Below are 144179 nucleotides of genomic sequence, written 5' to 3' on the forward strand. Positions count from 1 at the left end.
TGGCACAAAGAGGTTTCATTTTATTTGTTCGTTCATTCATTTGCTCATTTATCAAGTTTTGTTTTGAGTGCCTACCAGGGGCCACAAAGCAAAGTAAGTGCCTTAAGATATTGACGTTGGACTGAGTGAAACATTCACACAGCAACTAGTTATATAGTAGATAACAAGGATTATAATAAGATATGTACACTGTGTCCAAAGGGACGAAAGATCATTTCTACCAAGGGAGGGAGGTGTGTGTCATGAAAGGCTTCAGAGGAGGTGCTCATCTATCTTGAAGACTGAGTAGCCGGGGAAGTTAAGTGGGGCAATCAATACAGGTGAAAGGAATAGCTTGAGCAAAACAAAAGCACCCTGGGAACCACAGGCAGCTGGGTCAGAGATTTCACTCATCTGTTGCCAAGGATTGAGTACCTAATGTGTGCCAGACCCTTATGCTTAGTGGATGGGGTTATAGGGGTCAGTGTAGGGGTGGGATGGTGAGGTAACAAATGAAAGCTAGCCAGATTGTGAACAACCTTTAACAACCCTTTTACTCCATACTAGTATATATGGGAAAGGGTTAAAAGGATCTGTGAACCTACTACTACCTTGATATTCACTGGAACCCTTTTACCCCAGGAAGGTAGATACAATAATGGGCTTTACCGCAGACTGGGCAGCTCTGTCCTAAAGGACAGGTTAACATATACCAGAGTGACAGGAACATTCGCACTCGAGGAGATTCAAGTAGTGAATAAACATGTAGAGAATGTGTCATCTCATCAGTAATTAAAGAAACACATTCAAACAAGGCGGGACCTAGTAAGCAAGAAGACAAAGTGAAACGACCTCTAAGGCTGTTAGGGTGATGGGGAAGCAGGCACCTTAGAGAATCAGAAAGGCAAATACAAAAACCTCCAAGGTGGGTTCGTTGGGGAAAGTGAGGGATTCTATGTGCTGCAGCTGAGAACTGGGATTTAGGAGTGGAGAGCGCAGGGGGCACGAGTCACTGCACTAGGTGGTGAGGGGGAGGGGCAAGGAGGTCGGGCAAAACCGGTTCATCCTAGGAAAGGGCAGTAGGCCAGGTGCTTGGGCGTCTCTATGCAACCGATAGGCCCGCCCCCTCTAGAGTCAACCCTTCCGTAATTGGCTCAAGGATCCACCAATGGGCACACAGGAGGAACTTCCCGCCACCTCTGGCGCCCGCTTTTAAACAGCCGTACAGTATTGCAACTGCAGGTGGACTTCTCAACCTAGCTTGAGAAAGGCGGAGACTTCCGCCTCTACGCCCTGCCCCAAGCCGGCATGGCCCCGCCCACCAGGTCCGCTTCTAACCAGCGATTGAAGGAGACGGCTGCTCTTCAATGGCCTCGGGGCTCCGTGGGTTCAGTTGTGACTAGGAAGGAGCTAGCGGGTTAGAGCCCGGGTGAGGGGTTTGCTAGAAGTTGGCTTTCGGCGGGAGCTAGGGTGTCTCCGCGGTGACAGCATCCGTGGCCTCCGGTGAGTTTCGCTTCTTGGCTGGGCTTGTGGCTGGGATAAGAGGAGGTGCGGGGTCCTTGGGATTCTGGCTTAGGCTTCCCGGAGGACTGACCCGTCCCCTCCCCAAATCCCGCGGTGGTGGACTGCTTGCAGGTGGCGGGGCTCCGCCTTTGACTTTGAAGTCTCATCCAGACCCCAAGATCCTACTTAGAAGTGACGTCTGGGAAGCCCTCCTCGCCTCCTCCAGGCTGCTAGGGTAGCGCTGAGACCTGACCCTGGGGACCCCCCGCCGTGGTCACCCTGGCGCCGTGCCAGGCTAACAGTGGGTGCTCTGTACACGTGTGTTGACCGAGTGCATGTGACGCTGGCAGCCCAGGCTAGCAGCCCCAGGCCTCCTGGGCTCCGTGCAGCTTGGGTCTCGCAGTACCTGTTTGCTGTGCCATAGTTGACTCCAAACGGAGTTCCTTGGTAAGGACTTGGGTTTATCTTCATTCAACCTGTGGTTGCCTACTTGCTGCATCCTCTGGGCACCCTGAATGTATTTGTCCAAGCTACTGTCACTAGCACTGATCACAGATTATTGTCATCCTTTGTTCTTATGTGTGTTTCTTTCCCTTCACCAAATCCTGATGAACTTTGTAATCTTGAACAGTGCTTGGCAAGTAATTGTTGAATGAATAAATAGGCTTCCTAAGCCTGGTATTGCAAGTCTGAAACAGGCTAGTGTGCTCTGGCTATTTCCATTCTAGAAAGGAAGCTAACATGTAAGCAAGTAAGTAGAATTTCCTAACTCTCAGGGCACTTAAAGACCCTTTTGTGGCACTTAACCTTTTCTATCTTACAGTCATGAACTTGAGTGTGATTTAAGCTGAATTTCGCCATATCCTTCACAATGCATGACAATTTATATGCACCTCCTAGATGTGAATGCACTCAACTAAATGAGAGGCTGAAATTGAAGCTATAAGAAAAGTATAAGAAATATAGCCTGAGAGTGCCAAAGAATGACTAATTTCATGGGGGGAGGGCATCTTGAAGAAAGTGGCATTTTCATCATCCCAGTAATGATTGTAGTATTTGAAGGAAAGTTTCCCACACACTGCATATTCACTTTTTCTCAGATATACTGAATGCTGTTTATTCCTTTAACCTCTTTTGTAGCTGGCAGACTTCTATTCATGAGTAACATGTCATGATAAAAACAAAACTAAGATGTATTGATTGGTGCACAGTGCTAAGCGCTTCATGTACATTAATCTTGTGAATCCTCGTAACCAATCTTTGACGTAGGTACTGTTTTTTACCCCCATTTTATTAATGAGTAAATGGAAACAGTTGTGCAAGTTTGCACAGCTGTTAAGCAGGAGAGCCAGAACTGAGCCCAGGTTGTCTGAATGAGTGCCCTCATTCTTAACCACTTAACAGCCATATTGTGTCCTTTAAGATCTATTTCTAAAGTCTTTTCTGTGAAACTTCTTTCAGCCTTCTTTTCTTCTTAGCATAATTAATTTGTACTTTGTACTTTCCTCTATTACAGAATGTATTACAAGGTATCATTTAACTATTAATTCATATCATTGTTTCCCTAAGGGACTGTAAGCTTCCCATGGCTGGTAGCATGTCTTAGATACATCTAGGCTATAACCTGGCCCACAGTAGGTGCTCAGTAAAATCTTTATTGAAATAATGAATCTGTATAGAGCAACATGAATGTATTATATTCATTCAACAAATATTGGTTGTGTGCAAAGGGTGGGGGAGATACATTTTAATTCTGCCCCCAGAGTGCTTATAGGCTATTAGATGAGGCAAAAACAATGCTACTTTTGCTTTCTAATGTTTTGTCCAATTAAACACACATTGGTCTTTCTCATTGCAAGGAGGGTAAAGAAAACATAACCAGCGACAACAAAATGAGTAATGAGTGGGACATATGACAGAACATAGCCTTGTAAATAGGTTCAGAAAAAGTTATCTATCTAGGAAGAAAGTATTAACCATCTTGCTATTAAAAAAAAAAAGCATACTGTACACTTATTCTGCATCTTGATTTTTTAAATAGTCAATATATAGAGAGATATTTCATTATTTTTATTAGTGACACAGTATTGCCAAATTTATTCAAAAGTACTTTTACTAGGGCAAATGTTCTTTTTCAATATATTAATATTGATAGTTCTCAAGATGGTTTTCCCAATTCATACTTTCATCAGCAATTCATGAGGATGCCTGTTTCCTATAAAATAGCCACCACTAGGGCTTCCCTGGTGGCCAAGTGGTTAAGAATCTGGCTGCCAATGCAGGAGACACGGGGTCGAGCCCTGGTCCGGGAAGATCCCACATGCCGCGGAGCAACTAAGCCCCTGTGCCACAACTACTGAGCCTGCGCTCTAGAGCCCACGAGCCACAACTACTGAGCCTGTGTGCCACAACTACTGAAGCCCATGTGCCTAGAGCCCGTGCTCCGCAACAAAAGAAGCCACAGCAATAAGCCCGCGCACCATAACAAAGAGTAGCCCCTGCTCGCTGCAACTAGAGAAAAGCCCACGTGCAGCAACAAAGACCCAATGCAGCCAAAAATAAATAAAATAAATTAATTTAAAAAAATAGCCACCACTAGCTGTTATCATGTTTTTTTTTTAATTTAGTGGTTGAAAATCATATTTCATTGTTTAAATGGCACTTTGAATTCTTTGTGAGGTTAAGCATGTTTTCAAGTTCGTTGAGCATTTGCATTTCTTTTTTTTTTAATGAAATGTATCAGTTGCCCATTTTAAATTAAGTTGTCTTTTTCTCATTTCTTTGTGAGAATTGTATATTGGGACTTTCTCTTGTGTTTTGCAAGTCTCTTTCTCATTATTATTTTACCCTTTGATGATATTTTCTTATTATACATAATATTTGACTTGCTAATGATGGTTTTTGCCATATACAGTTTCTTTTTGTACGTGTGTATGTTTAAGTTTCCGTCAAGTTTTTCCTTTATGGCTTCTGGGTTTATTATCTTGCTAGTTTTTTTTTTTAAATTTAAGCAGCCTCTTTTATTGTTCTGAATATTATAGTACAGTCTCTGATAGCAGTAATCAGTAGTGATTAATAAGCAGAAGAAAAGCATTAGCTTTTATTTTAAATTTTAGTTAAATACTAATTACCTTTTTAGTCTCTTTGTTTTTTAAGCCACAGTAAGTTTATCAAATTTCCCTTAATGCCTAAAATAATTTCCTATGGTCTCTGGTAGTTTGCACTTTTCAGAAGGAAAGCTAATTTGTACCTTTTCCTCCCAGTGGAGAGAGAGTTTGTTCTTTCAGATATTTTCAGATTTCTTCTTTAATGACACGGTTTGGATTTGAAATGCCATTCAAAACAAAGATATAGTTTTGTCTTTTACATTTTCTTCACTTAAAAATGAAAATAGGGAATTCCCTGGCGGTCCAGTGGTTAAGACTCTGCACTTTCACCGCTAAGGGCCTGGCTTCAATCCCTGGTCTGGGAACTAAGATCCTGCATGCTGTGCAGCCAAAAAAAGAAAAAAAGAGAAAACTAGACTTTATTAAAAAAAGTGAAAATACCTTGTAGAATTCATTATTCTCTATCTGAGAAAAAGTAGTTCTTTATTTAAAATAAGTATTTAACAATAAGCTCTTGTAAATCTTAATGTTCTTTTTCAGTATTCAACAGGAATTGATGGCAGATTGGTGAAGTGTTGGAAAAAAAAAAAAAACCCTCCCTCCTTTTACTTAATAAAAGGGAAATTAACCCAAATTCCCTATTCTGGCTTTAACTATAAAATTCAGGGAAAGGTGGAAAATACCATAAGAATTAGAAGCAGGAAAGATTATTTCTGCCTGGAGAATTCAGGGATGTCTTTAAGGTCCAGCTTAATTGCATTTCTTTTAAGGAGCCAGCATTTACATGGGCTTGTATTTTCATAATCTATAGATTCTATAGACTTGATGTTCACTTGAAGTAGTGAAAAAACCCTAGAGACATGAGCTTGTGTTACTGTTTTTCCCTCACCATTTCAGCTACATTGTAGGCTCTTTACCATATTCAGGTATCCATCTTATGCTGGTATACAAGAGGTTGCTTGTAGCTGCTGGGTGGAGACAAGGTTTAGAGTCCCCAAGCCTCTCTCTTTTACCTCTCAGTGAAGGAGTGCGTGTGTCCCTCCCTCCATGTAGCCCTGGCACAAGAACAGAAAGGAGGAGGTCTGGTCTAAGAAGCAGAGGCTGGAAGGGTTTAGTTGATGTGAGGAGTCTGAATTCATAGAATTGAAAGAGATGGGTTGGGTGTAGGGACCAGAGAGGGGAGGGATAAAGAAGTTGGACTGCAAATTAGAGTTTGGCCGAGAAACAGTCCTTGTAAAACAAACTAAAACTTACGGGGATTTTCAGCATCGAAATTCATATTTGTGTTAATCTGTAATACCATATTTCATCTATTATAATGTGCACATTTTCTTTTCACTTTTTTTTTGTTTTTTTTTTGCCGCTCCGTGTGGCTTGCAGGATCTTAATTCCCTGACCAGGGATTGAACCCAGGTCACGGCAGTGAAAGCGCCAAGTTCTAACCACTGGACCGCACAGGAGCTCCCTTCTTTTCACATTTTAACATCTACAAAGAGGCTGCATTTTAAAGTTAATGATGTGTCATGATTTAATTGGCCACATCTTTTTCTTAGTGGTACAGATGGAACTGTGTCATACCATCAAGGGCACCTTAGAGCTGATGAAGTGGAATATCTTTTGCTATAGAGCTATTGGCTTACATAAAAGTTTGTGATCTTAGTCCTCTACTGTCAACACGAGGGAGCTAAGTTCTTTATGGTAAAATATGTTTGGATTGCCAGGTCTATGCTTCTCATTTCACTTCCAGTTTAATGACATTTTAGAGCCTGAAAAGTGAGTGTATGATCTGTGGCCCAGCCTCACATCAAAGTGCATTTCATTGGCATGCACAAGAGTGGACTGAATAGAGGACAGTATTAGGCCGTGTAATTGATGATGCTTGCCTACTTTTTTGTCAGGATTGTTCAGAGTTTTGAAATTCTGGGTAGTTTCTGTGTAGTGTCAGGATCCCTAAGTATAATTCAAATCAGCAGTCTTTTGACCGTAAGTACTTGAAAACCCATTTCCTGCTGCTGCTTCTGCCACAGCAGTGACCATTCTCCAGGGAAGTCTTGCTGCTGCTTTGGGACAGTGTCATAGCTTCACATCCTTCACTTCTGTTTTTCCTGAGTATTTTTTGCTAGAACTTGATTTTATCAAGCTTAAGAGCAGGACATTTAACACATATACATATATATATATTTTTTAATTTATTTTTGGCTGCATTGGGTCTTCGTTACTGTGTGCAGGCTTTCTCTAGTTGCAGCGAGCGGGAGCTACTCTTCGTTGTGGTGCGCGGGCTTCTCATTGTGATGGCTTCTCTTGTTGCGGAGCACGGGCTCTAGGCTCACAGGCTTCAGTAGTTGTGGCACGCAGGCTCAGTAGTTGTGGCTTGTGGGCTCTAGAGCACAGGCTCAGTAGTTGTGGCGCATGGGCTTAGTTGTTTAGCAGCATGTGGGCTCTTCCTGGACCAGGGCTTGAACTTGTGTCCCCTGCACTGGCAGGCGGATTCTTAACCACTGCTCCACCAGGAACGTCCTAACACATATTTTTGTTGTGTGCTCTGTGGAGTTTACTGGATTGTAAATGTTTTTTGGGGAGCAATCATTAACTCAGGATTTAGTGGCTCTCTTTCTGAAAAACATGACATTTGGATTTGTGATATTCAGAAGATGAAGCAAGTTGTGGAGGATGCTACCTGTGCATCAAATTAGAAACTTTGAGCGTATTCTTAAAATTTGTATGTTTTGGCATATTTCTGGTTCGTTATTATTATCTTATTTTTGTGTGTGGACAAAAATCTTACTGTTTGAGTTATTCTTTCCAGACCACTAGAAAGGTCTAGTTGTAGGTTTATTAGCTTTGGGCATTTTTTCATTTTCATGAATTTCTGTCATAACAGCTATTTTCTGTGAATCATGATTAATTTGTAAGAACTCTCTTTATAGTTGGAATACTAACCATTTGTCATACATGAGTTACATATATCTTCTCCCCAGCTGCTCCTGTCTTTTTGTGTATGGCATCTCTTATGTAGTTTGGTCTGGGGAGATTTTCTGGGCTGTTTAGAAACCAAACATCTTTCTGTTCCCGCAGGAGGACCATGTCACTAGACTTCGGCAGTGTGGCACTGCAGACACAAAATGAAGACGAAGAATATGACAAAGAAGACTATGAAAGGGAGAAAGAGGTAAGTTATTCAGAAAAAGAATGCTAAACTCAATCTTAAACAATTTTATATCCTGACCAAAATTACATCATTTTGTGTCATTTTGAAGGATTTATGGTTCTTTTTTTTTTTCCGAAAGTCCCAAAACTTGATCAGCATTTGGACTTTTGAAAGGTAGATGAGTGGAATGCTTCCTTCTTTTGGACAAGAATAAAACAACTGTGTACGATGCCCTAGATTGATGGTTAGATTGCTGAAGCGCTTTTCATTTAGGAGGTAGCGGTTGGTCTTGGGGCAGAGGCCTACTTGCGTGGGCGAGTGCAGCAGGTTCCCTTGCTTGGGTAGCCTGCGTCCGCGTGGGGGCCGCCAGTGAACAAGCACACAGGCGAGTAAAGCAATCTGTGTGAGGGCTGATTTAGCACTGACAAATAACAGGGAGACAGGGTAGGGTGATATTAAGGCAACCAGCCAGGAACTGGTGAGGGAAGGCCTCTCGGAGGAGGAAATGTTTGAGCTGAGCCCTGACTCAAGAGAAAGGAGCAGCCGCACAGAAGCCTGGGAAGGATGCCCTAAGCTCGGACACAACCAGTGTAAAGCCTGGAAGTAGGCAGCAGACCCTGCATATCTGTGAAACAGCCAGAAGGCTGTGGTATTGGGACTGTGTGAGCAAGGGGTGAGTGGTGGAGGCCGGGAAGAGGTGGTCTGGGCCCGGTCACGGCCTGTCAAGGGAGGGCGTTTGTATTTTATCCTAGGGGCAGTGGGAAGCCAGTGGAGGATTTTAAGCAGGGAAGTGATATCTGACCGTATATTTATTTGAAAGATCTTCCTGAATGCTGTGTTGTGCGACGAGATTACAGGAGAAAAGGAGTAAGAGGAGGAGATCATATTATTTGTGCGTGTGTGTGTGTGTGTGTGTGTGTAACGAAATCCTTGGCCCAGTAGTAATAGTAGCAGCTGGTGGGAATCAACTTGCTTGTTATGATTGGTTTTAGTTTGAGTCAGATTTCTTGAGTGACTGCGATAACAGGCTTCTTTTGTACTGAATGTTGCTATGACCCATTTTTTTTTCAGGTGTTTTTAAAATTTTTTATTGAAATATAGTTGACTTACAATGTTGTGTTCATTTCAGTTGTACAGCAAAGTGATTCAGTTTTATATATATATATATATATATATATATATATATATATATATATATATATATATATATTCTTTTTTAGATTCTTTTCCATTATACGTTATAACAAGATATTGAGTATAGTTCCATGTGTTATACAGTAGGTCCTTGTTGTTTATCGATTTTATATAGTAGTGTATATGTGTTAATCCCAAACTCCTAATTTATCCCTCCCCCCTTTCCCCTTTGGTAACCATAAGTTTGTTTTCTTTCTTTCTTTCTTTCTTTCTTTTCTATTTTTAGGCCAATTCTGGGTGACTTCTTTTTTTTTTTTTTTTCCGCACACACACACACACACACACACACACACTGTATTTTACTTTTACAAAAGATAAATAGACTGACAACAAGCATTGTAAATGGATGACCACAACAAAAGCAACAATGATTGCAATTACAAAACACAAAACACACTCATACTATGTCATAATATTGACATTCAGTCCAGTAATCCTCCACTGTAACAGCTCCTTTACTTTGCAGTGAAAATTGATTTGTATATTTTTTGCCTCTGAGTCCTTGTGGAATTTTGTTTTTTTTATTCAAACAGGAAGTCACAAAAATTATAATCATCCTCATCAGTTCACTCAGTCCCATGTAATTAATTTTTTTTTTCATCTTGATCTTTTGTTAGCACTTTTATGAGTTCATCAGTTTTCCATTAGAGTTCTGAAAATGCTTATTCATTCAGTTCAGCAGTATAGTCAGTTACCAGAAACCTGTACTTGTCAGAGTCTTTTCCATGAATTCCTTGAAGATGAAACCCTTTTATAGGAACATTTTTGCAAAAGCATCAGAGTACACCCAGAACTGTCTGTAAATGACAAAAGACTTAAAAATGACGATGGTTAAAGATTTGATGAAAGTTCATAATAATGCAATTGACAAAGAAATAGTTATTTCTGAGATATACATTTTAAAGTAATAACTAGAATTATGACTTATAACATTATACCAGAACATATAAGATTTTTAGGAGTTTCATGTAATGTCTGAAACATTTATATTAACATATTTCCATACAAATAACCCAAAGAAAGTTTAGTATTAGTTGTTTTTCTTGTTTGTTTGTTTTTTTATACTGCAGGTTCTTATTAGTCATCAATTTTATACACATCAGTGTATACATGTCAATCCCAATCGCCCAATTCAGCACACCACCATCCCCAGCCCACTGCGGTTTTCCTCCCTTGGTGTCCATATGTTTGTTCTCTACATCTGTGTCTCAACTTCTGCCCTGCAAACCGGTTCATCTGTACCATTATTCTAGGTTCCACATACATGCGTTAATATACGATATTTGTTTTCCTCTTTCTGACTTACTTCACTCTGTATGACAGTCTCTAGATCCCTGCACGTCTCAACAAATGACTCAGTTTCATTCCTTTTTAGGGCTGAGTAATATTCAGCCCTAATATACATATATTGTATATATGTACCACAACTTCTTTATCCATTCGTCTGTCGATGGGCATTTAGGTTGCTTCCATGACCTGGCTATTGTAAATAGTGCTGCAATGAACATTGGGGTGCCTGTGTCTTTTTGAATTATGGTTTTCTCTGGGTATATGCCCAGTAGTGGGATTGCTGGAGCATATGGTAATTCTATTTTTAGTTTTTTAAGGAACCTCCATACTGTTCTCCATAGTGGCTGTATCAATTAACATTCCCACCAACAGTGCAAGAGGGTTCCCTTTTCTCCACACCCTCTCTAGCATTTGTTGTTTGTACATTTTCTGATCATGCCCATTCTAACTGGTGTGAGGTGATACCTCATTGTAGTTTTGATTTGCATTTCTCTAATAATTAGTGATGTTGAGCAGCTTTTCATGTGCTTCTTGGCCATCTGTATGTCTTCTTTGGAGAAATGTCTATTTAGGTCTTCTACCCATTTTTGGATTGGGTTGTTTGTTTCTTCAATATTGAGCTGCATGAGCTGTTTATATATTTTGGAGATTAATCCTTTGTCCGTTGATTCGTTTGCAAATATTTTCTCCCATTCTGAGGGTTGTCTTTTCGTCTTGTTTATGGCTTCCTTTGCTGTGCAAAAGCTTTGAGGTTTCATTAGGTCCCATTTGTTTATTTTTGTTTTTATTTTCATTACTTTAGGAGGTGGATCAAAAAAGATCTTGCTGTGATTTATGTCAAAGAGTGTTCTTCCTATGTTTTCCTCTAAGAGTTTTATAGTGTCTGGTCTCACATTTAGGTCTCCAATCCATTTTGAGTTTATTTTTGTGTATGGTGTTAGGGAGTGTTCTATTTTCATTCTTTTCCATGTAGCTGTCCAGTTTTCCCAGCACCACTTATTGAAGAGACTGTCTTTTCTCCATTGTATATCTTTGCCTCCTTTGTCATAGATTAGTTGACCATAGGTGCGTGGGTTTATCTCTGGGCTTTCTATCTTGTTCCATTGATCTATGTTTCTGTTTTTGTGCCAGTACCATATTATCTTGATTACTGTAGCTTTGTAGTATAGTCTGAAGACAGGGAGTCTGATTCCTCCAGCTCCGTTTTTTTCCCTCAAGACTGCTTTTGCTATTCGGGATCTTTGTGTCTCCATACAAATTTTAAGATGATTTGTTCTACTTCCGTAAAAAATGCCATTGGTAATTTGATAGTGATTGCATTGAATCTGTAGATTGCTTTGGGTAGTATAGTCATTTTTACAATATTGATTCTTTCAATCCAAGAACATGGTATATCTCTCCATCTGTTGGTATCATCTTTAATTTCTTTCATCAGTGTCTTATAGTTTTCTGCATACAGGTCTTTTGTCTCTCTAGGTAGGTTTATTCCTAGGTATTTTATTCTTTTTGTTACAATGGTAAATGGAAGTGTTTCCATAATTTCTCTTTCAGATTTTTCATCATTACTGTATAGGAATACAAGAGATTTCTGTGCATTAATTTTGTATCCTGTAACTTTACCAAATTCATTGATTAGCTCTAGTAGTTTTCTGGTGGCATCTTTAGGATTCTCTATGTATAGTATCATGTCATCTGCAAACAGTGACAATTTTACTTCTTCTTTTCCAATTTGTATTCCTTTTATTTCTTTTTCTTCTCTGATTGCCGTGGCTAGGACTTCCAAAACTATGTTAAATAATAGTGGTGAGAGCGGACATCCTTGTCTCGTTCCTGATCTTAGAGGAAATGCTTTCAGTTTTTCACCATTGAGAATGATGTTTGTTGTGGGTTTGTCCTATATGGCCTTTATTATGTTGAGGTAGGTTCCCTCTATGCCCACTTTCTGGAGAGTTTTTATCATAAATGGGTGTTGAATTTTCTCAAAGCTTTCTCTGCATCTATTGAGATAATCATATGGTTTTTATTCTTCAATTTGTTAATATGGTTTATCACATTGATTGATTTCCGTATATTGAAGAATCCTTGCATCCCTGGGATAAATCCCACTTGATCATGGTGTATGATCCTTTTAATGTGTTGTTGGATTCTGTTTGCTAGTATTTTGTTGAGGATTTTTGCATCTATATTCATCAGTGATATTGGTCTGTAATTTTCTTTTTTTGAAGTATCTTTGTCTGGTTTTGGTATCAGGGTGATGGTGGCCTCGTAGAATGAGTTTGGGAGTGTTCCTTCCTCTGCAATTATTTGGAAGAGTTTGAGAAGGATGGGTGTTAGCTCTTCTCTAAATGTTTGGTAGAATTCGCCTGTGAAGCCATCTGGTCCTGGACTTTTGTTTGTTGGAATATTTTTAATCACAGTTTCAATTTCATTACTTGTGATTGGTCTGTTCATAATTTCTGTTTCTTCCTGATTCAGTCTTGGAAGGTTATACCTTTCTAAGAATTTGTCCATTTCTTCCAGGTTGTCCATTTTATTGGCATAGAGTTGCTTGTAGTAGTCTCTTAGGATGCTTTGTATTTCTGCAGTGTCTGTTGTAATTTCTCCTCTTTCATTTCTAATTTTATTGATTTGAGTCCTCTTTTTCTTGATGAGTCTGGCTAATGGTTTATCAATTTTGTTTATCTTCTCAAAGACCCAGCTTTTAGTTTTATTGATCTTTGCTATTGTTTTCTTTGTTTCTATTTCATTTATTTCTTCTCTGATCTTTATGATTTCTTTCTTTCTGCTAACTTTGGGTTTTGTTTGTTCTCCTTTCTCTAGTTCCTTTAGGTGTAAGGTTAGATTGTTTACTTGAGATGTTTCTTGTTTCTTGAGGTAGGCTTCTATAGCTATAAACTTCCCTCTTAGAACTGCTTTTGCTGCATCCCATAGGTTTTGGGTCGTCGTGTTTTCATTGTCATTTGTCTCTAGGTATTTTTTGATTTCCTCTTTGATATCTTCAGTGATCTCTTGGTTATTTAGTAACGTATTGTTTAGCCTGCATGTGTTTGTGTTTTTTACGTGTTTTTCCCTGTAATTGATTTCTAATCTCATAGCGTTGTGGTCAGAAAAGATGCTTGATATGATTTCAATTTTCTTAAATTTACTGAGGCTTGATTTGTGACCCAAGATGTGATCTATCCTGGAGAATGTTCCATGCGCACTTGAGAAGAACGTGTAATCTGCTGTTTTTGGATGGAATGTCCTATAAATATCAATTAAATCTATCTGGTCTATTGTGTCATTTAAAGCTTCTGTTTCCTTATGTATTTTCACTTTGGTTGGTCTGTCCATTGCTGTAAGTGAGGTGTTAAAGTCCCCCACTATTATTGTGTTACTGCCGATTTCCTCTTTTATAGCTGTTAGCAGTTGCCTTATGTATTGAGGTGCTCCTATGTTGGGTGCATATATATTTATAATTGTTATATCTTCTTCTTGGATTGATCCCTTGATCATTATGTAGTGTTCTTCCTTGTCTCTTGTAATATTCTTTGTTTTAAAGTCTATTTTATCTGATATGAGTATAGCTACTCCAGCTTTCTTTTCATTTCCATTTGCATGGAATATCTTTTTGCATCCCGTCACTTTCAGTCTGTATGTGTCCCTAGGTCTGAAGTGGGTCTCTTGTAGACAGCATATGTATGGGTCTTGTTTTTGTATCCATTCAGCAAGCCTGTGTCTTTTGGTTGGAGCATTTAATCCATTCACCTTTAAGGTAATTATTGATATGTATGTTCCTGTGACCATTTTCTTAATTGTTTTGGGTTTGTTTTTGCAGGTCCTTTTTTTCTCTTGTGTTTCCCACTTAGTGAAGTTCCTTTAGCATTTGTTGTAGAGCTGATTTGGTGGTGCTGAATTCTCTTAGCTTTTGCTTGTCTGTAAAGCTTTTGATTTCTCCATTGAATCTGAATGAGATCCTTGCCGGGTAGAGTAATCTTGTTTGTAGTTTCTTCCCTTTCATCACTTTAAGTATATCGTGCCACTCCCTTCTGGTTTGTAGAGTTTCTGCTGAGAGATCAGCTGTTAACCTTATGGGAGTTCCCTTGTATGTTATTTGTTGTTTTTCCCTTGCTGCTTTCAATAATTTTTGCCAATTTATTTACTGTGTGTCTCGGCATGTTTCTCCTTGGTTTTATCCTGTATGGGACTCTCTGCGCTTCCTGGACTTGGGTGGCTATTGCCTTTCCCATGTTAGGGAAGTTTTCGACTATAATCTCTTCAAATATTTTCTTGGGTCCTTTCTCTCTCTCTTCTCCTTCTGGGACCCCTATAATGCGAATGTTGTTGTGTTTAATGTTGTCCCAGAGGTCTCTTAAGCCGTCTTCATTTCTTTTCATTCTTTTTTCTTTAGTCTGTTCCACAGCAGTGAATTCCACCATTCTGTCTTCCAGGTCACTTATCCATTCTTCTGCCTCAGTTATTCTGCTCTTGATTCCTTCTAGTGTAGTTTTCATTTCAGTTATTGTATTGTTCATTTCTGCTTGTTTGTTCTTTAATTCTTCTAGGTCTTTGTTAAACATTTCTTGCATCTTCTCGATCTTTGCCTCCTTTCTTTTTCTGAGGTCCTGGATCATCTTCACTATCATTATTCTGAATTCTTTTTCTGGAAGGTTGCCTATCTCCACTTCATTTAGTTGTTTTTCTGGGGTTTTATCTTGTTCCTTCATCTGGTACATAGCCCTCTGCCTTTTCATCTTGTCTATCTTTCTGTGAATGTGGTTTTTGTTCCACAGGCTACAGGATTGTAGTTCTTGCTTCTAGTGTCTGCCCTCTGGTGGATGAGGCTATCTAAGAGGCTTGATGGGAGGGACTGGTGGTGGGTAGAGCTGACTATTGCTCTGGTGGGCAGAGCTCAGTAAGACATTAATCCACTTGACTGTTGATGGGTGGGGCTGGATTCCCTCCTTGTTGGTTGTTTGGCCTGAGGCAACCCAACACTGGAGCCTACCTGGGCTCTTTGGTGGGGCTAATAACAGACTCTGGGAGGACTCACGCCAAGGAGTACTTCCCAGAACTTGTGCTGCCAGTGTCCTTGTCCCCATGGTGAAACAGAGCCACCCCCTGCCTCTGCAGGAGAGCCTCCAACACTAGCAGGTAGGTCTGGTTCAGTCTCCCCCGGGGTCACTGCTCCTTCCCCTAGGTCCCGATGCACACACTACTTTGTGTGTGCCCTCCAAGAGTAGAGTCTGTTTCCCCCAGTCCTGTCAAAGTCCGGCAATCAATTCCCACTAGGCTTCAAAGTCTGATTCTCTAGGAATTCCTCCTCCCGTTGCTGGACCCCCAGGTTGGGAAGCCTGACGTGGGGCTCAGAACCTTCACTCCAGTGGGTGGACTTCTGTGGTATAAGTGTTCTCCAGTCTGTGAGTCACCCACCCAGCAGTTATGGGATTTGATTTTACTCTGATTGCACCCCTCCTACCGTCTCATTGTGGCTTCTCCTTTGTCTGTGGATGTGGGATATCTTTTTTTGGTGAGTTTCAGTGTCTTCCTGTTGATGATTGTCCAGCAGCTAGTTGTGGTTCTGGTGTTCTCGCAAGAGGGAGTGAGAGCACATCCTTCTACTCTGCCATCTTGGTTCCTCCTCACATAAGTTTGCTTTCTATGTCCATGAGTCTATTTGTGTTTTGTAAATAAATTCCTTTGTATCATTTTTCTAGATTCCACATATAAGTGATGTTATATGATATTTGTCTTTCTCTGTCTGACTTACTTCACTTAGTATGATAATCTCTATGTCCATCCATGTTGTCGCAAATGGCATTATTTCATTCTTTTTTATGGCTGAGGAATATTCCATTGTGTACATACATCACATCTTTATCCATTCATCTGTCAATGCACACTTAGTTTGCTTCCATCGTATGACCCATTTTCTAATATGTAAAGTAATTCTTTTTAAGAGTCACCAGGGACCATTTGTTTTAATAGGAAGCAAAGAATAGGGTCAGTTGCCCACGTGGCTGGCAGTAGAGTTATGGTAGAGGCAGAAAACTGGCATCTGAGCGGATTTTGTCCATAGACATGTATTGTTTGGTTGCACAGTGTTTTTAAAAATTGAGTCTATATTTAAAGATTAGAAAATATCATGTAGTAATCCAGAGTTTCTGACCTGTCTTGAAACATCCTAAGCCTGGGGCACACGTGGTGTGTGTTTGCACACGGCAGCAAGTGGGCTGGAGCTGTGCGATGGCTCTCCCGTCCCAGCTGTCCACAGTCCCTCCCCCCACCCCCCAGGCCCCCCTGACATGGGCTTGTGCACTTGGACCTTCCAGCTTCACTCTTGTAAATTCTCTGCCAAGTCACTGAGGGCACTGGAGTTTGTGACCCTTTCCAGGGTTTCTGGATTTTGACAGGGGCCTTCACCAACAATTGTTGGTCGCAAGGGTGGGGGGGCGGGTAAGGATTTTCTGTTACTTTGTGAACTCACAGCATGAGGTTTTCACGACCTTGATGGCTTTTGGGTAGTTCTCTGGAATTTAGCTACTGGGATTTTTGAGAGGATCAGTTTAAGTAGTTACTATAGTAGATTTTAAAGAAGGAGAAAAAATAATCTGACAGGTGATTTTTTTCATTGGAAAAGATGGGTAGGGTATTAGAGAGAACGTACTGCCAGGTGTGTTGTGTGGTGAAAGTTTTAAAGGGGGTATTAGTTAAGGAGGCAGTAAATTCTAGATAATATAGAACAGGAGTCCCCAATCCCCAGGCTGCAGAGCGGTACTGGTCCACGGCCTGTTAGGAACCGGGCCGCACAGCAGGAGGTGAGCAGCGGGCCAGCAGGTGAAGCTTCATTTGCCGCTCCCCATCACCCACATTACCGCCTGAACCACTCCCCTCCACCACCCGCTCCATGGAAAAATTGTCTTCCACAAAACCGGTCCCTGGTGCCAATGCGGGCTGGGGCCCGCTGCTATGGAAAATAGCCAGTGGGATCACTTCTTGGTAGATTATGTGCTGGGGTAGGTTAGGGAGTTTCCAGAGTAAAAGGTGCTCTTAAGAGGTGAAGTATCTAAGAATGAGTGTTTCTAGCAGAGTGGAAGAAAAGACTATTTAGCTAACTTGACTCTAATGTGATGATTATGGGTCATATTAATAAAAATTGTTTTATGTTAGTAAAAAGTATTTTTACCTTTTTTAAAAAAATTGCTACAAGGGAAGAAGTGAGGTCAGATGTTAGAGAGTTTCAGCAATAAAATTCAGAACTATTCATGAAAATTCAGCTGTATGTATATTTTGTCAATGCAAGTTAAAATAATAAATTGGCTGATCACACCTAAGTTCGTTTTCATATCCAGAAGCTTTTTCCACTTCCTCAATCTCCCTGACCCTACGATAACAGAATAGTTTACAGCCTTAAGTGGTTAAAGAAAAGAATGGTCTTTTCATGCCTGCCTGGTTGGTAGCTTTGGGATTGCCAGGTGGATTAGAGTGTTAGTAGTAGGCTAATACACACTGCTTTCTCTACTTAATGAATCGCTTTGTATTTAATTCATTTATGTAGGTGGAATGCTTGCATCACAAGGATGTGCTGTAGAGCTGGCCAAGCAGGCCGTATCTGACTCATAGGCTACCCTGCTAAGGATTTGTGAGATCCCCTCTCTGTAAATGGCAGAATAATCCTGATTTTGACCGTCTAGTGTGAATGGCCAGTTGCTAATACAATATGCTTTACCAAACTGTTCGATTTGGATGCTTTGGGATCAGCTGGGGTGTTGTCCACACTTGCCCATAAGTCAGTGAATAAGCCATAGTCAAATTCCAACCTCCATGCCATCCTAATTAGCAGCTCTGCAGTGATGATCTGGACTTTTCCATTTCTATTCCCTCCATTGTTTGCACTGAAGAGTAAATGGAGAATGCATTTAATCTTCGGAAAGGGAAAGGATTTAGTAAAGTGATTCAATATTCAGAGGACATTTAGACCAGTGGAATCTCAAGCCACAGACCACTACAGATAGACCCATATTTTGAAAAAACCTCCAAGAATTTTGCAGAAAAGTAAGGCACTATAATCATTTCTAAATCGCTACAGTTCTAAATGGTCTATTGGTAAAAATTTGACCACTGTGTTCCAAGGCATAGCAAAGAAATGCATAACCCACAGCCTCACCCAGTGTTTCACTGGAAACTCCATCTCCTCCACAGTAAACAGAACAGATTAGGGTGCAGGTGAGGAAGGGTGAGAATACCATGGAGATATAGTATCATAGTAATTAATATTCATATCACTCATTTTCCTCACAACTTCTTGGAGCACGTTACTTTGAGAACTGCTGATGTAGCAAGAAGGACAACTACTAAGTAGACCTCATCCAAAGTACTCTAGGCAAACTTTTACTTGTAAAGCTGGCCCAGAGAAGAGGACTTGAAAAGTTTTTTCATTAACTCATTCATAATGTAACAATATGATTTTGCAAAATATTTTTCACCTAAAGTTACTATACTTTGCAATTTCATCATTGAATATTACAGACATATAGTTGTTGTTGTCATTGCAGTTGCTGTAAGCTTCAAAGTTACTGGTAAAGCCACAGTTTAAGGTTGAGTATCACTTGGGATCTCATAGTTTGCTGGCGCGTAACTGTACTTTCTGCAGTGTCACCAGAAGTAGCTCTGGGGTTATTGCTTGGCTCTAGATAGTAAAATTATGTATGTAAGTATGTATTTTGGAGCTGGTGGTTTGCGGCAGAAGTACTTAGTAATCTGTGCTTATCAAGATAATACTTGCTGATGATCCTCCATTGAGTGACGATATTATTTGAAGCCTGGAAAATGATCTTGAGTAGAAAGGTAAGCGGTTTGAGTAGCAGATGGCAGACAGACACTTGCACCTGGGAATACTGATTTGAGTCCCTCTTAGTTTTTATATCAGTACTTCTCTAGTAGAATAATAAGCTCAATTGAGCTTGGAATCGTGTATTTTAGAGGTTAGGCTTTCCATTGCATAGCCTTTCTTCCACTTTTAACTGCCTTGTTTGATGTTACTTCTGGAAACATTTTTGATATTTTGTCCCCACTAGGGGGAGTTGTAAGGCTAGCATTTGTTTACATTTTGTACAATATTATTTGACTTATTTAGTGGAATTTTCTCGCCGTCACCTAAGAAAAGCAAAGAAACAAATGGTTGAGTGTTCATATTGTATTTTTTTGTTCCTATCGTATTCTGTTTTCTTTTAGCAATTTCTTATACTTTATGTAGATTGTGCCTTTGAACTGTTTCCCATAATATATAGGTATTTTAAAGGGGCTGTCACAGTGGGGACAAAAACACTGAACTCTCTCCGGCAGACTGACGCTTGCTCGTATACAGACAGGTAGAAACATGTCTTCCAGTGAGTGACTGAATGTCATGTGGAAGAAGGTAGGAGTGGGAATGGAGAGATTCAGGTTCCGGTGCTGGCCGTGGGACTGTCAGTCTCACTTTCATGGGCATGCCCCTGACCTTCTCTGGGCCTTGGTGTGCTCACATTTACAAGGAGAGGTTTGGCTCGGAGGAGCTCCAGTGTTCATTCCAGGCCTAAAGTTCTATTATGTGTCACCTGCAGTGTAGCCGGTATTTGTCTAGTAAATGTTGCCATGTTTCTTTTTCAGATGTGTGGCAATCTAGGCAAAGTCTTCCCCACTAACGCTGTAAAATTTGTTTTAACTAATGGAATGGGTTAAAAAAAATTCTGTGCATAGTATAATTCATAGACTAAAGCTCTAGCTACCAAGTTTTTTGGCCCTTTGTCAGTCCCATGTTGGGCCTTTTCAAGGATGTTTTTAACTTGGCTGTGAGGCTAAAATGAAGATTCTACTTGGTGTGTATCCATGAAAGCATTATTTAATAATTCATATTTTAAAATATCAGGATCTTTTCATCAGTGTACTTGTTGGGTAACCTGTTCAAAACGCAGATGAATGTTGGCCACTCCATTTGCTGCTCTTCTCTGGGGAGAAGATGTATTGAATGGTTTGTAATCTGAGAACTCTTGCTTTCATGAATATCAAGGATTATAGCCTCTGAAGACAGTCTGTTTAGTTAATTAAAGCCGAAAAATCCCAACAAAAGGTTTACATGTTCTCCGTTTTACATTCCCCTTAAACTAGGCTTTTTGGATGTTCTATGTGGATTACTGTAAAGTGTTTTGTTGCTGAAGTTCTTTGAGTAAAATGCCCTCATTTTTTTCATTATTTTTCAGGAACAAACACATGAAGTAGTAAAGGGAGAGGAGTTTGTAGAATAGTTTAGAATGCATTTCAGTAGGTGCCTTAGCAATGGCAAATTATCTTTTTTCTAGAGAAGGTATCTCTTTAATTATTAAGCTCAGCTGATATTCAATAATATCCCACCAAGAAGATTGCATTTGCAACCAAAAAGCAGTATTTCTTCCAAATGTGATGAGTGGAATTAAATCTTGCCATTTATAAGGATTGTTATCTTTGTCTTTGAATCCGTATTTGGTAGTCTGGTGGATCTTTAATGAGGAAAATTTGGTTTCTAAAATTCTCTATTTTGTAACATGTATAAGTTGATATTGTAATTTTGTGTTTCATGGCACAAGGTTCAATGACCCAAAGAAAAATCTATTTGACAGTGTATATGAGGAGGGTACACTTTGATTCCAGGAATGGAAGCCTGGGGGGGGCTGGGATTTTGTTCCTGAATGGCCTCTCTCTGCCCTCAAAGTTATGGAAACCAAGGAATATGGCCCAGCTATGCCAAAGAACTTGATGGAGAAATTTTTTGAAGGTGAATGAAATGATTTAAAAATGTTACTACAGGTGTAAAATATTCTATAAAACACTAAATACAGTAGGGATTATTTTGCTAGTTGATAAGTTTACCTGTGGATCCAGAAGCATTTTGATGAACTCATTGCTTATGCTCAAATTAACCTTCCTCCATTGATGCCAGTTTGATTAATTTTGTGGTGTCACAAAGAAAGCTACAAGAACTGCTTAATTATTGTGTACCTTTTTCTGTCTCTGTGAGGGGGGAAAAATGTACTGTTTAGATGTGCCTGTCAAGGTTCCTCTAAATTATAAGTCTATGTACTTAAACCTCACTGAAGGTTTAGAAGAAAATATTCTTTATGTACAGGAGTCCTTACTTGATGTAAGTACAAAACATTTATTTTGGTTTTTTCCCCTGTGTTATATGTGGGTATACTCTTTTTTTTCCGTAAAGATCTCATAGATTTTTTTTTTCTTAGTGAATTTTGTGTCTTTGTGAAATCATTTTGTTACCTTTCTCTTTAGCCACATGTGGTATACTGATATGTTGCCGTGTTCTGTTTTGTTTTTAGTGCTTCTTATCCTTTATATCTTTGGGTCAACTCTAATGCAGCTAATTCTCAAAATGATTTTTCAATTACCTTTGTGAGCAGGTGATCAATAAGTCAAGGTCTTGGTTGTTAATATCAGTATCACAATAACTTTTCATTGGGCTAGAGTATTTTCCTCTTGTCTCATCTTTAAAGAACCAAATGGACTGAGAATACCTGTAAACAAACAATCCAGTGAATGTTAGAAATATGTTATGTGGGTGAGGAAGCATCCCCCTTCCCCACCTCACAGACCCCACTTCCATTCCCAAATTTGACTTCACCAAAACTCAGTTAACAGTTGGGGCATTCCTTTCAGACCTTTCTTAGAATATTTTTATTTAACTTTCACCATATGCATTTTGTTTAAGAACATTTTTTGATTATAAATGTAATACCCAGATATGTTTTATAGCTACATTTCATTTCTTTTATTCTAATGGCAGAGAAATTGGGGAGGGGACCTTCCATTGACTAAGAAGCATCTCATTTTTTTTTTTCCTCCAGGGCTTTATAGAGTATTTAATATCTTTAGACTCACTCATTGCATAATTTTACGGGATTGATTTACACACTGTGGAGGGACTCGATCAGCTTACTAATCTAACTGGTGCTTAACTTTTAAAGAGAAGTCATTATAAGTAGTCTGTTGACTCTTTAGTAACACAATATTTGAATCTTATTATTACAAATTTTAAGTCATTATATGGGGATTTGAAGAAAGACATTTATAGATATTGAAGTTCAACAAATTAGACAATTCATTTGTCTCTTTATCACAGTTTATCTTGAAATTTGAGTGAATTTATTTAGTTGTTATAAGACAGAATGCTAGAGATGTAATTTTTCTAGGAAAATGGAGAGCAGAGTCATGTGCTTTTACGTCAGTTTTAGAGTTATGCTTTTGACAGTGCTTTATCTGTAAAACCCTGAATCTTACAGCCTTCTTTTTACTCAACTGTTTATAAGAGCCAACCATTGTATATCTTTTCATCATTGGAACTGGACGGCTGTCTACTAATTAGTCACTCCCCAAGAGGTTTCTATCACATTATTGGAGCTTTTAAGGGCTTCCAGGCCACCTGCTGCTGCTGCTACTCTTATCACCTGGGCAAAGCGCATCTGGCTACTCAGATCCCCTCGGGGGGTGTCTGATTGTCAAGTTCTCCAGGTCTGATTACTGGTAGAATCCATAACATGATACAGTGGTCGTACCATTATTATGACTTGCTGTGTTTGCCTAAAGAATTTTAAAGTCCTGTTGTACGTGTACTTGAATCTAAGACCTTTGTAGAAGAAGGTAAAGCCTTCTAATATAAATCCTGATGTTTATGTGTTTCCCTTTCCCCAAGTGAAATGATGAACGTAATTCCTGTGGAATTTAAGACATTGATTACATAGAGAAATTAGGAACTTCTTTGACTTCTACAGTCAAAATCACTCGTTCCAAGGCAGCTTTGGTTTGGCATCTTGTGTTTAAGCCAATGTGATATCGACGCTGACCTTCCTGTCTCAGTTGCAGCAGTTACTCACAGACCTTCCTCACGATATGCTGGATGATGACCTGTCCTCCCCCGAACTCCACTATTCGGACTGCAGTGAGGATGGCAGAGAGGAAGGGTAAGGACCCAAAATCCCTTTCGCTTGTATATCACAATTCTATGTCTTTTTCTTTAGATTCTCTTGCAGGCAATAATAATGGATATGATTGTAAGATTGTAGACTAATTCTTAAACTTTTAGATGAAGTTTGGAGGGAAAACACGTTAAAATCTTGGGGTTCTTTGTGATGTCTCTGTCCAAATAAATGATAGGCTCTCATCTAAAGTACTGATTTTTCTCAAGACCACATCATTCTGAGCAATTGGTGATGAACTGGAATGAGCGTCAAGTGCTGCCTGAATCTCCAAGTGTAAATGTAAGTATCTGGTGTGATAATGACTTGGATGAGGGTGGGAACAGATCTTAGTGCTTTTCTTTCACTCTTGTTATCTAATAGGACTATAATGAGATTCGGGATGTGTATATTGGAGAGAAGAGCGGCAATGGCTGGGAAGAGGATCAAAGTAGAACTGAAGACCAGCATCCTGGGTATCATCCTGAAGGAGGTGGAGATGAAGGCGGTAGTGGTTATAGCCCTCCGAGTAAATATGAACAGACCGATTTATATCACCTTCCTGAAAACTTTCGGCCATATACCAGCGGTCAGAAGCAGGAATTTAACAGCCAGCCAACCAATGTAATCACATTTTCTGATCCTCAAAGGAATCATTTTCAGGTATTGTAAGAACCTGACTTTCAAGAATTTGTGTATGTGTGTACACGCATTTGCTGAGTGTGTGTGATTAAGAAATATTCGTAAGTGCAACAGTAAGATTTAAGTACAAATATTGCTGAGAGTGCATTTATTCAGGCTCATGCTGAATTAGTCATGCTGTTTTCTGTTTACAGTCTAATTAAATCATCTTAAATGAGAATTTTAAAATAGAGACTTTGTGGAAACAATTAAACGTTAAAAGTTAAGTCTGTCAAAGAATAGCCATCTCCATTTATTGCCGCTTCTGGCTTCTGCCATTTACTATGCTCCAGTGAGAAGCTACGTTCAGGTATCCTGATATAGTTTGAAAGCGGTTAATCACCTAGATGACACCAGTCAGTTACCTTGATTGTCTAGCTCATCCCCCTTATCACAGATTTTGGGGCAAATACTTCAAAGCTGATATCTGTTTTGTGATGATATAGCAGTAGACAGGATGAATGTTGAGGAAAGAAACACTTTTTTTTCCTCCCTGGGAGAGTTTGATGAAGCAAGGCCTTAGGATACAGTTAGCTGCTTCTTAGACTTTCTCAATGACAGTGAATGCCTCATTTTGCCAATAGATATTCTGTGTCACCTGATGACAGGATAATTTTTTCGTCCTTTTAAGGTGGTCATTTTCTCTTACTTCCATCTCTATAAAATGTTATTCATTCCACAAAAGTTATTGAGTATTTATTACATACGAAGCATTGTATCAAGTTCTTGTTATTGCATATGTGCATTTCCACGACGTTGGCATCATCTAAATCATTCTTAAATATTTATATACAATCTTACTGGAATTCTTGAGTGTTATTTATGGAATTGGCCCCATTATATGCTCAAAAGTACAATTGCAGGCTTTCAACGAACAGTGTTAAATAACAATAAGTGCTATTTTTAAGCAAAGATGTATGTATAAAATTTGTAATTGTACCACAGTTAAGTTCTATAGCAAAACTAACTTGTCTAATTCAGATAATTTTTGAAGCAAAGACCAAATCCTAATTGTCAGTTTCGTTTATCATCTTGCAATAGCAATTTGGTATGTCACAAGGTCCCAGTTGTCAAGCTTTGGAATCATATAAAGTGACGTATAAACCTTATCAGTCTTCCGCCCAGAATAATGGCTCACCAGCCCAGGACATTACAGGAAGTGACACATTTGAAGGCCTGCAACAGCAATTTTTAGGAGCTAATGAAAGTAGGTATCAAGTTTATATTTATTTCTTAATCACACAATTGGAGAACTTTGAGCACTTTGAGCATGTTCAAGAATTGTTATTTTTTTTAAGTATGATAATGGAATTTTTTTAAAGAGTCCTATTTTAAGAGATATATTCTGAAGTATTTATGAATAAACTGATAATGAAGTCTAGAACTGACTTCAAATATCATGTTGTTGGGGGTAAGTTTGGGTGGGGATATAGATAAAGCAAGACTAGCCATGAATTCACAATCGTTGAATCTAGGAGACAGGTTCATGGGATTCATTGTATTCTTCTCTCTACCCTCTTAGATATTTGAAATTTTCCTTAATGAAAAATTAAAATAAATTTTCTCAGCTGTATATTTTAGTCATTCTAGTTGGTTAAGACTTCATTAACTTCATATATTTTTTTAACTGAAATCTAATTTGGAAAGCGAAACGTAGTTTTCCTTTCAATCTTAGATTTTTCGTTATATAGAAATGTAATTTAGTAAGTCAACCACTATCTTAATTTTTTCTTTTGGTTTTTCGAGTTTTACTGTAATAGGCAACTCTGGTATAAATTACTTTATACTCAAAATTAAAACTAGACTTACATCTCAGGTTTAGTCATGTGACACTTGCCAAAATAATTTCTTTCACATAGTGTATGTATCACTATGAATGAGAAAAGTGCTACTAGAGAATTTTGAGGCGATCTAAACATTCAAAACCAAACTTGTACCTGACTAACCTGAATCAGTGTTTTCATATGTCCAACTTTTGTTATCATACTCTCTGGCATGTGAAATGACTTCCAGTTATTGTACATGTTGAAGAGCCACTGTGATTCTAGAGTATGACAGCAAGTTTTTTCTTTGTTTGTTTTACATTTAAGAAGCCGGGGGAAAGTCATATTGGATATTCTGGGTTTCTGGCACTGTGCCAACGAGAAAACTGGACTTAGTGGCCCTAACTTCACGGTGCTGCTTCCATCTCATGCTCAGGCTACAGGAAAGTTACCAGAGAGGTGGCCAGAATGCCCTTTCCCCCAGGGAGTCATCAGCAAATGTTGAGGGGTAGCCTCTTTTTTTTCTGAATTTTTGTGGAAGTGGATAGTGTGTATGGCATAACTGTTTTGGGGTTGAGTAAGTAAGTATCCCAACAGTGGCCTGACATCTTGGCGTTACTCTTTCAGTTCTGCAGTGTTCAGTTACATTTATAGCTCTTGGTTGTTTTGCATATATAACCTTTCATCACTTCCTTAACAGTCTGCATTTTATCACGCTGATTTATTTTTTGTTTAAGTCAGTTACACATTTGCCTAAATTTGACATTTGGAAATTAATTAAATAACTTAATGGTAGTGCCTAATTTAGTGATTATAGCTTCTTAGTAACAGTAGTTTAAAAAAATGAGTTTGAAGAGAGGAGTGGCTTGTAGACTGTGTTTATTCCTGGGCTAGCCCTGTTCTAAGGCCCAAGAGGAGTTTGACTTGTAATAGAGTTTTCAGTCTTCAGTTTTCGGGGGTTTGACCATGGCTTTTTTTAAACAGAAGACTGTTTTATTTGTTAGCATGTAGAAGCATTGTTCTTGTAGGAAATGAAAAATATTTGTCATTGTGTAGTTGAAGGATTATCCTTCTCCTATGAATCACGCTTTTCTTTTTTTCCCCCAATGATTTTTAAGTGGTCCTTAAAATGACTTTGCTTCTGAAAGAAGACCTCAAAATTCTTTATTAATCTATTCTTTAATTTATTAATTTAGCAGTTCTGTGCCAGTATAAATATGCGTTCATTCCTGCTTAAAATAAAATAGTTTAAGAAGGATGTCTAGAAATTTTCTTTGAAAATGGTTTTATAGAAGTTGATGTACTTTTATTTTTTCAATTTTATGAGAGCATGGAACTCTATTCCTTTACAATTGATAGATACTTCCTTTTCTTTTTTTTTTTTTTTTTTTTTTTTTCTGGCCATGCTGCGCAGCTTGCGGGATCTTAGTTCCCCAACCAGGGATTGAACCCACGCCCTCGGAGATGAAGGCGCGGGGTCATAACCACTGGACCACCAGAGAATTCCCTATACTTATTTTTCATTAGCCAAAATGGTAGCGATTCAGAGTTATACACCAAACTAGTGACTTTTCAAACTTTTCTGGAAGTGACCATAGTAAGAAGTACAATTTTTACATTGTGATGTGGTCTATAATATTTATCTATATAAATATTATGTAAATGAAACAGAAGTTTCACATAATAATACTTATTTCTACTACATGATACACTCTGATATATTCTGTATAATCTTGTTACCAAACCAAAACTTGGGTCTGCTCGCCCAAGTGTAGTAAAGCCAATCTACTGACACCGGGTTGTGGTGAGGGAAAGTGCAGCATTATTGTAAGGTGCCATACAAGGAGTTTGGGCTTTCTGAGCATCAGCTGTCCCGGACTTCTTGTACGGCACCTTACAATAAACGCTTCACTTTCCTTCACCAGAACCTGGTGTCAGTAGATTGGCTTTACTGTGTGTGGGTGAGCAGACCCAAGTTTTGGTTTGGTAACATTTTTTATTAAAAATGCTAGTCACAATCTGCTGAATTGATTTCATGATACTCTGATGAGTTGTATTTGCAGTTTGAAAAACATTGTCCTAAACGTTGTCCTAAATGACCACAAATTTATATTTTGATATGCTTTTATCTAATAAATTGTCTTTAATTCCAAAGCAGACTCTGTAGAAAATATGCAGATTATTCAGCTACAGGTTCTTAACAAAGCAAAGGAGAGACAACTAGACAATTTAGTTGAAAAGTTAAATGAAAGCGAACGTCAAATTAGATATCTGAATCACCAGCTTCTGATAATCAAAGGTAAGATAACTGCTGTTGGGTGCTGTCATGTATGAGGTCAGTTGAGCTAGATAGCTTGTTTCCAATAACCTCATTTTAAATAAGAAGCTTAGAGAGGTTGACATACTTGGTCAGGGGCTCAGAGTGAATTAGTCAGCACGAAACAAAAATCCAGGGCTTTTGACCCATTGCCTTGGATTTCTCTCCAAAACGTACATTTTGAGGTCCTCATTATTTCCCTTCTTTCTATTCTGTTAGGATCAGTGAACATTATTTAAATATGCTGATAGCATTCCATCCTAAAAAGTTGTTGTATCCTTATATGGTTTACCTCCAATTCCCAAAGAGACTTGTGTTTAGTTTGCAGTACATTTTCTGAGCCTACAAATTAGCATAATGTTTTAATCCAAGTAAGAGTTTGTGATCCTGAACTGCTTTGGGAGTGCCAAGGAAAAAATGCAGTCATCTCGGGGAGAAGCACATAGTGTAAACACAGATTTCAAATTATAATTGCTTATTCTTCGTGCTTTCTGTAGTTTTGGTCAGTGTTGAACTTTCCTTTGTAGAATAATTTTGTGACTGAACTCCAGACTCCAGCTCATTTCAGACTTGATAGTGAAAAGATCTCTTTCTGTAATGCTCATGAAATTTATTTTGTGAGAACTTGTGAACTGTTACAATAAAGTATGTGGTAAGAATATTAGATTAGGTGAATTTAAGCGTTCATTGCAAGTATGTATAGAAAGTAATTTGTCCTCAGATTCCTTCTTTGATTAGCAGGGGTTTGTCATATCTATGTAGCTTCTCAAGTAACAAATGCTGAAATGATTGTTAGGGGACCTTTTGGTCCTCAAAGGGATACATTAAGACTTTTGAAGAGAGTGGTTCCTGTTCTGTAAAATTAAAAAAAAAAAAAAAATTTTTTTTGGTGTCATTCCCATTCGTTTTTGAAACCTTTCTAGTTTTCTCGAAATCAAGTGAAGTTCATTATATGAATTGAATTAAATACTACAACATTTATGTGATATAGATCTGATATTTGATAGAGATTGTGACAATTAGGGTCCCTCTATGGTAACATTATTTATATAAAATTTTTAAATACTCTAGATGAAAAGGATGGTTTGGCCCTCAGCCTTCGAGAATCACAGAAACTCTTTCAGAATGGAAAAGAAAGAGAAATTCAGCTTGAAGCACAAATAAAAGCACTGGAGACCCAAATACAAGCATTAAAAGTCAATGAAGAACAGGTAAATATTTGATCTTCATTACTTATGGTAAACAGTTGTTTCTTTTTTTTTTTTTTTAATAAATTTATTTATTTATTTTTGGCTGTGTTGGGTCTTCGTTTCTGTGCGAGGGCTTTCTCTAGTTGCGGCGAGCGGGGGCCACTCTTCATCGCGGTGCGCGGGCCTCTCACTATCGCGGCTTCTCTTGTTGCGGAGTACAGGCTCCAGACGCGCAGGCTCAGTAGTTGTGGAGCATGGGCCTAGTTGCTCCGCGGCATGTGGGATCTTCCCAGACCAGGGCTCGACCCCGTGTCCCCTGCATTGGCAGGCAGATTCTCAACCACTGTGCCACCAGGGAAGCCCCAACAGTTGTTTCTTACAATGAAATGTTAGTTACTTAACGTTTGGTATTGTGGGACTGAATTTAGAACTTTGAAGTTTACACCTTCTTCTATCATGAGCCTACATTCCTTTCCCTTTCCTTGGAAGAATGGGTCTCCCATCCACCTAGTCATCTATACACCAGAAATCGGGGGGCGGGGAGACCTCAGCTCCTCTGCTCCCCTTCGTCCAGTCAGCCACTATGTTCTATTGGGTCTCCTCATTTCTGTCTACATGTCCCTAATTCAGGATTTTACCATTTTTGCAAAAGTCTCTTAACTAGTCTGTAATGTTTTACCCCTTCTCCTAACTCTTTCATCTGGCCATCTGAGTAATCTTTCTAAAGTACAGTTGTAGTTATGTCTTTCCCTTGCTTAAAGCCTTTCAATGACCCTGCTTTACTTGTGGGGTGAAGTATGGTGTCGAGATGACTGTCTGATCCTTCCCTTTCTCTTCTCTTACTCTTCTCAAACTCTCCTCAAACTCAGCAGTCTGTCTGTTGTTTTTATGTACTCGTATGTGCTGTCTCCTGTCTCTGGAATGCCCTTTCCTCAACGCACTGCTATTTCATTAACAAGCCCATGCTCAAGGGTTTTCTTTTCCTAAGTCTTTCCTGTTTTCTTCCCCAAGCCACATGATCACATGTGTTATAACAGACCTAGAACATCTTGAAGGCAAGAATGGGTGGCCCTCATCTTAGTAGCCCCACCATAAGCCCACTGCCTGGCACATAATAGGTGGTCAGTACAGTGTTCGAAACTGACCTAACCTGTGTATTTTTTTTCCTTGTTTCTCTGTTCTTGCTCTGATACTATCATGAGTATAGCTTTATGTTGTGTTTTGGAATTTGGTAAACAAGGGCTACCCTTACTATTCTTAAAATATTTAGTAGCTCTTTTTCACATTTTCTCGTCTAGATCTTGCAAATCAACTTCTCATGCTTTATAAAAATTCTTGTTGGGATTTTGATTAGTGAGGCATTGTATTTACCATTTTATGGATGGTTAACCAAGTCTTGGAGAGGTCAAATTACTTTTCCAGGACTACAAAGCCAGTTACTGACAAAGCATCAGAACCTAAATTTTCTGACCCCAACAGACTTGCCTTTAAAGGGGTGGCACATTCTTTGATTAATGAGATGGGTGGCCATTTGACTGTGGGAAATAGTCACAAGTCATTAGTAACCAAGCCTGGTGGTGGGTGATTCATGAGAGTAATACCATTTTGGTGGTTAAAAATGAAAGTGACTTGGTTTTAGATGAGATCTGTGGCTAGTTCTGAGGATGGTTAAATGGAAAAGGTTAAAGAATGTTGTCTCATGTCTGGTTTCTTCTCGTCCTTAAGCTCTCAGCTAAAAACAGAGAGGACTTCCCATCCACCTTACATCTAAAGTAGCCTATCGCTTCACATTCTCACTCCCCTTCATTGTGTCGTATTTTATTACTCTATTTTAAAAATATCTGAAATTATCTCTTTTGTTTACTTGTTATTGTCTGTCTTTTCTCACCAGAAAGTAGTAGGACTTTAGACCTTGGCTGTCTTGTCGTCATGTCCTTAAGTGCTTGGAACCCTGCCTGGCACAAAGTGTCCACATTATTTACTGAACAAATGAATGAATGTCTTAAGCAGTTAAAGTGGTATTTGGATAAATAGGCAATCTCTGGAACAGAATGAAGAAGAGGCCTCATTTGAAATTTTAATTTTTGTGTGTAATATAGATTATCATCATTTTAAACTTTTTGAAAAACGGTAGTTATTAAAGGGTTGAATTGCTTTTATGTCATAACCTACATAATCTTTTGATAATCTTTTTTAAGTTAGAAATTGCATTTATAAAAAATAAAGTAGCATAAATTAAAAAAGCAACAGAATCACCAAGTATATTAGTTTTCTATTGCTGCTGTAACAGATCACCAAAAACTCAGTGACTTAAAACAGCACAAATTTATTACCTTACAGGCAGAAGGTCAGAAGTCGGACGTGGATCTCATTGGGCTAAAATCAAGGTGTCAGTAGCGCTGTGTTGCTATCTGGAGGCTCTAGGGGAGAATATTTTTTTTTTTTTTTTTTTTTGCCTTTTCCAGCTTCTAGAGGCCACCTGCATTCCTTGGTGTATGACCCATTTCCATCTCCAGAGCCAGAAGTTACTGGTTCTGACTTTTCTGCCTCGGTTTTCCTCATTTAAGGACCCTTCTGTGTATGTTGGGTCCACCCTAGTAATCCAGGACAATCTCCTTATTTTAGGGTCATCTGATTAGCAACTTTAATTCAGTCACAACCTTAATTTCCCCTTGCCATGTAACATAACATATTCACAGGTTTCAGGGGTTAGGACATGGGCATCTTTTGGGAGCCATTATTTAACCTTCTATACAATTATTTCATAACAACTCTACAGTTACAGTTTTCAAAACTTTCTTATTAGTAAGTGACCATTGACAGGTTTCATCAGTCTCTCAAGAAACAGCTGTCATTTTTCTATGACCTAACAATTGGATTTCCCCCTACACTTGGAGCAAAGAGGGATGCAGACAGCACTGGGACAAGTATAGAAGCAGCAGATTCCTTGCCTGGTACCTATGTTGCCATCATGTTGCGCAAAATCCTCTTTCACTCTCCTCGAACAACTACAGATTTTTTTTTTCTCCGTGAATAATGTTTCCAGCAACCATGGGCCTGGTGGGTCCCAGCTAGGGAAGTCTTAAGGAACTAGAGTCACCACGGGGAGACCCTTTCTTCTCTACTTTCATTTAATTAAGCGTGGTTGATTTTTAGAGTTAAAATTCATAAAGAGAGCACAGAGTCAAAATACCGTAAACATAGGTGTCCTGTGTGTATTTACTAGATGATTAAGAAGTCCAGAACAACTGAAATGGCTCTGGACAGCCTGAAGCAGCAGCTGCTGGACCTGCGTCATTCGGAATCACTTCAGCGTGCAAGGGAGCAGCACGAGAGCATTGTTATGGGCCTCACAAAGAAGTATGAAGAGCAAGTGCTGTCCTTGCAAAGGAAATTGGATGCTACAGTTGCTGCACTTAAAGAACAGGTTGGGATGATTTCAAATGAGCAACTGTTATAAACAAGTAAAGCTGGTTATTTTTTATAACTGACATTCTGCAATTCATCATATAGAAATGCTGGATGTTTGCAGTAGGTGTATGAGTATAATTTAAAAGCCCAAAGAGTTTTTATCTATGAATATGCCTTCAAGACATACTATTGGAAATCCTTCCTCTTACAGGATTGGTTAGTACTTTCTCAGTTCTCACATTGCTAGATCTTCATTTGTCGAGTATTTGTGCGTATTGTTCATATGACCTAGAAAAATCCCGACTGAAAGGAAGGAGTGTCTGGGAGCTGGCCTGGACTTGAGAGGTTGTCCTGGGAGCTAACCAGGAGGAGAAGGCTTTTCTTGGGTCTCCCAGTGTTTTCGTTATTAACCTGTCAATAAAGATTGTCTAGATCTTGGGAGAAGAGTTAATTTGGAGAATAGTGTAATCAATAGGGAAGAGATTCTGATCTAAAATCATTTAGATATGAAACTCGAGCGTATTTCACAGTTTTTATTTTATCTTTGCCCCAAAGAGAATAAAATGTTGTAAGCTGAGGGTGAGTCAGATAGTGGGTTTGCTTGTGCTCCAAAACCCCAGGGAATCAGTTGAATGAATAACATTTCAGAGATCATTTTTCTCAATGTAATTTCAGAATTAATTTAACCCAAGGAAAGAAGAGAAGAATAATAAGATGTGAGGGTCTGGAAAATCCCACCACACTTAAAATTCACACTGATTTGGGTTGTTCTTTCTTATTTATACAGCTGACTCTAAATTTTTCCATGATTTAGGCAGAGCTATATAAGATTGTGTTATTGGCGATAATAATTGTATACCATTTCATTTTATTTTACTTTCATATGTGTTTATGTTTTTATTAGACTTATTTCCCTACGTGAGGTTTTTTATTCTTTTTATATAGAAAAATATTGTGAATTTGATCAGTGTGAAGGATATATACGGGTGGGGAAAGACAAAGCCTGTGACAAATTATTAAGTCTACTTTGTGTAATATTTTAAACAAACGGAATTTGAGATGTGGTTTTACTAAGCTTGTCTGTGTTTGGGTAGCAGCGTGAAGGTTGGACGGGGAGAGTGGTGCCTCCTTGCATGACGAGAGGAGTGGCGACTGGTGGCTTTTCCATGCTGGGTTGAGGATCTCTCCATTCTCTGCTGACGTGGGCACAATCACACAGGGACAGGCTGGGAGCAATTCCTAGTGTGTTCAACCCCTGTGCCCTGCTCCATTCTCTTTTCTCACCTCCCCCAACCCCTCAGTAGAAGAACCCTAGACTAGACCCCTAGACAGAACAAAGTTTTAATTCTGTGCTGACTGGGCTTCAGACCCCTGAACCATATACGTTGAAGTTATTGATTAAGGTCTTTTCCACTGTTGCATTCTGTGAGTGATTTTTCTTTTTTCTTTTCTTTTTTCTTTTTTAAATGGAGCAGAGCATAGCACTGATGTTAGCTTCTGCATATAGTTGTATAAGTGCTTTGCAAAGTGGTGATTCCAAAGTGCCTAGGGTTTTTCCTTTCTGGGAATGTTTCTTCTGGTATCCCTTTTGTGCTGTCAATTTGCTACCAGTTGGCTCAGCAGTATTTTTTTTTTTTTTTTAACATCTTTATTGGAGTATAATTGCTTTACAGTGGTGTGTTAGTTTCTGCTTTATAACAAAGTGAATCAGCTATACATATACATATATTCCCATATTTCCTCCCTCTTGCGTCTCCCTCCCACCCTCCCTACCCCACCCATCTAGGTGGTCACAAAGCACCGAGCTGATCTCCCTGTGCTATGCGGCTGCTTCCCACTAGCTATCTACTTTACATTTGGTAGTGTATATATGTCCATGCCACTCTCTCACTTCGTCCCAGCTTACCCTTCCCCATCCCTGTGTCCTCAAGTCCATTCTCTACATCTTCAGCAGTATTTTTAATGAAAGGTCAATTCATATTATCTCTGAATCCAAACTGAGATTCCTGACTGGAGAGGTGCTGTAAAGATCAACCGAGAGCTCGGGAGATGGCTGCCTGTAATCAGAAAGATGCACGAGAGACGGTTGATTTAGATTTTCTTACAATAACTGGTAACTATACATACATAGTGCCCCTTGCCCTCTTTTTCTTTATCAAAGTTATTGAAGAGGAGCAAAATATTTCCCTTGTAGATAAGCCTTTTCCTGCTCTACTCCACTCAGCAGGCTACAAAGGAGAATAAAACAACTCTTGAAAAAGAGTAGAGAGGAAATAACTGGGAGATTTAGCAGATGAACTTGAATAAGTTTGCTAATGTCTGGGTTCTGAGTGGCTCTCATGTAGTCACACACAAGTGTGTACCTATGTGTATGACAGTGTAGCAGAGTAGGTGTTCACACACTGTTAAGTTTTGCTAGTGACAAGAGAGCCTTAACCTGGCATCTCCTAAGGCAGTCCATGACTAGGCCCCAGGGAGCTGATGAATCCTCTGAAATTGTGGGTATGATTTTTCTCTTGGGTGTCAGTATATGCAGTTTTTTTGAGAAGACCCATGAGCTCATTCAGATTTTCCAAGAAGTTCATATGTCCCCTTGCAAGAAGTTGAAAATCACTGCTTTGGGAAAAACTTGTTCTTGGAGGGAAAGGACAATAACTGTAAACTAGTCATATTATTTCATTTGTTCAGTAAACTTTTACTGAAAACAGCTAAACATCAGGATGTAAACAACTTCTATGTAGATTTAATTATATTTTGAAAGACAGAACTCAACACAGGGACTACCTTATTCCATGTAATGGGAGAAGTAGCAATCCATCGTATAATTGTGTTTTTTTGAATTTCTGTGTAACTAGTATATTTTGAGAAAAACATGGTTTGTAAAATTATATTATTAATTTAATGTTTTCCTTAAGTCATCAGCTTTTCTGGTAGAAAGGATTGTACACACCCTCAACATATAGCAGTTCTTTTTATTTTGGCTGAGTTCCTCTTGGGTTTTTTAGTGTGACAGAGAAGATGAGAAGAAATGAGCTTCTCGCAGCTCGTAGTGTTTCTTCACTGACAGAACTCTAATAGCAAACTCTAATAGCAAACTATCTCATAGGCTCTCTCCTCCAAACTGTCTCTCCCATTCATAGAAGTGTCATATTCTAAGATCTCTGGTCATCTGTCCAAACTGTCTTCTGTAGTACTTCCTCCTGATACAGGTTAAGATCTCTGATTATCTCCTCGATGGTATAAAACCTTTATTCATTCTGGTCTTCTTGAAATCTTCAGCTTTTGGTGAAGTCATGGACTTTGGTTTCTATGTTATGACCTTCTCCTGATCTATTTTCTAACCTTTTTAAAAATGTTATATGTACTTAAACACTTCCTATTGGCTAAGAGACTCCCACAGACCTCTGTGAGTCTAGCCTAATCCTCTTTTTTTTTTTTTTTTTGTGCACTGCATATCTGTTCAATTCTATTTGCTCTAGTGGATTCAGCTATTATCTCTTTATCACTACAATTGTCTCATTCAGTCTCAGAAGACGTCTGCCTCTCTATCAGTCTTGAACTGAGTGTTCTCACTCAGGCTAATCATGGAAAAGATGGAACCATTTGTTTTGTTTTGTTTCTTAGTATTTAAATTGCATAGTTTCATGAGTATAATCTGTTTCCCTGAACTTGTCAACAGGAAACAGAGTGGCTTAATTGATTGTTGCCTAAGACACTTTCTTTCCCCGTCCCTGGCCATGTAGCTTGTGGGGATCTTAATTTCTTGACCAGGGATTGAACCCGGGCCGTGGCAGTGAAAACCCAGAATCCTAACCCACTAGGCCACCAGGGAACTCTTAATTGATTGTTGCGTATAGTCAAATTATTGCAATGGTCTGCCTCTTCTTTGTAATGGTTTTCATAACTACCTTTTCTTGAACTTTTTTTGGCCAGTTCTCAGTCTCTTGTAAAAGCTATTGTGGCCTCCCTGGCACATAAATGTTAGTTGTCCCCCACCTCTTGCACACACATTCACACTGTGATGAATATTAGCTCATTCGTTGTGTTTGTCGTGTTACTTTGGTGCTTTAGAACCAAGCTTTTCAAGCTGGCCTGGGAGTCAGCAGCAGTGTGCCAAGAGGTTTGCACGGTTGAATAAACATGGACCAGTTTCCAGAAGCTTCATTTTGCTCAAAAATTTGGTAGAAAAACTTTAAAGCAAACATGACTACATTATGAAATAGAATACAAAATTCACATGAATTTTTAAGCTAAAAGAGGAGACTTCAGAGTCCCTTTCCTCTGCTTAAGGAGACTGTTAGTAGTATCCTTATGAGGTGTATTTTCTCTTTGTATCCTTAAGGCATTACTGGGCTTTAGATTATGCTATAAATCAGGCCCCAAATGCCTTCTCTCTGCTTCAAAGTCCTTTCTTGATGTTCCTCTTACTACTTATTTTCCTCAGGCTTTTTCAGGTAACGTCAGCCAATTACCTTAATTTACTTCTCTGCCTCTCACATGCTCTGCTATTTGCTTGGAAGTCAGCCTGTGTGGCCCTTTTTGAATGAGGGGTGATGATTTCTTCTACCTGGGAATGGTATTCCCATGGCTCATTACTTTCAAACACATTTTCTTTTTGTAGACATTTGAATATATTATATACATGCTCTAGATTTTCTATATATTTCCATGTATTTCCGTACACTCACACATTTATCCTGTCTGTTTTTCTTTGACATTTTTCAAGTGTTTTTTTGTAGCACTCCCTATGTATAAGGCACTGCACAGACACCTTCAAAGAGACTATTAAGAGAAATAAGACATGTAAAAGGTAGAAAGAAAAACATGAGAGAAACAGATCAAGTTTAAAAGAAGTTCAGAAGAGGGAGAGATAATTTTTGGCTGTTCAGAATAGAATGAGCTTTCGGCTGTTCAGAATAGAGTGAGTTTCCATGTGTTTGTCTGTATCCTTGCTGACTTGGGATACAAATTCCATGGTTCAAAGTGGTCTGCCTAAATATGTATACATACACTTATACTGAGACTGTAAAATGCAAATAGGGATGTAATACATTTCCTTTGGCTTGAATAAAATCTAGTTTTAGAACAACAGTGCCTTGTGAATATAGAGCAGAGAGAGACTTTAGAAGCCATCAAATTCGAATTCAACCTTTATTAGCATAACTACAGAAGAAAAAACAGACTGAGAAGTTGATGACTTGATCGTATAAGTGTGTTCTTCTGACTCCCAGTCCTGTGCACTTGACCTTGTAAAAGAGGTGATCCTGCCAGGTGATGATTTTATATTTGACTTAAAATCCAAGTATGTAAGATCATAACTGTTAGTGTTTAATATTTAATAACTAACTGATCATGAAAATGACTTCTTGGACACCTTTTCTATTTAGGAAGATATTTGCTGTCATTTGAAAGATCAGGTTAAACAACTGGAAAGGAATCAAGAAGCAACCAAATTAGAAAAGACCGAGATCATTAACAGATTGACGAGAAGCCTGGAGGAGAGCCAGAAGCAGTGCGCCAACTTGTTGCACTCAGGTCGGTGTCTGCGTGGGCGGTGGCCCCCCAGAAGCCTAGTAGAAATACGTGGAGAGAACACAGTAGGATCCGTGAGCTACTCTAACAATCCAGAAAAGACAGAAAAGATCATCGGTGACAAAATTTTTTTTTAACATTGTTAGATTGGTATATACGTATGGAGGTGTGGTGTATTTTCATTAGATACTTTGGAAAACCCAGACACGTATAAGGTAGAAAATAAAAATAGCCAGTGATCCTACTACCCAGAGATAACTGTTGTTAACGTTTAAATGTCTTTCCTTCGAGTGAAATGAACACACACATATAGACAGTTCCCTGCTTCTGTACACAGTACATTTTAAAATAAATCAAAGCTGAATGTGCAAAAATTGAACAATAAAATATATGTTATAAGATAGGTTCTATACCTGAAAGCTAAAAATGGTTATGAAATCCCACTATATTTTGCTTTTAAACTCGATCGTTGATCATATAGTTCTATCCTTTTATATAACTTCTTTAATTTTTCTTTTCTTCTAAGTGGAGTAGCCGCTTACCTGGTCAGTTGAAGCCCATAAGTTACGTTTTTGTCACGCTTAAGATTTCTAGTATGGTCTTCATGGTATTAAGTTTGAGACGTATGCTTCCTATCACTTTCAGTAGTACTTTTATTTCTTATTTAATAAAATAATATGAGAGTAAAATGCAATAAAATGATCAAATGTTTATGCAAACACTACTGTACAGACAAAACCGCCTGGTTTGCTGGTGAATAGCTCACACTGAAAATAGCTCAATGATTATTTGTCAACTGATATATGAAAGTCAGACCTTGGCATATGATGTCAATCAGACTATTGATACAATGTATGTAAGAGTGGGTTATTCAAAAGTTGAAAAGACTGTCAAAATGTGTGTGTGTGTGTGTGTGTGTGTGTGTGTGTGTATTTTGGTGGAGGCAAAATTTTCATCATACTCCATTTAGGTCCCACCTCTGTGTTCAGTTTTGTATCCTTTTGTTTCACATGGCATTACTTACTGAGCCTTTTCCCTTGCCATTAAAGACTTTGAAAATATGATTTTCTTTTGTTGCATTATATGCCATCATTACTTTGCTTAACCATTTTCCAGATGCTCATTTTCTTTTGAGGAAATCCAATAAAGTCCTTTTTAAATGGGAACCTTTTAACCATTTGGAATATTAGGTTACTAGAGCTTCAAAAGTACAATACCAATATGCTTCTTGTACATGTGGAGGTGGGGTGGTGGAAATAAAAGAACTCAGAGAGAAGCGAAAGGCAGCAAGATGTAGTCTTCTTATTAGACGGTAGAAATGGATTCCAAAGAAGTTTTGCTCTGGCTTTCTGTGAGCTGGAATGTTCTGCTCCTATTAAAGGACTTGTGGAGTGTTAAGGTCTGTAGACGTGGCTGATTTGATTCATGGCAAGGTCACAGTAGCCTGTGTCTTCAACTTCCCAAGGACCTATGGGGAGCCATACTAAATCTTGGAAATGTCTGCACCAGACCTATGCCTTCTGGGTCCTACTAGCTATACCTTTGTGCTCCTAAAAAGGTAGTTAAAAGGTAATAAAGCAGAGCTCCACCTTCTGTAGCCTCAGTGGATTCAAGTTCTTCTGTACGTCACAGGCACTTTGTCCCTTTACATCTGGTGTGTTCTATGATTCTTTCTCCCACAGGCTCAGTACAGGAGGTGGCTCAGCTCCAGCTCCAGATGCAGCAAGCACAAAAGGCACATGCTATGAGTGAAAACATGAACAAGGCTTTGCAAGTGAGTGTTGCCACTTGAAAGAGACTCCATGGGTAACTGAATTAGGCATTGGTTACATCACCTTTCTGAGCCTTGGCTTTCTCTATATAAAAGAGGTGGCTGGACCGTCTCCAGTCCAGCCCATGGGAGTTGTTGACAACCTCACCCACACATCTAGGTAGTCAGGCCCAGGTCTGTCCAACTGCAGAGCCAGGGCCCAGCCCCTTCCTTCACATGGCCTATCCTTTCATCTCTGGAGGTGTCCCAGAGATAAGTTTATCTACAGGTGTGGGAAACCTACAAGTTACCTGCCATTCTCTCACATCCTCCTCCAGCACCCACTTAACGTTTTCCACTGGAGGAAGAGTTCCAGTATTGCCTCCACTGGAAAGAGGCATTTTTTGCCTTTTCACCACTGGCAGACTAAAGTGCAACACTTTCTTGGCAAACCGGTCCCCTCTGTCCTCTACTCTAGTAAGCCAATGTGTGCTGCCACCAGCTTCTCGGCTCAAGGGAGGCTTTTTTGTAGAGGACAAAAATGTAAGTGAGGGAGGAGTGAGAGAAGCTGTTTACATCTGTTTTCTCATTCACTTATTCATTTGTTCATTTGACTTACTTGAAACCCTGACATGTGCTACCTTTATATTTTTAATGTATGCCAAAAATGCATTTGAAGAAGCGTTTCTGCCTTCTATTGATGATGAAGATGAATTTTGAAGAATAAAATGACTGATTCCTTCTTATAAAAAATAATGAATATAACTTGCAGTACTTTTGTGTTTTAGGAGGAAATAAAAGAACTAAAAGATGAAATTTCTCTCTATGAATCTGCTGCAAAACTAGGAATATTTCCAAGTGACTCAGAAGGAGAATTAAATATAGAACTCACTGAATCGTATGTGGATTTGGGTATTAAGAAAGTCAACCGGAAAAAATCCAAAGTTAAGAGGTATCTAGAAAATACTTTACTATAGAAGAATTCACATTAATAATATTGATGGTGCATAATAAAAGGGGTTCTTGAGTGCAGAACAGTATATTTTAGTAATTTCTAATGAAGTTGCAATGTCTGAAATCAAAATTAACAAAAACCTCAAGTATTAATATTGTACTGTCCCAATAGCAGTAGGGCACCTCAGTTTCAATAAGGTAAAAATGATTTAGTTAAAATATGTAAGTTAAATTCTATGACTTAAATTATGTATGTTTTATTATTAAGGTTGGGGCGTATTATTTTTATGATGTTAACACTGTGTGTTGGAAGTAGGCATTTATCAATGGTATATGAGAAACCGAGCATTAATTTTCCCTAGGAACCTTACTGTGACCTTAGTTTTAAAATACGGACTCTGTCTTTTACACTTAATGCAGATATCTTAACACTGCTTAACACAGATATTTTTAGCAATCTCATGGAAGGGAGTGCTTCATCGTCCCTTCTAGGGACCAGCGTGGGGTGGGGGGGAGTGGTCGTGGTAGAAGAGGGAGCACATTTAGATACCATTAAACACTTAAAAGATGAACGAAGGAAAGGATGTATATTTTGAAGCACTTGCTATTTGTAAGGGGCTATGCAAGGCTCTGGGAGTAGAGTACAAAAGATGAGATAGACCTTCTCCCTTCCCACAGGGAGTTTATATTTTGTCTGATGGGGAAAAGGAGACACAGTTGTAAGCAACTAAGTATTGTGTGCTAAATGTAATGCTTGATGTACAAAGGGGCATTTATCCATTTGTTCTAGTGGCCTGCGATAAAGATGAAAGATGAAAGAGATTGTATTCAGGCTAAGGAAAGCCTTTCTTGAATGCATTCTTTTTTTTTTTTTTAATTTTTTTTTTTTATCTTTTGGCCACACTGCGTGGCATGTGGGATCTTAGTTCCCTGACCAGGCATCGAACCCGTGCCCCCTGCAGTGGAAGTGCGGGGTCCCAACCACTGGACCACCAGGGAAGTCCCCCTTGAATGTATTCTTTTTTTTTTATAAATTTATTTATTTATTTTTAGCGTGTTGGGTCTTTGTTTCTGTGCGAGGGCTTTCTCTAGTTGCGGCAAGTGGGGGCCACTCTTCATTGCTGTGTGCGGGCCTCTCACTATCGCGGCCTCTCTTGTTGCGGAGCACAGGCTCCAGACACGCAGGCTCAGTAGTTGTGGCTCACGGGCCCAGTTGCTCCGCGGCATGTGGGATCTTCCCAGACCAGGGCTCGAACCCGTGTCCCCTGCATTGGTAGGCAGATTCTCAACCACTGCGCCACCGGGGAAGCCCTTGAATGCATTCTTGAATGAAACCACCACCATCTTGTTTATAGATTAAGACTGAGTTTGCCATCGTTAGTGTTTCTTGAAAGTATTTACTACCTGTTATGTTTCAGGTATCATGCAACTAAATACAAATTTATAAATCTCCTGAAAGGTTTGTTCCACAATAAGTTTTAGAACTTATGCTGTGATTCCATTTTCAAAACAGTAAAATGAGATTCAGTAAATTAAAATCTCAGTCAGGTGATGCTGTGTTCCATCATGTGGAACATGATGTTACATTAGTTGAGTAAGTTTCCATTTATCTGGCGGTCGGTCTTTAGGGACTCTCATCTCAACAGATCCCAGCGACAATCTAGAAAGAAGCCAAGATGCAAACAGCAGACCAAGATTATGTGATGTATTTATTAGGAGCCACCTTGGGACTCTTATCCCAGGGCCATATTGACTTAGATTTGTTGGTACCCCATGAATTACCTGATTTCCTAACTGACCACAGAGTAACTGGGTCAGGGAGTTGGGAGAGGTGCTGCCAGGGCTTCAGCCAGACAGCTATGCCTCAGCAAGGAGAGAACTACAGGAGCCCACAGTGCCGGAGCTGCCGAGCACCGGGGTAAGCAGCTTTATACATCTAGGCCTGTTCTGATCCACATCAGAATGTCCACAGTCATGGTCCTGAGTTGTCGAAGAAAGCCTTCAGCTTTGATTAGTTAATTAAAGCAAAAAGAGGACGAATGTGCTTTAAACAGATTTACATAAAAATTTAAAGTTAAAATGTAGTCATCTGGAAAATTTACTGCTGTGAATGCCTCATTTCCTGTTAATGCCAGATTAATTCTAAGGGGCTAGTGGAAAGAGCACGGTCTTTAGATCCAGATTTGTTTTGAATCATAGTTTTGCCATTTATTACTAACTTTATGACCTTGAACACGTTTCTTGACTTTTCTGAGCCTTTCTTATCAGGCTTTTTCTATCAGGTAGATTATAGCATAGCCCTTGGGGGATAAAACAAGGATTAAAATAGATAATGAATATAAAGGGCCTCATGCAATAAGTTCTGGCACATATTAGGCACTTAATCAGTGGTAGCTGTTACTATTTTAGTTAAGAGATGCTTGGTTAAAATATACCATTGATCAGATTTTGTATTAATCAACTTTTGATTGGACACATATTTTATAAAAAGTCCTTGATCCTCATTTAAATCTTGGGGAAAACGTGGGATCCACGTTGTCATTTTAGAGTTGGGAAAACTGGAGCTCAAAGAGCTGAACTCCTTAGCCCAAGAAGACAGACCCTTAGCAGCAGAACCAGTACTTAAACCCAAAACTTGACTGTCATGTAAATCTGTTGGTTCTTATTTGCATGAGAGTCAACCTTTTTGCCTTAAACTTCATTCTTCTATATATATATATATATATATTTTTAGAGGATTAACGATTTAGTTCCTGCCAAAAAAGATTTCTCTCCAACTTATTACTTTAATTTGTGCCATAATTAGCCTGGGAATTGGGTAAATAATACATGTATATGTGTATAGGTTTGTCTTTCCAAGTAGACTTACTCCATCATGATGTTTACTAAAATGTATTTACTTCTTTGCCCTTTCTATTTAATTAGTACTTATAACCCAAATCCTACAGTAATTTAAAGCACATTCCTATAGATAATAAACTTGAGATATCACATTGCTATCGTACCAAAAGGAATGCCAGCTGCATTCAACCAAGAAAGTGGGGAATAACTAAAGCAGGTGGGTAGTCACTGAGGCTCAGTAAGGAGATGTTCAATGAAGTACAGGATAAGTGAGAAAGATTAGCTTATAGTCTTCCCTCCCACCAGCACTTTAATGGATAAGAACTCAGCTTTGAGGAAAAAGTAAAAATATTTATTCTTAGTTCAAAGCGAGAGGAGATATAGGAGAGATTAGATTTGTACCTTTCCTCTGCTGGATTGTGGTTCTTAGAACAAAAGGAAGCAGCACTTTCCCAGTGTTGAGAATTTTAGTTCTTTGTTGACTTGAGCTGCTTTCAAATCACTGACCCAAATATTAGCGGCTCCAAGCTTTCACTCCCGACTACCACCTCCCTCAAGCTACTGCCTAGTAAACTTTAAGGGTTTAGCCTCAGTGTTCTATTTCACGTTCATGGAATTTGAGTAGCTAAATCTTCATGCAGCCTGCAGACAGCTTCCCCTCTCCCTTATTGTAGTTGGCTGCGAAGCTCAACTAATAAACATTTAACAAGTGGAATGCCTTTTCCCTAGGTCTTCTCAGCAGGCTTCATAAGGGACTACAGTTTATTTGGATTGAGGGGAACCAACCTTCACAGGGCTCACTAGTGAGCCTAATATAGGGCTGGTCACCACTGCTGACTTTTCCCTTTTGGGAAAGAAGAGAAAATTATTTTAGCAAGCACTCTCCCTGCTCTGACTTGGCTCCTTCTAGGAGTACATGATGTGCTATTTCAGTGGTCAACGTTCAGTAAGAAAAGAAGTTAGGGATGCATAATTTGTTAAGTGCTGAAAGTTAGTTCATGTCTTACAGCACAGGAAGATGCATTGCAATATGTTTTATAGTTCTTATATAATTATATTTATGTCTTACATTTCTATATAAGTAGAAGTGGTTTAAGTTGGCGATCTACACATACAGAAGTGTATACTTCTGTATATAGTGTAAATACATATATTTACACTATATATATTACACATATAGAAGTTGTGTATATTGATAAATATGTAGTATATCGCCAGGATCTCTTTTTGTAATATTAAAAAAAGCCTAATATTTTGTTCATCCTCTCTCTCTCTCTCTGTATACATGTGTGTATAATACACACAATATACATGTATATGTATGTGTGTGTGTGTATATATATATATTTTTAACATTTCATTGGAAATCATCTGAAATTGAAAAACAGGAAAAAATATGTTAATTCAGGTACTATTCTTTCTTATTTTTAGAAGGACTTTAGTTTTTTCTTTCTTTCTTTATTTAGCAAACTGACTTTATTTAATAATGTGCCAGAAGTGTTAAAAATATATATATAAAGCACTTTAGGTCTGTGGTTTCTAGTTCAGATTTTTTTTTTTTAAACATCTTTACTGGAGTATAGTTGCTTCACAGTGGTGTGCTAGTTTCTGCTCTATAACAAGGTGAATCAGCTATACATACACATATATCCCCATATCTCCTCCCTCTTGCATCTCCCTCCCACCCTCCTTATCCCACCCCTCTAGGTGGTCACAAAGCACTGAGCTGATCTCCCTGTGCTATGCAGCTGCTTCCCACTAGCTGTTTTACATTTGGTAGTGTATATATGTCCATGCCACTCTCTCACTTCGTCCCAGCTTACCCTTCCCACTCCCCCTGTCCTCAAGTCCATTCTCTACGTCTGTGTCTTTATTCCTGTCCTGCCCCTAGGTTCTTCAGAACCACTTTTTTTTCTTTTCTTTTTTTTTTTAGATTCCCTATATATGTGTTAGCATATGGTATTTGTTTTTCTCTTTCTGACTTACTTCACTCTTTATGACAGACTCTAGGTCCATCCACCTCACTACAAGTAACTCAATTTCATAGAAAGACTTTAGTTTTTTAGAACATTTTTAGATTTACAGAAAAATTAATATAGTACAAAGAATTCCCCTATACTGTGCACCCATTTTTCCCTGTAAACATCTTACGACAACATGGTATCTTTGCTACAACTAATGAACTAATATTGATGGATTATTATTAACTAACGTCCATAGTTTATTTAGACATCCTTAGTTTTTACCTCATGTCCTTTTTCTGTTCTGGGATTGCACCAGAATACCTCCTTACATTTTGGAGTCATTTTTCCTTAGGTTCCTCCTGACTTTCCTTGTTTTTGATGACCTTGACAGTTTGAGAAATACTGGTCAAGCATTTTGTAGGAGGGAAGAGCCTCTTGGAATTGACGTTTTTCTCATGGGTGGAACCAGATGAGGTTCCATTTTCATCACATCACTTTAAGGGTACATACTATCAGCTGTTTATTTCTTTTCAAAAGTAACTTTCTCCTTTATTATGGAAAAATTAGGAAATATGGATTAAAAGCACCCATAATCTTACTTCACCCCCCATGAAGAAAACCACTATTAGCATTTTGGTATTAACTTCCACATTATCTGTTTTGTAGGTTTCTAAAGGATAAAATATTATTGAATATACTACTTTATAATGTATCTTTTAACTTAGGACGTTCTGAAATCTTTAGATGTCAGTAAATGTTGTAAATACTTACTAGTGGATATGTGGATGAATGAACTATATTTTAGTTAGTAATACACTATTTAAAATTTTTTTAAACTGTAAGTAATGCAGTATTATAAGCATACTTGTTGTTGAGTCTTTATTCTTGTCTTTGGTTATTTCCTTAAGATGTGGGTGAATATTCTTGTTAAAGAGTATGCGTGTTTGAGGCTTTTGATACAAGTGTTGTCAAGCAACCCTGTAGTTTGCATTATTACCCACATCGTCTGAGGGTACCTATTTCTCTGTACCCTATCCATTGCTGAGGGTTATCACTTTTCCTGTTTAAAAATTTTATAAAGTTGGATCCATCACTTTTTTCCCTTATGATTTCTTGATGGTATTTCTCTAGTACTTTTTATAGTTTTATTTTACCTTTTAAAACTTTTAAAATTGTGAAATATAACACATAAAGAAGAGTGTATGAAACATGAGTATATAGCTTAATGCATGATTTTAAAGTGAATTCCCATGGAACTACCACCGAGGCCAAGAAATAAACATTGTCAGCAGCTGCCTATATTCCTCTTTCCAGTCATAACCTTGAGGTTACTACTATCTTAACTGTTACGGTAATTATTTTCTGGCTTTTTGTTCTTTTAAGACCTAATTATCCATGCCTAAACACTATAGATTAGGTTTGCCTTTATTTAGAGGGAACTCATACATTAGGTGGTTTTTCTTTTTCCTTTTCTTCTACAGCTTTATTGAGATATACAGTTGACCCTTGAGCAACATGGGTTTGAACTGCAGGGGTCCACTTATACGTGGATTTTTTTCAATAAATATGATACGTGTATTTTTATTTTACAGGTGGTGGGGGGGATCGGTGCCCCCAACCCTCCACATTGTTCAAGGGTTAGCTATATTTCAGATACCATAAAATTCACCCATTTGAAGTGTACACAGTTCAATGTGTTTAGTACACCCAGAGTTGTCCATCTATCAGTACAACCTAATTTTAAAACATTTCAATATCCCTCACAAGAAACCCAATACTTTTTACCAGTCATTCCCCATTATCCTGTCCTCACAGCTCAGGCAAACACTAATCTACTTTCTACCTCTATGGATTTGCCTGTTCTGTACATTTCACTTAAATGGATTCATATAATATGTGGTCTTTTGTGATTGGCTTCTTTCACTTAGCTCATAATGCTTTCAAGGTTCATCCATGTTGTAGCATGTATCAGTACTTTAACCCATTTTATAGCCAAATAATACTCCATTGTATGAATTTACCACATTTTGCTTATTTATTCATCAGCTGATGGACATTTATTTGGATTGTTTCAATGTTTCTACTTTTTGGCTATTATGAATAATGCTGCAAATTTTTGAGTGGAGATATGTTTTCAAACTCTATGTTTAGCATTTTGAAAAATGGTCACACAGTTCAAAGTGGCTGCACCATTTTACATTGTCACTGGCAATGAATGAAGGTTTCAATTTTTTCATATCCTCATCAGCACTTGGTATTTTCCATTTAAAAAATTATAGTTTCTTCGTGGGTATGGAATGGTTTCTCATCATGGTGATTTGCTAATGATGTGGTTTTTACTTAATGGCTAATTATGTTGAACATCTTATCATGTGTTTATTGGCCATTGTATATTTATTTTCTTTGGGGAAATGTCTATTCACATCTTTTGCCCATTTTAAAATTGGGTTGTCTTTTTATTGTTTAGTTTTAAGAGCTCTTTATATATTCCAAGTTTAAGTTCCTTGTCAGATATATGGTTTGGATATATTTTCTCCTGTTCAGTGGGTTGTCTTTTCACTTTCTTGATAGCATCCTTTGAAGGACAAAAGTCTTTAACTTTATAAAGTCCAACTTATGTATTTTTTCTTTGGTTGCTTGTGCTTTTGGTATCTAAGAAACCATTTTCTGATCCAGGGCTCTGAAGATTTATACCTATGTTATCTTATAAGAGTTTTATCTCTTACATTAAGTCTTGAGATCCATTTTGAATTAATTTTTGCATATAATATGAGATAGGGTTCTAACTTCATTCTTTTGTATGTGGATAGCCAGTTGTTTCATACCATTTGTTGAAAAGACTATTCTCCATTAAATTGTTTTGGCACCCTTGTTGAAAATCTATTGACTGTGAATGTGAGGGTTTATTTCTGGGCTCTCAGTTTTATTCCAGTGATCTATATGTCCTTAGGCTAGTACCACACTGCCTATAGATTGCTATATCTTTGTAGTAACTTTTGAAATTGGAAAGTGTGGGTCTTCCAACTTTGTTTTTCTTTTTCAAAATTTCTTTGGCTAATCTGGGTCTCTTGCCTTTCCCTATGAATTTTAGTATCAATTTGTCAATTTCTGCAAAGAAATCAGCTGAGCTTTTGATAGGGGTTGCAGGGAATCTGTAGAACAATATTGTGTTCTGATCCCTGAACATGGGATGTTTTTCCATTTATTTAGGTCTTCTTTTATTTCTTTCAGTGTACCAGTCATCTACTTTTATAATTTTGTGCTTTTCAGTGTACTAGTCCTATGTCTTTGTTAAATTTACTCCAGAGTATTTTATTCTCTTGCCTATTCTTTTTGCTGGATTGTTTTCTTAATTTTATTTTCAGGAGGTTCACTACTAGTGTGTAGAAATACAATTGATTTTGTATATTGATCTTGTATCCTGCCACATTGCTGAACTTGTTAATTAGTTCAAATAGTTTTTTAGTGGATTCCTTAGGATCTTTTATATTCAAGATCATGTCATCTGAAAATAGAGATAGTTTTACTTCTTTCTTTCCAATCTGATGCCTTTCACTTCTTTTTCTTGACTAATTGCTCTAGCTAGAATCTCTAGTACAATGTTGAATAGAAGTGGCAAGAGCAGACATCCTTGTCTTGCTCCTGATTTTACAAGGAAGTATTCAGTCATTCTCCATTAAGCATGAATTCTGGCTGTTAGTTTTTCATAGATATAGGTTCTTTAGATTTTTTTTCACCAAAATTTTGTTTGTGGAACTTATGTTGTAGCTTGTAGCTGTAGCTCATTCATTTATATATGTAAATATATGTGTGTGTGTGTAACTTTATTTGTATGAATATTCCACAGTTTATTTTCCATCCTACTGTCCATAGAGTCTTAATGTTATTTCCTGGTACAATGTGCATACATTTCTGTTGGGTATATAATATGAAGTGAAATTGCTTGTAGTACTTGTGTTTCAACTTTAATAGGTAATGCCAAACTGTTTTCTAAAGTAGTTGTGCCAGTTTACATCCCCACCAGAAGTGTATGAAAGTTTTAATTGCTCTGTCTTCTTGCTATTACTTGTTATTGTCAGTCTTTTAGTTTTAGCCACTTAATGTGTAGTGATATTTTATTGTGGTCTTTATTTGCATTCTCCCAGATTATTAATGAGATTGCACTCCATTAAAAAAATATGCCTATTGTGTTTATTGGTGGCTTGTGTGTGGTGTGTGTGTGTGAAGAAGGACTTGTTCATGTTCCTTCTCAGTTTTTACATGATTTTGTGTGTGTGCATGTGTTCTGTTGATTTATAGGCATTTTTGTTGAAAACTGTTCTAGATAAGAGCTCTTTGATGTTATGTGTGTTGCAAATATCTCCTCTCACTCACTCCTTCTCTGTCTCCCCTCTGGCTTGCCTTTTTAACCTTTTAATGTATCTCTTGATGAATGGAAGTTTTTAAACTTCAGTCAAATTTATCCATCATCATGGTTAGTGCTTTTATAGTCCCTTTAAGAAACCTTTCCTTACTTCAGGATCATGAAGCTATTCTCTTATGCTGCCTTCTAAAAGCTTTATTGCTTTGCCTTATACTTTAGTTTTACCATCTATCTGGAATTGCTGTTCTTATTAGGGTTTTTCTGATTATTCTTGCTCGTTTACACTTCCAAATGAACTTTATATTTAACTTGTTCTGTTCCAGGAAAAAAGTCCTGATAATATTTTTATTAGGATCATCTTAAGTATATAAACCCAGGGAGAATTGATATCTTTATGATGTTGAATTTACTTAAGAATATAACATGTCTTTTCATTTGCTTAAATCTATTTTTGTCTTTCAAGTGTGTTTCGAAGTTTTTCACATTTAGGTTTTGCACAATTCGTGTTAAATTGATGCCTAGGTATTTTATTTTGCAATAGTGAATGGCATGTTCTTTTCCATTATTTCTTCTGAGTATTGTTTGTATATATTATTTCTATATTGTGTGTTATAACCTGTTGCCTTCTAATTCTCTTATTGTTTGTAATAGTTTTTCCATTAGATTTGAAGTTTTTTAGATATAATTATATCATCTGCTAATGGAGATAATTTTACCTCTTCCTTTCCACTTATGCTCCAAATTGCTTTCTTTTTAAGGTTACATTAGAGTTCCTCTAATTTATTTTATTTAAATAGCAATAGTATAAATGTTCTTTTCCAAAGTGGTCATACTATTTTGCATTCCCAGAAGCAGAGTCTGAGAGTTTCAGTTGTTCTGTGCCATTGTTAAATCTTGATAGCCAATCTTTTAAAATTTGAGCACTTCTAGTTTGTGTGTAGTGATATCTCATTGTGGTTTTAACTTGTATTTCCCTAATGACTAATAAAGTTAAACATCTTTTGATATGCTTCACTTTCCTTTTTTCTTGTTGTGCTTAATTATCATTTGTATATGTTGTTTGGTCTTCATATATTTCAGGATACAAGCCCTTTGTCTGATATGTGTTGTGAATATTTTCCTCCACTCTCTGGTTTATCTTATCATTTTCTTAACGGTATCTTTTGAGGAGCAAAAATTTAAGTTTTTATGAATTCAGATTTATCAATTGTCTCATTTATAGTTCATGGTTTTTGTGTATTATTTTAACTCAATGTTACAAAAATTTTCTGTTATGATTTTAGAAATTCGATAGTTTTAGCTCTTATAGTTACATTTATGATCCATTATGAGTTAATTTTTTAGTATGGTGTGAGGGAAAGATTGATGTTTATTTTTTTCATTCCAGTATCCAATTGATCTAATCCCATTTGTCAGAAAAGCTTTTCTTTCCCAATTGAATTGCCTTGGTATCTTTGTTGATGATCAGTTGACCATATGTTTGTGGGTCTATTTCTGTATTCTCCATTCTGTTCCAGTGATCTTTTCGGTGATGACAGTCTTGATACTGTAGCTTTATAGTTTTGAAGCGGGTTGGACACATCCTTCAACTTTGTTGTTTTCAAAATTGTTTTGGCTATTCTAAGTTCTTTGCATTTCAAAATAAATTTTATGATTAGCTTGTCAACTTCTACAAAAAATGTCCTCTGGAATTTTAATTTGAAATGTGTTGAATCTATAGATCAATTTTGGGAGAATTGACATCTTAAGATATTGCTATTTGTCAATTATACCTCGATAAAGCTGGGGGAATTAAAGAAATTGAGTTTTCCAATTTCTGAACTTGCATGCTATACTTCTCTATTTAGGCCTTCTTCAGTTTCTCTCAGTAATGTTTAGTAGTTTTCAGTGTAGAGATCCCTTCGGTAGATACCATTTCCCTTTAGCTGAAGAATCTCCTCTGGCATTTCTTCCAGAGGATGTCTGTTGGCAACAAATTCTTAGTTTCCTTATATGAAAATGCCCTTATATTTGCTGATTATAGAATTCCGGGTCAACTGTTCTTTTATTTCAGTGCTTTAAAGATATGCTCTTCCACTGTCTCTGGCCTCATTGGTTTCTGAAGAGAAATCTATTGTTATTTGAGTCATTGTTTCTGTATGTAACATGTAGTTTTTCTTCTGGTGTTTTCAAAAAAGATTTTTTTTCTTTTTTTTTGTTTTTTTTTTCAGTTTTCAGCACTTTGATTACAATGTGTCTAAGTGTATTTTTCTTTTAGTTTATTTCATTTGGGGTTCACTGAGCTTCTTGAAAATGTAAATTTATTATGTCTTTTACCAAATTTGAGAAAATGTTGAATATTTTCTTTGAATATTTCTTCAAATATTTTTTCTGCCCCATCTCTTTCTCCTCTCCTTCTGGTTCTCCAATTATACATAATGTTAAATCTTTTTATATTGTCCCACAGTTCCCTGAGACACTTCACTTTTTTTTTTCTGTTTTCATGTTAGATCACTGCTATTGAACTATTTTCAAGTCCACTCATTCTTTCCCCTGTCATTTCTATTCTATTGAGCCTGTCCAGTGAGGTGTTTTTTTGTTTTTTTTTTTTAACTTTTAGATATTGTATTTTTGAATGATAAAATTTCCATTTGGTTCTTCTAAAGTTTTTATTTCTCTGTTGAGAATTCCTATCTTCATTCATTTCAAATATGTTTCCTTTACTCATAAAGCATAGCTATTAACTGCTTTAAATTTTTAAAACTCTTTGTGGTAGTTCCAGCATTTGGGCTTTCCTTGTTAGTTTTATGTTGAGTAATTTTAGATTGTATAGTAGACATTGTGATTTTTATGTTGTATAGAGACTTGTATGGGTGTTTCAAATCTTAGTTCATTTTTCCAAGCCTTTGCCACATTGGTTTGAATCTGTTCTGTGTATGCACCTCTCAAGGGTTAGTCAGTGTGAGACTTGTGTGTGTGGTTCAAGTTTCAGTTAAATTCTCCAAATCTTTGCTGGTTTGAGAGTCTGTTCTATGCATGCATAGTTCAGGGCTTACACTGAGGCTTGTTTATACACAGAATCCAGAATTCCTTTCTCTGGTCCTCTCCTCCCTAGGAATCTTCCTGCACTCTCTCTTTATCATTGGTTTTAGCAATTTGATGTTGATGTAGCTTATTGTGGTTTTCTTCATGTTTTTTGTGCTTGAGATTTATTGAGCTTCTAGGCTTTATGGGGTTTTAATTTTCAGGTAATAGAAAAATTTTAGTTATTATTTTTTCAAATATTTTTTCTGTCCCCTCCCCACTCTTCTTCTGGGACTTAACTATAGTTAGGTTAGAAAACTTAATATATGCTCTATGTACTTCTTGTCTTCTTCCTCTGTGTGTTTAAATTTGCTGTGTCTTTATGTCTGTGGATCTTTACTTCTGCCATATTAAATATGCTGTTAATCTCATTCAGTATGTATATTTTTTCAGATGTTTTAATTTTTTGTCTCTAAGTCCAATCTGGGGCATAAAGTCTACTATTTCTCTGCTCATTGTTTTCATGTTTTTTTCTCTACCTTCTTGAACATATGGAATATACTTAATTGTACTACCTGTGTCATTCGGGTCAGTTTCTCCTGGTTATGGTTTGTATTTTCTTTCCTGCTTTATTTGCATGCTTGGTAAATTTTGATTGGATGCTGGACATTTTGAATTTTATGCTTTAGATTTTGGACTTTATTGTATTTTAAAAAATATTGTTATCCTTTTTCTGTGACACACTTAAGTTACCTGGAATTCATTTGATCCTTTCAAGACTTCTTTGTAGGCTTTGTTAGATCAGATTTAGAGCAGCCTTTAATCTGGGGCTAATTTGCCCTTATTACTAAGGCACTATTTGATGCTCTGTGAATTAGGAAGTCTTTCCACTATGGTTCATTTTCCTGTGGATTTTTTCCCTGGCCTTGAGGTAATTTTCTCACATGCATCCACAGATCTCCAGAGCTCTCTTTCTGCGTAGCTACCTCTCCCACAGTATTTCTCTCCTCAGATTCTAGCAATTTTGATTTCCCCATACTGAATTCTGCAACTCGGCGAGATTGCTGGACTCTGGGTTTCTTCTTTCTGTGCTACAGGCTGGAAATTCTCCAGGCAGAAAGCTGTAGCAATTATAGGGCTTACCTTGTTTGTTTTCCTTTTTTCAGGGATCACTCTGCTGTGCTGCATGTTGTCTAATGATTGAACACCACCATTTCATATATTTTATTTGGTTTTCTAGTTTTTTTAAGACAGGAAGATAAATCTGTTCACTCATTCCAATTTTTGAATGTATTGACAAACTAAAGTGGGGATTAAATTAGCATGGCATTTATTTTTGTTATTTTTTCTTTTCAGTTGATCAGGTATCCACCTAGACTTGTGTTTTAGTAGAAGAGATACAGGAATTGTTGGTTAGGATGACTAGTGTTTTACTCTTCTTTTCGTCCTTTATTTTCACTTTGTTTCTCTTGGAGTGATGAAGGACATGTATATATAGCATGCAATTTACCAAAAGTAAAAATGCATGCCATACTGAAGTTCGTATGGTTGAACTTTCAGTGAGGCAGCAGGACTAAGCTGAAGAAGGGTCTTCCTGTGAATGAACTTATTTCTGTATATGGGGCTGTGTCAAAGGCAATATCCTGTGTATGACAAAACTTAAAATTGTTTTTGATGTACCAGTATATAGTTGTATGGGTTACAAAACATGGTTACCACTGCAGCTAGTTGCTTTTAAGGAATAGCCGTGCTTGATTTGTTACTTGATTTCACATTAAATATGATAATTTTTCCGTTAGCATTGTACAGCAGGAAGACCCAGCTGAAGAGCTTTCCAAAGATGAGGTCATTCTGAAACTGAAAGCAGAGGTGCAGCGTTTGCTGGGTAGCAACTCCGTGAAGCGTCATCTGGTGTCTCAGTTACAAAACGATCTCAAAGACTGTCATAAGAAAATCGAAGATCTCCAAGTGGAGAAGGATGAAAAAAGCATCAAGGTAGAGTTTATAAAGCTAAAATGCCATTTTTCAAGACTTAATAAAGAAAACGCTTACAGTTTTCACATTTAAATTGAACTTTTGTCTTTCAGGGATTCATTTGACTTTTTTTTTTTTTTAAGGCAGAATGTTTTATTTATTTATTTATTTTACAAATGACTTTTATTTTATTTTATTTTTGGTCACGCCACGCAGCCTGTGGGATCTTAGTTCCCCGACCAGGGATCGAACCTGCAACCCCTGCAGTGGTAGCTCAGAGTCCTAACCACCGGACCGCCAGGGGATTCCCCATTTGACTTTTTTTATAAGTAAAGTTTAAAGAAAGAAATGCCACTTAAAGGAATATACCTTCTGGTTACTCTTGGCACCTAGTAAATGAGATGCCAATTAGGTAAAATTCCTTAACCACAAATCCAAGGAAGCATTCTACGTAACAAGGTGTCTGCACTTCCTCAAGATTGGCTTGTACCAACAGTGCTTTAAAATCTAGTTAAATTCTCCACAGTGAAATCCTCTAGCATTTTGTCTGAGGTTTCCCTGGCCCCTGTTCTTAAAATAATAGTCATTCTATATTAAAAAAAAATTAATTCTATGGTGGTGGTGTTACAGGTGGGAAAGGTATGGAATCATGTATGTCAGAGTCCTTGAAATCCACCTTTATATCCTTCAGTTAGCATCCTTGTTTTACAGATGAGGAAAATGAAGCTGGAGGAATTTGTGACCCTTCTGAGGTGAGAGTCAGTCTTTGGGCAAACTGAAACTAAAATACTGGACTAATTAATAGGTCAAGGTTATTTCTCCAAGATCGTGCTGTCAGAGATCTTTAGGGTTGCCCTCCTTCAACAGCTGCCTTTTTCACCCTTCCCTATTTCTAAATCCCAGCTCATTTCTATTCCCAGTAGAAAGTAATACATGAAAGACCCAGAAACAAAGGGGAAAGGGAAGGTGAAAAATGAATGTAGGTAGTGTATTCCTTTTTCTCCTGGATGGAAATGACATTTTACTTCCTACTTTGGTGCTGTTTTATCTCCTGATCCTTAAACTAGGAGTTGTATTCATTAAAACAGCCCTATTAAAGCAAAGTGTGCAACATGTTCTCTGGTGTTTATTATTATGGAATTTTAATCGTGCCTAGTTTGCTTTCCAGAAATAATAGTGTGTTTTCACTGTGAAAGCCCTGCCCGGTTTGGTTCTTTCTTCCGGGTAACTACATTTGATGAGCACATTGATTTCATTGTTAATAACCAAATGAGAAATGGGAGAATGTGCTTTCCCCCAGCACATTTAACATCTTTAAATCAAGCTGTTTTAGCTTTTTCCATATGTTTCTTATAAAGGATGGGAATGAAAACTTGCGTTAGATTAGAGTTGATTAGTTTAATAAGCATTTTGGTGAGAGTGTGCTAAGAGTAGGAACCTGATTTTGAGTCTGAACCTTAGCTTAGGTATCTTGGTGCTTTCTTTGTTCTATATTGAAATCACTAGTGGCATTTGCTGTACAGATACACTTTCACATGTGTGGCAATTGCTGGTGGCTATTCCTTGTGTTGTTTTTAGCCTTTCCCTTTGCCTCCACACTCTGTAGTCTGTTTCATCAGTGGATCGAAGGGAACTAACTCATCTTTGAATACTCTTTTTGCCGAGCTAGCCTTTTGCTGTAGTGATTTCTCAGCAGTCTACATTTGGTTTTTCATTTTTTTTAAATTTATTTATTTTATTTTTGGCTGCATTGGGTCTTCATTGTTGCTTGCAGGCTTTCTCTAGTTGTGGTGAGCAGGGGCTACTCTTCGTTGTGGTGCACGGGCTTCTCATTGCGGTGGCTTCTCTTGTTGCGGAGCACGGGTTCTAGGAGCACAGGCTTCAGCGGTTGTGGCTCTCGGGCCCTAGAGCATAGGCTCAGTAGTTGTGGTGCACGGACTTAGTTGCTCCGTGGCATGTGAGATCTTCCTGGACCAGGGCTTGAACCTGTGTCTCCTGCATTGGCAGGCGGATTCTTAACCACTGCGCCACCAGGGAAGCCCCATTTGGTTTTTCTTAAAGTGTGACTTCAGCCCTTGCTGGTTATGGCTGTTCTGCCTCACCTTACTATATAGGAATCTCTTGGGAGTATTGTCTTGATAATTCTCTACATGTTTGCTCAGTAGATATTTGCTGAATTACTACACATATTGACCCACTTCCTAGGTGGGGAAGAGGGAGAGGAAGTAGTAATTTAATCAACAGGTGGTCTTGAAATAAGCACTCAAGTTCACAGTCATCTAATTAGCAAATGGCCACCATCAAACTTGGCCTTTCCCACATCTTTTCTAATGGAGCTTTCTATTTAGTCTGTAAAGTCACAAAGCAGGGTTGGGGGTATATGTGGAGGAAAAGCAAATCATTCAGTTTAAGCTTTTTTTTTTTTTTTAAGCAACTCTGTGCAAGGTCTTGTGGGATTCAGTGATGAAAGACACAACGGCCAAAAAAAAAAGAAGAAACAATGGCCATTCCATGAAGGAACTTAGAATCTAGAACCTCACTATCCAATGGAAATATAATGATGCCACATATGTAATTTAAAATATCTAGTAGTCCCATTAAAATAGGTGAAATTGATTTTAATAATGTATTTTACTTAACCTAGTATATACAGAATATTATCTTCTCAATATGTGATCAGTATAAAATTATTAATGAGATGGTTTATATATTTTTTGCATGTGCTAAGTCCTTGAAATCTGGCACATATTTTCTCCTTATCGCACATTTCTATTTGGACAAGTCACATTTCAAGTACCCAACAACCATGTGTGCTTAATGGCTACCACAGTCAGTACTACAGATCTGTAAGGAGATGGACATGTTATAACTTTGTGTAAAAAGAATTATGCTAATTACAAAGTGCTATTGAGAAGGCATGACTAACTGGGCTTGGGGGTGGGGGTGAGGTAGTAAGGTAGCCCTAGTGAAGTCTGTGAGGAGGGAACATTTGACCTCTGTCCTGAAGGATAAATCCAGGCGGGAAGGTGGAAAGGGATATTTCGGCTTTGAGCAGAAGTATGTAAAAAGATGGAGCAAATAAGCTAGAAGTTTATATTATATAAACTCAGTCTTTCTGAAATCTTTAATGAGGCGAAAATCATTCAGTGTCTCAATATCGATTTTTAGAAAGAATGATCATAGCTAGCATCAAATCCCGAGCTTAATGAAATGATGCTGAACTTCTGTGCTTGCTACAGGGATGTTAAGAGAAAGAACACATTAATTTAAACTTCCCTGGATGCCTTTTTAAAGAGAACTAGGCCATCAAAATCCTAAAGCCTTTCTATGTATTAAGAAGGGCAGCAAACTTATTTACTATGTAATCTTATTTGGCATGATTCTTTCATAAATGTTTTAAAGGTATTGATATATTTATTGCTTTATACATACCTCATAGTACATTTTATATCTGTTTCTATCCATCTTATATAAAACAATTTAAAGTTATTACAGAGAGTCCGTTTTTTTTGCTTTCATGTCATGTGACTATTCATAGTAGTGCTGTTTTATGACATTTCCAGGATAATATGTGGTGAAAGTGAGGGGTCTGCCCATACATTGCACTGTATAGTGATTGGGAGTGGATCAAATACTATGCTGTTCATTCCAGTTGAGCAACTGGGCCGTTAAGGTAGAATGTGGCAAAGGCCTTAGGAAAACCAGACTGGCTTACTAGCAGTCAGGGACCACATCTACACTGAATTTTTTGTAAGCTTAAGGAATAAAACACAGAGGCTTTTCTGTGTCTGATACTTAATAGAGATCGTTACCTTACCACAAGCTGTGGTTAAAGCCATACTCTGATTCCAAGGGACTTGATAGGCAATGTTCAGTACCCAACTCAGAAGGGTCCTAGCTAGAATTTTTTGAGAGATAGAAACGAGGAAGATAGTATGAGAGCTGGTATATTCCATTTCTTGTTTTCTTGAAGATAATGTCTTCAGTATTCCAGCTTTGGAGAGAGGTTTTATTGCAGCGTTCAAATTGTCCTTCTCTTTTGAAAGATCTTCGTAAGAGTTTTGTGCTAACAAGTACTGCAAGTACCAAGTCCCTGTGTGCCTGCAGTGTGAAAATATGTCAAAATTGAGTGTAATAGCTAGCCATGAAGATTGTTTTTTCAGTGTATCAGTATGATGTTACTTTCATTCTTAGTAATAGAAACTCACCAGTGGGGAAGGAAGCACAAATGAATATTGTAAACTTTAAAAAGTAGAGGCTAAGATAAAAAAAAAAAAAAAAAAAAGAAAGCCATTCTAATGAGTCAGTAAAATCCTTTAAAGTCTCATTAATACCCCCAAGTCTGGAGCAAAGCTAACAAGGTAGGTATTCTTAGCTCCTCTCTCTTCTGACTGGGGCAGTAGCAGTGGCTTCTAGGAAATGATGGCAGGTGAACCGGGGAAAGTACAACTTCCTTCTCTGAAGGAAGTGAAGACTGAATTGGAAGACTGAGCCAAAGCCTTGGCGTTCTGTCACCCCATGTAGGAATGAGATACGCATACCTCCCTTTCCCCCAATGAGTAGAATGAACCTTGGTACAGAATATTCTTTAAACATTGAAGAAGAGAGCTCAGAGTTCAGGTAAATATAAAACCAACAGGTCAGATAGAGTAGATATTAAAAAAAAAATCTTTGACCTCTTCAATGAACAAGGAACTTATAAAAATGGATAAGATGGTAAGAGGAAAATGCAAAGTTATATATATGGAAAGATGAAAAACAAATGAACAATGAAGGCATGTAAGAGGTTCCACAAATGCAAATGAAAAAATTGTTGGAGACCCTTTTCCCCATCCAACACAATAATCATTCAAAGACAGTCACTGCCATTGGAGGTAAAGAGAGCTGGACAGACTCTTGCACTACCTGACAGGATACATTTGTATGAACTTTCTGGAAACAATTTACCAAAGTCTATCATCATTGCATACCTATTGAATAAAATGTATGAGTTAACACTGATTAAATACAGAAATAGAATAGATGCTAAACCTAGTGGGTGAGAGTATGATGAGAAATAGAATGTTTGCATAGTCTCAAAGTGTCTCCCCATAAGATATTAATACTTACTATTAATTGCAAAACAGTAACTTTACAGTGGAGGTGGCTGCAGACAGAACCTTCGACCTTCATCAGCTGATCGTCACCAGTGATGAGACATATTGATGTCATATGTCTCCTAAAAACACACACACGTCACTTCTGTGGCATTCATGCCCAAAAGGCATAACGTGAATTTAATAACGAAGTAAAGTCAGTAAAACTAAATGATTAGTATAGGTACTCTTCAAAAATGTCATGGGTTCGAAAGACAAAGACTGAAGAACTGTCTTAGATTGGAGGAGACTAATGAGACGTGATAACTGCAGGCAACGTGAAATTGTAGACTGTATCCTGAACCAGAAAAAGGATGTTAGAGGAAAACTGGAAAATTTTGTATAAGGTCTATGGATTGGGTAATAGTATTGCATCCTAGTTAATTTCCTGGTTTTGATAATTGTACCGTGGTTATATTGGGGGGACAGTCATAAAAGGTATATGGAAATTATTTGTACTGTTTTTGCAATTTCTTTGTAAGTATGAAATTATTACAAAACTGGTGCTCAAAATTTTTTATAAACCTGAAAAACTTCTGACTTCTTTTCAACATTTAGACTAAAACAGATACCTCAGAAAAACCAACTAATCAAGTATGGCCTGACTCTTCCGATATGATTGTCAAAGATGATATTCTGCGACTTAAAAGTGAAATTCAGGTTTTACAGCAACAAAATCAGGTGATTAAAAAACTTTCCTCTACTTCGTGAGAATTCTCATGACCTCATTCAAAGGACTTTTCAAAAATACAGAAGCAATATGAGTTAGTCCAGTTATTTCCTTTTACTGCTGGTCATGGGGTAGTATTTTCATCAGAAGGTAAGTTAGTATAATTCCAGTTTTCTGGAATTCCTCTAATTTTCTAGGAATTCAGTATTTCTCTAATAGTATGGCTAATAGAGGTATTCTTTCCTCCTTAGGCAGCCCTTGACCAGAAAGTAAAACCGTGCTTATTTATATGGTTGGGAAGATTATCGTATTCTAAGATTTATCATAAAGCATCAATTAACCAATACTTCTCTGGTTGAATGTTTTCATACATTTCAAAATACATACAGAATTTTAACCTTTACTCCTATCAGAAAACTACTTGACAAATAAATGAATCTATACTCTTACAAGGCATGAAGAGACTTTTATAGAATTATGAAAGTGATATTATGTCAAATAATGTTATAGGGAAAGAGATAAAGCACAGAGGATATCAGAAAATGAGATTAGACTAGTCAATAAAGATGATGGGTATTTCCTCTAAATACTTTATTCTCTTGTATTTAGGAGCTTAAAGAAACTGAAGAAAAACTGAGAAATACGAATCAAGACTTATGCAATCAAATGAGACAAATGGTACAAGATTTTGACCATGATAAACAAGAAGCTGTGGATAGGTGAGGTCTAGACAGAAGCCTGATGTCTGTCTTCTGGGCTCTCTTTCCCTTCTCTCTCCCGATAACGTCCCCCAAAAAAAGATTCGAGAGAAATGATGGTGTGAACCCTCCCTATTGAGATCATAAATTGGAGAAGATGAATCCTTGGTTTCTCAAATTAGAATTTGGAACACATTTTCCATAGAAATAATGTTATTTAGTGAGTTGAGTTCTACAGAACCATCCAAACTGTAGTTCATTGAAATAGTAGAGCTTAATGGCTTAACTATTTTTTATAAGGAAGAAACCTGTGGGAGGAAATATGTCTTCTAAATAGGAAATCATGAACTTGGAAACAGACTTTTGGAACATAACTTATGCGTGAGTTGGTTACTTTAGTATTTGTGTTTCATATAGATAATTTGGAATTTTGGAACCACACCCTCTATTATTTCAATTAGTTTTTTTATAAACAGAAGTTCTCAACACAGACTATTATACTCTGTTTGAAGGACTGGGGCATTTCTCACGTCCAGCTTTCTAATTTTTCTCTAGAAACATTTGAAGAAAGAAAAATTTGAAGATTCTCATAAGATCATCTATTGAAAGCTAATTATTACCACTTTGGGTTGGGCAAGACCAATCTGACCTTAACTGTACTTTGCACTAGAAGGAGGGAGTGGGAAGGAAGGGAGGGAAACCAGTTCGTCTCGGTGTTTCTGGTAGTGCTGGCCCTGCCTTAGATTCCGCTGTCTGCTGTCTGTTTCTAGGTGTGAGAGGACTTACCAGCAACACCATGAAGCCATGAAAGCCCAAATACGTGAAAGCCTGTTAGTAAAGCATGCTTTGGAGAAGCGGCAGCTCTTTGAGGTTTATGAGGGAGCTCGCTTGCAACTTAGGTGAGAATGAAAGAGTTTAGCTGCCCCTGAAGCTGTAGAGACAACATTCTCTTATTCCCTCGTTTAGAGGAAAATTGTCTGTTCTGTAGCCTTGTATTTAGTTGCTGGTTTTGTGTGTCCAAGGTCTGACTTAGATAAGGTGAATAAGGAGATGGCGGCCGTGCAGGAATGTTACCTGGAAGTGTGCAGAGAGAAAGATAATCTAGAAGCAACTCTCAGGAAGGCCATGGAAAAGGAGCAACAGGCTGAAGAGAAGGTACAGGACAAGTTCGTGTTGTGTTCACTTCATTTCATTTCTCACTGAAACCAGTACACTCACTCTCCTGTGAAACAGGGAAGCCTTCTGTAGAAGTCTTCACGTTTGGCTGATTCACACTAATTCAGCTCACAAAGTACAGTATATATTGAAATGATTATTAAAGCCCTAGCAGAAAATGGCATACCCCTAGGAGAAAGTGATTCGTCCTTATAGATTTATTCTAAGAGGCAGAAGAGTGTTCTAAAAATAAGCAAGGTGGACCTGAGTCACTTTTAGTCTGCAACCCAGGGATCCTCGTTTTGCATGTTTGTTTGCTGCCCAAGTGATTCTATACAGTCCTGTGCGCACTGCACGGACGTTTTCCTCTGACCCATTTCTGTCAGGACTTAAGCGTCCTTTTATTCTGGGGAAAAGGGCAGGAGTTTGAACTTGGGTCTCATGATAAGGAAGGTGGGGATGTGGAGCTGTGGAGAGGAAGGTCGGTGTGAGTGTGACCTCTTTCCAGGGAGTTCTCGTCGTTCAGGGAAGCTGGAGGGGCTGCAGTATCCTCTCTACTCCTGCCTGAATCTTCCAAGTTGCCCTTGGTGAGTGTCCAGGAGTGAAATCACACGTAAACAGTTGCCCCTCCTGTCTTCTTCCTCGTCCTGGCCCAAGCCTCATCCAGACGCACGTCTGCCTCTCCCTTCCCCTTGGGACCAGCCTGCGGACCACAATTTGAAAGCCACCTGCATCAAGATTAGACAATCATTTTAAAGGCTCGAGTAAATGTTCTATATACAGAGGTTTCTGAGTAAGTTATAGTGACGTGAAGTTTCTGAGTAAGTTATAGTGACTGTTGCTACCACAGACTTAAAGAGCAGATGAGGAATCCAGGTCACTTAACATTTTGATTATTTTTGAATCGATTAATATGGTAGAAAAACATGCCATGTATACATACCATCTAGTGGAAAAAGAACTAAGGGGAGCTGTTTTAGTTAGTGCCGGCAGTATGAAAGTTAGAAGGGATCTTAAATTACCTAGAAATTAAAGACTTAGCTCAGTAATGTTTAAAAAAATTAAAATAGGGAGAAGATCTAGTGTGATTCTTTTCTTTCTTTCTTTAAATATATAAATTGGCAAGAACATAAGAGCAATTCTCTCAAAGAGGTCATTCTTTTCAGGAATATATTTCCTGGTACTTTTAAAAGAATCAATTTGGCTGTAAAATTAAATCTCACGTAATTGGTCAGTTGCAGTTAATAGCTGCTACTGACTGATATTTTGGCTCATGAATGCTTGTGCACTGGGGCAAGAAGGAAAGTTAAAACTGCTGCTTGGCCCTTCCAAAAAAACTTACAGGTTAAATTTTTTTTTTTTTTTTAATTTTTAAATTGCCATACAGTAAAATTGACTCTTTTTCATTTGGTGTCCAGTTTTATAAATTTGTAACCCATGTATGGATTGAAACAGAATAGTTTCATCACCCTAAAAAACTCCCTTGTGCTATCCCCTTGTAGTTATAACCATCCCCCCACTTAAAGGGCCAGTGTACTTAAAGCGTGAAAAATTTAATTTCTTCCTCCTCTGGGAATTCTTTAGTTTTTAATTTAGATTTATACAAGCTCTTTATAAAGCTTAATAGTCTTCATAAGCCTATTAAACTCGAGCAAGCTAGGGAACTGTTAGGGTAGTCCTTCTTTGCAAGACCTAAGCCATTTTCCCTGCGGTTGATCTTCAGGTCCGGAGCTTTGTTTGGATACAGACTGTTATAAGACAGGCAATGCCGAGAGTCCCTGGTTGTATTTTCCTGTTTCATATGTGCTCTTTTCTGAAACACTTGTTGAGACAGGCTGCAGGTTAAGTTACAAGTTCAATTCCAAGCTGTAAAGATTTTAACACAGAGACTTTCCTCACATGTTAACCTGGCTTGTTCAGAGAAGGGGGAATAAAGTCATAAACACAGGACCCTTCAAACTGGGTTGTAATCAGTAGAGGCTATGAATCTGTAGACAAAGCAAAGATGATCGATATTCCTATTCATAATGCCATTCCTACATGCACTAAGGCTTGTTTATACAATTGTAAACACGGTAAGTCAGTCCTTAGAGTTTTTTGACTGTCTGAGGCATGCAAAACAAGTTTAAACATTTTAAAACTATCCAAATATTTCCTTCCCTCCTGTGATAAAGACTTTTTGAATTAGATATTCCTGTAGTATGTTCAAATGGTAGATTCCTATGACAATAAATTTATTGCTTTTCTTCTGTGAAGAGCGGGAAGCAAGGTTTTCCTCACTGTGGTGGATTGCAAAAATGGCCACACATTCTTCCTATCCTTGAATGTGTGTCTCCTTGCAACGTGACTTTGTAGCTATTCTCAGTTGCAGATAGTCTGTTTCTCATCCCTTGAATCTGACCTTGGCCAAATGACTGACTTTGGCTAATGGGATATTAGTTAACATTATGTAAAAAGACACTTAGAAAGCTATTATGCATTGGTCCTTGCAAGCGTGATACTCTCAGGAACCCTTTGACCAAGCACCACGTGAAGGATCCGGGATAACCTGCTAGATGATGACGCATGTGACCAAGTCACTGCATCATCCTGGCAGACATTGAACTCACCACCAGACATGTGAGTGTCACCATCTTAGACCATTGTAGCCTCAGTTGTCTGCAGAAATCAGCTGAGTGGACTCAGACCAGAACCACTGCCCAGCTGATCCACAGAATCATGAGAAATAATCGGTGTTTGTTGCTCTGAGTCTCTGTGTGGTCTGGTTTACTATGTAGTTAAGCTAACTAATATATTCACAAACATACAAACACACGGAAAATTGGTAGCAGTTTTCTTCTTCGGGTCAAAAGGAAATGCAGATACATATGGAAACAACTAAAGGATAGACATACACAGATAAGACAATTTGGGGATGCCTTCTACAGTCAAACAAAAATAATAACAGTGATATATGATGTTTGATGTGACAGTGGACAACTTTCTCAGCCATGTGGATGAACCTGTCCTATAATCTTAGTACAACTGCACTCCCCATGACCTGACTGCAGAAATGGGTCCCTCAGTCACCGGAGGTTTTCCAAAATCATGCAACACTGAACAAATATGGATATTATCTTCTTGGCATGTGCCAGTGGTGGAGAAGACTCAGATAGCAATTAAGACAGAAATAATCCAGGTCAGCTATGAACTGGAAAAAAATCCAGACAACCAGATAGTCAGGAATCAGAAATAATGCCAAAGAGACACAGAGCAAAAGCTTGGTTGCCATGTAGCATTAGTTATGTGAGGTATACTTCCTTGGTATTGTAGTTTGTGGGCTTCAGTGTGTTTCTTCTCATAGCATCTTTTTTTATAGATTTTTTTTTTAAATTAATTTATTTATTTATGGCTGTGTTGGGTCTTCATTTCTGTGCGAGGGCTTTCTCTAGTTGCGGCAAGCGGGGGCCACTCCTCATCGCGGTGCGCGGGCCTGTCACCATCGCGGCCTCTCCCGTTGCGGAGCACAGGCTCCAGACGCGCAGGCTCAGTAATTGTGGCTCACGGGCCCAGCCGCTCCGCGGCATGTGGGATCTTCCCAGACCAGGACTCGAACCCGCGTCCCCTGCATCGGCAGGCAGACTCTCAATCACTGCGCCACCAGGGAAGCCCCTCATAGCATCTTGATAGGACCTCCAGAAAACCACTTCAAAAATTTTTCAAACAGAAACTCTCATAGATAATTTTGATCCCTGAGTAGAGGTTTATTAGAGTTTTCAGATCAACTGGGTTCCTAGAATAAATAGGGAATATTATATAAATAGTTCAAATTGTTAAATTTTAACTGACACTTGAACGTTCTTATTTGATAATGCTTCAGCTAGTTTTGATAAAAAATTTTTATCTTTGATAATGAAAACACATACCAATCTGGGTTTTATTGAAGGATGCATAGCTTTTAGAATAGAACAGTAATTTTTGGCCTATCTCTGAATACACGTCTTTCAGAAATATAAATTTTTCTGGGCTGTGATACATTATGCGTCTCATTGTGGGTGGGGTGTAAACATAAATGTCAGTTTCACCTTTAAAAATAGTATTTGGTCCTCTAGGGATGTATTTATTGTATTAGATGCCTTTTCATTTAATACAACTATCTGTAAATTTTTTGTCCAAATATTTGAGATGTAGGCAGGTTTTTACAAGACAATTTATTCAACTGATTGAGTTAGCATATAGGAAGATCACTTGTCTCTGTTGCTGTTGTCTATTACATGCATATAACTATTATTTTATAAATTTGACTTGGAGAATATTAGTGTCATATGAGATATTTATTTGAATTTTGTTTAAAGAGACAGCTATTGGAGGAAAGAGAAGAGTATGTAAGGAAACTGCAGGTGGAACTTGAAGAAAAGTACCAAGATACCCTTATGATGGAAAAGGACAAGTGGCTGAAAGAACAAGAAAGTGATATTAAACAGGAGGTTGAAAATGAAGTGATGTTAGCCAAAGCACACTGGGTTAAGGAACAGAAAGAGGTGTGGGTTAAAATTTCTTTCTAGTCATCATGTTTTAAAAAATGTGATATTAACTGTTGAGAGACAGCTCTTCTTGAACTGACATTATTTTTAATTGCCAAGTACATACATAATCACTCATTTTACTTCTCAGAATTGGGCTATTAGCAGCTTACTCACACCAGTTTTATTTTTTAAAACTTCCTACCTCTTGACTCTTCAGCCCAATTCAGGATATAATGCTGTTTTTTTTTTTTTTTTTTAAGAATTAAAAAATTTTTTTATTTATTTATTTTATTTTTGGTTGCCTTGGGTCTTCGTTGCTGCATGCTGGCTTTCTCTAGTTGTGTCGAGCGGGGGCTACTCTTCGTTACGGTGCACGGGCTTCTCTTTGTGGTGGCTTCTCTTGTTGTGGAGCACGGGCTCTAGAGCGCAGGCTCAGTAGTTGTGGCACACGGGCTTAGTGGCTCCGTGGCATGTGGGATCTTCCTGGACCAAGGATCAAACGCATGTCTCCTGCATTGGCAGGCGGATTCTTAACCACTGCACCACCAGGGAAGTCCCTATAATGGGTTTTGAGGAGGACTTTTTTTGATTCCTCAAAAATGAAACCATGATCAAATTTCATATTGTGAAATGATTCTGATAACTCTAGACCAATATAATTAACAAATAATTAACCTCTACACTGTGGACCGGAAGAAAGAAGTAATGACTGGGTAGGCTTAGAAGCACAAAACTTTACCTCTATTTCCTAAGTAGCAAGTGAGATTAGAAAATGCTCATAGTTTCCAAGAAAATTAAGAACCAAATTACGATCTTAAAAACTTAGTTGGAAGTGTAATAAGTTCTCAAACCAGGTTCTTCTGACCACAAGATTGCTATTAATCGGGGTTGGGGCTATCTCAAGATGGAATCATAGACCATTGTCCTGTCTTTTGACCTCCCTACTACTCATCTCCTCTCCTCTCCCCCAAATCTCATCAATCTAGTGCTGGCACCTGAAATTCTTTTACTAGTCATTTTTTAACATAAAAGTATATATTATGGAATATATCTAGCCATATATCTGTAAAAAAATTATGAATAGGGCTTCCCTGGTGGCACAGTGGTTAAGAATCTGCCTGCCAATGCAGGGGACACAGGTTCGAACCCTGGTCCGGGAAGATCCCACATGCCGTGGAGCAACTAAGCCTGTGTGCCACAACTACTGAGCCTGTGCTCTAGAGCCTGTGAGCCACAACTACTGAGCCTGTGTGCCACAACTACTGAAACCCACACACCTAGAGCCCGTGCTCCGCAACAAGAGAAGCCACCGCAATGAGAAGCCCGCGCACTACAACGAAGAGTAGCCCCCGCTCGCCACAACTAGAGAAAGCCTGCGTGCAGCAGTGAAGACCCAATGTAGCCAAAAATAAATAAATAAATTTATTTAAAAAAAAATATGGATGACACAAAACAAATCCCCTATTTTTACATTGCTGCAAATTGTTTTTTAGTTGGATTTGCTAACCAGTTATTTACCAGGGGGGTGAGAGAGACAGCTAATGTTTTTGTGTTTCGTCAGGAAAGCATAAAGCATAGAGCAAAAAGGGCCACACAGGATGACCTTTTTGAGAGAAGCAATACAGCCAGGGGCTGTGGTAGCCAGGGAAGCTGTCTGAGAACTCTGGATACCCAGGAGGTGGGAAACAGGAAAAGGGAAAAGCAAATTTTGCTATTTCACAGTTTTGCCCAGTACTAATTATGTTTGGGTCCATCCCACTACACTGTTGAAAGTAGAATCACTAAGGCATCCTTCCAATAATGCCCTGCTCTTGAACGCACAGTTGACTGAGTACAATTTCATATCATAAGAAACAAGATTCTAATGTGTCCAAATAAGTAAAAATGTTTTTTAGATTGTTCAATTTTAGGTCCATTAATTATGCTTACCCAGTGCCTGCTTTGTGGAAAGCCTGGTATTGATGGAAAATCACATATTAATAGTAGAAGTTTTCTTTGTTGTTGCTGGTTTTTTTTTATCATGCCATCATTGTAGTGGCAATGTCAAAGCTTCCAGAAGGTCGCATCTTGAGAGCAAGATAGCCTGACCTTACGCAATATACTTAACTCTTCCATGTGATTTATGTCCCATAGATAAGGTCAAAGAGTAACTTTCAGGATTTCCTTGAATATATTCTCATTGACTAAATTTCTAAACCTCACATAATAACTACAACAATGTCTAGATGGTTTTCAAACACTGCTGTGGTTGCTTTTCTGGCTAGCTATTAATTCTAGTTTTTGCTTATTTGAATATTTTTCTTTTCATACGATTTTTCTTCTGAAAACAGATCAAACAAGAACTTATTCAGCAGCTTGAAAAGGAGTGGCAGTCTAAGCTGAATCAAACTATAAAGGCAATGAAAAAGAAGACCTCAGATTGTTGCAGCCAAACTGACCAAGAAACTACCATTGACGTTATTGCCAAGAAAGAGATGGCAATCACGGTAGAAGAGCAGAAGCGAAAAATCCAGCAAAGTTTAGAGCAAGAGAAGGAAATAGCCATCAAGGGGGGCTTGAAGAAACCTGAGGTTGAATCGGAACTCAAATACTGTGAAAATATTGCCAGACAGGTAATAGGCAGGTTTCCTATAGTAAAATTATTGGAACTGCCTGCCTACTCATGAAAACCCGTAAAGTGCTACCGTTGAACTTGTTCCTAACTTTATACTTAAACATTTTGTACACCCCAGGGTAGGATAACAATCTTATGTTGTTCCCAAAATTTTCATTATATTTCTGTCACAAAGCTGTCACCTCTCAGTTTTTCAGTACTTTCAGTTTCCAAAATGTTTGCTCCTCTGAGGTCCGTCTAAACATTAAGATGCCTGAGGTTAACGATGATGGTTTTACATCTGAACGAAGCACAAGTTAATTATGAATCTTTCTTATCTGACTTTATAGTAAATATTCCACTAAGGTAGTTATAGATAAGTAAGCTTAAAGTGAATAAGGTATATAACAGTATTTGTGTTGAGACTTGAGAGTTGAATCTGCAGGCATGCCTCTGCAAATGGGACTTTGTCTATAAATCCCAACCCGTCTCCCTGTAACAGATGTACAACCAGATCACCCTCATAATTCATCAAGTCTTACATTTTTGCCAGAATTGAAGTATCAACCTCACTTTATAGTCACAAATTCATTCTTGACAGCAAGAAAATGTGCCAGGTGTAAGGCCCTAAACTATAACATGTTACTTGGTTCCAAGAAAGGTCATCCAGAGGAAAGTATAGCTCTGTGTTAACAGAATAAAGATGAGTTATTTGTTTTATCAATATTATCTATTACAGTGATTCTTGAATTTTTTGTTCTCAGGATGTCTTTATGCTTTTAAAAATTGAAGACTCGAAAGAGCTTTTTCTGTGTTGGTAGTATGTCTTTTTACTGTATTGGAAAAATATCTAAGAAATTTTTAAAAAACAAGAATCCTCGCTCATACTTGCCATTGGCTGTCAGAGAAGAGACACATCATACAGCATGTAGCCTCTGGAGAAGCGTACTATTTACACATGAAAGAATGGGAGTAAAAAAAAGACAAATAAGGTCCAAATTTTTGAAAATAGTTTTGACCTCACAGACCATCTGACAGGGTTTCTAGCCCTCAGAGGTCCCTGGACCTTAATATAATATTATTTATTGTATACTTTTTATTTTAGATCTTTTACTTATTATAAAGTCTTAAGATAATGCCTGAAGTAAAGTTTTATAAAAAACATACTCTGCTTTTGATAAATACTTGAAATTCTACCTATTTGTTAAATTGTTATACATGGTTTTACAAGGAATCCTTAAAGTTTGGAAGCATAGGCAAATATAGTAATTGTATCAAGGACATTTTCAATCAGTTAAAAAATAACTTTCTCAACAGAGTTAAGAAAATGTTCTATAGGCAAAGAGACATGTTCTTAGGGGTGCTGCTTAGGTATTTATACAATCAGATCTTGTGAAGAAAAACAAATAGCATGATATAGTAGAAAGGAAATGTTCATAATAACTTCTAAAGGAATGTAAATTTCTATAGGAGCTTTATCTTTTCCCCATATTTTTAACTTCCTGGAATTTACCTATAAATGTATTTAGTATTTTAGTGAGAAATTCAGCCCCTTTTATCTACTCTGCTTTTGTGTGTGTGTGTGTATGGCTATACGTATGTTGTGTATCTGGATATTTCAAACAAGGAAATAAGGAAAGTTTATTTAATAAATGATCTGTGGTCACCCTGTAACAGATGTACAACCAGATCACCCTCATAATTCATCAAGTCTTACTTTTTTGCCAGAACTGAACTATCAACCTCACTTGATAGTCACAAATTCATTCTTGACAGCAAGAAAATTTGCCGAGTGTAAGGCTCTAAACTATAACATGTTGGCGCATGCTTGCCTGTGTGCATGTGTTTATATGTCGGGCACGAGGTCTGAGGAGGTGGTGGGTGTACTGATTGGACAGCGGCTGACACCAAGCAGCCTTCCTGCATGTCTTCTTCTTTTTCCCCAAGATAAATAGGAGTTTGTTGGAAATGGCAGTTGGTACTTTGTATAAAGCTTTCTAGTAATAGTAGTGGTCATCAAACATGTATAGATTTCTAATCCCTGCTTTGCCTTTTGCAGTGGATAGTATGGGACATTTAGAACAGAAGGATTAGAATCTACTGTTTGGGATAAGGTGGGGTGCTTGAAGTCAGTTTAACTACTGTAGTGCAATACAGTGTAAATGCACATGAAATCATAGTGGTTACCTGCATATGGGGTCTTTCTGAAATTTTATACGTTCCTTTACCTCTCTCTCTCTCCTGCAATTGCTCTCCTGCAGGTAGAAACAGCTGTGCAAAATGCTCGTCATCGGTGGCTGGAAGAACTGCCAGAGCTTGCAGAGTATAAAGCACTTCTAAGGGCAGAACAGAAGAAGTGGGAGGAGCTGCAAGAGCAGTCTGTGGCCACACGGGTAAGAGCTCTCCTGGAACGAAGCTTCAGGAGGGCCTCATCTCAGTCCCGGGAACTCCTACCTGCTCACAGCACTGTGGGAGGATTAAATGCGATAATGCATACTAAGCATAGGGCCTCATTAATGGGATCTGTTCTCATCATCATCCAGTTGTGGAGGGGGAGAGAATGTGTTTCAGGGTTGTGAAACTCTCATAATCTGGAGGATAACCTTACCCATGGAATGAAATCCCTATTTATCTTGTGGTATCTTTAGGAGAAACTGAGAGAGCAATTAGCTTGTACAGTATCCTTTCACGTGCATGACTACTGTTTTCTGTGCTGTGTCAGTAGTCTTATATAATATACTCCCCTTGGTAAATAACAAGCTCTCCTTTCCAGAGATGTCATGTTCCTTGACTGGAAACATCAGATATTTTAACCATTTGTATCCTCACAACTTAATTTATTAGTGTAAACTGGTTCTAATCAAAATGCCAATAAACTGAACATAGTTTTGAAGTTTGACACAATAATTCTAAAATCTATTTGGAAAACTGAAAGGACTAGAAACTTTTCTAAATGTTCTGGAAAAGAAATAGTAGTCCAGCCCTAACACTTAATAGAATATGTTGGAAAGCAACAATTCAGACAGTGTTGAGTCACAAAAATAGAATTCTTTTTCATTCAGTACTATACAGACTTGAGATAGGCCCAACTATGACTAAAAGCTTAATAAATTGTTTCAAAACAGGGAAATGAGGAATTTTCCATAATAAATCGTCTTATGATAGCATTTTAGAAAAATTGTTTTCCCACCCCATACATCACAATAAACTCTAGGTTGATTCAGAAGATAAACATTTTTAAATGACAGTATAGAAAAATTAAAAGAAATGGAATATTTCAGATTTGCATCATAATAACTCAGTCGTGAGACAACAGGCAAGGCACAGTAGCCAAGATAGGTAAATGGGATAAAATATGTACAAACATTTAAAACATTTGCTTTTGTAATAAAAAACAGAAGTGAAGGGGATAATAAAAATAAGGAAAGTAAATGAATCAAACAGAAACATTAATACTAATATATGATTAAAAAAAAACAATACAAATTTATAAGAGAAACAATCTGTGGGTGAGTACACCAAAGATATGAACAGATAGTCTTCATGAGAAGTCCAAATAGCAAACTTAAGGTGATATTTTATGCCATATGTTTATACCTTCTCTTCTTAATTGTAATGCACAAAATAGACTGCAGTATCAAGCATATGCTACTCTTCTGTTGTCACAACCATTTTAGAAAATGATGTGCGTAACAGACATTGTAAATGAGTCATATGTTGCATTTATAATCTTATTCCACAAATTACTTAAGGAAATAATTCAGCATAAGTAAAAAATCTAATATTTTTCTCAACTTATGTGGTAGTTCATGGGTAGTTCATGTAATGGTTCATTACAATATTCTCTGTACTTTTAGTATGTTGAAATATTTCAAAAGGAAATTTAAGAGGGAGACAGAAAGAGGAAACAATATGATGGTATGCATATGTGTCTTAGAGCTCAGAAGTTAAGAATAATAAAGTTGATTTTCCCTTAAGAACACAGAAGGTCTGAATATATGTGAATGCAGAAATACAGAAACGAGAGGATGGTGTGTTGCTTCTCAAACTTTAGCAGGCATGAGAATCACCTGGAGGGTTTGTTAGAGCACATTCCTAGGCTTTGCTCCTGGAGATGCTGATTTGTTGGGCCTGGAGTAAGTCCCGAGAATTAGACTTTCTAACCGACTCCCGGGTGATGCGGTCTTTGGACCACACTTGGGTGTGAGTAGCAGTGTTCTAGATAATTATTCAGCCACAAAACATAGTGTTTTGTGCAAATTCTTCCTCCAAGCCAAATGAGATGAGCAAGAGCCAGTTTCATAGCATTTGCTGGAGAGTTCTTATAAGATTAGAGTGATCCGTCAAGATCTGTGGAAATTTAAAACCAGCTTCCAGAGTCCAGAAGTCGGCAAGTTGGTTCAGTGGTTCCCAGACTTTGCTGCACATTGGAAAAATGTGAGGATCTTTTAAAAAATACTTTTGCCTGGCTCCCACCCCAAGGCTTTATGTTTCAATTGATACAGGGTGTGGCCTGGGCTTAGGGATTTTAAAAGTTCCTCAGGTGATTCTAATGTGTAGCAACATCAGGAAACACTAAATCAATTAATGCTGTCAAATTCTCCTTGTAAAACTTTATGTGAGAGGTTGTACACTTTTGGTGAGCTTGGGCGGGTCATACAAATTCCCTGGGATCTGACACCTCCACCCAAGTTACCTGTTAATAATTTCCAGGCATCCATTGTGACAGGACCTGATTTCCTTTTTGGGAAAGGAAACATGTTTCAAACATGTTTCACATCGTTACTGAATTATTCTGCTGGTAGCAAAAGAATTTTTCTGTGAATTCCTTCGTGAAGCTCATCTTAGATAGTGGGTTCCTTTAGTAAACTTAAAGTATGATTCAAAATTTTTGATTTATATCCAACTATTCAGGAACACATTTTATTGAATAAAGGTATGTAACATGTGTCTAGGTATCCATATAGTTGAAGATGTTTGCTATAATTGTATAATAGCTGAGAATTAAGGACGCAGACCCCCTGTCTCAACAGCCAGAGCGTATATATGGTATTTTTTTTTTGACACACATATATATATATATTTTTTTTTCTATGTCATAATATTGACATTCAGTCCAGTAATCCTCCACTGTAACAGCTCCTTTACTTTACAGTGAAAATTGACTTGTATATTTTTTGCCTCTGAGTCCTTGTGGGATTTTGTTTGTTTGTTTTTAATTCAAACAGAAAGTCACAAAAATTATAATCATACTCATCAGTTCACTCAGTCCCATGTAATTAATTTTTTTTTCATCTTGATCTTTTGTTAGCACTTTTGTGAGTTCATCAGTTTTCCATTAGAGTTCTGAAAATGCTTACTCATTCAGTTCAGCAGTATAGTCAGTATATATGGTATTGATTCATAGCAGTCACCATTGTCTAGGCCAAGCCTTTGGAGATGGCCAGTTCTTCTTTTACGTTTGTATCCTTGTGACTTCTTTGAATTCAGTCCAGGGAATATTAGAAGTAAAAGGGACTTGAGATCATCATCCAATCTGCTCGTTACATAGAAGACACTAAGTACAAAAGAGATTAAGAATTTTTCTAAACCCATGCAGCCAAGAGTAACAGTAACTACATAACATTTTTTAAGTCTTATTGTTTGCCAGGCTCTAAGTGCTTTATTTATTTTATTTTATTTTTAAAAAATATTTATTTACTTATTTATTTGGCTGCGTCGGGTCTTCGTTGCGGTGTGCAAGCTCTCTAGTTGTGGTGTGCGGGCTCTAGAGCATGCAGGCTCAGTAGTTGCAGCGCGCGGGCTTAGTTGCCCCCGCAGCATGTGAGATCTTAGTTCCCCGACCAGGGATTGAACCTGCGTCCCCTGCATTGGAAGGCAGATTGTTAACCGTTGGACCACCAGGGAAGTCCCCTAAGTGCTTTAAATAGATTATTTCCTTTTGTCATTTAATCCAAAAAAAAAGAAAAAAAAACTCTATCAAGTGGGCATTGTAATTATCCCCATTTTATAGATGAGGAAACTGAGGCTCAAAGAAGTTGAGGAGTGGGAAGTTAATTCCAGCAATTTGTCTCCAGAGCCTGTTCTGTTAAGCACCGTGCTAGGCTGCCTCTGCAGTCCAAGTCAGGATTTGAGCTACAGCTCAGGCTTTTTGATTCCCTATTACTTTTTGGTTATGTACTACTGGTGCCTATGATCTGCTAGTCTTGCTATTCTGTTATAAACAAAAATTGGATTAATGAAAAAATGACTTTGATATTGTCATTTAATGAACTGTTTTAACCACTAAAATTGCATTAAAATACAGTATGTTTGTCAGCAAGTTATTGTACAGGTTATGTGTTACATTCCTAAAAATATTAGTAAGATTTCCTTAGAGGCTGCTTTTGCTTCATATAAAAGATAATTCATTTGTTGGGGGCTTTGATTTGAGACAGCATCTGTATTAAAAAAACAAATATGAATTTTTTTCTAAAATTAGTTTTAGATAATTATATAATTATATATTTTTGGTCAGTTTAAATTTCTAGTTATTCATATAGAAATGGATGTTTTATTTTAAATAACGTGAGACAAAGTATTAAGTGATTTAAAATGAGGGAAAAGATCCTTAAGTTTAGTGTAAGTATATTTTAGGACCAGCCAATGTCTTATCTAAATTTACTTTTTCCCTTTAATTTTGATTTTAAATCTCTTATTAATAAGTTCAAAGATTAACCCAAATGGTTACTTTATTTTTTTTTTATTAATGAGGAGAATCATAAAGAGTTTTCATTGTACATTGTTATGTCCTTTAGATATTGTTTGCTGTTTCTGAAGCTAAAGAGAAATGGAAAAGCGAGATTGCAAATATGGAGAAAAATGTCATACCTGGAAAGCAATTGGAAGAGAAGATTCATTCTCTGCAGAGAGAGCTTGAGTTAAAGAATGAGGAAGTCCCCATGGTTGTCAGGGCTGAGCTGGCAAAGGCCCGGAGCGAATGGAACAAAGAAAAGCAAGAAGAAATCCACAGAATTCAAGAACAAAATGAGCAAGATTACCGGCAATTTTTAGATGATCATCGAAATAAAATTAATGAGGTGCTTGCAGCAGCTAAAGAAGACTTTACGAAACAAAAAACTGAACTACTTCTTCAAAAGGAGACAGAATTACAAACGTGTTTAGACCACAGTCGCAGAGAATGGACTGTGCAGGAAGCTAGGCGGATCCAACTGGAAATCCATCAGTATGAGGAAGACATCCTAACTGTCCTTGAGTTTCTCTTAAAGGACACCCAGAAGGAGCAAGCCGGTGGTTCAGAGAACAAGTACCTTTTGGAACTCATGTCAACTTGTTCTTCGAAATGGGTGTCTGTGCAATATTTTGAAAAACTAAAGACCTGCATACAGAAAGCATTTCAAGATACACTCTCCCTACTTACAGAAACTGTCAACTCAGACTGGGTAAAGGTATGTTCCTAATAAGTGAAAAAAGCTATGATTAAATGTGAAAGATGATTATAGAAGCTGCATTTGGTATTTTTTCCTTTCTTCATTCTCCAGTTTAATAGGTGTAAGACTTGTGTTTTTACTAGTGGTTTAAAAAACTTTTAGCAAATTCAAAGGATTGCAATTTTTTTTTTTTGCCCCCCAAAATTTGCTTCTTCATAGTGCCACAAATATGAGCGGAGCTTTTAGCCACTAGACATCTTTTTCCTTAAAAAAGTATATGCTGTTCTTTGTAAGGGCCTGAGATTTCAGAAACTGAATAACTTTCATTCCTATTTTTGTTTTTTGGGCATGACTACTTCAAGAAATATGCATCGTATTAAACTAGGGTTTCTTAAGATCTTCTAAAGAGTTTGGAAGCCTATTTCTTGCCCTCAAGGAATTTATATCTCATGTAGGCAGAAAGTGCCAACTGGGTACAAAGAATATTGATATAGAAACAAGCAGGTAGAGGTATGGCTCACTCACACAAAAAGCCCAGTTTTGCTAGTGTACTACATATGTGCATGTAGAATGAATTCGTTGTATTCTTTTCGTTGTGTAAGTGTTCTCTGACACCAGCTTTTAGTTTGTGTGGAAGATCTGATAAAACCAAAGTCTTGCTGCCTTATGATTAAAGACATTAGATATGCATGAAAAATCCGGAATGATATTCTAGGCATTGTGACCAGCCAATTTCAACATTTGGAATTCGAGGTAGAAAAAAAATGCCAATATTATAAGGTTTGTCGGATAGAAGAGTTGAGACATAAAAGCTACAATTCATTAAAATATTGTGATCAAAGATTTTCAAGGCCAGGATTGAGCATTTGGTATTAATACCTACTGGAAAGAGTTATAAGCTACAAAAAAATCTGAGTTCCAGCCTCATACTTAGCGATAACTAGCTTATTTACCTTGGGTAGTCATAGTTGCTCATCTGAAAAATAAAATACAAATCCCTGGTCTAATTCCTTGGATTTTGGTAGGATACAAATGACATAGTTTGATCTTTCTGCATCTTGCATTTGAAACAGTACAGAATTTTAGAGCCAAAGGAACCTGAAAGATCAATCTATCCCATCCCAATTCAACCCAGTTGATATTTTTATTCTTGATTTCACAAAGATGTTACTGCTTCATAGTTGCTTTTAATGTAAAATTAACTCAGCAAGACCACTTCCCATGAATACTGCATGACTGAGAATTTTTGGGAAAAGTAGATAATTAAGAAGAATTATTTATAGCAGACTTTAAGGATAAGAAGTGATGGGAAAATCATGTTATATGCTTTCAAGTTTGCTTTCCTGAAGCAAAAGGAAACTTTTCTCTGCTATAAAAGTCAAGAAACTACAACACCTTTCTCCTACTGTTAATGTATATAATCAACCCTGGGGTCTTTTTATAGGGCTTAAAATTGTGCAAGCAGTGTAAGATCCTCTGTAAGACTTTATGTGTCCCACATGTATATGGAGACAGAATCACCTAATTTGGCTGAGAATTTAGACTTTTGCAGCTTTCACTGAGTGGGATCAGATTCTGTTCCTGAGAAAAGGGTGCCTCTGAAATGCCTAATCTGGCATTGGTCACAGAAGAATAATACTCAACCTTCTGCTGTCTTAGTGCTAACTCAGCTCAGGACCTTGAGATAAAGCAATGATTATAAAGCAGTGATTATAAATTTGCAATATAGGTGCCATAAATGTGAAGAACTGTGATTTATAATTGATTAAATTTGTGGTTTTTAGAACTGTTCATGAAAATTAAAACTGGAAAAAATGATCAGTATATATAAAACAAAGTCCTCATTAAAATAGGTGATCAAGATTTAATTTAATTTAATTTATTTTTAGTCAATTTTTTTCAGCTTTACTGAGCTACAATTGACAAATAAAATAGTAAGATATTTAAAGTGTCATCATGGTGATTTGATATACATATACATTGTGAAAGGCTCCCCACCATCTAGTTAATTAACACATCCATCACCGCACATATTTACCTTATTTTTTATTGGTGAGAACATTTAAGTTTAGATGATCCAAATTTTAAATGGCAAGAATGCAATGAATTAAAAATATGGTTTCCAATAACATGAATGCCTTATCAAATATATAATTTATATTCATATACTAAGTATATTAATACAGCAGTTCATAATAGATAAAACAGAAATATCAACTGGAACAAAATTTTTAAACAAATTTAAGGATGTGTGTTTTGTGTTTTCTTACCACCCATGTCAAGTTAAAACTAAGACAAAAGGTTGCTGCTCCTGCCTTTTTTGCCATCTTGGCTTTTCTCCAGTTTTGAGTAGAAACTGGAAATATTGGCTACCTTTGGGATCAGTTTTTATTATTCCTTTTGGCCTCAACCTCATACCCTCTTGATTGACTGGAGTTTGCATTGTCTCTGTACCTACTGACCTCTGCCTCTGTTGGGCGGCATGGGTAGGTTTCCTGACAATGAAATGAGTTTCTCAAAATCAAAATCAAGGCTTCTAGAATTGAGCATATAGAATGTATTTTAAGTAATTAAACAAGACAGCTTTCTCAAGATTACCTGTTCTGTTTGAGATTTAGTAGTTGTCCAAAATCTGAAAATATATTGCCTTAAAAGAATGTCCCACCATTAATGAATTTAGTAGCTGTGCTGCCAAAACAGAAACTAGAATGCAGAAAGTGTTCAGTAAATATTAGTGAGGAAATGGTCTTGTGCAAGATGTTTCACTTAGATGAGCCTCAGTTTCTGTCCTTAACTTTGGTATTCGACTGTCTTTCCTTGTGAACAAATGACAATATGTATTAAAGTATTTAGAAACATAACATACTATATGTTTCAAAAATTGTTTTTACTGTTGTTACTTTCAATTCATGGGAGGCAAAAGGTTGGTACTATAGTTTCTAATGAATTTTCTCCCTGCTGCCGTGTAAATGTTCTGGATTTTCAAAAGCAATTCTGATTTCACATAGTCTGTCCTGTGGTTTGATCACAGAAACCATTAAAATATCTTGAAAGTGGAAACTGTATCTCCTGTCTGTCCCATAGCTGGCCCACCAGTCCTCTGTTGGATAATGTTCTAATTTGGAAAATACGGTCATAGGAGTCTAGCTCATAGTAATGACAGTATTCACATAAAACCCTAAGAAAAATATTGGTGATAGTTTAGGCAAGATTTTGTTCAGGCTGTGTTTTCTTTTTATATTTTTAATATTAGTATTTTGAGTAGAGAAAGATTTTTAATAAGCATTAACTATGAAGGTAATCTGTTTCAGAGAAATATGACCAAGATCTCTAAGGATCCTGCCACAAGGGTCACTGGCAGAGGAGACCCTAGGGTCCTGGCGCTCCTTCCTGCACCTACATCTGGACACCACGCTCAGCCCTTGGCCGTGCAAGAAGCAGAAGCTGGTAATGGGATTTTGTTCCTACTATTCTTTGCATCATCCATAATCCCAGTTCCAGAGGGTTGTTTTGAGGATAAAAGGAAATCAAAGACGTGCACAGTTTTCATGAGTGAACAAATGTGTGATATTACTCCTAAGTAATGTGTGTCTTCTCCCCAGGTTTCATTTTGTATTAGAAGACAGGGTTGCTTTAGGCCCTCTTATTTCCTATCTTTTCATGGTCTTCCCTCCATTCATAAGTGACTCTCATTATGAGGAGAATAATGAGAATTTTAGTAGAGCAGTCACGTTTTTATTTCCTGGCTTTGATGAGAAAGGGTTACACATAAGAGAACTGCCAAATCACTGAGACCTTTCCATTCAATTTATTGAAGCTTATTTCAACTCTTTTTAATAGAAATCTTTCTGAAGTGTATTAAGTGGTTTTCTGATGTGTTCGTGGGTTTCTTGAGGTTGGGGGGCAGTGTTTTTATCTCTTCCTCTCCACCAACTGTCAAAGTGAATGGCACATAGTTTGTGTTCCTTGAATATTGGATGAATTAATAATTTAACTTTTACTTTGCGACTTAGAGTTGTCAGTTCAAAAAGAATTGCACTGTGCTACAGCCCCTTGAGGTGTTCAGAGCTCGCTGAGGAATATGGGCTTATACTGTCTGTTTACTGGGATTTTGAACTAGGAACTGCCATACTCTTTACAAGCTGCAGTCCTTTTAGGACGTTGCCCCCTTGCAGCCTGCTCCTTCCCTCCGTGTACAAACCATACGTACTTTTTGTTTCTTGTCTGCTGTCTCCACCGTAACCTGGAAAGGAACTAAGAATTGCCAGAACAAATCATATGTACAGAGTCAATAACCTTAGTTTCCACATGTTTCTAATTCAGTAGGCATATTAACAGAGTCTTAGAGAATCTCTGCCTTTCCTAAGAAGTCAGTTGACAGTTATTTTTCTCATTGCCCATCCAGAAACCCTTTTTCCTTATCTCTAGGTTCTAGATAGTTGAGAATGTCTTTTTGCCAATTAGTTAAACGCTAATTTACCAATTAGTAGGGTAATACTACCTTAATTTGTATCTTGCTTCCTACGTTTCAATGTCATTTTATGTCTGTTGTTATGTTTGGAATAAGCTGAGAATTACTTTCTAATTTGTGAAATGCGTAGAAGTGAGTTTTAAATATTATGTGGGAGGTCCAATCAATATGAAAGAAATTAGTTTTGACTTAGGGCAAATCAAACTATAAAAGGATTTACTTTTCTTTCTTTAATCTTTTTTTCCCTAAAAACAAACACTTTAACAAATTCATAAGTTGGAAAGGGTTAAATAATCCAACACATACAAAGTCCTTCATAGTCCTACCACCAGAGAGTACCACTGTTAGTGGTGTGGTTATATTCTCCTAATATCTTATCATTTTTAAAACTCATTTAAATATTAATTACAAAATACTTGATACACGCAAAGAATATATGTAATGCACGTGTAAGTTATGAACCTAACAACCAGGAACCCACTATTTGACTTAGGAAGTAGAACATCACCAGTACTGTTGAAGACCCCTGTGTGTTTCACCACAATTCCATCCCTGTAACTTCCCCACAATCTGAGGTAATAAATATTCTGATTTTAAAAAATCGTCATCTTCCTTTTCTTTGTTTTGACCAAATATAGGTATCCTCAGAAAGCTTTTGCTATATTTTGTTTGTCTTTTAACATTATAAAAATTGTTTAATACTTGTTTTAGTCTTTGTAACTTGTTTTTTTTTCCACTTAATATCAAGCTTGTAAGATTTGTCTTTTTAATGCATATAGCTCTGGTTCATTCATTTTCATTGCTGTATAGTATTCCATTGTGTGAATATACTATAATTTACCTGTTCTCTTATCAATGGGCATTTGCCTGGTTTCCAGGTTTACAAAACCATATCGTAAATGAAATACATAAATGCCATGTATGGTGATGCTTCATTAATCCTTTGATGCTCGTAAACTTAAATGGCACCATTTAAGTGAAACTAAAAAGTCAGAAGAGAGCTAAGAATAATTTTTCTGGACTAATGTTTTTACATCAACATTTTGGATTTTGGCCTCTGAACCTGTGCCAATTTGTATTCCTAGTTTATTATATCAATTATATTAATAGTAATAATCGGGCTTCCCTGGTGGCGCAGTGGTTGAGAGTCTGCCTGCCAATGCAGGGGACACGGGTTCGAACCCTGGCCTGGGAAGATCCCACATGCCACGGAGCAGCTGGGCCCGTGAGCCACAATTGCTGAGCCTGCGCGTCTGGAGCCTGTGCTCCGCAACAAGAGAGGCCGCGATAGTGAGAGGCCCGCGCACCGCGATGAAGAGCGGCCCCCGCTTGCCACAACTAGAGAAAGCCCTCGCACAGAAATGAAGACCTAACACAGCCATAAATAAATAAATAAATAAATTTTTAAAAAAAATAGTAATAATCAATTTCTGTATCATTTTTGAATATTACTTAAATTTTATAAACTCTATGTGTTACTAATAGCAATAGCTATTCCTTATTGTATAGTTGCTCCATGCCAGGTACTGTGCCAAACAATTTTTATACATTTATACCTCCTGACAGTTTTGAATCTTTTTTTCATTTGGAGATAATTTCAAGCTTACAAAAAAGTTGCAAAAATAAAAATAGTTGCAAAGAACACTCATATTCCCTTTACCTAGATACACCTATTGATAACATTTGTGCTCCTCTGTGTGTATGTGTCTCTGAACATTTCATTTTTTCCTGAACCACTTGAGGATAAGTTATATACATTATTCCTTTTTACCCCAAAATACTTCAGTGTATATTTTCCCAAAATAAGGATTTTTCTTGTATACCTTAGTACAGTAAATTTAACATTAGATGAAAATGTGTTATACAATTATATCAGTCTACTATTTGTATTCTAATTTTGTCAATTGACCCAATAACGTCTTTACAGCATTTTTTCCCCACAGTACAGCAATCTTTCTGGGGTCAGGTGTTGTGTTTATTTATTTATTTATTTATTTATTAACATCTTTATTGGAGTATAATTGCTTTACAATGGTGTGTTAGTTTCTGCTTTATAAAAGTGAATCAGCTATACATATACAGGTGTTCTGTTTAGATGTCATGTCTCTTTAATCTCCTTTAATCTAGGATATTCCTCTGTTTGCCTTTTATGACATTGATGTTTTTGAGAGACATATTCTTCGCTCTCCCCAACACCCGTCAACCCCTGGCTTTTAATAGAACCTTTTCCTTGTTTTGGGTTTATCTGATATTTCTTCATGATTTTGATTCGAGTTGTTTTCTTAGCTGGAACACTGCATAGGTGACGTGCTATCATACCTGGAGGTACGCAATGTCTGTTTGTCTTTTATTGGTGAGGTTCATTTGAGCACCTGGTCAAGGTGTTGTCCAGTTTCTTCACTGTATAATTACTGTGTTTTTACCCCATCACAACTAATAAGCAATCTGTGGGGAGACACTTTCAAGACCATAAGAATGTCCTTCTCCTCATTAAAATTTTCCGTTATGCTTAACAGTCATTGCTGAATCTTATCTGATCCAGTCTTTGCTCTGGCAGTTGCAAAAATTTTAATTTTTTCACTTCCAGACCTCCTTCTACTTTTACCACTTGGCACTTGGTGTGTTGTTATCATTGAGAATCCTCCTCTCTAGTTTGCCTGTGTAGTTACTATCTGTTTGTTTATTTTTCTATTTATCTGTCCGTCTACCTATCTACCAACTTACCTACGTATCCATCTATCCATCCATTTATCCCATTATCGTAGGATTACTGGTGTGACTCAAATTCCTATTTTTTCAATATTTTATAGTTCATTACTATACTTAATTAGTGTTCAAATTGTCCCAGATTCAGCTAATGGAGCCCCTTCAAACTGGCTCCTATGTCCTTGTGACATGCCTGTGTTTTTGAGTAATTTCTTAATTTCTGACATAGCAAAATATTCTAGTCTCATCTTGTATATACCCTAAGTACTGGAGTCAGCCATTTCTTGAAGATCCCTGGTTCCTTTTAGTGGGGAATTGTATTCAATACTACGATCTGAGCATTGGGTTTCATGGCAATTTTTAAAATAGATGGTATTATTCAATTTTACATATTAGAAAACTAAGTCTCAAGAGAGGTTAAGTAATACAACAGCTGGTAAATAGTGGAAACAGGATTTAAATTCAGGTCTCTCTCTTAAGCATCATGCTCTTTACAGTTACACTGTAGCCTTTAGTCATGTCATCTGGTTTCCTTTCCTTCCTTCCTTCCTTCCTTTTTTTAGTCTAAATTGATACAAAAGTTTGCTATCATTTAATTTTTGCAGATAAGAAAAAGATCCTTGAAATTAAAGATTCATGCGGTGGACACTGCTTCCAAGAACTTGAAAAGGCAAAGCAGGAATGTCAAGATCTGAAAAGAAAACTGGAGAAATGCTATAGGCATCTTCAGCATTTAGAAAGGAAGCACAAAGCTGTAGTGGAAAAAATCGGAGGTTAGCATTTAAAGTAGCACTGCTACCAGTATAGATCTCTTTTATCCTTTTGAAATGTTCAAATGTGACATTGTAGTTAATGTAGGCACTGATTCTCTTCGGGGATTATGATAAACTAATTTGGACCTTATTTTTACTAACCAAATTATTATTATTGAACTCAAGAGGAAAATTGGAGCTCTGATTAAAAGGTCACATTCCTTCTTTTTTTGATTGAATAGCTTCTGAGTGCTCAATATGTGTCAAGCAGCATTGTAGGCACTGGGGATACAACAATGAAGACATCAGACAAAATTCCACTTTTGATGCAGATGCACAGGACTCTGTTCTCTGCCTTCAAGAAGCTTACCATTAAGTGAGGAGAACTGAAAACAGATTAATAAATAATTGCAGCTCTGAGTATCTGGCAGTATGTTCGCGTAAACCTGGAAGAAAGGATGTTGATTAACTCTTCCTCCTATTAAAGTGAAGGAAGGCTTGACTAAGCCTTGAAAGATGAAGGTGTTTGCCAAAAAGAACAGCATTCTAGGCAGCGGGAGAAGACATGACCCAAGGCATATGGGTCTGATCTGGCCTCCTTTCCGTCCATTCTTCACAACACTGTCGGGAAATTATCTAAGAGGGATATCTTCTGCCATTTCCTATTGCCCTTTTGAAGAAGGGAGGCTATTGGGCTCATGAGGGTGCTCCCTCTTACCTTTCACTGTTGACTTGTACCCTGTGCTTCATATTCTTTACATTTGAAATATTTCAGATGCTTGAGCTGGTCAGGAATTTTCCTTTACTGCTGGAGCTTGAATACAATATTATCATTCTGTCCTACACTTTCCCCTCTCATTCTCGTTTTGGTCTAACTCTTCCTCATCCTTTAGGATTCAACTGAGAAGATACCTTATCTGCAGAGCCTTGATTTTCCCCAGTCGGTGTTAGATGGGCCTCTCCTGTGAGGCCCCAGAGCACTCCTCCTCAATTAACATTCTGCATTTCACTTTTTGGTTACTTGCCCACTATCTTTTTTAACCTATTAATTTCTTGAGAATAAGGAATTATCTTTGTTCTTCCTTAGAGTCATGGTGCCCATTACATACCAGACAGTAATAAATGCTTGAACGAATGAAGGACTGAATGCAAGGGTCTCAAATAACGTGTCGTCCAGAAAAGACCAGACAGATAGGTTCACTCTTTTTTTCTACATTCACCTCTGTCGCTTGCCTGGACAACAGTCATCTCTGCTTCCATTCTCGCCCCTCCAATCCATTCTCCATCAGGCAGCGAGAGCGACCTTTTTTTTTTTTTTGTCTTCTGGTGTCTGATTTATTCTGAGTGCACAATCAGTGTTGCTTTATTTCAGTTTCTGGTTTACTATTTGACACGCAGCTTAGATACAGGCTCTGTTAATGACATACTTCCTGAATCAACCTTTTTGAGATATTATTATTATTACAATTATTAGGATCTTTTCTATTCAAAAAACAAAACTGAAGACAACAGTTTAAAATCCCCAAAGACATTCTAGATGCATAAGTAATACATAAAGAGTCTACCAGTTGGAGAATTTCTGAAGGAATAGAGCGACCTTTTACAAAAGTAAATTGGATCGTCACACTGCCTTGTTTCAAGCCCTCAGTGACTTGTCTGGCCCTCGGTATGAAACACAAACACTTTAACAAAGAGTTTAAGAAGCCCTTCATGATCCCATGTCTGCCAGCCCCTCAGCCTGGTTCCCCGCCACTGCCCCTGCCCAGCCCTCTTATCCTCTAACAGAGCTGTGACAGGGGTTTCATTGTCTCTTTTCTCCGAGTCTCTTTGCATCTCTTCCTTTACCCCACCATCTGTCTTCCCATCGGGTCACATTGCCTGGCTAACCTTTACTCCTCAAAGCCCTGGCTCATGCCTTCCTCAGAGAGGCTTTCCTAACTACCCCAGACTTGGTCAGGTTCCTCCGTTAGACATTCCCCACAGCTCCTGTGAGTTTTATAACATTCATCAGCTTGCCATTAATTATTTATTTATTTATTTATTATTTATTTATTATTTATTGTTTTAACATCTTTATTGGAGTATAATTGCTTTACAATGGTGTGTTAGTTTCTGCTTTATAACAAAGTGAATCAGTTATACATATACATATGTTCCCATATCTCTTCCCTCTTGCGTCTCCCTCCCTCCCACCCTCCCTATCCCACCCCTCTAGGTGGTCACAAAGCACCGAGCTGATCTCCCTGTTGCTGTGCGACTGCTTCCCACTAGCTATCTATTTTACGTTTGGTAGTGTATATATGTCCATGACACTCTCTCACCCTGTCACATCTCACCCCACCCCCTCCCCATATCCTCAAGTCCATTCTCTAGTAGGTCTGTGTCTTTATTCCCGTCTTGCCATTAGGTTCTTCATGACCTTTTTTTTTTTTTTTTTCTTAGATTCCATATATGTCTGTTAGCATACTGTATTTGTTTTTCTCTTTCTGACTTACTTCATTCTTGCCATTATTTATTGTCTCTACTCTCCTTTGGAGTGTGATGGTGACAAGGATGAAGTCCTGTCCTAGCACTTAGCACAGTTCCTGGCATCCTAGCGTGCTCGGTAAATCCTGCTGCCGAAGAGCGGCCACCTGCTCCCACCTACCGCTTGCTAAGTCTGCTAGAGATAGATAATAATTACTTTAAGGCAAGAAAGGGTTTTAGGAATTTTGAGATAAAAAGCAACACAGTTCCCGTGGTGATTGCTTAGGTCTTTAATAGAGGCCAGAGACTATGTGAGAGTAAATTTGTCCAACTGTGGATGTAGATACCGTGCGGCTATTGCAAATTTGATGAAAATCCAGAAAATCTGTTTTACATAATAAAAATGACAAGGGCAGTTGGATGTGATTATTCTTTATAAATAATAATATTTAGCACCATACATTGTGATCATACAGTAGTTATTCTACATAGTGCTTTTGAGGCTGATAACTTTTGTAATTCGTGGACTTAGAAATAATCCAACAAAGTTGATAGTTAGCTCAAAACAGCAGGCTGATAAAAGGGGTCAGAGTCAGAATTTAAGTCATTTGATAGTTTGATTTCAGTGTTTGTCTTAATGTAAATCTATTAGTTGATAATATTTTTGTTATTGTGGTTGTTTTTTTGGTTCTTAAATTCCATTTTCCACTGTCATGGTAGCATTTATTGAAAAGTGATGGAGTAAGAGTGAGTGGTTTAGAAATATACAAGCTATATCCATCACTGGGGGAACAGATTGATTCATTCCCCAACTTATAGGGTGTGTTGAAAGGGTGGCGTTGCAGGAAATATGGGGTGCCATGTTCATAGGTATTAAATGTTGATATTGCCAGGCCTTGTATAAGGTGCTGTGCATTTACTATATTATTTCCATTATAATCTTCAAGGTAAGTAATACTATCCCCACTTTACATATGAAGAAACTCAGGTTCAGAAAGATTAAGTAATTTGCCTAAGCTCATCCAGCTGGTGAGAAGAAAAGCTAGGATTTAAATCTGTGTCTCTCTGACTCTGAAATTCATGCTTTGTCCTCTGTACCACATGGACTCCATCAGTCTCCTCATCTTCTTTTTAAAAGTTCAAAGAATTGAACATCTTACATTATTTCTGAAAATGGCACCTACTTAAGCTTAATATTTTTTAAATTTTGTATTGAGGTACTTGTTCAGTGATCATTTATATGAGCATAGACTGTATACCAGGGTCCATGAGGGACATGGAATTAGGAAACCTACTATGTTTCTAAATAAATCCTTTAGTCTAACTGGAAAACAAAACACATGCATATAAAACAATTGGAAATTTATTCCAGGACAGTGTGTAACCAAGAACAAGATGAAAATGGAATATAGATTTAAAGTGCTGAGAAAATAGAACAGGGAGTGGTCAGATTAGGGTTTATCAGGGAATGAATGACCCAGGGAGCAACTGGAAATTTTTCAGTTGCTGGTAATTTAAGGGAAAGACCGAGAGAAAAAGAGATTAATTGACCAATATACTATAAACTTTCTTTTTTAGAAGAGAATAGTAAAGTTGTTGAAGAATTATTAGAAGAAAGCAATGACATGAAGAATAAATTGGAAGAACTGAGAACACTTCGTAAAACACTACCACCAAGGTAGGCTTTTACTATTACAAAGAAATCGTTTATTTCTGAGTATCTTTGCTTTTTTTTTTTTTAATATCAGTCGTATCAATAATATCATACCAAGAATATCAGTTACTTTTATTGTTACATAGCAAAAAGTATAAAAAAGAAGATCTAAAACCCTGTCCCCGGAAGATATCCTTTATTTAGTATATGTGCTGCCGAAGCGAGCACTTTACCCTTTATTTAAGCCCTTTTATACACACACAACATGTGCACATGTTTTAAAGACTGAGATTATTGTACAAGCTATTTTGTAACCTTTCGTTAATATTATAAGATAAACACTTCCTCCGTGTCATTGGATGTACTCCTATAATGTGCTTTTCAATAGCTGCATAGATTTTCATCATGTGGATTTATCATGATTTATTTAAGTAACTATAACACAAGTTGGTGGCATTTTTCTCCTCAATAATTATAATAAAGATCCTCATATGTGAATTTTTTTAGCACATCTTAGCTTATTTTATTGGAATATATATATATATATTTTTTTTTTTTTTTTTTTCAAGTTACGTTTTTCACTTACAATCTCTGTTTTTGCAATCTTTGGTTTGTTTTTAGGTCACTGTCAGAAGGGGCCATTGAACATTCTTGCCTGCCATGCAGTGGGGTGGCCTTGGAAGAACTCCGTGGGCAGTACATTAAAGCTGTAAAAAAAATTAAGCGTAAGTCCTTAAAGAGATTCCCAAGATTTTAAGGTGGTTTGGGTCTTTTTGGTAACTAGCAGTAGTAATTTTGGGGAATTTTCTGAACTACTTTGTTCTTACCTGCTTTTAGAAGAGATCACTGATAGCTTTTCTAAATTATGTAGATGATTTTACCCAAGTAAATTTGGAGTTTGCCCCCCAAATTTTGGAAGTGGCACGAGGATAGAGGTATTTTTATATTGTTAATTATCCTGGGGTTTTGTTTTTGGACACTAATACATATATATTTAAAGGATAATTGACATATACCACTATATTAGTTTCAGGTGTATAACATAATGGTTTGATATTTGTATGTGGTCACCACAATGTCTAGTTTCCCCATCACCATACGAAGTTACAAAACATACAATACAGTAGTAGTTCCCCCTTATCTGAGGATTTGCTCTTGTGGTTTTGGTTATCTGTGGTCAACTGCAGTCCGAAAACATTAAGTGGGAAATTCCGGAAATAAATAGTTAATAAGTGTTAAACTGCGGGCCATTCTGAGTAGCATGATGAAATCTCATGCCATCCTGCTACATCTGCCTCCAGACGTGAATCATCTCTTTGTCCAGCATATCCTGCCTGTTAGTCAATTAGTAGCCACCTCGATTTACCAGATCCACTGTCACTGTATCACAGAGCTTGTGTTTGTCACCCTTCTTTTACTTAATAAAGGCCTCAGAGTACAAGCGTAGTGATGCTGACAATTCATCTATGCCAAAAAGAAGCCGTAAAGCGCTTCCTTTAAGTGAAACGGTGAAAGTTCTTGACTTAATAAGGAAAGAAAAAAAGAATCATATGGTGAGGTTGCTGATCTACAGTAAGAACAAATCTTCTATCCGAGAAATTGTGAAGAAAGAAAAAAAAAAATGTGTGCTAGTTTTGCTGTCACACGTCAAACTGCAAAAGTTACCGGCACAGTGAATGATTAGTGCTTAGTTAAAATGGTAAAGATATTAAATATGTACAGTAAGATATTTTGAGAGAGATCACATTCAAATAACTTTGTTAAAATATATTGTTAAAATTGCTCTATTTTATTATTAATTATTAATCTCTTACCGTGCTTAATTTATAAATTAAATGTTATGACAGGTATGTATGTATAGGAAAAAATGTAGTATATTTAGGGTTCAGTACATAGTTTCAGGCATCCATTAGGGGTCTTGGAATGTATCCCCTGAGGAAAAGGGGGGACTACTGTACAATATTATTCACTATAGTCACCATGCTGTACATTACATCCCCATGACTTATTTATGATTGGAAATTTGTACCTACTGACCCTCTTCTCCCATTTTGCCCACCCTCCAACCCTCTCCCCTCTGGCAACCACCGGTCTGTTCTCTATTTGCTTTGTTTTTTTAGATTCCACATATAAGTGAAATCATACAATATTTGTCTTTCTCTGTCTGACAGTTCACTAAGCACAAGGCCCTCAAGATCCAACCAGGTTGTCACAAATGGCAAGATTGCATTCTTTTTTATGGCCAAGTAGTATCATTGTATGTATGTACCACATCTTCTTTATCCATTCATCCGTTGATGGACACTTACGTTGTTTGGCTGTCTTGGCTGTTGTAAATGATGCTGCAGTGAACATAGGCACACGTGTATCTTTTCGAATTAGTGTTTTCATTTTCTTTTGGTAAATATCCAGAAGTGAAATTGCTGGATCATATAGTAGTACTGTTTTTCTTTTTTTGAGGAATCTCCATATTGTTTCCCATAGTGGCTGTACCAATTTGCATTCCCATCAACAAGGCATAGGGTTTCCCTTTCCTCCACATGCTCACTAACACTTCTTGATCTTTTTGATGATAGCCATTCTAACAGGTATGAGGTGATATCTCATTGTGATTTTGATTTGCATTTCCCTGATGATTAGTGATGTGGAGCATCTTTTCATATACTTGTTGTCCATATCTATGTTTCCTTTGGAAACCTGTCTATTCAGATCTTCTGCCCATTTTTAATCAGATTGATTGTTTTTTGTTGTTATTGAGTTGTATGAGTTCTTTGTATATTTTGGAAATTAATCCCTATTGGATATATAATTTGCAAATATCTTCTCCCATTCAGTAGGTTGCCTTTTTATTTTGTTGATGGTTTCCTTTGCTCTGCAGAGCATTTCAGTTTGATGTGGTCCCACTTGTTTATTTTTGCATATATTGCCACTGCTTTTGGAGTTTGATCCAAAAAAATATCACTAAGACCAATGTCAGTGAGCTTACTGCCAGTGTTTTCTTCTAGGAGTTTTATAGTTTCTGGTCTTACAATCAAGTCCTTAATCCATTTTGAGTTGATTTTGTTTATGGTATAAAGAAAGTAGTCCAGTCTGATTCTTTTGCCTGTGGCAGCCCAGTTTTCCCATCACAATTTTTTGAAGAGATTGTCCTTTCCCCATTGTATATTCTTGCCTCCTTGGTTGTAAATTAATTGACCATGTGTGAGTGGGTTTATTTCTGGGCTCTGTATATTGTTTCATTGATCTGTTTGTCTGTGATGTCAATACCAAACTGCTTTAATTACTATAGCTTTGTACTGTAGTTTGAAACCAGGAAGCATGATGCCTCCAGCCTTGTTGTTCTTTCTCAAGATTGTTTTGGCTATTTGGGATCTTTTGTGGTTCCACACAAATTTTAGGAATTTGCTAAGCTACTCCAGCTTTCTTTTGGCTTCCATTTGCATGAAACATTTTTCCATCCCTTCCCTTTTAGCCTGTATATGTCCTTACATCTGAAGTGAGTCTCTTTAACATTTCTTGTATTTCCTGTTTTTCTGTTGAAGTTCTCTCTGTGTTCATTCATTCTTACTGGTGAACGTCTTTATGACCATTACTTTGAACTCTTTATCAGGTAAGTTACTTACATCCCTTTCATTAAGGTTTTTTTCTGGGGTTTTGTCTGGTTCTTTCATTTGGAACATATTTCTCTGTTTTCTTCATTTTGCTTGACTCTCTATGTGTTTATTTCTATGTATTAGGCAAAACAGCTACCTCTCCCAGTCTTGAAGGAGTGGTCACAGGAAGACTGGGGTGTGTTTCAGGCTGCTGTCTGTGCAGTGTCCTGTGGGTTGTAGCTTGCCAAGAATTATCTCTCCAGTTGTTTCAGTCCTGTGGGGCCAGAAATGCAAGCCCTCTAGCCACCAGAGCCAGGTGTTCAAGGGGTGTCCCCTGTGTGGACTGTGCACACCTGCTGGATTTGGTGTGGAGGGGCTGCAGTGGAACACCAGGCTGGGTTTGGCATGGTGGGGCCACCATGGAGTCCAGGGGTGGGGCAAACGGCTCTAGCAAGGTAGAGGGAGAGTGTAAAAATGGCGCCTGCAAGGGCCAGTACTAGTAAGGTAGAAGAGTACAGAAATGACTCCCACCAGCACCTCTGTTCCCTGGGAGAGTTCTAACAGATTCTGCCCTTCTGGCAGATGCTTTAAGGTCAGCAAGTACATCTCCTTAACATAAGGTCTAGGCATTTTTCATGATGCTGTTTTTGCACTGGGTTCCTGAGTTGAGTGAGTCTGTGCGTGAGTCCTGTAGGAGTGGAATCTCAGGTTCCTACAGCACTTTGTGTCTCCTGGACATAAGCCCCATTAGTTTTCAAAGCCAGGTGTTTTGGGGGGTCATCTCTCTGGTGCAGGTCCTAAGGGTTGGGGCACCTGATGTGGGGCTCAAACCCCTTGCTCCTCAGGGAGAAGCTTTGTTTTTGTGATATTCCTCCTGATTGTAGGATGTCATGCCAAGGGTGAAGGTTTTGGCAAGATTGTGTCTCTACATCTCCTACTCACCTTGATGTGTCCCCTTTATCCTTTGTGTGGGTTGGCTCTTGGGCTAGTTCTCAGGTCTTTTTCAGAGACAGTTGTTCCATATGTAGTTGTAGATTTGGTGTGTCCATGGGAGGATGTGAGTTCAGGATTTCCTGTACCGCCATCTTGAACTGCTTCCAAAATTTTTCTTCTTGGACACTAATATTAAACTAAAAATTTCATAATCTTACAACTTAAATAACCACTACCAAAGAAAATGTCATATGAGTTTAAATGAGCAATTACTACTTTCTTCCATAAACTTTTAAGGACCATGAAAAATGGATGTAATTAGGAATTGTTCTGTTGTCTCTCATTTTTTTCATAATGGATTATGTCATAGATGTAAATTTGTTTATCAAGTCCTGTAGTACTAGGTGGTGCCGCATATCCTGCAGAACATTTCTGTGGTTTATGTTTTCTCAGTAGAATACCTCCTGGTTTTTAATTGCAATATTGCATAGTTGGTATGTATGTCCCAGAACAATACCAGTGTTTGTGTACAAGAAATGTATATTTACTTCCTAAAATTGCATTCATTTTAAACAGAATGAGTGGGAAAGGTCTCAAGTTCCAAATATAATTGGTAGATCATCAGAATCATGGTGGAGATGTTTTGAAAAGCCCACTCAGTATCAGTATAGAGAATGTGCTTCTTAGCTGTTGCTAACAGAGTCCCTATTACTAGAAAGAAATTTACTTTTTGTTAACAATTATAGTGATTGGAAAGTAAAATTTTAAGCTTTTCTTTTTCATCCTAACATGATAACTTGTTGCGTATTTATGTGTATTGTTTTACATTTTAGAAATTGGTTGGATTTTTTTTTAATTAATTAATTAATTAATTTATTTATGGCTGCATTGGGTCTTCGATGCTGCACGTGGGCTTTCTCTAGTTGCGGCGAGCGGGGACCACTCCTCATTGCGGTGTGTGGGCTTCTCATGGCGGTGGCTTCTCTGTTGCGGAGCACGGGCTCTAGACGCGCAGGCTTCAGTAGCTGTGGCACGTGGGCTCAGTAGCTGTGGCTTGCAGGCTCTAGAGCGCAGGCTTAGTAGTTGTGGCACACGGGCTTAGTTGCTCCGTGGCATGTGGGATCTTCCCGGACCAGGGCTCAAACCCGTGTCCCCTGCATTGGCAGGCGGATTCTTACCCACTGCGCCACCAGGGAAGCCCCGGATGTTTTGTTTTGACATGTACTCCATCAAAATTTTTCCCACTTGAAGTAATGAAAAATAGTCTTCCACTTAGCATTTTGCATAGATGTGGTAATTTTCAGGAAGAGCTTACTGATATTGAGGGAGATTCCTTTATGAGTTGGAATCCTTAATATAATAGGGATGATGATATTCTAGAGGTAGGATGTAGTCCTGGATTTAGGACAAAATGTTAACCTTAAATAGTGGTAGTTCCAATCAAAGCACACTGAGTTAAACATAAAAGGAAGACTTGAAAGCTGTGAACTATTTTTAAATGTAAATTTCAGGAGGCATCATAAGTCTCATCCCTCTCCCTGCAATAGCATTTTGTACATATCTCTCATGGATTGTAGTATTATATTTAGTTGCATACTCACAAGTGCTGCCAAAAGAATTGAATAAATAATGAAACATGGATTTTCAGAGCACAAGTAAACAGAAGAATATGGCTCCAGCTCATACTACCTCCTTTCTCTCTTTCTTTGTCTGCTTCTCTCTTCCTTTCTGCCTTACCCTTTCTGTATATTGCTTTTTTCTCTTATCTTAACTAGACATAATATGTAATTGAAATGCGTAAATTTCTGTGCCTCATATTAATGATAAATGCTTGCTTCAGTGTTTCAAAATATGACAGTTTCCCTAGGGGATACGCCATGTTTCCTTACCATATGTGTCTGTCATCATTGTAAAAGGACTTCCGGATTACTCCTGCTTTGAGTCTACCAAAATGGTGACCGGAAATATTCCATTTTAATGATTGTGGAAAACTATAATGTTTAAACTATGCATCTAGTCACTTCATCTCCCAGAAAATTGGTCTGAAGTCTGCCTCTCCTGTTTTGGAAAAACTGCTAATAAACGTGCATTTTGTGGGGATTCCCCCCGCCCCCAGGTGATATGCTTCGTTATATTCAGGAGAGTAAGGAAAGAGCTGCGGAAATGGTAAAAGCAGAGGTATTGCGAGAACGTCAAGAAACCTCCCGAAAGATGCGCAAATATTATTTGATTTGCCTCCAACAGATTTTGCAGGATGATGGAAAAGAGGAAGGGTAAGTTCTGTCTAAACAGTGTGTCCTGAGAGTACCAGGACAGCATGTTGTCATTTTCTAAGCATTTTCCTTAGCCACAGAATTAACTGTGTCTACATGATGAGCCATTAGGGATTAAGAGAGGCTTAACGTCTCTGCTGCCCTAAGTGGTGGCAGAGCATATAGGAAAACAGAAATCCTGGGGCTAAGGAAACTTATTTTTTCCTTTAAACTGTATTAATTTCATATTCTGGAATTCTCCACAGGGCTGAGAAAAAGATTATGAATGCTGCTAGCAAACTTGTTATGATGGCAAAATTGCTGGAAACACCTATTTCTAATAGATCCCAGAGCAAAACTACACAGTCAGGTATGTCAAAATGAGTTACTTGAAGGATTTTTCTCTCCCTCTTTTTTAGATATTTAATATTTTTAGTATGAGAGTAGAGAATGTAAGGAGTGAGAGCTGAGTTATCAAATTGTGTGCATGTTTTACTTAAACTGGAAACCTACAAAAAAAACAGTGTAGAGTTTCCAGTTCAAGTAGGCAGACTGAGCTTACCCACCAGCTTCCTCTTGCTGCTTCCATCCCTAGAAATGATAGAAAAGATTTTAAACAACAGTATAGAAGGAGAAAAAGAAGAAATTATAATTGAGCTTTTAAAAGTTACAACTGATAAATCGGAGGCTGTGAGAAATCCCTGAAAGAAGGCAAACACTATAAACTGAAGATGGAAACCTCAGTTCAAAACTCCCAGAAGATGATAGTTACAAGTGGGAGCAATATTGAAACTGTTCTGCGTGTGAAGATGGTATGTTCCAGGAGAAGTAGTAAGCCTAGGGGATACCAATGGGGTAATTAGTTGGTGTTCCAGAACAGCTGAAACCAGGTGGGATTGCCCTCTTTATTTCTCCTTATCTTTCTTCCTGAACCTCAGACTGGGCTAGGTAAGAGCAACAGGAACAGAGAGTCTGGGAACTGGGCAGTGCTCCAGGTGGCTAGCTACACCGAGGAGGAACTGAGATCCCAAATGCCCAGAGTACCAGCTATCAGGTCTTTCTACCCTGCTGCTCATTCCTTCCCACTCCACTTCCAGCTCCTTTAAACAAGCAGCAGATACTGTACTCAGGACATCTGAAAGATAAGCATTCAACCAAGAATTACCACATATTTATAGAAAGCCAGCACCATGGAGAAAGATACCAAACTCAAAATCCACAACAGAACTTATGCCTAAAGAGATAGAATTAATAGAACAAACAACAGGACCTGAGAATGTTAGAAAAATACAGTATTCTCAGAAAGATGTAGGAGGATATTATAGAGGAAACTAACAATATGCTAAGATATATACTATTTTCAAGGAGAAGATGTAGATACTGATAACTCTAGAGATTGCTAGAAAAATACAAGTTTAAGTATGTGTATAAAAATTTAAGGCTAACTAATAGAGAAATAGAATCTATAATTTTCAAAGTAGTAAGGGAAAATCTTGGAAGAAAACGTTTCAATCTAATGATCTAGAAAGAGGAAAAATACATGTAGAAAGCATGGGTAAATAGAAAATAATAGTAGGTTGAAACATCAGCAATCACACTAAATGTGAACTGGTTAAACTCACTTATTAAAAGACCACAATTTTCAAACAGTTTTAAATATTCTAGACATGTTATTCCAGATAAGAACATTGTCAAAAATTCAAAATAAAGGGGCTGGAAAGTGATATACCAAGCAATGCAGTGTTGATATTAGATAAATTATAGAGTTAAATACAATATTAGGTAAATTAGAGTTAGCATTAAACTGACCAAAGTGATAGTTCATAATGATAAAGGAGCAACCTCCCAAGAAGCTATAAATGAATTCTTCCTGTTCATAATAAAATAACTTTAGAATATATGAATCAAAAGCTGATGGAAAAACATGAAAAAAATTAGTAAATTCCCAGTCACACTGGGGGAATTTGAACATATCTGTGAGGAAATGGGGTTTTTGCACTTCTGGAAAGCCTGAAGCAAAGACTGTTCAGGAATTCCCAAGTTTGATGTTGGTAAATGTTCTTCAAATAAAAGCACAAGGATTATTTGTGTAAATTTTGGAATGGCGATGTGAACCTTGGCTATAAAAGGGCAGTGGCATATAACAAGAAAAGAGTTTTCTAGATTTGGGGCAACTGCAAATAATGAATAATGTCCCCATCAGAAACAAACCCTTTTCAGAGACTTTAGGGACCAAGGTACCCTACTTTGAGATATGATGCCTCTGATTCTATGCTGTGTGGCTGTTCTGCTTCTGTTCAGATTTAGTGTCTTAGCTAATTAAATCAGAAACTATTTTAGCTTTGAGAAAAAGAGAGAAAGTGTGTGAGAGGTGTGTGTGTGTCTGTCTGTCTGTCTGTCTGTCTTTCTTGGGTCGGGTGGGTTCTTCCAGCAAACTTTCTCCATCAGAAACTCCATATTTGATATCAGAGCAAGACTGGAAATGTTGCAGTTGGCTCTTGAAATGCTGTACCAACTATTACAGAAAATAATACATCAGGTGGATAGCAATAATAACATATTAGATTTCATTAACAAAATTACTCAGCTTTATCTAATAGATATATGTAAAAGAATATTTTTAAATGTCCAGCATTGATGTATTTTCTTTGAGAATGATTAAAATATATATGCATCCCTTGGAAATATATAAAAACATAAATTTCTTTCTCCTCTTTCAGTGTTAATTTTCTCCTAATTTTGTTTTCCCTTAATTTTTGTTCCCTTGTATACAATAGTATTGCCTCTGACTTCAGAGATGCTGACTGGAGTTGAAAAATCAAAAAGAAATGATGTGAATCAGAATATATCGTGTCACAGTGAAAGCAAATCAAACAGTATAAAAACTATCCCCAGAAGTATGTGTGACCAAGTTCCTAAGAGGAGGGCTGCCTGTAACTTACAAAGGCGATTAGAGGACGCAGAGCACGGGGGCAGAAAGCATGAGGGTTCCAAAGAGTTACATCCAGACTTTCAGTTCGGGGATAACAGTCACAAACACGTAGAAATTTTGCCAAGGAATGTTTCTCCTGAGTTTGTTCCTTGCAAAGGTGAAAGAGGCTTTGGTTTGCAGAAGAAGATAGACCTCCTCGGTGATACTGGCTCTGAATCACTCCAGCACTCAACTGCACACCCTTTTCTCAGATCCTTCGGCAATAAACCCTCACCTAGATATACCCCTAGTCTTTCTGAATCCGAGTCCACGCATATAACTTTTCGAAGTCCTAATGAAAGATTTGGTTTAAAAGTATACAAGGGTAATCCACTAATGGCAAGTGAAAATGCTGCATCTGAGAAAAGTCAAAGTTTGGGCGTTAAGGAAACTCCAGTAAAGGATGGAGGGGACCTCAGTGACTCTGTAAGCTGGCATTCCAACAGTGCTGCTCTACCCTGCAACAGTCATGAAGTGTCATTTTTGCATGATAGGCCACAAGAAACTCTGGATATGCTCAACGAATCTGTAAATTTCAAACAGTTTTCAGCAGTAAGTTTTCCTTTAGATTCAGAGAAAAACAGTATGATTCATCAACCTATGAAATGTCAGAGTGGTCATACTCCAGACCTGTCAGAAGAAACCACTTATTCCCCACCAGGGAAGATCAGCATGACTCTTGGAAACCCACCTCATCATAAGGCTGATATATTAAAGTCAGATTTCAAAAAACTGAGCAGTACAGTACCATCTGCAGTGTATCCACAGCCTTCAAGAAAATTAATTGCTCCTCTATCTAACCAACAAGATAGTGGCTTTGATAGCCCATTTGTCAATCTAGACTAACTGTTATACAGTATTTAAGAAGAATCATTAATATATTGATAAGAAAACTGGAAGGGAAGACTTCATACTGAAAAATATTTGTGGATTCTGCATATCTTGAGATGTTTTAATAATGTCTGACTCTCATATGAGTAAAGTATTCTCATAAAAGTACTTGAGATATTAAGGTTGCCTAAGTCTTCTAAAGGCCTAATCGTGTATGTGAAATCTGCTTCTGTGTGGCGCTTGTATTTGGTTGCTAAACAACCTATTTTTATACTTATAAATTAGCTCTCTGTGCAGTGTTAAATTATTTAAATAAACTTGCATATGGTCTGTAGAATTGTTATGAATTATTTTTTAATTCATAATGTAGAAATGTTATATTGACATAATTTGAAATTCATCTAGAAAAACACATAAACCTTGATGATTTGTATGTATGATCAGCCAGATTTAACTTTTGAAATTAGCCATGTTGAATGAGGCTATAGATTTACTCTACACATAGTTTTCCTGGAAATCTCTACTCAGGATTTTTATTAATTAATTAATTTATTTATTTTTGGCTGTGTTGGGTCTTCGTTTCTGTGCGAGGGCTTTCTCCAGTTGCGGTGAGTGGGGGCCACTCTCCATCGCGGTGCGCGGGCCTCTCACTATTGCGGCCACTCTTGTTGCGGAGCACAAGCTCCAGACGCGCAGGATCAGTAATTGTGGCTCACAGGCCCAGTTGCTCCGCGGCATGTGGGATCTTCCCAGACCAGGGCTCGAACCCGCGTCCCCTGCATTGGCAGGCAGACTCCCAACCACTGCACCACCAGGGAAGCCCTATATATTTTTTTATACAGTAGGTTCTTATTAGTTATCCATTTTATACATATTAGTGTATATATGTCAATCCCAATCGCCCAATTCTTCGCACCACCACCCCCCCCACCACTTTCCCCCCTTGGTGTCCATACATTTGTTCTCTACATCTGTGTCTCAATTTCTGCCCTGCAAACCAGTTCATCTGTAGCATTCTTCTAGATTCCACATGTATGTGTTAATGTACGGTATTTGTTTTTCTCTTTCTGAATTACTTCACTCTGTATGACAGTCTCTAGATCCATCCACGTCTCAACAAATGACCCAATTGCGTTCCTTTTTATGGCTGAGTAATATTCCATTGTATATATGTACCACATCTTCTTTATCCATTCGTCTGTCGATGGGCATTTAGGTTGATTCCGTAACCTGGCTATTGTAAATAGTGCTGCAATGAACATTGGGGTGCATGTGTCTTTTTGAATTATGGTTTTCTCTGGGTATATGCCCAGTAGTGGGATTGCTGGATCATATGGTAATTTAATTTTTAGTTTTTTAAGGAACCTCCATACTGTTCTCCATAGTGGCTGTATCAATTTACATTCCCACCAACAGGGCAAGAGAGTTCCCTTTTCTCCGCACCCTCTCCAGCATTTGTTGTTTGTAGATTTTCTGATGATGCCCATTCTGACTGGTGTGAGGTGATACCTCATTGTAGTTTTGATTTGCATTTCTCTAATAATTAGTGCTGTTGAGCAGCTTTTCATGTGCTTCTTGGCCATCTGTATGTCTTCTTTGGGGAAATGTCTATTTAGGTCTTCTGCCCATTTTTGGATTGGGTTGTTTGTTTTTTTAATACTGAGCTGCCTGAGCTGTTTATATATTTTGGAGATTAATCCTTTGTCCGTTGATTCCTTTGCAAATATTTTCTCCCATTCTGAGTATTGTCTTTTCATCTTGTTTATGGTTTCCTTTGCTCTGCAGAAGCTTTGAAGTTTCATTAAGTCCCATTTGTTTATTTTTGTTTTTATTTCCATTACTCTAGGAGGTGGATCAAAAAAGATCTTGCTGTGATTTATGTCATAGAGTGTTCTTCCTATGTTTTCCTCTAAGAGTTTTATAGTGTCCGGTCTTACATTTAGGTCTTTAATCCATTTTGAGTTTATTTTTGTGTATGGTGTTAGGGAGTGTTCTAATTTCATCCTTTTACATGTAGCTATCCAGTTTTCCCAGCACCACTTATTGAAGAGACTGTCTTTTCTCCATTGTATATCCTTGCCTCCTTTGTCACAGATTAGTTGACCATAGGTGCGTGGGTTTCTCTCTGGGCTTTCTATCTTGTTCCATTGATCTATGTTTCTGTTTTTGTGCCAGAACCATATTGTCTTGATTACTGTAGCTTTGTATTATAGTCTGAAGTTAGGGAGTCTGATTCCTCCAGCTCCGTTTTTTTCCCTCAACACTGCTTCGGCTATTCGGGGTCTTTTGTGTCTCCATAAAAATTTTAAGATGATTTTTTCTAGTTCCGTAAAAAATACCATTGGTAATTTGATAGGGATTGCATTGAATCTATAGATTGCTTTGGGGAGTGTAGTCATTTTCACAATATTGATTCTTCCACTCCAAGAACATGGTATATCTCTCCATCTGTTGGTATCATCTTTAATTTCTTTCATCAGTGTCTTATATTTTCTGCATACAGGTCTTTTGTCTCCCTAGGTAGGTTTATTCCTAGGTATTTTATTCTTTTTGTTGCAATGGTAAATGGGAGTGTTCCTTAATTTCTCTTTCAGATTTTTCATCATTAATGTATAGGAATGCAAGAGATTTCTGTGCATTAATTTTGCATCCTGCAACTTTACCAAATTCATTGATTAGCTCTAGTAGTTTTCTGGTGGCATCTTTAGGATTCTCTGTGTATAGTGTCATGTCATCTGCAAACAATGACAGCTTTACTTCTTTTCCAATTTGTGTTCCTTTTATTTCTTTTTCTTCTCTGATTGCTGTGGCTAGGACTTCCAAAACTATGTTGAATAATAGTGGTGAGAGTGGACATCCTTGTCTTCTTCCTGATCTTAGAGGAAATGCTTTCAGTTTTTCACCATTGAGAATGATGTTTGCTGTGGGTTTGTCATATATGGCCTTTATTATGTTGAGGTAGGTTCCCTCTATGCCCACTTTCTGGAGAGTTTTTGTCATAAACTGCTGATGAATTTTGTCAAAAGTTTTTTCTGCATCTATTGAGATGCTCATATGGTTTTATTCTTCAATTTGTTAATATGGTGTATCACACTGGTTGATTTGTGTATATTGAAGAATCCTTGCATCCCTGGGATAAATCCCACTTGGTCATGGTGTATGATCCTTTTAATGTGCTGTTGGATTCTGTTTGCTAGTAGTTTGTTGAAGATTTTTGCATCTATATTCATCAGTGATATTGGTCTGTAATTTTCTTTTTTTGTAGTATCTTTGTCTGGTTTTGGTATCAGGGTGATGGTGGCCTCATAGAATGAGTTTGGGAGTGTTCCTTCCTCTGCAATTTTTTGGAAGAGTTTGAGAAGGATGGGTGTTAGCTCTTCTTTAAATGTTTGATAGAATTCACCTGTGAAGCCAACTGGTCCTGGACTTTTGCTTGTTGGAAGGTTTTTATTCACAGTTTCAATTTCATTACTTGTGATTGGTCTGTTCATATTTTCTATTTCTTCCTGGTCCAGTCTTAGAAGGTTGTACCTTTCTAAGAATCTGTCCATTTCTTCCAGGTTGTCCATTTTATTGGCACAGTGTTGCTTGTAGTAGTCTCTTAGGATGCTTTGTATTTCTGCGGTGTCTGTTGTAACTTCTCCGTTTTCATTTCTGATTTTATCGATTTGAGTCCTCTCCCTCTTTTTCTTGATGAATCTGGCTAATGGTTTATCAATTTTGTTTATCTTCTCAAAGAACCAGCTTTTAGTTTTATTGATCTTTGCTATTGTTTTCTTTGTTTCTATTTCATTTATTTCTGCTCTGATCTGTATGATTTGTTTCCTTCTGCTAACTTTGGGTTTTGTTTGTTCTTCTTTCTCTAGTTCCTTTAGGTGTAAGGTTAGATTGTTTATTTGAGATTTTTCTTGTTTCTTGAGGTAAGCTTTTATAGCTATAAACTTCCCTCTTAAAACTGCTTTTGCTGCATCCCATAGGTTTTGGATCTTCGTGTATTCATTGTCATTTGTCTCTAGGTACTTTCTGATTACCTGTTTGATTTCTTCAGTGATCTCTTGGTTATTTAGTAACGTATTGTTTAGTCTCCATGTGTTTGTGTTTTTTATGTTTTTTTCCCTGTAATTGATTTCTAATCTCATAGCGTTGTGGTCAGAAAAGATGCTTGATATGATTTCAATTTTCTTAAATTTACTGAGGCTTGATTTGTGACCCAAGATGTGATCTATCTTGGAGAATGTTCCATGCGCACTTGAGAAGAAAGTGTAATCTGCTGTTTTTGGATGGAATGTCCTATACATATCAATTAAATCTATCTGGTCTATTGTGTCATTTAAAGCTTCTGTTTCCTTATTTATTTTCATTTTGGATGATCTGTCCATTGTTGTAAGTGAGGTGTTAAAGTCCCCCACTATTATTGTGTTACTGCCGATTTCCTCTTTTATAGGTGTTAGCAGTTGCCTTATGTATTGAGGTGCTCCTATGTTGCGTGCATATATATTTATAATTGTTATATCTTCTTGGATTGATCCCTTGATCATTAGGTAATGTCCTTCCTTGTCTCTTGTAACATTCTTTATTTTAAAGTCTATTTTATCTGCTATGAGTACTGCTACTCCAACTTTCTTTTGATTTCCATTTGCATGGAATATCTTTTTCCATCCCCTCACTTTCAGTCTGTATGTGTCCCTAGGTCTGAAGTGGGTCTCTTGTAGACAGCATATATATGGGTCTTGTTTTTGTATCCATTCAGCAAGCCTGTGTCTTTTGGTTGGAGCATTTGATCCATTCACGTTTAAGGTAATTATCGATATGTATGTTCCTATGACCATTTTCTTAATTGTTTTGGGTTTGTTTTTGTAGGTCTTTTTTGTCTTGTGTTTCCCACTTAGAGAAGTTCCTTTAGCATTTGTTGTAGAGCTGGTTTGGTGATGCTGAATTCTCTTAACTTTTGCTTGTCTGGAAAGCTTTTGATTTCTCCATCAAACCTGAATGAGATCCTTGCCGGGTAGAGTAATCTTGGTTGTTGGTTCTTCCCTTTCATCACGTTAAGTATATCATGCCTCCCTTCTGGCTTGTAGAGTTTTTGCTGAGAAATCAGCTGTTAACCTTATGGAAGTTCCCTTGTATGTTATTTGTTGTTTTTCCCTTACTGCTTTCAATAATTTTTCTTTGTCTTTAATTTTCGCCAATTTGATTATCATGTGTCTCAGCATGTTTCTCCTTGGGTTTATCCTGTATCAGATTCTCTGCACTTCCTGGACTTGGGTGGCTATTTCCTTTCCCATGTTAGGGAAGTTTTTGACTATAATCTCTTCAAAGATTTTCTTTGGTCCTTTGTCTCTCTCTTCTCCTTCTGGGACCCCTATAATGCGAATGTTGTTTTGTTTATTGTTGTCCCAGAGGTCTCTTAGGCTGTCTTCATTTCTTTTCATTCTTTTTTCTTTATTCTGTTCCACAGCAGTGAGTTCCACAATTCTGTCTTCCAGGTCACTTAACCGTTCTTCTGCCTCAGTTATTCTGCTCTTGATTCCTTCTAGTATAGTTTTCATTTCAGTTATTGTATTGTTCATCTCTGTTTGTTTGTTCTTTAATTCTTCTAGGTGTTTGTTAAACATTTCTTGCATCTTCTCGATCTTTGCCTCCATTCTTTTTCCGAGGTCCTGGATCATCTTCACTATCATTATTCTGAATTCTTTTTCTTGAAGGTTGCCTATCTCCACTTCACTTAGTTGTTTTTCTGGGGTTTTATCTTGTTCCTTCATCTGGTATATAGCCCTCTGCCTTTTCATCTTGTCTATCTTTCTGTGAATGTGGTTTTTGTTCCACAGACTGCAGGATTGTAGTTCTTGCTTCTGCTGTCTGCCCTTTGTTGGATGAGGCTATCTAACTGAAGCATTACTTTTTGGAAGTGGAAATAATGTTTGTCATATAGTAAAAAAATTTAAAGTATTAGATTTTTATGTTCATTTATAGTGCAGAATTGGCTAACTTATTAATGCTGTAGGTTGAAGATTGTATTCTAAACCATGCAGAAATGAATGACCACCTAAATATGGTTGCTTCTTTTTCGGGTTCTTAGAGATGGGTTTTAAATAGTTAGATGTTTGCAAGTGCTTCCTGAAAACGCCATAGCTTTCTCTCATGTCTGTCACCCCAAACATATTTTGGACTCTATTTGTGGGTTGATCCAGTATATTGTCCACCAGGCTAACTTGGGTGGTGGTTGGATGGGTGGCAAGGTGCATCATAACCCTCTGATAACCATCTCTAAAAGCAAGAGCCTAGAAGTGAACCTTCTAGGGCTTGGAAAGCTCTGTCATCTTAACTGGTGACCAGATGCAGATAAGCGTATAAATTAGCCCTGGATTTCAGTGCTTGAGTTGACATGCAGCTGGCGAGAGGAACACACCATCTCTTCAAAGTCTTACTTGTATTTCTGATGATACAATGCCTTTTCCCCAACAATTAGGGTGTCATTTCTCACTCTAGGAAAACCCCTAAATTAGCTGAATTTATCTTCCACATGGATCTGGTTGGTTCTTGATTATTTTGAGCCCTGGATATAACTGAACTGAGAATTAAGCTCATTGCTCTCCTACTTTTTCATCTTTGTTTGTTTTAAATCCTTGTCAGGTATATAAACCCTCAGCATCAAGGCTAAAAATGGAAATCATCTTGCTTTCTGCTACTTTTATGGTATCCTTAATCTCTTTTTGATATTCATAATTTCAATAGGATTAGATTACTTTATTTCATACACCTTACACATAACCACCAAGGAAGTTCTACGTTGATTAGCGTGTAAATGAAAAGACTACAGAGCCAAACTACCACAATTTTTTAAAATTTATTTTTAATGTCTTTATTGGAGTATAATTGCTTTACAATGGTGTGTTCGTTTCTGCTTTATAAGAAAGTGAATCAGCTCTACATATACATATATCCCCATATCTCCTCCCTCTTGCATCTCCCTCCCACCCTCCCTATCCCACCCCTCTAGGTGGTCACAAGGCACCGAGCTGATTTCCCTGTGCTATGTGGTTGCTTCTCACTAGCTATCTATTTTACATTTTGTAGTGTATATATGTCCATGCCACTCTCTCACTTCGTCCCAGCTTACCTTTTCCCCTCACATGTCCTGAAGTCCTTTCTCTACGTCTGCGTCTTTATTCCTGTCCTTCCCCTAGGTTCATTAGAACCTTTTTCTTTTTAGATCCCATATATATGTGTTAGCATACGGTATTTGTTTTTCCATTTCTGACTTACGTCACTCTGTATGACAGACTCTAGGTCTATCCACCTCACTACAGATAACTCAGTTTCATTTATTTTTATGGCTGAATAATATTCCATTGTATATATGTGCCATATCTTCGTTATCCATACACCTGTTGATGGACACTTAGTTTGCTTCCATGTCCTGGCTATTGTAAATAGAGCTGCAGAGAACATTGTGGTACATGACTCTGTTTGATTTATGGTTTTCTCAGGGTATATGCCTGGTCGTGGAATTGCTGGGTCATATGGTAGTTCTATTTTTAGTTTTTTAAGGAACCTCCATTCTGTTCTCCATAGTGGCTGTATCCATTTACATTCTCACCAACAGTGCAAGAGGGTTCCCTTTTCACCACACCCTCTCCAACATTTATTGTTTGTAGGTTTTTTGATGATGGCCATTCTGACTGGTGTGAGGTGATACCTCATTGTAGTTTTGATTTGCATTTCTCTAATGATTAGTGATGTTGAGCATCCTTACATGTGTTTGTTGGCAATCTGTATATCTTCTTTGGAGAAATGTCTATTTAGGTCTTCTGCCCATTTTTTGATTGGGTTGTTTGTCTTTTTGATATTGAGCTGCATGAGCTGCTTGTAAATTTTGGAGATTAATCCTTTGTCAGTTGCTTCATTGGCAAATATTTTCTCCCATTCTGAGGGTTGTCTTTTCGTCTTGTTTATGGTTTCCTTTGCTGTGCAAAAGCTTTTAAGTTTCATTAGGTCCCATTTGTTTTTGTTTTTATTTGCATCACTCTAGGAGGTGGGTTAAAAAGGATCTTGCTGTGATTTATATCATCGAGTGTTCTGCCTATGTTTTCCTCTTAGAGTTTTCTAGTGTCTGGCCTTAAATTTAGGTCTTTAATCCATTTTGAGTTTATTTTTGTGTGTGGTATTAGGTAGTGTTCTAATTTCATTCTTCTACAGGTACCTGTCCAGTTTTCCCAGCACCACTTATTGAAGAGGCTGTCTTTACTCCATTGTATATCCTCACCTCCTTTATCAAATATAAGGTGACCATATGTGTGTGGGCTTATCTCTGGGCTTTCTATCCTGTTCCACTGATGTATATTTCTGTTTTTGTGCCAATACCATATTGTCTTGATGACTGTAGTTTTGTAATATAGTCTGAAGTCAGGGAGCCTGATTCCTCCAGCTCCGTTTTTCTTTCTCAAGAGTGCTTTGGCTATTCGGGGTCGTTTGAATTTCCATCCAAATTGTGAAATTTTTTGTTCTAGTTCTGTGAAAAATGCCATTTGTAGTTTGATAGGGATTGCGTTGAATCTGTAGATTGTTTGGGTAGTATAGTTATTTTCACAATGTTGATTCTTCCAATCCAAGAACATGGTATATCTCTCAGTCTATTCGTATCATCTTTAATTTCTTTCATCAGTGTCTTATAGTTTTCTGCATACAGGTCTTTTGTCTCCTTAGGTAGGCTTATTCTTAGGTATTTTATTCTTTTTGTTGCAGTGGTAAATGGGAGTGTTTCCTTAACTTCTCTTTCAGAGTTTTCATCATTAGTGTTTAGGTATGCAAGAGATTTCTGTGCATTAATTTTTTATCCTTCTACTTTACCAAATTCATTGGTTAGCTCTAGTAGTTTTCTGTTAGCATCTTTAGGATTCTCTATGTATAGTATCATGTCATCTGCAAACGAAACTATTACAATTTAAATCTGTGTAAAGGGTGATGTCAGAGAGGAGGGAGGAGCCCCATAAATGTCATTGTCACATAAATCCCACTTCATCATGGTTTTAATCTTTTTTATATGCTGCTGGGTTTTTGCTAACATTGTGTTACGGATTTTCATGTGCATGCTCACAGGGGATATTGGTCTCTAGTTTTCTTGTGATATCTCTCTTGCTTTGATAAAAAGGTAATACTGGTCCTATAGAATGAGTTGAAAAGTTCCCCTGCCTCTATTTTATGAAAGAAGTTGTGTAGGATTGCTATGATTTCTTCTTTAAATTTTGGATAGAATTCACTGGATAAAACCATCTAGCTTTGGCTTGTGTTTGTGTTTGTGTTATGTGGTAGGAAGGGAGGGGCAGATTTTTAATAGTAATTTATTTATTTTTCTTGTTATAGAGCTATTAGATTTTCTTTTTCTTCCTTAGTCTTGGTAGTTTGTGGGTTTTAAGGAGTTTGTTCGTTTTGTCTCAGTTGTCCAATTTGTTGATATAAAGTTGGTCATAGTATTCTCTTATAATCCTTTTCATTTTTGTAGGGTTGGTAATTAATGTCCCCTCTTTCATCCCTGATTTTAGAATTCTGTGTCATCTGTTAGCCTAGCTAAAAGTTTATCAATTTTGTTGATTTTTTTTTTCCCAAAGAACTTTTGGTTTCTTTGATTTTTCTCTGTTGTTTTTGTTTCCTATTTCATTAATTTTTCCCCTCTAATCTTTATTTCCTTCCTTCTGCTCGCTTTAGGTTTAATTCACGCTTCTTTGTCTGTTCTTAAAGTGGAAGTTTAGATTATTGATGTGAAACCTTTCATTTCTAATATAGGTATTTAAGCTGCTGAATTTCCCTCTAAGTGCTGTTTAAGCCATACTTCATAAATTTTGATATATTGTATTTTTGTTTTCATTTAGTTCAAAATATTTTCTAGTTTCCCTTGTGATTTCTTTTTTGACCCATGGGTTGTTTAGAAATATGTCACTTCATTTGAGACTTGTTTTTTGGCCTAGCATATGAACTATCCCGGAGAATGTTTTACATGCATCTGAAAAGAATGCATATTCTGCTCTCATTTGATGGAGTGTTAAAAAATGTCAGTTAGGTCAAGTTGGTTGACAGTATTGTTCAAATCTGCTATAGCCTTGCTGATTTTTGGCCTACTTGTTCTGTTAGTAATTAAGACTGGCACAAATTGTTAATTTGTCTGTTTCTCATCTTGATTCTATCAGTTTTTGCTTCACGTATTTTGAGACTGTTTTTAGGTGTATATACCTTTATATTTGTTACATTTTTCTTATGTATTAGCATTTTATCATTATAAAATCTCTCTTTTTATCTAGTAATATTTCTTAAATTCACTTTGTTAGATATTATTACAGCCACTCCAGCTGTCTATGATTAATATTTGCATGGTATATGTTTTCTGTCCTTTCTCTTTTAACCTATTTGTGTCTGATTTGAAGTTGGTCTCTGAAAGACAGTGCATTGTTGGATCTTGCTTTTTTTTACACAGTCAGACCAGTATTGCTTTTGGATTGGCGTTTTAGTCCATAAAAATTAATAAATTAAGGTTGGACTTACATCTGCCATTTTCTTTTGGCTTTCTCTATTCTTTGCTGTCTCTATTTCTCCCCTGTGATATTGTCTGCTTTTTCTATATCTTATGCCTTTTTTGTTACTGGGTTGCTCATTTACTCCTTCTTTTGTGTTAAACAAATAATTATTAGGGATAGCATTTAATTACTCTTGAGTTTTTACTATTTTTTAAGTTATTTCTAAGTGGTTATTCTAGATATTACAATAGGCATCTTAACTTATTTACGGACTACTTCAGATTAAAATTGACTGACTTCTGGTAGATATAGCACTTTATTCTGGTATAGCTTTATTTCCTTCCCCTTTCTTTGTGCTATTAATTGTCATATATATTACATTTATATATATTATTATATATATGTGACAACAATACCATTATAATTATTGCTTTATACAATGTCTTCTAAAAAATTTAAGAGAAAAAAAGAAAAAAATATATATATTCCTTCATATTTACCCACATATTTACCATTTCTGCTGTTCTTCATTTTTTTCCCATGGATTCAAGTTACCAAGTCTGTTGTCATTTCCTGTCATCTGAAGGACTTCCTTTAATATTTTTGTGTAAGGTAAGTATGCCAGCAACAAATTCTCTCAGTCTTTATTTTGTACTATATTTTAAATTCATTTTTGAAGGATAACATTTGATGGATTTAGAATTCTCTGTTGGCATTTTCCCCCCAGCCCTTTGAATATGTCATTCCACTGCCTTATGGCCACCATGTGTTTGATGAGAAGTTAGCTGTGAATTGTATTGTTTTTCTATTTGCAGTGAGTTATTTTTCTCCTACTGCTTTTAAGATTTTCCCTTTGGCTTTCAACCATTTGAGCATGCTGTGTCTAGGTGTGCATTTGTTTGTGTTTATCCTACTCAAGGTTTGTTGAGCTTCTGGGATTTGTAGATTAATATTTTTAGCAAACTTAGAAGGTTTTTTGGCCATTATTCCTTCCATTATTTTTTTCTGCCCTTTTTTTGTTCTCCTCTCCTTCTGAGGATCTCATGTATATTGATACGCTTGCTGTTGTGCCACAGGTCTCTCAGGCTCTGTAAATTTTTCTTCAATCTTAATATCTTGTTTTTCAAATTGGATAATTTTTATTTATCTGTCTTCAAGTTTGTTGGTTTTTCTGCCATATCAATTCTCCTGTTGAACCTATCCAGGAATTTTCATTTCAGTTATTATACTTTTTAATGTAGAATTTTCATGATTCTTTTTTATAGTTGCTATTTTTTTTTTGAGATTCCCTGTTTGAGTCATTGAGTCATTGTCATAATTCCCTTTAATTCTTTAATCATTGTATCCTTTAATTTTTTAAAACAAATTTACAATAGCTGCTTTGTAGTCTTTTATTATTATTATTGTGGTATGAACACTTAACATGAGATTTACTCTTTAAAAAAACATTTTTAAGTGCATAATCAGTACTGTTAACTATAGGCACACTATTGTACAGCAGATCTCTAGAAGTAATTCATCTTGCATAGCTAAAATTGTATAGCCTTTTGACCCAACTCCCCATTTCCTCCTCCCCCTAGAAACCACCATTCTACTCTGTGTTTCTATGAGTTTGACTATTTTAGATATATAAGGAGAATCATGCAATATTTGTCCTTCTGTGAGTTGTAGTCTTTGTTTATTAAATTCAACATCTGAGCACACACATAGTTTCTCTTGACCGCTGTTGTCTTGAGTAAGGGGTCACACTTTCCTACTTCTTATATACTTTCATAAATTTGCTGTAAAATGGAGATTTTATGTAACATATGTAGCATCTCTGAATTTGACATTTGTTCCTTTGAGGTTGTTGCCACTATTTGCTTGTTGTTGCTGTTTTGTTAGCTTTGTAATTTGCCTGGACTTAATCTGGAAAATCTCTTCCCTGAAGTATGTGTCTGCTGATTTTTCTGCTCAGTTATTTTAATTTGAATTTTTAGTTTTTAAGCGTGGCTTTTTAGGGGATGCCTCTGCATCGATGTAGTTTAGTGGTCATCCAATGATTGGTAAGAGATTGTGCTCAAAAACCTTGAGTCAGTAAGTCTTTCACCCTCGGATGATTTATCAGTGGGTGTGTGGAGCATGTATTCAAAGTTCAGGCAATGTTCTAGTCTCCTCCCACTTTTACTTCCCCCTGAGGCTTTCCAGGGTACTCATCCTCTCTGTCAGCCCAGGGATATGTGAAGAGCTTGGGCCCTCTTAGGTTTCCCTCTATAGGTTTCACCCGCTACCAAAAGTAGAGCGTTTCTATGAAACCTTTCTTAAGCCAAATGGCATGAAGTGAGGAAGCAGTTACCTTACCATCTTGCCAGTGAGCGCACAAGATAAACTGAGATCAAGCACAGATGTTCACAGACACCATTCAAAGCTATGGCGTTTTGATGCTCAGGTACTGAGTGTAGTTGGTATGGAAGGAGCTTGGCAGTGTCATTCTCGCTACTTGGGGTGTTTGCTGCCTCTGTAAGGGCTTGCTGCAAAACAAATGCTGAATGCTGTTTTTGCTTTTCACCTATTTTCATAAAGTGAAGTCCTCCTTTGGATTTTTTCGGTTAAATGAAAACAGTGCTAACCAAGTCTTTTGTAAAATGAAGTGGTGTAAAGCAAACTTTTCGAAAAAGTAGGAGATACTGGTATATGCATGCAGCCTCCCACTCATTTGCAGACTTTCTCCCTGCAAATTTTAAAATTAGTCTGCCCATATCTTGTCCCTAATTAGACCACAGTTTCAGGCAAGCAGAACTGTAGACTTTCCTTGTTTTGTCCCCCTAATTTTGCTGTTTTTTCTCACGATTACCACTGGGCATGGGCTCTTTGCCTTCCATGCCAGATCAAGTCTGCTCACTCTGCCAGAGAAGCTGTTGGTTTTCACTGCCATCCCTACCCTGTTAGCACTTCCGCACCCATCAGGCTGGGGAGCAGAATGGGAGTAGCTCAGGTAAGAATGCCTCAGAGTCCCACTCATCTTCCAAAGTTCAGTAGCTTCTCAATTTATTTTTCCCTTTGGTTTATTTCCAGAGCCCTGAAATGGTTGTTTTTGACTATTTTTTCCAGTGTTATAGTGATTTTAGGGGGAGGAGAGGGACTGATGACCTCTTCACTCTACCAGAAGTTCTCTTATTATAAGTATTGGTGTTCAATCTCAAACTACTTATTTTTCCTCTAATTTTGTTCAGTATTTTATCTTGAAAAATTTCACAATCTATAGAAAATAAACACCTGTGTACTTTTCATTTAGATTTACCAATTGTTAAATTTCTACATTTGCTTTATATTTATTTGTCAATATACATACATATGCATATACATAATATATAATTTTTTCCTTAACCATGAAAGTTAGTTGCAGACACCATGACAATTCATTCTTAAATACTTCAGCATGCATCTCCTAAGAACAAATGCTTTTTTAAATATAAATACAATCATATTTAGGAAATTGAATATTGATAAACATATACACAATCTATATTCAAATTGTGCCACATATCACAATAATGGGTTATACTTTTTTTTTTTTAGATCTTTGCTGTTTGCCCTCAAACTGAGGACTCATTGCTTTTCTTCCATTATGAAAAATGGTCAGCCATGAATTTCCACTCACCAAATATTTATGAAACGTAACAATTGCTTGTTGATGTTCTAGGGGGATTCAACAGTTACTGAAACGGATGTGTTTCTATCCTCATTAATTCTCACATTCTAGTTGGAGGAGACAATATATATGCATAATTTATGTAGTACTTTAGAAGCTGGCAAGTGCTATGGGGAAAAATAAGGCTAAATAAGGGGAAGAAGGAATGGGAGGGTAGAGGTCATCACAATTTTAAATGGAATAGAGGGGTTAGGTTACACTGATATGGTAACATTTGGGTAAAGATTTGAAGGAGATGAATATAGCTTCACCATTTTTAGATTGTCTACTTCTGAAGTTGTTATTACATATAATCCCATCCTCTGTCTCTCTTAACTGTTATTTTGTGTATTTTTTTCTCTTCCTGTGCTGCTTTGTGGAATCCTCAGTGTCATCTTCCAGTTTGCTAGTTCTGTCTTTGTTTATTACATTTGTTGGGTTTTTTATTTCACGTCCAAGATTTCTAGTTGGTGTGTTTATACCTACACTTTTTGCTTCTTTTGTTTAGTAATCTTGTTTTTTAAAAATATTCTATTTCCTTATGTTTTTAGAGACTTAAAATACTTTAAAGTTACTTCTAGAGTAATTATTGATATCACTTGGGAGTGAGGTCATATTCAAATTGTTGCTTTTGTTGCCCTTTGTAGAATTAGTTTCCCCATGTGTATGGAATTCTAGCTTGCAGTCTAACTCCTGAGTTGTCTCTCTCCATCCTGTCTAGATTTTTGTGGTTGCTTCCACCTGGACCCTTGGGTCCCCAGTCTAAGATCAGGTCTTATATAGGTGGTTTATGATCCATTAGGGTTATTCTAAATCTAGTCACTGAGACAGCAGGCAGTTTGGCCCAGGTCCTGGCTGCAAAGCTCTGCCTGTATCTTCCAGGCTCTCTAGGTGCACAGCTTTTATATAAACTGTGGTCTCAGGTAGTGATTGTAGTTTTTCAATCTCTACTTGGGAGCTCTACTTGGGTTACTAGTTTAAACAGTTATCTTGTCCTTTGTCCCCTTCAAGTAGGATGCTTTTAGTCCTTGCTATTCTGAGGAACTCCTGGCCACCTCTACTGCTTTTGGATCCGGAGGAGGTAGTACATTACTTTGAAGTCCTCAGAGATATCTTGTTTGTTTGTTTTTTTAAATGTCTTTTTTCTCTGTTTTTTTCCAGCACTGCTATGCTAGCAGATGTCGGGTACTCCCCCAGTATTAACTTACAATGCCATCAATGACCTAAAGTCTGCTTTGCCATGAACTCTGTGACTTTTGACTATTTTCTTAGCATCTCTGGGCCTCAGTGTCTGCTCTCATTAAGGTTCAGGTACATCTCACAACTGGCTAATGATTCAGGTAAATTACATCTAAGAGTACATGAAGGAGAGTAGTGGGAAATACAGCTGGAAAGGTAAATGGAAGCTAGATCATGGGTGGTCTTGACTCACAAAGCCAAAGAATGAGAAATGTAGTTCATAAAAAATGGAGAGTTGTTGAAGGTTAGGTAGCATGATTTAGAGAGATTAGTGAGGCCATGCTGTAGGGGGGTTTGTGAGGAGCAGAGGAAATAGGGAAGGACAGGAGGACAATGTCCTGGTATGTTTAGGTAGGAACAAGGACAAAGCCAGGGTAGAAATAGTTGTGAGGAAGAGGTGACAAGATTGAGAATATTACAGCAACAGGTTTAACAGGATCTGCTGCCTGACTGAATACAAGGTCAAGGGAAAGAAAAGCACCAAAAGGGGTTTAGAGCCTGGGTGATTGTGAAGATTATTGTGCTATCAACAAGTATTGGGAAATCAGGACATGGTGAGTTTTAGTGGCTGTGCCCTCCATTGAATACTGCAGTGCCTGGTCCTTTGGTGGGTACACTAATGATAACAAAACTATACAGACTCTAACTTCATGCTGAGCACTGTGCCAAGCACTTCGTTAGCTCATCTAATCCTTACATCAGTCTTTTGAAGTAGGCTCCATCTGGGCACTTTTTTTTTTTAATTGAAGTATAGTTGATTTACAATATGGTGTTAGTTTCAGCTGTACATTATAGTATTTCAGGTGTTGTTTTTTTTTTCAGATTAAATTCCATTATAGGTTAATACAAGATATTGGGTATAATTTTTTAGGCTAACAGTAAATCCTTCTTGCTTATCTATTTTATGTATAATAGTTTGTATCTGTTAATCCTATACCCCTAATTTTCCCTCCCACCCCTTCCCTTTGGTAACCATAAGTTTATTTCTGTGAATCTGTTTGTTTTGTATATACATACATTTGTATTATTTTTTAGATTCCACATATAAGTGATATCATATACTATTTGTCTTTCTCTGATTTGTTTCACTAAGCATAATATTCTCTAGGTCCATCCACATTGCTGCAAATGGCAATATTTCATTCTTTTTTTATAGCTGAATAATATTCCATTATATGTACATACCACATCTTCTTAAGCCAGTCATCTACTGATGGGCACTTGGGTTGCTCCCATGTTTTGGCTATTGTAAATAGTGCTGCTATGAACATTGGGGTGCATGTATCCTTTTAATTAGTGTTTTTGGTTTTTTCCAAATGTATACCTAGGAGTGGAATTGCTGGATCATAAGGTAGTTCTATTTTTAGTTTCTTAAGGAACCTTCCTAACGTTTTCCATAGTGGCTGCACCAATTTGCATTCCCACCAACAGTGTATGAGGGTTCCCTTCTCTCTGCATTCTCTCCAGCATTTGTTATTTGTAGACTTTGATGATAGTCATTCTGACAGGTGTGAGGGTGATGCCTCATTGTGATTTTCATTTGCATTTCTCTAATTAATTAGCATGTTGGTCACCTGTATATCTTCTTTGGACAAATGTGTATTCAGGTTTTCTGCCCATTTTTTAACTCAATTGTTTGTTTGTTTTTTGATATTGAGTTGTATGAGCTGTTTATATATTTTGGATATTAATCCCTTGTTTGTTGTATCATTTGCAAATTTTTCTCCAATTCTGTGGGTTGTCTTTTTGTTTTGGTTTCTTTTGCTGTGCAAAAGCTTTTAAGTTTGATTAGGTCCCATTTGTTTATTTTTGCTTTTCTTTCTTTTGCCTTGGAAAACTTATCTAACAAAATATTGCTATGATTTATGTCAGAGTGCTTTGCCTGTGTTCTCTTCTAGGAGTTTTATGGTGTCATGACTTACATGTAGTTCTTCAAACCATTTTGAGTTTATTTTTGTATGTGTTGTGAGGGGGTATTCTAATTTCAGTGATTGACATGTAGCTGTCCAGCTTTCCCAACACCACTTGTTGAAGAGAGACTGTCTTTTCTCCATTATTTATTCTTGCCTCTTTTGTCATAGATTAATTGACAGTTGCATGCGTTTATTTCTGGGCTCTCTGTTCTGTTCCATTGATCTATATGTCTTTTCTTGTGCCAGTACCACACTGTTTTGATTACTGTAGTTTTGTAGCATAGTGTGAAGTGTGGAAGGGTTATGCCTCCATTTTGTTCTTTTTCCTCAGATTTGCTTTGGCAATTCTAGGATTTCTGTGGATTCATATAAATTTTAGGATTATTTGTTCTAGTTCTGTGAAAAAATGTCATTGGTATTTTGATAAGGATTGTATTAAATCTGTAGATTGCTTTGAGTAATATGGCCATTTTAATAATATTAAGTCTTCCAATCCAAGAACATAGGATATCTTTCCATTTCTTTGAATCATCATCAGTTTCCTTAATCAACGTTTTATAGTTTTCAGAATATAGGTCTTTCACCTCCTTGGTTAAGTTTATTCCTAGGTTTTTTGGTTTTTTTTAATGTGATTTTATACAGTATTTTTTTTACTGTCTCTTTCTGATATTTCATTGTTAGTGTATAAAAATGCAACAGATTTCTGTATATTAATCTTGTATCCTGCAAACATGCTGAATTCATTTATTAGTTCTAATAGTTGTTGGGTGCAGACTTTAGGGTCCTCTATATAGAATATCACGTTATCTGCAAATGGTGACAGTTTTACCTCTTCCCTTCCAATTTGGATACCTCATTTCTTTTTCTTGTCTGATTTCTGTCACTAGGACTTTCAATACTATGTTAAACAGAAGCGGTGAGAGTGGGCATCCTTGTCTTGTTCCTGAATTTAGTGGGAAGGCTTTCAGCTTTTCACTGTTGAGTATTACTTTTTGGATAAATGAAATTGAGACTTAGGTTAAATAATTTGCTCAAGGTTAACACAGCTAACACATGGCAGAGCCAGAAGTCACACCCAGGTCTTTTTTTTTTTTTTTTCTTTTTAATAAACTTTTCACTTAAAATAGTTTTAGATTTACAAAAAGGTTGTAACGATAGTACAGAGTCTCCATATACCTCTCACCCAGATCCCCCTATTGTTAACAACATCCAGCATGATGTATTTGCCACAACTAAGGAACCAATTTTATCTAGCTTTTTTTTCCCCTTTTTTGATTTACTCCAGGGCCCATGGTCTTAATCCCTATACTGTCTTTATTTGGATTGGTTTACGGGTGAGTTGGAATTCATTTTAAAGGGGAGTTCTTTCCTCTTTCCTCTCCTTCCACTTTTCCGCCCATGCTCCCATGAAAGAAAATGAGTTCAGCAGGCTTCTCCACATGTAAAATTTGTTTAATTTGCTGTCTTGGTAGGACGTAGAATAAAACCAGGTCTTTAGTGCAGATTTATGGACTAGGACATTATATAGAGGTCATGTTGCAACTCTGAATTACCAACACAACTGGAAAACCCATAATACAATGAACCATCTTTTGTAATTTTAAAATTCAACCAGTAGTGATTCATCTAAAAAGAAAAATTAAAAGACATTTAGAAATTTCTTAGCAGTAAATATGCCATTTGAAAACTTCTTGATATTATTATAACAACATTTTTCCTTAAGGACCAGAACAGGAAATTAATTAGAAATCAAAATGGTGAATGGCATTGAAGAGAAACTTCTTTATTTTTAAAAGTAACATAAATGGAATGGCTTCTTCCATAAAATTCAGGAATAATATGGAAACTCTGTGATCAAATTAAATCTTGTGCTCTTGAAAATGTTATCTAATGAGTAAATTGAATAGAACTAACAAAAAATGTGGTTTTAAAAATTGTTTTGTTTTGATTCAGACATAGTCCTTGCCTGAAAGATTTTGTTTTCTCACAACAAATTTGATTTTGCAATTTTATTAATCATGTTGCGTACATTATGTACTGGACCAAATTCTGCTTCCTATACTTTTCTGACCCTATGAACCCTAGAAATTCAGTTCATTTGTAAATATAAGAACATAGGGTGAACCTAGTTCATGCATTAACACAATGGCCCTATAGGTATTAATGGGGTTCATTGGCTGCCGGTGAGTCTTTCCAGAGATTTTTTTTTTAAATGTACAGTTTCACAATCTAGTCTGCAAAGTCTCCAAGACTTTGATTATTCATTAAACAGTTACTTTGATTCTTGGATGCTGAAGTATTCACATATTAGGTTTATAACCTTCCCAGGAATGAATTCAAACTTCTGTTTTAACTGGCTAAAAGTTTTTCAAAATTCTTACCTGCTGGGTTTCTTAAGGCTTGGCTCAAGTATAAACACAGAGTAATAGCATATGCTTTGGGGTTACCTATAATGGACCAGTTACCATATTAAGCTCCGTGCTTCAATTTTGTCACAATCCTTCCAACAGCCTTTCAAAGTAGGTTTTATCATCCTCATTTTACAAAGGAGAAGGGAGATTGAAAGACATGAAGTGACTTATGCAAGGACTCTCGTCCTGTGGCTGAGCAGATATCCAAAGTGGCCACAGAGTTACAGCAAGGTGGCTATGAGCCCATATGCTCACCAAGCATTGTCTATAAACCAAAACCATATATCTCTAACATTGATACTCCTTCTTCTCCCTGAATATATGTAGATGTTACTGTATCATAAATTAGAGGCCTCCATTCTAAAAACGGTTAGGAGTTGCTGCGGTGTCCCAAAAATGCTTTCTTAAAACCAGATTAGGTCTGCACTGAATAGCTCAAATCCAGTTAGTCCAACAGACTTTTCTCAGGTTAGGAGACTGAGGTAGTGATTAGGGTCAGACTTTGGAATCAAAAATGGTTCAAATCTTTATTCTATCACTGATCAGTGAACTTAGATTTCACATATGAAAATGGGTATATTAGCTGACACTTGATTGTAAAGCCAACATTACTACCTACCTCTTCCTTGTTGGCAGCAAGGAGGGGGCTCTGTTTCTTCTCCTTATGACTTAGTCTCAGTTCTAGAGTCGACTCCTGTTTGGTGTGAGCTAATCACAGTGGCCCCAATTCCTGTTTTCTCTGATTGGTTTAGGGGTGGACCTACGATTCAGTTCTGGACACTGTGATATAAGGGAAGGGCTAGAGGGCTTCTGGAAAATGTTTCTGCTTAGGTCGTGCCCTTTCCATACTGGAAAGGAGAACTGACCTACAATGACAAATGTGCAACTTCTAGATCAGTGGTGAGAGCCACTTTCTAGATATCTCACCTACTGAAAGCAAAGTGTCATCTTCCAGTTGCCTTCTGAATAAGTGGGGTAGGAAGTTTACTTTTAAAGGTCTTTTCCATGGAGCAAATTGAATTATTTACATATATTTGCCCACTCTGAAGCAAAAAACGAGCACCAGTAGAAATTCTGAACTTGCTCAAAATCAAAACATGTAAGATTAACCCAAGAGGCTTCCTTAGGAGAAATGAAAAGTTCTGTTGTTCTTGGAAGAAGTCTTCAAGGATTATAGAACCAAACACATATGGGTATGGGCACCATAAGATAAAAAAAGATCTCAGAAAAATGAATATGTTTGGTCTCTAAGCTCCTCAGAGTAATTAACATGTTGCTGTAGCTGACAAAATCTATGGCCAAATAGATAGAAACTTGCAAGTTGAAAAATTTAGAATCCTCTGACTTCCCACCTCTGCCTAAGACTATGAGCAAACAGCTGCTCTCTTCCTCCTTCCCATCAGCCTGCTTAGAGTCAGACTCCCAGAGAAGGTGCAGAGATAAGTGGCAGAGGGGCCAAAGCCCAGCGCCAGACTTAGCTTTCAAAACGTTCCACGTGATGAAGGCTCAATTCAGAACAACCCCTTGGCCAGAGAAAGGGTTTTGGAAACAGCAGAGTGGCTAACATTCTTCATTCTTTTGTGCTCATTTTCCAGCAAGGACAAATATTTGATTATATAATGAAGAAGTTATGTCTCCTGGCACCCAAAGAACTGACCTACAATGACAAATGTGCAACTTATTAAGCAAATTCCATTGAGCCTGCAACACGTACTAGTCATTTTCTCAAGACACGTAGTTGCTTTACACCAAGAGCCCTTTCCCAATGCTTCCAGCTGGCAAATCTCACTCTCTTTCGGATCCATTACTTCGTAATCACACAAAGCTTCTCTGTGGGTTTTTTAAAATAGAAAATAACTTGATGTGCTCTCATTCCCCTGTGCTGCCATGATTCTAGAGACCATAGATAATCATTTAAGCCCAAACCCATAACGTACATTTCTACTGGAGAAAAACCAGAGAAAGAGAGAGTCCCTCCCTGATGTCTCTCATATGTATTGCCTTCTCTGTCGTGGGTGCAGCTTTGTTTTCTTGATTGAGATGCACATCCTAAGCAGAGATGTCTGGTTTCTATTTAAATGGCTACAAAATGTGTTCCCTTTGTTCTGGAGTGCTCACTAAAGCTAGTCCAGAAAACTTGGCTCTATATGTTATTGGAGTTTTTCCTTTTCCAACAAAACACGTGGGATGGATGGTCGTGCCAATGGTGAGCAAAATCGCTGCAGCTCATTAAGTTAACTGGCACAAGTCCTGTGTTTGCTGAGGAGGAATAGAATCATAAGCGGAAATACCTCTACGGGGAGTAGCGCGTCGCTGTCATAACAGGTTAAGCTTTGGAGAGGCTTAGGAAAGAGATAAGGATTGCAGTAGCTGTCTGCTCTGTGTATTTTACCTGCATCCACGGATGTGTTGCAGTTGTAGTAGATAGAATGATCAATATATATGGTGAGAATTTGTTCATAAGCGAGTTTATATTGTATTAAAAATACTAATATACACAAATGGTAGGTTGAATGCTACAAGTATAGTGAAAAGCCTCCTTTCCAGCTCTGACCCCAGTTCCCTAGTTCTCCACCTTGAAGCAGAATGTGTTACTCTGCAGTCTATGTACACATATAGCCCTTATTTTACATAAGTGGTAGCATATTATATTCACTGTTTTGTACCTTCCTTTTACATCAAAAAAATTTAAAGCAAGTGCTATGAACAACAAATTGTCATGTTTTTTTAATGCTCAAAAATAATGAAAACCTGAAAATAGTGAAAACTGGATTAAAAAAATCAGTCACGTAAGTATGGGGTGGTTCTTCACAGATAATTTATGACTGGAGTGTAGGGTGACTTTCCAGTGAGGACAGCCATCCTTACCCCAAGGTTGGATGGAAGCAACCTGGCAAAGGAGGACAAAGCTAAACATAGGTGTCCCCTGCTAGCCTTCTCTTCCTCATACTGTCCTACTCTGTCCCTTCCTCCAGACCTTCCCCTCTGTGCCTTTTCCACCATCCATCCTGCTTGCCCACCCCTCTTCTGCAGATCACTCACTCAGTTCTTTGCATCCACTCTTTACTACCCCCATCTCCTCCACCAGGCCATTCTTCTGGATTCCTTGACTAGTGCCCTTCCTTGCTTTTGAGGTCTTCCTTCTTTAATTGGAAGGCAGGAGCTGTCTGTGATATTGGAGGTCATGAGAAGGACATTAAGGGTCACAGCAGGCTGGGTCTGAAGAGGGTGACATTGAGCTGGTATAAGAAGGGGGTTCAGGGGCTGGAATAAGGACTGCCTTCCACTGCGTTCCTTGCCTGCTCAACTGTAAGTCGTATTATCTGCCAGGGTTCAACCAGAGAGGCAGAACCAGTAGGAGGGATAGAGTGGAAGGTAGGTAGTTAGGTAGGTAGGTAGGTAGATAGATAGATAGATAGATGGATAGATAGATAGATAGATAGATAGATAGATAGATAGATATTAAGGGATTTATACAAGGAATTTGCTTATGCAATTGTGATAGCTGGATAAGCAGGTCCAAAGTCTATAGGATGGGCAGTAAAGAAGGGAAGAATGCAGCTTTAGCCATTGTCCATAGGCAGGGTCTCTCTTTCTTATAAGGCCTTCCAACCTGTTAAGTCAGGCCCACCCAGGATAATCTCCCTAATTTAAAATCATGATTTTGTGTGACTTAAAACCACTTAAATCTTCAAACTCCCTTTATAGCAGCACCTAAATGAGTTTTTGATTGAGTAACTGGAAGAAGGTATGTGAATGCAACAAAATGTCTGCCACTTTTCCTTCCGTCTTCCAACTCTTGCAAGAGAATATCTTTCATAGCCCACTGTATCCAGGAACATATGAGAAAGGGAATTCTGGGTCACACAGTTTAACCCAAACAAACTGAAACACTATGCAATCATCACAAATAGTTAACATGCTGGGCAGTTGCTAGTTAAATGTCCCAGTCCTCAACAAGCCAGATGCATCCTAGAAGAACTTGCAGCTTTATTTTTGCTTTACTGCTGCTTTTGTAGTGTCCTAAAGGAATGGCATGGACAAAAGTAGGACATTCTTTACCCTGTCTGGCTTCCAGTTGGGTTTGGCCAATGGTGGTGCTGGCAGGAGATAGGAGGAAAGAAGAATGAAGTCCAAGTGTTTAATTCCCTGGCTCCAGCCCTTGGATTATCTCAGGATGCTTGTGTCCCTTAACTAAATGGAATGCTTACCTCAAGGCATCCTTCTCTACACCAGCACTTCTCAAGCCATACATGGTGAAGGACTAGGTTTGGTTGTTTTCATTTTTATTTCATCATGGACTGATCTTGTTTTTCTCTTATAATAAGATATTACAGGCTTGGTTGTCTCAGTGATGTTAAATTGTTATAAAAGTTTTTAACTACGTTCTCTCATTTTATACTCTCATCTCATTGTAGACCACTAATTTTGCAAACTGGAACCTGTTCACAGGCCACACTTTGAGTAGCACTGCTTTCCATGACTCACTCTCTCTGGGTCAGAGTAATCTCTCCCGCCTTTCATCTCGTAGAGCTTGGGGGTAGCATCAATCCAGTCGTTACTAGCCCTAGGGTTCCTTCATTAACTCTTATGGTTACCCTGCATCTACATCTTTGTAAATAAGCCATTCTCAAATCATCCTATTTTGATTATTATATGTTTCCTGTTACAGTGCTCTGTTTTTTCAAGCATGTGAAATGGTCAGTACTTTTACCGTCATTTACTAATTTCTCAATTCAACTTATTTTTCATTTAATATTTAACTGACATGGCTCATTAAAATTTTGTTATAATTTTCTTAATCTATGCACTATCATTGAGTTATTTAGATCATAAACTTTGGAACACTAAGACCATGCTTTGAATCTAGAAGATTTGAGTCATATGGTATACTAATTTGAGTCTGAGCTCTCTCTGGAGGATTAGTGGCTTTCCTGAAAGCTGTTTGCAAGAGGGACCTAAGTACCTCCGAGGAGATAACTTATCCTGATGGAAGAGGGAGTTCTCATAATGAGAGAGAAATTCTGAATATGGCTTGGTGTTTGCCTCTCAGATTAGTCTGTGGGCTAAAGCCTGAGGCCTTTGGATGACAGTGCAGTTGTATTTAATCACCGAAAGCTGGTTCATGAAAATCTTTTAAAAAATCGACAGTACAAGATAGCATACCTAACTACTCCCTCTAACAATATGTAAAGCAAAGGAGATAGTAAGTTGCTGGCAGAGGTGGTGATGCCAAGGATGTCTGCAGTGTTCTGTGGATGTGGTACAAACTGTAGGCATCAGAACATCATACAGAAACTTATCTGACATATGTGTGAGTTTCTGGACTTCCTACGTTTGCTCACATAAAGGTCAGATAAGTATGTCCCAAATAGTGCATGAGGACAATTAGAATTTAAATTTGAATTTCAGATAACAAATACCTGTTTAGTATAGGTATGTCCCCAATACTGCATGGGACTCACACTAAAAAATTACTTGTTCACCAGAATTCATATTTAGTGGGGGCATCCTGTATTTTAACTGGGAACCTTAATCATTAATCTTCTTCTCCTTGGCCATAAATTAGGCACATGACTTAGGCCTGGATGGGGCTCTGCATAAGACTCAAGCTTGGGCAATCAGTCTCCCTCTAGGATTTTATTATTCTGGTTGTTGAAAGAAAGAGACACTGTCTTTCTGGAATGAAGTCAGTTTTGAGATCCTCCTCCATTAGCCAAATGAAGGAAACAGTATACTGTTCGAATACAGTACAGGGACTCTAGAATAAAATGACAGAGAGAGAGAGGCAGACCTGATGACATTGTACACAACATAATTTGAGTTGGATTTCTATCCCTTGTAACTGAAGAGTCTTGCTTCATATTTTGTGACTCTGGAAAGATTACATAAATAGCTCCACGTCACACAGTTAGAAGTCACTTCATCTTTCTAGGGTTTGTCTGACTCCAAAGTTAATGCTTTCTCTACTTTATCATTCTGCAACTACTAGGAAACTAAAAAATTATGAAACCCTGAAGAAAGAGAGAACACGGTGTGACTGAATTCTTCTAATACCTGGTCCTCTGAGCTGAGTCTCCAGTGGAGCCCCACCAAGGTACTTCGTTCTCCTGCCTCTGTCCTTCCTGTCTGTTGAAACTGGTTCCCTGATAATAAGAACGAGAAGCCCAGGTCTCCTAAAACTATTCTGAAAGAGAAGATGAACTAATTATATTAAAATTATAGTTCTTGAAAGTAAAAATATTAAAACACTAGGTCAGGGGTCTCTAATCATCTTAATGTGAGGGGACCTCCCCACCTAAGGAATCTTCCTTCAGCATTCGGAGTGCAAAGAACTAGGAACACAGATAAGGTTCTGAGGTCTCTTTAAATATTGAACTAGTCAAGTGTTGGGAACACTGGAGTTGCTCCGACCTTTCATTAAGAATTAGTTGTTCAGATGAAGTATCTTCTGAATTAAGGATTAGCGAATCTTTTGGCCACTGTAACTCAGTTGTAAATAGAAAGAAAACTGGAAATAAAATAGGTACCCTAGTTCTAAGGAACTGTTCTTGTTCCGTTAGCAAGAGTACAAAGAATCCCTAGCCCCTGGCTTGGGGCTATATTCCACAGAGCAGAAGATTTCCACATGGAAATTGTGATTCCCTCACATCTTTGTATTTTAAAACAATTAACTGGGATTGATCAGAAACAAGAGATATTAGGCAACAGTTGCAAATATAATTTATTCAGGATACCCAAATTGAGTTGTGGTATGCTTTCATCTAATGTTTTACTCCCCTCTAGTGGATTTTTATATAGCACATGATACCATAAGTATGGTATAGGATAGCAGATTTTAGAGGAAAAAAATTTTTTAATATATTTAAAGCAGTTTATGTTCTATAGAATTTCTGTGCAATTCTGTAGAATTTCAAAGATTAAAAAAAATTAAACTTAGAGTTCTGTTAGTTCATGCTCCTCACTTTGCAGGTGAAGAAACCAAAACCCAGAAAGGGGAAATGACTCACCCAAGATCACATTGTTGGTTTCTAACAGAGCCTCTCATCACTAACGGCAATATTGAACATATAAACCTGTGGTTTCCATGGAAATAGAAAGCCTGCACATGTCCATTCAGATGGTAGTAAACTGGGGAAAGAATATTGTCTTGGAGGAAATTGGAAATCAAGTTCAGTAAGTGTATTATGGGCTCTGAGCACTCTGGAGGGGAGGGGCTTGCACTGGTAAGGGAAGGTTAAGTGTTAACAAGGACACCTAGAGATGAAAATACTGACCAGGTAAGCCTGTTTGGCATCCTCTTTGCTAGTGCTAATGGGTGCAATACCTGCTCAGAGGTGTCCTTTGGCTTAGAGACATTTCTGTTTTATAGTCTGAATCTGACTGTAGTTTTCAGCTCTGCTTTATTCTCCTAAACTTTCACTCTCATTCTCCAAAGAATTTCTGCTTCCCTCTGCTCTCCATATAACTGTAAAGTTTCATTTTTTTTGTATTGGAAGTCTCCATTTGAGATACAATACTAATATAATTTTTAAAACTTCCTATTTTATTCTCATTCAATATGGACAATATATTAAAATTTTAATATTCTCTCACAATGGTGAGTCACTTCAAGAATGTCTGACTAAGATCTAATAGACCAGTCCTCCCACAGATAACAACTGTAAACTCTGGAGAAAATAAAACAAAACAAAACAAAAAATACCTGAACAAAATTAAACAGATTATGGTGACAAATTAGCATTTGGAAGAAGGAAATAGCAAAGGGTAGTTTCCTTTGTTTTTACAGCTTTTAGCCTCAAGGCAGATTACATTTCACCACGTGGAGCAGTTAAAATGCCTATAGAAAACCAATAGTCTTTCTGGCCTGAAGAATCAGAGAACAGAGTTTAAGGCAACCTCAGGCACTAGAAAGTTAGGGAAGAATCCTAGCAATGAGAAAGTCAGAGAGGGGAACCAAAAATTCTGTGTAAAAATTGTGCTAAAATCTCTGCTGATGCCAAATTCTGCATGAATGGGCCAGATTCTAAGTAGCTTACATAAGAATAGAATGTCTTCAGTTTAAGTCCATCTAAGTTACTTACCTGCTAAACCAAAACAAACAAACAAACAAACAATAAGTAATGCTCTTCTGAGGAATGTAACAGAATACAGATTCCCCAGATAATGTTCACAAATGTCCAGGATACAACGTTAAATTACTGAACATAATAGAAACAAACAAACAAAAATATGATCTATTCTTGAGAAAAATGACAGTAAACAAAGATAATACCAAATATGATTCAGTTGTTGGAAATAGCAGACAAGGATTTTAAAGCAGCTATTATAACCATACACAATGATATAAAGGAAAATATACTTACAATGAATGAAAAGATACAAAATTTCAGTAAGGAAATAAACTGTGGAAAGAACAAAATATATTCTTAATTGAAAAATTACCAGAACTATAAAATTTACTTTATGAGCTTAACATCAGAAGGAGATGTCAGAGGAAAGAGCCACTGAACTAGAAGACAGATCAACGAATATCTAATCTGAATTACAGTGAGCAAAAAACACTTAAAAGAAAGAAATAGGACCTCAAGGATTTGTGGTACAATATCAAAAGGTTAACATATGTATATTTGCAGGCCTAGAAGAGAGAAGAAAAGAGTAAATGGGGACACAAAGAAACATTTTAAGAATAGTGGCCAAATACCCCTAATTTTGTGTAAACTATAAATTACATTTTAAAAAAGCTCAGCAACCCCAAGTCGAGCACAAACAGCTGAAAACTAAGGATAAAGAGAAAATCTTGAAAGCAGCCAGAGAAAAACAATACATTACATACAGGGGAACAATGATTTGAATGACCACTGAAATCTCAGAAACAATGAGGATGGAAGACAGTTAACCAACATCTTTAAAGAAATGCAAGGGAAAAAACAACCTGTCATCCCGAAATTCTATATCGACAAAAATATTCTTCAGTAAATGAAGGTAAATAAAGATGTTTCAGATGAAAGAAAGCTAAGGAAATTCAGAGAACTTGTGAACATAACTGCACTAAAGAAATGCTAAAAGAAGTTCTTTGGGCTGTAGGGAAATAAGAGCAGATGGAAACCTAGTTCTTCAGAAAGGAAGGAAGAAAAGAAGGGAAAACATCAGAACTGGTCAGTATAAAATAATTTTTCTCCTAATTTGTTTAAAATACGTGACAGTTTTAAGCAAAACTTATAACATTGTCTCATGGGTTTACAATATAGAGTTGACCCCTGAACAACACGGTTTTGAACTATGTGGGTCCACGTATAAGCAGGTTGTTTTCAATAAATACATTGGGAAATTTTGGGAGATTTTTGAGCCAATTTGAAAAAACTCACAGATGAACCGCACAGCCTAGAAATATCAAAAAAATTTAAGAAAAATTTGGATATGTCATGAATGCATAAAATATATGTAGATACTAGTCTATCCTGACAAAAGCATAGGGTGAGTGATGCCCCTCTCTTCTAATTGGTGAAACTGTATCAGCCTATCATCAAGGTAAGTGTTTTTTAAAAAAATGTAACAATGTTTCTGATTCTGTATTATGAATATGAACTAAAACTGTATGCCATAAAATTTTATAATGATGTATTCAATAGTGTATAGATTAGGCTACTGTGAAGCAAGTGTATCAATTACACTCAGCTACTATAAAGCTACTATAAATTATATTGCTGCTGACACACTAGGAAACCCCTACACTGGAGGAGATGGGGGATGGAGGGGGGGAAGCTTCGGAGCCACGGAGGAGAGTGTAGCAGTAGGGTTGCAGAGGGCAAAGTGGAGAGATTCCCGCACAGAGGATCAGTGCCAACCAGCATTCACCAGCCTGAGAAGCTTGTCTGCTCACCCACCGGGGTAGGTGGGGGCTGGGAGCTGAGGCTTGGGCTTTGGAGGTCAGATTGCAGGGAGGGGACTGGGGTTGGCTGCGTGAACACAGCCTGAAGGGGGCTAGTGCACCACAGCTAGCTGGGAGGGAGTTCAGAAAAAGTCTGGAACTGCCTAAGGGGCAAGAGACCATTGTTTCAGGGTGCACGAGGAGAGGGGATTCAGAGCACCGCCTAAACGAACTCCAGAGACGGGCATGAGCCGCAGCTATCAGCAAGGACACCAGAGATGGGCATGAAACGCTAAGGCTGCTGCTGCAGCCACCAAGAAGCCTGTGTGCAAGCAAAGGTCACTATCCATACTTTCCTTCCTGGGAGCCTGTGCACCGCCACTGCCAGGGTACTGTGATCCAGGGACAACTTCCCCAGGAGAACACATAGCATGCCTCAGGCTGTTGCAACGTCACACCAGCGTCTGTCACCACAGACTCGCCCTGCATTCCATACCCCTCCCTCCCCATGGCCTGAGTGAGCCAGAGTCCCTGAATAAGCTGCTACTTTAACCCTGTCTTGTCTGAGTGAGGAACAGATGCCCTCAGGCGACCTACATGCAGAGGTGGGGCCAAATCCAAAGCTGAACCCCAGGAGCTGTGCAAACAAAGAAGAGAAAGGGAAATCTCTCCCAGCAGCCTCAGGAGCAGCGGATTAAATCTCCACAATCAACTTGATGTACCCTGCATCTCTGGAATACCTGAATAGACAACGAATCATCCCAAAATTGAGGCAGTGGACTTTGTGAGCAACTGTAGACTTGGGGTTTGCTTTCTGCGTCTAATTTGTTTCCGATTTTATGTTTATCTTAGTTTAGTATTTAGAGTTTATTATCATTGGTAGATTTATTGATTTGATTGCTCTCTTTTTTTTATATATAGATATATATATTATATATTCCTTTTTCTCTTCGTGAGTGTGTATGTGTATGCTTCTTTGTATGATTTTGTCTGTAGAGCTTTGCTTTTACCATTTTTATTTTTAGTAATTTTTTTTTATTTTAATAACTTTGTTTTATTTTTTATTATTTTTCTTTCTTTCTTTTCTTTTCTCCCTTTTCTGCTGAGCAGCAATGTAGCTGACAGGTTCTTTGTGCTCCGGCCGGGTGTCAGGCCTGTGCCTCTGATGTGGGAGAGCTGAGTTCAGGACATTTGTCCACCAGAGATCTACCGGCTCCATGTTATATCAAACAGAGAAAGCTCTCCCAGAGATCTCCATTTCAATGCTAAGACCCAGCTCCACTCAACGACCAGCAAGCTACAGTGCTGGGCACCCTATGCCAAAAAACTAGCAAAACAGGAACACAACACCACCCATTAGCAGAGAGGCTGCCTAAAATCATAATAAGGTCACAGACACCCCAAAACACACCACCGGACGTGGTTCCGCCCGCCAGAAAGACAAGATCCAGCCTCATCCACCAGAACACAGGCACTAGTCCCCTCCACCAGGAAGCCTACACAACCCACTGAACCAACCTTAGCCACTGGGGACAGACACCAAAAACAATGGGAACTACGAACCTGCAGCCTGCGAAAAGGAGACCCCAAACACAGCAAGTTAAGCAAAATGAGAAGACAGAGAAACACACAACAGATGAAGGAGCAAGGTAAAAAACAAGGTAAAAACCCACCAGACCAAACAAATAGAGAGGAAATAGGCAGTCTACCTGAAAAAGAATTCGGAGTAATGATAGTAAAGATGATCCAAAATCTTCGAAATAGAATGGAAAAAATACAAGAAACATTTAACAAGGACCTAGAAGAACTAAAGAGCAAACAAACAATGATGAACAACACAATAAATGAAATTAAAAATTCTCTAGAAGGAATCAATAGCAAAATAACTGAGGCAGTAAAACGGATAAGTGACCTGGAAGATAAAATAGTGGAAATAACTACCGCACGGCAGAATAAAGAAAAAAGAATTTAAAGAATTGAGGACAGTCTCAGAGAGCTCTGGGACAACATTAAACGCACCAAGATTTGAATTATAGGGGTCCCAGAAAAAGAAGAGAAAAAGAAAGGGACTGAGGAAATATTTGAAGAGATTATAGTTGAAAACTTCCCTAATATGGGAAAGGAAATAGTCAACTCCAGGAAGCTCAGAGAGTCCCATACAGGATAAATCCAAGGAGAAACATGCCAAGACACGTATTAATCAAACTATCAAAAATTAAATACAAAGAAAAAAATATTAAAAGCAGCAAGGGAAAAACAACAAATAATATACAAGGGAATCCTCATAAGGTTACAGCTGATCTTTTCAGCAGAAACACTGGCAAGCCAGAAGGGAGTGGCAGGACATATTTAAAGTGGTGAAAGGAAAAAACCTACAACCAAGATTAACTCTACCCAGGCAAGGATCTCATTCAAAATTTGACAGAGAAATTAAAACCTTTACAGGCAAGCAAAAGCTAAGAGAATTCAGCATCACCAAAACCAGCTTTACAAACAAAAATGCTAAAGGAACTTCTCCAGGCAGGAAATGCAAGAGATGGAAAAGACCTACAGTAACAAACCCAAAACAATTAAGAAAATGGTAATAGGAACATACATAGCGATAACTACCTTAAATGTAAATGGATTAAATGCTCCAACGAAAAGACACAGACTGGCTGAATGGATACAAAAACAAGAGCTGTATATATGCTGTCTACAAGAGCCCCACTTCAGACATAGCGACACATACAGACTGAAAGTGAGGGGATGGAATAAGATGTTCCATGCAAATGGAAATCAAAAGAAAGCTGGAGTAGCAATTCTCATATCAGACAAAATAGACTTTAAAATAAAGACTATTACAAGAGACAAAGAAGGACACTACATAATGATCAAGGAAGCAATCCAAGAAGCAGATATAACAGTTGTAAATATGTATGCACCCAACATAGGAGCACCTCAATACATTAGGCAAATGCCAACAGCCATAAGAGGGGAAATCGACAGTAACACAATCATAGTACGGGACTTTAACACCCCACTTTCACCAACGGACAGATCATCCAAAATGTAAATAAATAAGGAAACACAAGCTTTAAATGATACATTAAACAAGATGGACTTAGTTGATATTTATAGGACATTTCACTCAAAAACAACAGAATATGCTTTCTTGTCAAGTGCACATGGAACATTCTCCACGATAGATCATATCGTAGGTCACAAATAAGCCTTCGTAAATTTAAGAAAATTGAAATCTTATCAAGTATGTTTTCCAACCACAATGCTATGAGACTAGATATCAATTACAGGAAAAAAATCTGTAAAAAATGCAAACACAGGGAGGCTAAACAATACACTACTAAATAACCAAGGGATCACTGAAGAAATCAAAGAGGAAATCAAAAAATACCTAGAAACAAATGACAATGAAAACACGACGAACCAAAACCTATGGGATGCAGCAAAAGCAGTTCTAAGAGGGAAGTTTATAGCAATACAATCCTACCTCAAGAAACAAGAAACATCTCAAATAAACAACCTAAGCCTACACCTAAAGCTATTAGAGAAATAAGAACAAAAGACCCCAAAGTTAGCAGAAGGAAAGAAATCATAAATATCAGATCAGAAGTAAATGAAAAAGAAATGAAGGAAATGATAGCAAAGATCAGTAAAACTAAAAGCTGGTTCTTTGAGAAGATAAACAAAATTGATAAAACATTAGCCAGACTCATCACGAAAAAAAGGGAGAAGACTCAAATCAGTAGAATTAGAAATGAAAAAGGAGAAGTAACAACTGACCTTTTGCAGAAATACAAAGGATCATGAGAGATTACTACAAGCAACTGTATGCCAATAAAATGGACAACCTGGAAGAAATGGACACATTCTTAGAAAAGCATAACCTTCCGAGACTGAACCAGGAAGAAATAGAATATATAAACAGACCAATCACAAGCACTGAAATTGAGACTGTGATTAAAAATCTTCCAACAAACAAAAGCCCAGGACCAGATGACTTCAGAGGTGAATTCTATCAAACATTTAGAGAAGAGCTAACACCCATCCTTCTCAAACTCTTCCAGAATATAGCAGGGGGAGGAACACTCCCAAACTCATTCTACGAGGCCACCATCACCCTGATACCAAAACCAGACAAAGATGTCACAAAGAAAACTACAGGCCAATATCACTGATGAACATAGATGCAAGAATCCTCAACAAAATACTAGCACACAGAATCCAACAGCACATTGAAAGGATCATACACCATGATAAAGTGGGGTTTATCCCAGGAATGCAAGGATTCTTCAATATACGGAAATCAGTCAATGTGATACACCATATTTATGTATCACCAATGTGATACATCACATATTTTTGTGATACCATACACAAAATTAAACTCAATGGATTAAAGACCTAAATGTAAGGCCAGACACTTTAAAACTCTTAGAGGAAAACATAGGCAGAACACTCTATGACATAAATCACAGCAAGGTCCTTTTTGACCCACCTCCTAGAGAAATGGAAATAAAAACAAAAATAAACAAATGGGACCTAATGAAACTTAAAAGCTTTGGCACAGCCAAGGAAACCATAAGCAAGATGAAAAGACAACCCTCAGAATGGGGGAAAATATTTGCAAATGAAGCAACTGACAAAGGATCAATCTCCAAAATTTACAAGCAGCCTAATGTCAAAATACAAACAATCCAATCCAAAAATGGGCAGGAGACCTAAATAGACATTTCTCCAAAGAAGATATACAGATTGCCAACAAACACATGAAAGGATGCTCAACATCATTAATCATTAGAGAAATGCAAATCAAAACTACAATGTGGTATCACCTCACACCAGTTAGAATGGCCATCATCAAAAAATCTACAAACAATAAATGTTGGAAAGGGTGTGGATAAAAGGGAACCCCCTTGCACTGTTGGCGGGAAGGTAAGTGGATACAGCCACTATGGAGAACAGTATGGCGGTTCCTTAAAAAACTAAAAATAGAACTACCATATGACCCAGCAATCCCACTACTGGGCATATACCCTGAGAAAACCATAATTCAAAAAGTGTCATGTACCAACAATGTTCATTGCAGCTCTATTTACAATAGCCAGGACATGGAAGCAACCTAAGTGTCCATCGACAGATGAATGGATAAAGAAGATGTGGCACATATATACAATGGAATATTACTCAGCCATAAAAAGAAACAAAATTGGGTTATTTGTAGTGAGGTGGATGGACCTAGAGTCTGTCATACAGAGTGAAGTAAGTCAGAAAGAGAAAAACAAATACTGTATGCTAACACATATATATGGAATCTAAAGCAAAAAAAAAATGGTTCTGAAGAACCTAGGGGCAGGATAGGAATAAAGATGCAGATGTAGAGAATGGACTTGAAAACACTGGGAGGGGGAAGGGTAAGCTGGGATGAAGTGAGAGAGTGGCATGGACATATATATACTACAAAATGTAAAACAGATAGGTAGTGGGAAGCAGCTGCATGTCACAGGGAGATCAGCTCGGTGTTTTGTGACCACCTAGAGGGATGGGATAGGGAGGATGGGAGGGAGATGCAAGAGGGAGGAGATATGGGGATATATGTATAACTGATTCACTTTGTTATAAAGCAGAAACTAACACACCATTGTAAAGCAATTATACTCCAATAAAGATGTTAAAAAATAATTGCTGCTTCTTTGTTATCAATGCATAAATTGTTATACCTATAAATAAATATGAATTTATTTTTCTCATTATCTTTTCATTTTTGATGTCTAGTTAAGAATACATGTAACATGTACAGTGTTTTGTATTATATAAGACAGTATTGATATAGGTACTGACAGATAATTTGTCTTGTAAACAGATGATATAAACTTACAGTATTGATAAATATAGTACAGTACTATATATGTATTTTTTCTTCCTTATATTTTCTTAATAATATTTTCTTTTCTCTATATTACTTTATTGTAAGAATATAATATATAATGCAGTATACTATACAAAATATATGTTAATCTACTGTTTATGTTATCGGTGAGGCTTGTGGTCAACAGCCTGCTATTAGTAGTTAAGTTTTGGGGGAGTCAGAAGTTATATACAGATTTTTGGCTGCATAGGGGGTCATAGGGCTGCATAGGCTGCATAGGCTGTTCAAGGGTCAACTGTATTTAGGTGTAATACTTGTGACAATTATAGCATAAAGGATGGAAGTGACTGATAGGTAGACCTATATGGTTGCAAGGGTTGTATATTTTACATGAAATGTTACAGTGATATTACATCTTGATAGCAGTTTGCGTTGCACAGGTGCATGCATTTTTCAAAGTTCAATGAAAGTACATTTCAGATTTGTACATTTTACAGTATGCGAATTTTACCTCAAATGAAAAGTACTACAAACAGTTTTAAACTCTAGTTTATAATATGTGTACTAATGTGTACTATTTTATGTGTACTAATGTCTGCTATTTTATTGAAGTACATAAAGAATTGAGAGAGATTAATATATGGTTAGAGTAATGTATAAATGGATAGATATTTGATAAAGCAAGTATAGTAAATATTATTGGTATAACCGAAATAGTAGATATACAGTTGTTCACTGACAAATTTCTTTAACTTTGCTACATATTTAAAATGTTTATTAAAAATTTTGGAAATATGAGATTAAAGTGACATAAAGATTTATATTAATATGCTCCTTTGTTGATTTTTAAAATGTAATGATGATATTTATTACTGGTTTAAAGATGACTTTTAACATAGCATAAGGACACTTTTTTAAACCAAGCATAAAAATAAACACAGGTTCCAGAAATATATTTAATATAGAAGTATCTTAGCTTGGGCTGCTATAACAAAATACCACAGACTGGGTGGCTTAAACAACAAACATTTATTTCTTATTGTTCTGGAGACTGGGAAGCCCAAGATTAAGGTGTTGGCAGGTTTGGTTCCTGTTAAGAACCTTGGTTCCTGGTTTTCAGACTGCTGCCATCTCTGTGTTCTCACATGTTGATGAGAGAAAGCTCTAGTTTCCCTTCCAATTCTTATAAAGAGTTAATCCCATTATGGGGGCCCACCTTCATGATCTCATCTAAACCTAATTATTTCCCAAAGACCCAACTCCATATACCATCACATGGCGGGGGGGAGGGAGAGGGGGGTGTCCGAGCTTCAACATATTAATTTGGGGGGAACACAAACATTCAGTCCAAAGCAAGAAGGTACTAAAATAGCAAGCTCCACAGATTTTATCATACAACAGTGCCACTTTTAGTATTTTGGTGAATACTTTCAGTATTTAATTTAATTTAATTTATTTATTTGTATTATTATTATTTTTTTGGCTGTGTTGGGTCTTCGTTTCTGTGCAAGGGCTTCCTCTAGTTGCGGCGAGCGGGGGCCACTCTTCATCGTGGTGCGCGGGCCTCTCACTGTCGCGGCCTCTCTTGTTACGGAGCACAGGCTCCAGACATGCAGGCTCAGTAGTTGTGGCTCACGGGCCCAGTTGCTCCACAGCATGTGGGATCTTCCCAGACCAGGGCTCAAACCCGTGTCCCCTGCATTGGCAGGCGGATTCTCAACCACTGCGCCACCAGGGAAGCCCTACTTTCAGTATTTTAAAATGTTAATTTAATCTCCCTTTCATCTAGGTAATTTTATTATGACATTAAATATTTCTCTAAAATATGATTTTAATGGGTAAATTATATGAAGTTATCAAATTAAATTAATATTTTTCCTATTCTTTGACATGTCAATTATTTTTGAATTTTCACATAAATGTCACATAAAAAGAGATCAGAATAAGAGTCAAGAATCAGAGGGCAAGAGACTTCTCAGTTGCAATGAGTAAAATTCGAAGACAGTGGAACAGTGCCTTCAAAATTCCAATGGAAAAATGATTTTCAATTCATAATTCAATAGTCAGCCTGTCAATAAAATGAATCATACAAATTTACCTCAAAAAAACACTATGGATGTGCTTCACCAAGACAAGTTGGCAAACAAAGTGAAAGACACAGGATCCAGAGAAGAAGGATCCAGTGCAACACAGTGGAGAAGGCAGGACATTCCCAGGATGTTTGTGAAGGGAAGTTCCAAGGGTACAGCAAGCCTAGCGTGGAATCAGTCTGGAAAAACGGAAAAGGACGGAGATAGCCGAGACAGAGAGTTCTTAAAGAAAAATGAAATGTAAAGAATATCTTATGAGTTGAACTTGAGACAGTATTTTTAATTCCGTTGAAGAATTGTGGGTGAAGTAGGAGAGGTACGTTTAAAAAAATTAAGGAAATATAGAAGAGCAGTATTTCCTTTAGAGAAAACAAAAAGTTGCATGTGGAAAGAAATCTTATTGTATACTATAGGCTCATTCCTGAATCATATATAATTTATTATAATAAACACTTCATACTGATTTAAGCAAGAAGGTTAAGTAGTTTTATTGAGATTATCAGGGAGGAAAAGTATATACGTCGGGGCAGGCAGGGTACGTATGAGCTGAAACTTTATTTTCTATAGTTGGAAATAAACTATAAAACTAAAAAAAAATTAAGAATCAGTATAAACATGTTATCTAGAAATTTGGAGGTAAATACTAGAAGACACAGCTAAAGGAACCAAAAATTGTCCCTGGAGAACAGTAACTGGGTGTAGAAAAGGATGGGGCATGATTTTGCTGTTTTTCATTATACATGTTTTTCCTTATAAGTTTCAAAAACTCTTAATGGGAGATGTGTATGTATTCTGGTAGTCTAAAAATTGAGTTCCTTGTGTTCCGGGTTGCAAGAAGCTCTGAGGGGGGCTTACAAAGCCTAACCATGTTATCCAGTAGTCCCTATCCCCTACATGTAACATTGGGGTTCTGGTAGAATTTCTTACATCATCACCAGACCCATCCTATGACATTGTCCACAGACTAAGATAATGACTAGTTATCTCAGAGGTACAGTTGAATTGCTGCTGTGAAAGAATGACTCACTTGCAGGCATGCCAACTGGTTAAAGGCTGGGAGGGCGCTAGACATGGTAGGGCTGCCCAGGGACCCCCACAGCTCCCTATCATGGAGAGGTTTAAACAAAAGCTAGATTAAGGCTTAGGGGAATGTTATGGTGACTTTTGTATTCGGTATAGAGTTGGAGTAGGCAACTGTGAAGTACCTCCACCCTGAGATTCTGTGGAGTTTTATTCTTATTTAGAATGGCTCCTAGTTAGTATTTGGGACAAGGATTAGAACCCAGGAAGAGGTGTTAATTACCTCTTTACTTCTTTTTCTATCAGCATTAACTTACACTCAATATCTTGTCATTTTCTGTCAGTGTTCCATGTGTGTTTTAAAAGAATGTGTATTATCCATTTCAGAAGTCCATGTTCCATATGTGATCATTTGATTAGCTTGACAAATATGTTTGTTTAAATTTTCTATGTCCTACAGTTTTTTGTTCACTCAATCTGTGAACTATTATAGGAATGTGAAATCTCTAAGACAGTGAATTCATTAATTTCTCCATGGAGTCATCTCAATTTTTCTTATATATTTTGAAACTATCCTATTATGTCCATACACATTTAGAATTCTTATTCCTTCCTGGTTTATAAAACCTTTTTTTTCTTCCGGTTTTATTGAGATATAAGTGACATACAGCACTGTATAAGTTTAAGGTGTATAGCATAATGATTTGACTTACATGCATCATGAAATGATCACCACAATAAGTATAGTGAACATCCATCGTGTTATATAGATACCAAATAAAAAGAGAAAATATTTTTTGCTTGTGATGAGAACTCAGGATTTATTCTTTTAACTTTATAACATACAGCAGTGTTCATTATATTAATCATGTTACATTCCTAGAACTTACATAACTTGTAACTGGAAGTTTGTACCTTTTTACTACCTTCATCCAATCCCCACCCACACCTCCACTGCCTCAGGTAACTACAAATCTGTTCTTTTTTCTATGAGTTTGTCTGTTTGCTTTTTGAAGTATAATTAACCTATAACACTATGTTAGTTCTTGATATACAACATAAGATTTGATATTTCTATAAATTACAAAATGATCACCACAAGTCATTACCATCTGTCACCATACAAAGATATTATATTATTTTTGACTATATTTCCCACAGTGTACTTTTCATCCCCATAGCTCATTCATTTTGTAACTGAAAGTTTGTACCTCTTAATTTCCCTCACCTATTTCAGGTATCCCTCTCACCCCAGCCCTCTGTCAACCACCAGTTTGTTCTCTGTGTCTATGACACTGTTTCTGTTTTATGTTTAATTTGTGTTTCAGATTCCATGTATAAATGAAATCATAATATTTGTCTTTCTCTGACTTATTTCCCTTAGCATAATACCCTCTAGGTCCATTCTTGTTGCACAAATGGCAAGATTTCATCTTTTTTATGGCTGAGTATTATTCCATTGTGTGTGTGTGTGTGTATGCATATATATATACACACACATACCACTTCTTCTTTATCTATTTTTCCATTGACGGACAGTTAGATTGGTTCCATATTTTGGCTATAGTGAACAAAGCTGCAAGGAATGTAAGGGGTGCATATATCTTTTTGAATTAGTGTTTTGGTTTTTTTGGGGGAAAATACCCAGAATTAGAATTGTTGGATTGTATGGTAGTTCTATTTTTAATTTCTTTTTTTTAAATTTATTTATTATTTATTTTTATTTTATTTATTTTTGGGTGTGTTGGGTCTTCGTTGTTGCACGTGGGCTTTCTCTAGTTGCGGCGAGTGGGAGCTACTCTTCGTGTGGTGCGCGGGTTTTTCATTGCGGTGGCTTCTCTTGTTGCAGAGCATGGGCTCTAGGCATGAGGGCTTCAGTAGTTGTCGCACGCAGGCTTCAATAGTTGTGGATCTCAGGCTCCAGAGAGCAGGCTCAGTAGTTGTAGCACACGGCTTAGTTGCTCCACAGCATGTGGGATCTTCCCGCACCAGGGCTTGAACCTGTGTCCCCTGCATTGGCAGGCAGATTCTTAACCACTGCGCCACCAGGGAAGCCCTATTTTTAATTTCTTGAGGAACTTCCTTATTGTTTTCTATAGTGGCTGCACCAATTTACATTTCCACCAACAGTGCACGAGGGTTCCTTTTTCGCCACGTCCTTGCCAACACTTGTTGTTTGTTGTCTTTTTGATAATAGCCATTCTGACAAGTGTGAAGTGGTATTTCATTGTGGTTTTGATTTGCATTTCCCTAATGATTAGTGATCTTGAGTATCTTTTCATGTGTTTGTTGGCCATCTGTATGTCTTCGTTGGAACAATGTCTATTCAGGTCTGCCCAATTTTTAATCAGGTTGTTTGTTTTTTCATTGTGAGTTGTATGAGTTCTTTGTGTATTTTGGATATTAACCCCTTATCAGATATATCATTTGCAAATACCTTCTCCAATTCAGTAGTCAACGTTTTCATTTTTTTATGGTTTCCTTTGCTGTACAGAAGTGTTTTAGTTTGATGTAGTCCCATTTGTTTATTTTTACTTTTGTTTCTCTTGCCTGAGGAGACATATTAAAAAAATATTGCTAAGACTGATGTCAAAGAGTGTACTGTCTATGTTTTCTTCTAGGAATTTTAGGGTTTCATGTCTTATATTTAAGTCTTTAATCCATTTTGAGTTTATTTTTGTGTTTGGTGTGAGAAAGTAGTCCAGTTTCATTCTTTTGCATGTAGCTGTTCAATTTTCCCAACACCATTTATTGAAGAGGCTACCCCATTGTATATTTGCCCCATTGCCCCATTGTATATTTTTGCCTCCTTTGTCATAGATTAGTTGCCCATAAAAGTGTGGGTTCATTTCTGGGCTCTCTGTTCTGTTCCATTGATCTATGTGTCTGTTTTTGTGCCCATACCATATTGTTTTGAATACTGTAGCTTTGTGGTATAGTTTGATATCAGGGAGTGTGATACCTCCAGCTTTATTGTTCTTTCTCAAAATTGTTTGGGCTATTCAGGATCTTTGGTGTTTCCATGAGATTTTTAGAATCGTTTGTTAGTCTGTGAAAAATACCTTCAGTATTTTGATAGGGATTGCACTGAATCTATAGATTTCCTCAGGGAGTATTGTCCTTTTAACAACATTAATTCTTCCAATCCATGCACAGAGATATCTTTCCATCTGTTGTGTCATCTTCAATTTCTTTCATCAGTGTCTTATAGTTTTCTGAGTACAGTTCTTTTACCTCCTTAGTTAGATATATTCCTAGGTATTTATTCTTTTTGATGCACTGGTAAATGGGATTGTTTTCTTAATTTCTCTTTCTGATTGTTTATTATTAGTATATAGACATGCAACTGATTTCTGTGTATTAATTTTGTAACCTGAAACTTTACTGAATTCATTAATGCATTCTAGTAGTTTTTTTTTTTTTTTTTTGGTGGTGGTGTTCTTAGGATTTTCTGTGCATATTATCATGTTGTCTGCAAATAGTGACAGTTTTACTTCTTCCTTTCTAATGTGGATACCTTTCTTCTCTTTCTTGTCTGATTGTTGTGGCTAGGACTTCCAATACTATGTTGAATAAAAGTGGTGAGAGTGGGCATCCTTGTCTTGTTCCTGATCTTAGAGGAGAATATTTCAGCTTTTCAACATTGAGTATGTTAGCTGTGGGCTTGTCATATATGGCCTTTATTATGTTGAGTTATGTGTCCTCTATTCTCACTTTGTGGAAAGTTTTTAAATCACAAATGGATGCTGAATTTTGTTAAAAGTTTTTTTTTTTTGCATCTATTGAAATGATTATATGGGTCCTGGCTCAGCTGACTGTGGGCCCAGGGGCTCTGGGGCTGTTCCTGTCCTGCTGGTATGTGGTGCTAAGTCCCAGGATAGCTTACTGGTGACCTTGGGGGAGTCCAGGACTGATGCCAGCCTGCTGGTGTGCAGGGCTCTGTCCTCATGCAACTGGCTGCATACTTGGAGGGTGTCTGGGGACTGATGCCGACCAGCTGGTAGATGAAGCCAGGGCCCAGCACTAATAGCCTAGAGAGAGGACTTCAGCATGGTGCTTGCCAACACCAAGTGTTCTCATGGTAAAACAAGATCCCCAGCATGGCTGCCACCAGCATCTCTGTCTCCAGGAGGAGTCCCAGTGGCCTCCTGCGTTTCTTGGAACCTTCTCTAAGATCAGCAAGTGGTTCTGACCCAAGCTCCTTTCAAATTACTACCTCTCTGCATCTTGGAGTGTGAGATTTTACATGCCCTTTAAGAGCAGAGTCTCCATTCCTTACAGCCCTCAGGCTCTCCTGTATGCATGCCCTGCGGGCCTTCAGAGCCAGACATTCTGGAGGCTTGTCTTCCCAGTGCAGAAACCCCAAGCTGTGGAGCCTAACATGAGCCTCGGAACCTTCACTCCTTGAGGAGAACCTCTGAAACTGTGATTATCCTCCCATTTATGCGTCCCCTACCCAGGGGTGTGGATCTTAGCTATTCTGCATCTCTGCCCCTGCCTACCTGTGTTGCAGTGGTTACTTCTTTAAAGCTTTCGTTGTGGAAAATCTTTTCTGCTAATCTTCAGGTCATTACCATTGTTAATAGTTGTCATTTTGGTGTGCCTAAGGGAGGAGGTGAGCTCAGCTTCTTCCTACTCTGCCATCTTGGCCACTCCCCTATTAAAACTTTTTAAACTACCTAGTGGCGTCCATTATCTTTAGTAATGTTTTCCCCCCTCCATTTAAAATGAATATAGCTATACCAGATTTTTTCATTAATATTTTCCTGGTCTGTCTTTTTCATCCTTTGGCTTTTAACTTTTCTGTTTAATGCTTTCCTTGTGCAGGATTTTAGTTCACTTACAATGCAATCCCACAAGTTAGATATTATTATTATTACCATTAGCTATTGCTTGTTGAGATTTGTCCACATTCTTATTATTTTTCTTATTATTAATAGTATGTCTTCTATTTCATAGTATTTTATTCTATTTCAGACCTTTCTTTTGAGATTATTTTCTTTCTTCCTGATTTACTTACTTTAGTAGTTCTTTAGTAAAGATAAGTTGGGAGTTAATTCCTTCATTTTGTTTGTCTGAAACTTTATTCCTTTTAATTTATTTTATATTTCAATATTCAGTATTTCAGAGTTCCAGATTAGTTGTTATTCAAACTTCTAAATCCATGATCTAAGACTCTTGACTTCTTTTTCATGTTTTCTATTTCTGTATCTCTTGAGTTACATTCTAGTTAATTCCTTCAGCCCTATTATTCACTACACAAAGTCTTTTTTCAGCCGTGTCTAATCTCCTGTTTAACCTGTCATTGAATTTCTAATTCCAGTTTCTAAACGTTTTGTGATTTTCAAAAACTGATTTCTAGCTATTTTCGATAAACTCTTATTCCTTGCCATATTTTTAATTGCCTCCATTTTTGTTTAAGCATATTAAACAAAGTTATTTTTGTTTTTGATTTTTCTAACATATCCAATCTTTATAGATGCAATTCTGAAGTTTGCTGTTTCTTCTGCTTCTGACTCATGGTGTTTGGTTTCTTTATGAGTTTGGTGATTTTTTTTAATGAGAGCTCAAGTGCCTAGGGGTTTTATCCTTAGGAATTTACCAAAGCCTTGGTTTAATTAAGGTGTGCTACTCTGCAAGGAATAATGTTTGCTTCTCAACATATCTGTGGGGCCTTTCCAACTTGAGAACACTTAAAATAAAAAATAGGGGAGGAACTTCAAGATGGCGGAAGAGTAAGACGTGGAGATCACCTTCCTCCCCACAAATACATCAGAAATACATCTACATGTGGAACAACCCCTACAGAACACCTACTGAACGCTGGCAGAAGACCTCAGACCTCCCAAAAGG

General features: G+C 37.5%; 1 protein-coding gene across 4 annotated transcripts; it reads left to right on the top strand.

Moving 5' to 3' along the window:
- The first annotated feature begins 1381 nt into the window (after positions 1-1381).
- Positions 1382-100021, top strand: CEP152 (centrosomal protein 152). 4 transcript variants are annotated; one of them, XM_036840221.1, is made up of 27 exons: positions 1382-1482; positions 7665-7758; positions 23080-23183; positions 23408-23480; positions 23562-23840; positions 24900-25065; positions 27777-27920; positions 29010-29149; positions 32355-32555; positions 37927-38074; positions 39754-39845; positions 40610-40773; positions 54746-54941; positions 60614-60736; positions 61335-61444; positions 62194-62322; positions 62446-62578; positions 69414-69695; positions 71938-72069; positions 76474-77124; positions 80418-80553; positions 84889-85056; positions 89080-89179; positions 89777-89880; positions 95798-95954; positions 96200-96303; positions 98711-100021. In XM_036840221.1, the coding sequence occupies exons 2-27, from the start codon at positions 7672-7674 to the stop codon at positions 99748-99750; spliced, it is 5163 nt and encodes a 1720-aa protein (XP_036696116.1). In that variant the 5' UTR covers positions 1382-1482; positions 7665-7671; the 3' UTR covers positions 99751-100021. The 4 variants fall into 4 exon arrangements, with proteins under 4 accessions (XP_036696116.1, XP_036696126.1, XP_036696133.1 ...); XM_036840231.1 differs by having other exon boundaries at positions 27780-27920; XM_036840238.1 differs by lacking the exon at positions 84889-85056.
- Positions 100022-144179: the final 44158 nt, after the last annotated feature.

The sequence above is a fragment of the Balaenoptera musculus genome, chromosome 2 (genome assembly GCF_009873245.2).
Source record: "Balaenoptera musculus isolate JJ_BM4_2016_0621 chromosome 2, mBalMus1.pri.v3, whole genome shotgun sequence".
NCBI classification, from domain to species: domain Eukaryota; kingdom Metazoa; phylum Chordata; class Mammalia; order Artiodactyla; family Balaenopteridae; genus Balaenoptera; species Balaenoptera musculus.

Excerpts from the sequence above, each read along its gene's own strand:
- CEP152 (XM_036840221.1), top strand. The coding sequence starts at position 7,672 with ATGTCACTAGACTTCGGCAGTGTGGCACTGCAGACACAAAATGAAGAC. Across the intron at positions 29,150-32,354 it reads TAAAAGTCAATGAAGAACAG|ATGATTAAGAAGTCCAGAAC; the intron begins GTAAATATTTGA and ends TGTATTTACTAG. Across the intron at positions 38,075-39,753 it reads CGCCAACTTGTTGCACTCAG|GCTCAGTACAGGAGGTGGCT; the intron begins GTCGGTGTCTGC and ends TTTCTCCCACAG.